General features: G+C 43.8%; 1 protein-coding gene across 2 annotated transcripts; it reads left to right on the forward strand.

Annotated features, from left to right (window-relative positions):
• Positions 1–39,172: 39,172 nt before the first annotated feature.
• Positions 39,173–111,229, forward strand: LOC138250476 (purine nucleoside phosphorylase LACC1-like). Of its 2 annotated transcripts, XM_069205398.1 has the most exons (7): positions 39,177–39,256; positions 46,404–46,540; positions 50,216–50,795; positions 79,557–79,738; positions 80,119–80,284; positions 97,597–97,822; positions 110,210–111,229. In XM_069205398.1, exons 3-7 carry the CDS (start codon positions 50,249–50,251, stop codon positions 110,358–110,360), a joined length of 1,272 nt encoding a protein of 423 aa, XP_069061499.1. In that variant the 5' UTR covers positions 39,177–39,256; positions 46,404–46,540; positions 50,216–50,248; the 3' UTR covers positions 110,361–111,229. The 2 variants fall into 2 exon arrangements, with proteins under 2 accessions (XP_069061498.1, XP_069061499.1); XM_069205397.1 differs by lacking the exon at positions 46,404–46,540 and having other exon boundaries at positions 39,173–39,256.
• The last annotated feature ends 226 nt before the right edge of the window (positions 111,230–111,455 follow it).

The following is a 111,455-nucleotide window of genomic DNA, read 5'->3' on the forward strand; positions in this document are numbered from 1 at the left end:
TTCCGTACCCATGATGCCTCAGATTTTTCAGGCATTTTCATCCAATAAAACAGCCACTTTAATTGTGCTGCAGCATAATAACGCTCAAAACTCGGAGCACCCAGTCCCCTCTTCCGCAGAGGGCATTGCAAGATTGTGAGTGCAACTCGGCATTTGTCTCGTCCCCAGATGAGCCCAAATTATAAGCCATTGAGTTCGCAGAAGAAACCCTGAGGGACAATAATGGGCAATGCTGCTAAATAATATAAGAGCCGTGGTAAAATCAGCATATTCACTTTTGCCACCCTACTCAAGGGAGAAAGAGGTAATGAAGTCCAAAACTGGAGCGAGCCCTTCATAGAACAAAGCGTGTGTCCCAGGTTACCGTCTCTCAGATCATCCACCTTATGGTATATTTCTATGCCCAGGTATTTGAAGGTATCTAAGCACCATTGCAGCCGGCACGGGGGAGTGCTCCCACAGCTGTTGGGAGTTTAACCAGGGGAAATAAGCAGGATTTGGACCACTTGACCCGTAGGCCTGATATTGCACCTTCTGTGTCCAATAATGTCATCACATCGGGTAGTGTTTCTCTTACGTTTTCCAAGTAAATCAGTGCGTCATCTGCATAAAGTGGCACAATGTGATATGCCCCCATCCTGTGAATCCCCCAATGCACGGCTCCTATACGCAACCGAGCAGCACGAGGCTCCATCACAATAGCGAACAGTAAGGGTGACAGCGGACAGCCCTGTCTAGTCCCTCTGCCAATTGGAGAGCTCTCAGATATCAACGCCCCGTCTTCACCCTAGCAATTGGATCAGAGTATAGAGTCTGAACCCAGCGCACAAATCCCTGTCCAAATCCCATATGTTGCAGCGTGGCAAACAAAAAGTCCCAACTTAAGGTATCAAATGCCTCTCTATATCTAGAGATACGGCCACGTTGTCGTATGCCCCAGGTGGGGCATCACTGATAATGCTTAACAATCTTCGTATGTTCAGGAACGTATTGCGATTTGCTATAAACCCATTTTGGTCTTCATGTACCAGGGTGTGGATGATGGGGGCAAGTCTGTTTGCCAACACTTTGCCCAGGACTTTACAGTCAAGATTGAGAAGGGATAACGGCCTATACGATCTTACATCCGTGGGTTCGTGACCAGGTGTGGGAGAGACCACTTCTTTAGGAAACCCTACCTCGGTGAAGATACCCTGGAGGGCGTTTGCTACTGCAGGTGCAGTGGCAGTCCTAAGAGGGATTGCCTCTAGGTACCTAGTGGCATGGTCCACAACCACTAGAATAAACCTGTTACCAGATGCAATGGGTGGGTCAAGGGGACCAACCATGTCAATCCCTACCCTTTCAAAGGGAGTCCCAACGACAGGTAATGGGATTAAGGGAGCCTTTGGTTGTGAGCCTGTCTTTCCACTGGTTTGGCAGGTAACACAGGAGTCACAAAACCCCTTCACTCTCTCATTTGAGGCCAATACAAATGGGCCACTAACTAGTCTCAAGCCTTGGACTGTGCCAGTTGTCCAGCCAGTGGAATATCATGAGCCAAAGTGAAGATTAATTCTCTGTACACCTGGGGCACAACCACTTTCCTGGCTGCCCCTGTTTTGGAGTCCCTGGCCTCAGTGAACGGTAGGCCATCCTCCCAATAGACTCTGTGAGTACCAGTGGTGTCTCATTGTTCTTGCCTGGCAGTTTGCTGCCAGAGGCTCTCAAGGGTAGGGCAACTTCTTTGCTCCTTGCAAAGCTCTTCCCTGGAGTGTCCCCCTGCACTGAGTAGCACTGCCAGGTCTGGCCAGACTTCCTCAGTTGCAGTTCCTTCCTCAGGTATTCAGGGCCTCACTCTGGGGTGAGTTCTCCCCCTGATCCTGTGTGGAAGTAGAGGTTGGGTCAGCAGTCCACTTGCCCTTTCTCTTGCTCTTAAGGTGCTGGGCCATAGTTTCAGGCTCCAGATCCTTTTCTTTGCCCTGACTTGCAGTCTGCGCTCTTGTAGTCACACACACCCAACCAGGAAGACCCAGAATTTCTGCATGGACCCTCTTCTCAACGTCTGCCCAGGCAAAACATTCCAAATCATTTCCCAACCTACACTCTACTGGGATGGCAGGATACACAGCCATCTTCTTTGGGCCAGTTACTCCTCCTAGGTTCACCAAAGCCATTGGGTGTGGCCTAGTCTCATTATCAGCGTTGGTAATAAGGTGATTCTCACCAGGGATCATCTGTTCTAGGGAAACCTATTTGGCTGTCACCATAGTGACACTGGCACCTGTATCACTCAGAGCCTCTACCTCAGTCCCATTGATTCTTGGCCACTGCCTGTACTTTTCCAAATTGGAAGGTAAGACGGGCAATGCTTCAAAGTCCACCCAGGGAAACCAAGGTAGCTTCAGTGTAATTTCTGGCCTCTCCAGTGTACACTGCTACTCCCAACCCAACACTAACAATGTGCTTGGACTGCCCCTCAGTGGGGGACTTCTTGGTGCAAACTGAATCACCTCTCCTATGGCCTGGCTGACCACAGTCAAAACATGCCCCAGCCTTCTTGGGATCCCAGTTCTTACCCTGATACCCCTTGCCTTTGGTCTGGGAAGAGTCTCAGGGCCCAGCCTCCTTGGAGGTTATGTGGGGGGCTGGCGAGGACTCTGTCTTTTTACCCTTGTCAGTGCTATTCCCTTTCCCCTGCTGAGATGTTTGTTCACCCTTTTTGGAGTCAACTCCACCTTGGGATTTGGTCTGGGTTACCCTGGACATAACCCACTTGCCAACTATCTCTCCCACCTCTCTGGGAAAAGACATCTCAGAGTCTACCAGATGCTGTCACAATTTCTCTGTATAACAATTAGTCAGGATATGCTCTTTCATCAAAAGATGTGCCAACTTTATTGCCCTTCATCCAGCCCTCTAGTGCTTTGACTGCAGAATCTACAAAGTCCACCCAAGTCTGGTCTTGGCCTTTTCGAGTATTCCTAAACTTGACTCTGTATTCCTCTGTGCTGAATCCAACCCCTTACATGAGGGTTTCTTTCATATGGGGATAGGACTCAGCCACTTCCTCGGGTAGGGTCAGAAATCTATCTCTGCCCTTAGCTGTGAATAACTCCCAGGGTAGAGAGTCCCAGTGCTCATTCTGCAACATCTCTCAAATGCTGCAAACCATTTCTCTATGTCATCTCCTGCACTATATGCTGGGACAATACCTTTGAGGACCTTAGAGTCACAAGAACCCTCACTTTTCATTCTTCCCTGGCACTGTCTCTGGGAACTAGCCCCAGTCTAGCCCTCTTCTCATTTAAGGCTAGTCTCCTCTCCTCAAGTTCAAGCCTCTTCTCCTCCAGGTATAGTTGCTGAAGCTTGTCATCAAGGATCTTACTCCTTCTACTAGTGGGGGGTTACTAGAATGGCTTATTACACTTCCCACTGGAGAGGGAGGTCTAGGGAAGGACAGAAGGTCAAGGTCATCCCCACCTTCCCCTTCACTTACAAGGACTAAGGCCTCCTCCTCTCTTATGAACTCTGGTTCTGAGGAAGATACCTCTTCTCTATTGCTTTCCTCTTCAAAAGAGGTGAGGGCCTCAGCAAGGTCTCCTCTCTCTGCAATAGCTTTAAAGCTGATGCCCCTAGATTTGCACATTGCCCTCAGATCATTGATCCTGAGGATGGAGAGGATGGGCTGATCCAGGCTCAATACCCTCTTCATTGTGCACTAGTTTACCTAAGGAGTTGGGAACTTTTTTAACTTTTGAAGAAAACAAAATTCCTAACTACCTCAGCTTCTTTGAAAATGTTTTTGCAAACTTTTATGGCCTATTGGAATCGATCTGTAACACAGGTCCCTAGCAATCCCAATTACCCTGCTTTTTAGAAAAAAATCTAAAAAATTACTTATTGTGTCTAAAAGTCAATTGAGGATTCCTTGTGCATTCAAAAATATACTTATCTCTCAGTGGTAAGGTGAAACACAAGTTCAAGATCCGTATGTTGTAACACCAATGTAGCAAGGTGAAGATATTATATGGTATGACTGGTAGTCTTATCATGGAATACCAAAACAGTACCCACTAGTTGACCTTAGATTCACTCTCAGCAAACCTTGGCTCAGTCCTGGTAGTGTGTCAAAGAGCAGTCAGGCTACTTAGACGAACATTTGTAACGTGTTTCACATTACCAACATGGATGATAAGTAAATAACACAACTTGACAGAAATCTAACATCAATTTAGAAAAATAGATTCAATTTAATCTTAATTTAAACAGCTTTTGTACAACCTGAGTTGTGAATTTTTAAGTCTTTAGAAAATCCAGTGCTTTGAAGATTCAAAGGGCTTCCATTGAAGTCTATGGTGAAAACAGCATTGTGCGCTCGGACACTTGTAGGGTGAGTTGCGATGAACCCACAGGAACTTAAGGTTCTGCTGGGACCTAGCCCAAGATTCAACAGTCAGTATTTTGTTACCTTGCCCAGGTAGTCCAGTTGCAGAGGTGGCCTGGCTGTCCTTGGTGCTGAATGGTCCGGAGTGGCTGGTGCATTTTGCACTCAGTTGCAAAACTGGACTTGGGGGTGGACTCACACCCTATCCGTCGGATATAAAGGTCTTTGGGGGACCAGGAATCAAATCTTGGATCTTCACCACCTTGTCCGATGGCTCCGGGTACAGAGCTAGCTCCTTCCTGTCATTCACCGGGTTGGTCGTGCCAAAGATGCTTTGCTGCTCCGGTCAAAGTCACTTCCTTCAGGCTGCAGTCCCACAGAAGAGGGGTCGCTGGTGACATCAGTTTCTATGCTTGGGGGTGCCTTGGGGTCAGTGAATGTCGTATGGCTGTTTTCTGTGCAGGTGACAGACAAGCCTTGGTAGCTGCAAGGGTGGTCCACTGGCTTTCTGGTAGCTGGAAGTCGTTTGGTGGGTAGTAGAGGCTTGAAACTTTCTGGCGGCTGGAGGTCATTAGGCAGGCAGTAGAGGCTTCAGACTTGGCACAGGCCTCACTCCCACTCCTTAGATGCTGGACACTGAGTTTCTTTGGGCTCAGGCACTCAGAGTCCGTCGGGTTGCAGTTCTTCGATTCCAGCCCTTCTTTACTCCTGCAGTTTACAGGGGACTGGTACTACTATTCAGGAGAGTCTTCTTTGGAGTGTCAGTGTCCATATGGGTCCTCCTTGCTGGGACCAACAAGTCGTCACCTTGAGCAAACGTCGAGGGCGCGGTTCCAGTACTGGTCTCCTTAGGTCACTCTGTGTCCTCCTCTTTGCGCTAGGGCTGGAGTCCAGGTCCTGTTGTTGGTGCTGATGTCTCTTTGTGCTTCTCTCTTCTTTTCCAGCTAAGTTCTGGTGCCAGAGGAGCCTCTTAAAACCTGGTTTAGGGGGTGTTTAGGGGTGTGAGGGACAGTGGCCAAAGGGCTACTGTCCCTACGGTTAGTCCGCCCCTGAAATGATGACCTCATGTGGGAGCACGTCACTGTTTTACCCAGAACCCACTACTTTTAAGGTCTGCCAAGACAGCAGAACCCTTCCTTGCTGTGAAGACCTCCTAGTCCACCTCAAAGTTGTGGCTAGTTTGAGGGAGGTGCATGCCTCCTTTATAGCTAATTTCCCACCTGCCCGGGCGGGCAGGAGCGTCTTTATCTTCCACAAGGGGGACAGCTCTCAGCACATCAAAGGCGGGGTAAACCTTTGAGGCTCACCACCCTTATGCTAATCTCACTTGCCAGCCTGGAAGAAAGGAGGTGTGATCAGCTTCCAGCCCAGGCCCTTTGTCTTACTTCCTGCTAAGGTACTAGCACCACCAGCAGGGGGTCAGACTCTTGAGTGCGGTGGCAGCGGCTCGGGAGAGTCGCCAAAACAGCACAGGACCTGGTAACTTCGTGGCCACCCTCTAAGGGTGCCACCTCTCCATCTGCTTTTTAATCCTCAACATGGGCATCATGTTCAGGGTTAAAAAACACATAGTTTGATACCAAACACAACAGGATTCAGCAGGGGCAAAGCACGGCTGGACATCTAAGCAATGTTCAGACGCCAGCCCATGTTATCCAATGGACTGTTGGTTACTCGGCCCAGCATTGCATTTTAAATGCCAGCACGGGGCATATGTGCTCCTTGTTGCGGCGGGACAGCCATTGCGCATAAAAAATAGCAACAGCAAAACGCCAACTCTTATAGCCAAAGTTCTTGGAAATCCCCCGAAAATACTGGAGAAAATTGAATGGATGGCTGATGGGATTAAACTGAAAATATGGAGCAGAAGGTGTGAACAAAATCAGAACCAACAGCCTTAAAGAAATTTGGGATACCAGTAGTACTGGACGCATTAAATATCCATCCCACGAGTTCACCAAAGTGTCTCGGAAAGTTGGTACTTAAAAGGGACTGTATCTCTGCTGACGACCTTGCCACCTGAAGTGCGTAGGTCTCGCGTGCAGATGTGAGAGCCACATGTTTTTGAAACATTCATATCTGCCTACCGGAATGTGTTTTAAACAGGAGGTGAATTGAAGTGTGGAAATAGGCAGATTAATGACCCTGTGTATTAACCACTCAGCAGATGGTATTTCAGCCACAGTAAAAGGCAACTTTTCTAACTTTTCGATGTTTAACATGAGATAAGTCGCTTCTTTCTTAGCCATTAGTTGTTGTTGGCGCGTTAAATTAAAAGTGGAAAATATTTCCCTTGTGCTGATGTGTTGCCAGGGAACGCGACCTGCCTTCAGTGTTTGAAGTGTCCAACTCAACTGCATAATGGACCTTATTTGACTCTGTCCATGGTGTAATGAAGACATATCTGTTTGTATGATGTCTATTGCAGAAGAGACAATGTTATTTATGGTGTATATCTGGTCAGAGAGGGTATTAATTCCATTATCTACAACAGCTAATGCCTTCTGTAAATTTTCTTGATTTATTACCTTAACCGGGCAGCTGCTTCTTTCTGGGAAAGCTTCCAAATTTCATTATATACTTCATATAAGAAGTGCTTTCTATGTTGTTTTCTGGGGTCTAACAGAAAGTCCTGTAAGTCAGTGTTATTAGACAGGAGACTGAGGTGTTCTCTAACTGCGTCTAGTAAGGAACACTTTAATCATTGCTGGCATAGTTTCCCTACACTATGGCCCTCATTACAACCCTGGCGGTCGGTGATAAAGCAGCAGTAATACTGCCAACAGGCCGGCAGTAAAAAAAAAGGAATTATGACCACGGCGGAAACCGCTCAGACAGTCACTTTAACACACCGACCGCCAAGGCGGTAGCAACAGGCACCACGGCGGTAACCGCCAACAGCCAGGTGGAAGACAATGTACCGCCCACTGTATTATGACAGACCTATGCGCCACCTTTTCCGGGGCAGTACCAACGACATCAAAAGCATGGCAGAAACAGGACACAGAAGTCAAAGGACTCACCTCTGGACACTCAGGGAACAACCACGATGCCATGGAGCCCGAGTTGCACATTTTCCCCATGCTCGTCTACCTTTTCCTGCATTGTGGGCAGCAACGCCGGCGAAGACGACCACGGTGAGTACTGCCACCAAGCACAAAAGGGAGGGGGAAGGAAAAAGAGAGTGATACACACACGCAACCCCCCACCCCCAACACCATACACACAAACAGAAGCACAAACATTACATATCCACGCCGTACCCCTCAGGAATAATGTAAGGACAAAATGATTGGAAGAAAGTGAATGTAATACGATAAAATAACATGAATTAGTGCATCAAAATACAAACGTATATACATATTTACAAATGGAGGGACACTACCCTGTCCTTAATGTCCGTGGGCCACAGGGCCACATCACATAGGCCAAGGCCCCACCTCACTCCTGCAACAACAGGGAGAGAACACTGCAGGGACATCAGGTTGAAAATACACAGGCACCTCAGGGGGACAGGGAATGGGGGGGCACCTCAACCGGAAGGTCTTGGAGAGGGCTACATGCTCTGTGCAATGTCCTGGGGAGTGCAAGGCCACAGTCTCTCAAGTGGGTGGGTTGCCCACTGCTTAGTCCTGGGGAGTGCAAGGCCACAGTTTCTCAAGTGGGTGGTTTGCCCATTGCTTGGTCCTGGGGAGTACAAAGCCACAGTCCTCAAGTGGGTGGTTTGCCCACTGCTTGGTCCTGGGGAGTGCAAAGCCACAGTCTCTCAAGTGGGTGGATTGCCAACTGTTTAGTCCTGGGGAGTCCAAGGCCACAGTCTCTTAAGTGGGTGGTTTGCCCACTGCTTGGTCCTGGGGAGGGCAGAGCCACAGTCTCTCTAGGGGATGGCTTCTTTCACTGGTTCTGGAGGGGGCATTGTTCCCAGTGTGCTTCATCCTGGGAAGGATGCAGTGAGTGGATGGCTTCTTCCACTGGTTCTGGAGGGAGCCTTGTGCCCAGTGTGCTTCATCCTGGGTAGGATGCGGTTAGTGGATGGCTTCTTTCACTGGTTCTAGAGGGGCATTGTGCCCAGTGTGCTTCATCCTGGGAAGGATGTGGTGAGTGGATGGCTTCTTCCACTGGAGGCGGTGCTGGCAGTGGTGGGGATGCTCCAGCCCGTCCCCTGCAGCCTCGGACAGCTGCCCACTGCGGCTGCTGCTGGTGGCAGTGCTAGTGGTGTTGCTGGCAGTGGTGGGGGTAGGCTCCAGCCCTTTCCCAGCAGCCTCGGATGGCTGAACCGCCATGGTTGGTGGTGGAGGCTCAGAATGAGTCCCAGCACCAGGCCTCCTGTCCTTCCTGCAGGTGCAGGCCCCTTGCCCTTCCCTTTCGCAGCTGGTGGTACCTCCTTGCCCTTCCCTTTTGCAGTTGGTGGTGCATCCTTGCCCTTCCCTTTCATAGCTGGTGGTGCCTTTTTGCCCTTCCTTTTCACAGCTGGTGGTGCCTCCTTGCCCTTTCTTGATGCACCTGGTACAGGCACACTTTCAGTACTGCTGGCTGGTTCCCGGGATCCTCTCCCACCTGCAGTAGTTGTCGACACTACTGTGGCGGTGGACTGAGTGGCTGAGGTGCTTGCCTGGGTTCTGACCACCCTGGCCCGATGTGAAGGACGGGGGAGGGGGAGGGAAGAGGTCAATGGTGGACAGGAAAAGCTTCTCGGGGACATTGGGGCGGGAAGAGGGTGAAGGTTTGGGAGTGGAGGCTGAGGAAGTGGTTGTAGGGGGTGTCTGTCTGGTGTGTTTGGGTTCAGGTGCATGGGCAGAATGCTGTTGTGAGGTGGATGGCTATTGGGTGTCTGAGTGCTTGCGTTTGTGTACTTTTGGAGGAGGGGGCACATACACAGTGGGAGAGGACACAGGGGACGTGTGTATGAATGGGGGGGTGGTGACTGCCAGTGAGGGGTGTGTGGTGATAGGCGTGCTGGTGATGGAAGTAGTGGATAAGGATGTAGTGCATGTATGTGTGAGTGTGGACGCTACTGAGAGGGAGATGGACGAGGAGGAGGAGGGGGACACAGTGGAGAGAGTGGATGTTGGTATGTCTGCATCTGGAAGGTGTTTGTGTGAGTGCCTGTGGGATGATGTGTAGTGCTTGTCTTTGCCTGAACCACTCCTGTGTGTTGTTCTGTGTGCATGCAGGTCTGCCTGTGTGCTTGGGATAGGTTGGGGTTGCTGAGAATGGGATTGGGTAGAGGAAGTTGGAGGGAGGAGGCTAGAAACAGGGACAATGGCTGCCATCAGAGAGGAGGCCAGAGCCTAATTGAACTCTTTTGGGCCGCCATGCCAGAGTGAATGTTTATTGCAAATGGCCTGCCAGCCCCTGGATAGCATTCACAATGGTAGACTGCCCAACAGAGATGGATCGCAGGAGGTAAATAGCCTCCTCACTCAGGGCAGCAGGGCTAACTGGGGCAGGGCCTGAGGTGCCTGGGGCGAAGGAGATGCCCACACTCCTGGGTAAGCGGGCACGGGAAAACACTCTGCGGGGCTGCTGGGAGGGTGGTGCTGGTACGGGGGTGGCGGCTGTACCTGGAGCTTGGGTGGCCACATAGGTGTCTGCCACCACCAGGGAGCTTCCATCGGAGGAGGTATCACTGTCAGAACTGTGCCCTCCTATCTCTGCCGTGGTGCTCCCCTCATCCTCCCGCCCACTGGTGCCCTCACCGTCTGTGGATTTGGCCTCCTGGGCCATGTGGGATGCAGCTCCCTCTGTCGCCGGTGCCTCTGCTCCTCCACCAGATGATGCTACTGCACAGAATGACAGGGTGACAAAACAAGAAGGGGGGGGAGAAAAAGAATACATTTGGTCAATGGCTGCAACAACACCACAGTTGGCGTACACGACACACACACACACAGGGAACAGCCCTATGCATTAGGCAATGCACTATCAGTCACAAGGCTAGTCACCAGGCCATGGACAGTAATAGTAGTGTTTGTGGGGTGGCCTGTAGTCCCTGTAGTGGTAGACACACTGCTGATTGACGTGTCCTGGGGAGAGAGGTATGGGCCCGCTGGGTGGGTACTGTGCTGGTGTTTCCTGAGGAGAGAGGGCTTTGTGGGGGTATGGGACTGTGCGTGAGTAACCGACTTTCCAGAGATCCCTGATGGGCCAGGTTGGTCATCCAGATTCAGGCATCCAGTGCTGCTCTCATTACTGTGGGCCTCTTCTGGGGGTGGACTGGAAGTTGCTGGCACCTCCTCTCCGGTGACGTTGGGTGGGGGACCTGTGGGGATGTAAATGCAGTGTAATTGTTTCTATGTGTGTCATCTTGTGCGTGGGTGTGTTGCCCTGTATCAATCAATCAATCAATCATTAAATTTATAAAGCGCTCTATGTACCCGTTAGGGTTTCGAGGCGCTGGGTGGGGGGGGGTGGTAGCTGCTATAGTTCGAAGAGCCATGTCTTGAGGAGTATGGTTGTTATTGTCCTGCCAGCTTTGCCTTGTGTGAGTAGTGATTTTGTGGGCTAGGTGATTCTCTCTAATGTGCATGCTTTAGTGATGGGTGTCCATGAAGGTCTGTGATGGGGGTCCGTGCATTGGTGTTACATGCAGGGCTTGTAATTGGGAGGGGTGGGTTGTGATGGTGGGGTGTGTGGGAGGTGGTGGAGTGATGGGAGTGAGGGTAAGAGTAGGGGTATGTGATGGCATGCAGGTAGGGTGGGTGATAGTAATAAAGATTTGACTTACCAGAGTCCTATCCTCCTCCTTCTCCTGCCAGGCCCTCAGGATGCATGATTACCAAAACATGCTCCTCCCATGTTGTTAGTTGTGGGGGAGGAGGTTGGGGTCCACCGCCAGTCCTCTGTACAGCTATTTGGTGTCTTGCTGCTGTGGAACACACCTTCCCCCATAGGTCGTTCCACCTCTTCCTGATGTCATCCCTTGTTCTGGGGTGTTGCCCCACTGCGTTGACCCTGTCCACGATCCTCTGCCATAGCTCCATCTTCCTAGCAATGGATGTCTGCTGCACCTGTGATGCAAATAGCTGTGGCTCTACCCGGATGACTTCCTCCACCATGAAACTTAGCTTCTCCTCTGAGAACCTGGGGTGTTGTTGCGGTGCCATGGGTGTATTGTGGGTGGTGTGGGTGAGGGTGTGTGGGGTGCTGTGTTGGGGTGTGTGATGTAAGGTGCGTGGATGGTGTATAGGTGATGGTGGTGTGTGTCTGTGGTCTTGTCTGTGGTTTTGCTATCTCTCATGTCGCACTTGTTCGTAATGGTAAAGGGTTGTGGGTATTGTGTGTGTGTGTTTTATAGTGGTGTGTGGATGTGGGTGTGGTGTGTGTATGTGTATCAGGTGTGTGTTATTTAAATTGTCCAATGTGGTGTTGTTTTGTTAGTGTGTGTGTATTTTGAGCGCTGCGGTATGTAGCGCCAATGGTTTAGTGCCATTGAATGTCCGCCGCGGTTATTCGTGGGTCATAATGCTGTGGGCATAGTTCTGTTGGCGTAACGGTGTGGGTTTTAGTACCGCCAGTTTATCACTGACCTTTGGGCTAGCAGACTTGTGTGTGTGGCTGTATAGTGACGGATTGCTACGTGTGGGTCATAATATTGGTGGCAGTAATCAGCTGCGGCGGCTGTATGTTGGCGGGAATCAGCATGGCGGTAAGTGGGATTTACCACCAATGTCATAATGAGGGCCTATATGTTGTTACTATACCTGCATGTTCAGATGATATGTAGGGAGAGTCTGGCCTGCTAGTTCTAAAACCCCCGAAGAGTTTATAAAACGTTTATGACACATATTGGTATCTATTGGCCACAAAAACCACCCACCAGGACTTGACAGTGAAACATTAAGGGGGTTATTACAACATTGGAGGAGGTGTTAATCTGTCCCAAATGTGACGGATATACCACCAGCCGTATTACGAGTTCCAGAGGATATAATGGACTCGTAATACGGCTGGTGGTATATCCGTCACTTTACCGTCACTTTTGGGACAGATTAACACCTCCTCCAAAGTTGTAATAACCCCCTAAATGTGCCATTCTGGACTATTCATCGAGCTGATCTTCAGTTGCATTTATATATTTTTGCCATTTATAAAATTTTGCAGGGGCAGGAATACTGGGCGTGTTCAATTCCTTAATGTTTGCTAAGCCTAAACAACTCGTTTGTTGTACAGTTTCATATAATTTGAACAGGTATCAGGCATGCTCTAAATAAAGCTTCCATCCCCCGTATTTGCTAATGTTTAGTTCCCCACATACTTTTCAATCGACTTCAGCCAATATTAATAGCCTTCTCTTTTTTTATTTTTTTTTATTGTTTATTAAAGAATATAGGGTGGTACAGAGTATATAGAAATATACTTTCAAAGCATTTCTTTACAACAGATAATTTCACAGTAGATATATAGACATATGCAATCTAACAAATATTCTGGATAGTAGGTTGAAGGGATTAATAGCCTTCTATAGTCAACCGGGAAATAAAGGAGTCTGAATAAATAAATTTTGTATTTGTCAATAATATGCGTATGTTTTCTGTAGGTGGAAATTTAAAATAATATGACTTAGCATTTTTAACATCATGCCCAGAAAAATATGTAAACTTTTCAGATTATGTTTTGGAACTCCCTTGCGGGGATTCAGACAATGTTCCCATTGGGTGTAATTAAAAACAGTCTTTGGGGTACTTGCTCCGTTGATGAAATGGTGCCCATAATAATTATAGCAAAACATATCATCATAATTCTCTTTAGATTGGTAAACATCTTCGTTTTCAAATACAGTATAATACTGCTATTCAGTCATCATAGAATCAACTGTTTTCACATCTCAATCATCAGAAACAACCCCGGTTATTATTATATCGTTCATTGAAAGTTTAAACACATATGGTATTTGAATGACCTCCGTAGGGCCGTATGTATCGAATGTTACTTTATTCCAAACAATCCCATCAGGAATTGGTATGGCGGAAATGTTCACAAAAGACATGTCTCTGAGGACCTTGTGAGAAGAAAAATGTGGTTTTAGGACCTCATCCACCAGTTCAACTGTTGATTTTTCAGGAAGAAAATGACCATGTAATAACAAAAAGAATGTTATAACAAACCCAATCCAAAGCAGGAAAGCCAGTACAGTCAAGGAAAGCCACAGATAGTTCCATGGAAGAATAAAATAAGTTATTTTAAGCCAATTAATCAATTTATGTGTTTTTGACAGTTCAGGTGTCGAAGAGGCGAATGAGTCCGAGAAGTCATCGTTGATGTCGGCAAAACATCCAGAAGCAGTTCTTCCAAAAACTGGAGCCATGTTTGTAGGTGTAGTTGGTGTTTTCCGCGGTGGCACAGAATAAATGGCACCATCCATCTGTGTTGAAGTTGTGTCAAATCGATCAATCATCTCTGAATTATTTGATGTCAGTGGAACTAATGCAAGATCATTTTCCACCCTCCCCAAGCTCGGAGAGGTATCAGTGTTGCTGTTTACAACTTGGAGAGGAACTTCCTGACCAGTAGTGAGAGGGATTCTGGAACTGCTGGCTGTTTCTTTTGGTCGGCTGTGCAGGATCGTCCACATGGTGAAGTTAGACATTGTCTATGGAGACAAAATGATTTTCTTTGGTACCTGCCAACAGTGGTAGAATGACAGTTATGGTACCGTGTATTCCCAAGACTGGGACTGGTGCACGATAAGAAGGACCAAATTCCTTTTTCACAGCAACTTTTTCACATACTATAACCCCAACTTTAGAAATCCAGCCTGTAGGCATTACAGGTACATCCTTAATTCCTCTGGAGGCGGCACTAGCAGAAGCATTTTTGTCCCTAACTGTTGCAATTCCTGTAAGACAGTGACACATTCATTTAAGTCAAAAAGTGTTTCTGCCGTCTCCACGCCAGGACCGTCAAGATCTGGAACATACATTTAAATTCTGAACTGGCACTCATATGAAGTACGACTCCCCAGGGACCTCCTAGGCAGATTGTTAAGTGCTCTCTGGACTCCATACAAGTGATTAAGCCAACTACGACCCGAACCTAAGACTCTGGCTGTTAAGGATTGCTTTAAATCACGGTTTAATCGCTCTATGACATTATTTTCTTCAGGATGAAATGGAGACGAGTACTGGAGTTGGACCCCCAACAAAGCCATGGTGTCCCTGAATACCCGTGAGGCGAAAGCAGAGCCCTGGTCCGAGTGGAAAGCCGCAACTGCATATGTACAGATAAAGACTCGCAAATCTTTAGTAATAGTCCGAGCGTCAGCCAAGCATTGTGGCCACACCCATAGAAATCTGGAGTAAGAGTCAACAGCGACTGAGATGTATTTGTGTGCACTGTCCAGTGTTAGGGGACCGCAATGGTCCAAGTACACACATTGTAAAGATTTGTTGGAAATTAGGAGGGGTGTCTGCAGTGGGCGTTTAGCAGTGGAAACTTTAATTTGTTGGCAGATGTCACAACAAATGACATACTGCTTGGCCTCTTTGTATAGGTCTGGCCACCAACAATGGGCTTGTAGCAAAGATATCATAGCCGCCACACCAGCATAGGCAGATGCTACCCCCTCATGCGCTGCTTTAATCAACTCTGGTCTTATATCTTTGTTGGGAATATCTTGAACCCCTACGCCTGGTATCTTAACTTCAGTGTTTAGGCAGCCTCCCATTTGGTCGGAATATTTAACAGGAAATGCTTTTGGATAGGGCATACTATCAGCCGTAGCTTTCACGGCAGACCATATGTCTTTGTCCGGTTTCGCACTTAAGCGGGTTACTGCAGCAACAGTGGCCGTGGCTACTGCTGACTTTGCAGCTTCATCAGCCAGTGTATTCCCAACGACGTGTATTCCAATGCACTGGTGTCCAAGCGTATGTACACCATGGTCATTTGGTAGCGTTTCCTTCAGATCCGCTACTTTCCCCCACAGAAGTCTGTGTTTAATGGTGTTGCCTTTAGAATCTCTAAACCCATTCTGGCGCCAATAATTCAGGTATTCATTGAAGGTCTGGACACAATAAAACAAATCACAAACAATCAGCGTGAGCTGTGCAGAATCCGTATGTTCCAGTGCCATCACCAGATCTTTTAGCTCTGCTAGTTGTGCTGTGCAATCCCCTAGGGTTATCGTGTATGTATGTTGGGGACAAAATGTATTATCCTCCATGTAGCCGCTTACTACTGCGCAAGCTGCGAAGTATTGATGCTTTGTGCCAATTGTAGGTTGCGCTGAGCCATCGGTGTATATGACTCTTTGATATTTATCAATTGGCAGTGTATGTGCAGGAACTGGGTATTCTAGTTCATATTGCAAAAATTCTTGAGTTTGCAATTTTGAGTCAGAAATGTAGTCTACATCAGTGGCTGTCAAAGATGTGGCCCATTGTATCCAACATGGATGTAATGCTTTAGCGTTAGGAAAGCTGGCTTTTGTGACAACTTCAAAGGCTGGAATGGGAGAGACGACAATGTTGTGTTTGCCCTGGGTTAGAGGTCTTTCTTTAATGACAGCCATATGAACAGCAGTGAGACTTTTCTCAGTGGGAGCAAAGCGTTGTTCTGCTGCTGAGTACAAATGTGATTTGTATGCAATTGGGACAGTCTCACCCTCATTAAAGGTTACATAGGTGAAACCAATGGCACCAGCAATCTGATGACCAAAAGTGTTTTGTTGCTCCTTGTGTGTAAATGTTGTGCCGCAAGCATGTCTGTTTGAAGGTCTCCGAGAATGCGTGTGTGTTCGACTGTCCAAAATTTACTTGAAAAGTCAGGACGTATTAAGTCATATAAAGGTTTTATGCGTGTCACATAATCTGGAATATAAATTCTGCCAAAATTTAGGAAACCCAATAGAGATTGGATTTTTTTTATCGTATTTGGAGGGTGTAATTGTGCTAATTTTTCTAAGAATTGTGGTGCTAGGCTCTTTCCTTCACTCGATAGCTCATATCCCAGAAATAGGTCGCTGAGGAAGGCTATTTTTGTTTTTTTCAAGTTGAATTTGTAGCCAAGTTCAGCAAATCCCACAACAATGCAGGCTACCTGTCATAAATGTTGTAGCAATTCATCATCCGTGAGGTAGATATCATCTACATAGGACAATGCTTCGGGGTCAATGTCGTGCAATATTGCAGTCACACGAACTGCGAACAGTCCTGGACTGTTTTTGTACCCCTGGGGTAAACAACAGATTTTTTTCTGGGAGCCTAGTGTGCTGAAACTTGTTAACTCTCTACTCTCAGGCGCTATATTCTGGCAAAAGAAACCATTAGAAATGTCCAGTGGTGTTTTGTATTTTTTGCACACTATGGGGGTCATTACAACCCTGGCGGTCCAAGACCGCCAGGGCTGTTGTGACGGAAGCACCGCCAACAGGCTGGCGGTGCATTCCAGGTCATTACGTCCACTGCGGTCGCACCGCCGGGGCCGGCGGTTTTCCGCCACAAGGCCCCGGCGGTTCTAATCCGCCAGGGCAGCACTGCTAGCAGCGCTGTCCAGGGGATTACGAGTCCCCCAACCGCCAGCCTTTTCCTGGCGGTTTGAACCGCCAGGAAAAGGCTGGTGGTATGGGGAGTTGCAGGGCCCCTGGGGGCCCCTGCACTGCCCATGCCACTGGCATGGGCACTGCAGGGGACCCCTGACAGGGCCCGTGCAGCTTTTCACTGTCTGCTATGCAGACAGTGAAAAGCGCGACGGGTGCAACTGCACCCGTCGCACGGCCGCAACACCGCCAGCTCCATTTGGAGCCGGCTCCTGTGTTGCGGCCGAGATCTCCGGTGGGCCGGCGGGCGGAAAACCTGTTTCCGCCCACCGGCCTAGCGGGGATCTCAACATGACCGCGGCCGGAGTGCGGCTGCATTGGCGGCCGCCCGGCAGTCATATCTTGATGAGGGCCTATGTTGTTCATCAGAGCTGTGCTATGTGAGTTTTGTATAGCACATGTGCGTGTATGACTGTTTAGATGTCTGTAGTCTAAGACTATTCTGTATGAATGGTCCGGTTTAGCTACTGGGTATAAAGGATTATTCATTGGGGAGACACAGGGTTCAATTACGCCCTGGTACTCCAGTTGTGTGAGGATTTCTCTCACAGGTGCTTTTGCATCATGTTTTATTGGATACTGAGGTTGAGGTTGAGGTTGGTTTTTAATAGGAATTACATGGTAGGGGGATTCTTTATCCCATCCTACGTGATTGCGATATAACGCGGGTGTCTGCACCAATGCCCAATCGATGGCGTAGGATTCAGCGAGTTCCTCCAGAACAAGGGGGGAGAAACAACGTTTAATAATATCTTCCCCCTATGGGCAGGTACGGACAAATTCAGGTGGCCAATCTTGTTCAGCAAACAAAAAATTATATATATTCACCACGGGATCTCAAAAGATTGCGTCTATTGTGCGTTCAATGTCTCCTTCTAACTGTAGCGTTACTTTATACACCCTATCAGGCATGGAGACACGCATGTCTGCAGTTTCTACTTGTAGAAAGTTATCAGTTGCTTTCACATCCAGATGCTCTAGAAGACTCCGGCGAACTATTGTGACCTCTGCCGCGTTGTCTAGCAGCGCTAGTGCCCACTTCCTGTTCTTCAAGAGGACCCTCTTCTTGAGTGGCATGTCCAACTGCAACTGCTGCCACCTTTTTTAATTGTTTTTTTTGAAGGGAGGTTTCTCTTCCTTTTTAACAGAAACCTCTGCTGAGTGTTGTGATTCCTGTCTTGGTTTCACGTACTCTGTTCTTCGCTCTGACCGCCCACCTCTCTCACTGCGTTTTTCCAATGAGTCCTGAAAGGTATGAGATTGGCGTGTATCAGTATACTGATATCTATCAGGCGTTTTTATTTTATCTATATTTCGCAGATTATATCTATTCTGTGGGGTCTCTGTACGGGGAGATTCTCCCCATTCTTTTTTAGGTGTTTGTTGTTTTTTATCCAAGCATTTCTTGTTACCCTAAGGAGCTTGCTTGGAAAAATCTTAATTTGATTTGCCCTAAAATTGTGGTTTAGTTGGTCTGGCCCCTAGACTATCTCAACGAATACTAGAATAGGTCTCTGCGATAATCTTTGGCAGCTTGCGTTCTTGATCCTGTTGAGGAACATCCCGGAGCTGCATGCGCACCGCTAGTGCAACTGGTTTCCCTTTAAGATTACTCAAAATAATTGAGGATACTGTGGCGAAGTTGCCCATTAATTGCATCCCCAAGTCCAGGGCCGGGGCAGCCCAGTATTCATCTTGAATCTGTTTCAACACTTTGGTTAAGTTAGCAAGTGTCGGTGTACCGTATGCGGTAGTATAAAGCGCAGCAAATACCGTGCCCCATGTATTACAGTTATCTACTGTGGGGACCATCCCAAATGGCAAGCACATCGTTAGAATTCTATGTTTATCCTGAGGTCCCATATGGGGAAATACTTCTTCTAGTGCATTTATTTTTTGAGCTAGCCAAAACTGAATTTCTTCTTGTTTGGCGGGTACTTTACCCATAGTCGAATGTACAGTTGCAGGGTTAATACCTGGCGTCACTGTATGTGGTTGCACTGGAGCAGCATGTGCTGGGTTTGCATTCAATGTTTACATTACAAACTATTCTAATCGTCTATATATTGCCGTCAGCTCAGTATATAAGTGACGGACTTCAGCTACTGCTAAGTTTGCTATTGCAGGGTGAGGTGTATAAGTGGCCAATAAAGGCCAGGTAGGACCATCATTACTTAGAGGACCTAACCTCACTGGTAAAATCATGTGGGGTATGGTACCATCAAGCCAATTATTATGTTCTTGATAAGATAAAGGTATTTCTAAATATGCATATGCTCTGTATTGTCCAGGTACGTTTGCAAGTGTATAGTGATCAAATGTGTTTGTGTTCCCATAAGCTGCTGGAAATGTGACCCAAGAATGGAAAAGTTCCGTTCTATAAGATGGATGTGCATCCACCACAAATGTGACTGGACCCCCCTGGACCGTTAGGCCATTTGCCAGTAAATGTGCAGTCAGGGGTTGTCTCATATTGACTGCAATTGCTACCTGTTGCAAATTCGCCATAGTAGATGGTAAATTTGTTCAGAGAAGGCACGCCAAATGGAGATTTTCCTCTTAGAGTTCAAGCTTGAACAATCTCCAGCGTCAGATAGGGTGCCCTACTTAGCTGAGGAGGAAATCCTCAATACCCCGGACGTCTCCATATATAGTACTGAGTTGCCTTTATATATAGTGAGACAGAGATACTCAGGAGGACCTGAAAATTAGAGCCTGACCAAACGTTGGCGGCGCCATGTCACTTAGGCTCTCATTATTCTGATGAGACTACTGTATTTTGAGCAGCAGAACCACCTGTGGTGTGGGAGACTGCTCCAATCCGGGTTTTGCTCCGGCTAAGTAGCAGTGCCTCATCTCCATCCTTTGATTAGGCAGCCGAGCGCATGACATAATTGATTTCTCAGGGAAACCGTGGTCACTCAGGTCTCATCCATTTCTCTCAGTTACATTAGTCTCACATACACGATGACAATCAGAGGCAGTATATGTTTCAATAAGGTTTTAACTGCATCTTAGATAGCAAAGCATGGGTTGCAATAACCAGGATGATACAGCATGACAAGATTAAAATTGTGACAAGTGAGTAAAGCGTAGAAATAACGCTACCATATTGTCACTAGAATCAATAGACTAATTCCTCCATAGGCTATAATAGACCACAGCGTGTTAAGCTCTAATTCTGGCCTTCAGGTTCCCCTGGGAAGAAATCACCACCCATACCTGAGCAAAGACCTGAAGTCTGCATAAGCAGCTGTATCAAAGCATTCAGCAATCAGCATACAGTCGTGGCTCTCTGGCTGGAATCTCCCTCTAACGTATAAGGGACAGGGAAGTGTTTTTATTAAAAAAACAGCTGATGTTCTGAGAAAATGTCCCTACGTAAGGATGTGTGTTTTCTATGAATGTCGGAGACAAACATTTATACCACGTTCACCGGCAACCTATCTTACTGCAGCCTTGGAAGAAGCACAGAGTGAGCAAGAATGTCTTGTTTGAGAACAGAGTGCTACCCTAAGCAAAAACAGTTAGATAGAGAGAAATAAAACAAGACCGTAAAAGTGGCTACTGTAACAATAATAAAGCGAAGCCGAATAAAATATATCTAGGTTAAAGTGCACAGCGGCAGGCCTAGTATGTTAAAATAACGTGCAGAGAGCTATAACTAAAATGGCTATACAAAAACAGGATGTAGAAAGTCAAGTCCAGCCCTTTCACTCCCAGAACTGAAGTAGCAAGCAGCAGGCCAGCACAGCAAAGCAAAAGACAGAGTGGCAGTCCCTCCTACAGTATCCAGCTTTTCTTCCTGGCAGAATGTCCTCAGTCCAGAAGTGTTCTGAAGTTGTGGTCTCAAAGGTCCAATACTTATACTCATTTCTGCATTTTTAGTAGGCAAACTTCAAAGGAAAGTCTTTGTAGTCCACAATACCCTGCCTTTCCTGCCCTGGCTCCAGACACACTCCAGGGGGTTGTAGACTGATGTGGCACAGCCCTATTCAGGTGCAAGTGTCAGCTCCTCCAACCACTCTAGCCCAGGAAGACCCATCCGGATATGCAGAACACACCTCAGCTCCCTTTGTGTGACTATCAAGAAAGAATTCACAAACAGCCCAACTCTCATCCTGACACAGACGAGTATGCCACAACCAGGCAGAGGCACAGAATGGTTAAGCAAGAAAATTATCACTTTCTAAAAGTGGCATTTTCAAACTTACAATTTGAAAACCAACTTCACCAAAAGATATATGTTTACATTGCGAGTTCAGAGACCCCACAATGCATTTCTCTATGGGTTCCCAATTGGTAATTACACTTAAAAGATATTTCAAGGCAATCACCATGTTAATCTATGGGAGGGATAGGCCCTACAAAGTGGAAGCCAAATTTAGCAGTATTTCAGTAGTAAAACACACCAGTGCATGTCCTGCCTTTTAAATAAACTGCACATTTCCTATGTGGCTGCTTTGGGCCTACCTTAGGAGTGACCAACATGTAGTAAAAGAGAAGGTTTCAGCCTGGCAAGTGGGTGCACTTGCCAGGTCGAACTGGCAGTTAAAACTGCACACTCAGACACTGTGTTGCAGTGGCAGGCCTGAGACATGTTTACAGGGCTACTCCTACGGGTGACACAATCAGTGCTGCAGGCTCACTACTAGCATTCGATTTACAGGCCCTTGACACATATAGTGCACATTACTAGGGACTTACTAGTAAATCAAATATGCCAATCGTGGATAAACCAATCGCCAATGCCATTTAGACAGAGAGCACTTGCACTTTAGCACTGGCCAGCAGTGGTAAAGTGCCCAGAGTCCTAAAACCAGCAAAAACAAGAGTTGGGGATAACCCTGCAAAAAGGGACATTTCCAACAGGCCCTTTAGCCTTTTTAGCCTGTGTTGTAAACTGTCAATTCTACCTGGCAAAATAAACCCTTTGCATGGCCTAAAACTCCCTTTTTACTACAAGTACGTCATCCCTAAAGTACGCCCTAAACAGCCCACTGAAAAATTGGGCATGTACCTTTAACTTTGACATGCCCTGGTAGTGACAAAATTCCCAAATTCGTTTTTCACCACTGTGAGGTCTACCTCTCCCATAGGATAACATTAAGTTACTGTATTACATTTAATAAGTGATATCTTTTGTTTGGGAACAGGCAGAAGTCTCATGTTTGATGTCTAATGCATTGCAATTTAACATTCTCTTTTATAGTAAAGTTGGATTTTAAGTCACAAGTCTGAAAAGTCACTTTTAGAAAATAGCATTTTCTTGTCCTAATCATTTGGTGCCTGCAACCTGTTTCCTGAGTGGCACTGCAATTGGCAGTTGGCCTTTGACTATTGGCAATTGGCCTTTGTGTATTCCTCCCAGACAGACGCATGACAGGGATTGAGTATTGGCAGGATAGGCCATCCTACCAGGATAAGGGGTTGGATGGTTTTATAGCCCCCGCTTGCACTTCAAAGAAACTGCCTCAGCACACACACAAATTCACAATAGCCTTTCATGCCTCCAGACTTTCTAGCACCAGGGTAGGGAGGCAAGAAATTGAAGATACTTCTATGGAGAAAAACTCCAGAAGATTCTTGCACTTGTTATTATTATTATTATTATCATTATTAATATTATTATTAGCTATATTTATATAGCACAACACTCATACCCTAAGGGATATCACGGGGCTTAGAAACCTCCCTGTATTTTCCAGTGCAACGACTTATTGGAATTTAAGAATAAACTGCTAAGACTGGCTTAACCTTTAAAAAGCCAATTTTTTTGTTTTTTCCTGAACCATAGGTAGTTCTCGGTCAGACAAACGTCTAAATGAAGGGTATTCCAATGGACCACCGCCAGATGAGAAACAGAACAGCCACCTGTTCTAACTTTTTTTATCTGTTTTCCCTTAACGAATGCCAGGTTTTGTGATCTCAGATTGCGTGCCAGAATGTAAAATTCCAATTTGTCCTGGAAAATTTCAGGCCCAGTATTATATAGTGACCTGTGTGTATGGAAGAGAAGCTTGAAGCTGACCCTTTTCATTACAGGCAGCCAATGTAGGGTTGCTAGGCAGGCTGAAGCTGAGCTGTATCTGTCCATATTACAGCGTTCTGGGTTACCTCAAGCCTAGTAAAGAGATAATACACCATGCCCACATACAGGGCATTGCTATAATCCAGTCTGCTAGTCATCAATGACTGAACTATCATTTTAGCCCAACCAACAGGTAGCCACCTGAACAGCCGTTTCAGCAGTTTGAGAGTGACATAGCATTTTCTGCAAGTGGTAATAACTTGTTCCTGCACTGAGAGAAAGTCATCAATGATGTCTACAAGATGTCTGCTGATTTCTTGGGAATTTGTGCTTCTCCTAGAGACGTAGGCCATCAGAATGAATTCCATATTCGATGAGCACCACTGAATAGTAAGATTTCAGATTTCTCAGTATGAAGTTTAAGACAATGCTCTGTCATCCAGACCTCAACTCTTGAGAGACAGTTAGTCAAATTGCCTCCAGTTTCTTCATGTTTTTCCCCATGGAAATAACCACTTCAAAGCTAGCACCAGGTATAAAATCAGGACCATCAGACACACACTTCAGTTAAATTCTGGACCTGCAGAGGACTTATAGAGGACTGTTTTGCTGCCTGTGCCTGGTGTGTACTTCAGAAGACTGGCCTGGTGCACCAGGAGGACTACTCTGCTGCCTGAAGCCAGCCGTGTGGCCTTAGGGGACTGCCCCCCCGGCTTGGGAACTGTGTTTCTGCTTGAATCAAGTACTTCCAGAGTGACTCAAAGGACTAATCAACTGACCTACTGATCAGAGTCTCATGGACAAAAAGGGCTACAGCCTGGCCCTGCCTGAGTGAGGTTTAACCCTCCAAGTGGTGCTCCTCCAGTCCTGGACCCTTGGAACTGAGGCTAAAGGTGCCCATCTAGCCCACATCCAAAACTTAGGACTTTAAAACATTTAGGCCAAAAAGTGCTCTGAGAACCGAGAGGAAATAGGGGCCTACCTGCTCACCAATCTACCCAAAGTGTATCGAAAATCGGCCTGACTTCACAGAAACTCCCACTACATTCTTCACCACAGCAGCAAATCCTGTCCCTCGCAGATGGGTGATCTGGCCTCGTAGAACCCTCATAAGCTACAGTCTACAGCTTTGTCCAGCTGGAGATTTTCGAATTCTATAAAACAGACTAAGTTCCAACATAGGAATCTTGACCGCAACTTTATCCAGCGGCTTCCTGGCAACAACGCCTTATCCTCCTCAGTCAATGCTGTCAGCCTTGCCCTGCTGAACTTTACCTTCTCCAACATTTTTTTTCAAATTCTTTCAAAGTCTGAAAGGAAGCAGAAAGGAAGTGGAGACCGGGCCCAATCCCCTTGATGTGTCCAAATCACACTCCATCTTGGTTAGCCATAACTTTTAACTTTGCCCCGGTCTTGCACAACTGAATGTCTGCGGTTGGCTCTTTGATCTTTTAGGTGCTAGCTTTCACTTTAAACTTTAAAACGTAGTAAGTCTGGTTCTGCTTATTGGATATGTGTCATTTTAGTGTCAAAAAATGTATTAAAAGTACTCTATTTCTCCAGGTTGGTGTGGGATTTTACTTGTGTTGAGTTTTCACTTTATGGTTGTTTAAGAGTTGCACAAATATTTTACACATTGCTTCCGAGTTATGTCTGACTGGTTTGGAGCCAAGTTATCAGAGGGTTAAGCACATGTTAATTTAGGACCTTTTGTGGTTCACCCTGTCAATGATTGTGGCTGTTGCCTGAGTAGGCTGGCACCCCTGTCAACCAGCAACCCAATTTCTCACACTCACCATCAATACATAGGTATCCTCACCCTCTTCTGGTTTATTTACCTACGTTTAACCACATATGCCTGTTTATATTTTCTAGTACCATTTGCCCTACATACACAAGCATAATGCCCAGTCTTATTATATTTCAAACAAATTTTTAATCAAAGGAAATAAGGACATTGTTTAAAATTACTAATGTGTCTTTTGCTCCCACAACAGAAATATATACTTTCACTACTGTTACACTCAATGTTCGAAGATGGGGACACAGGTCTTTGGGCCTGTTTCACTCCAGTGTTTTTTTATACAGATTCTGTTGCAACATTTGATAACATTTGTATATATATTTCTGACTGTTCAAAACTTCTTGTGAGATTCAAAGCAGTTTCCAAATCAGGATCCTCAGTAAATAAAAATCTTTTTTGAAGTATTGTATTATTTCTCTCCGTTAATTGGTCTTGTATTATCACATCCTTTAAATTGTGGTATTTATTTTTTCTTAAACTTGGTTGATGGTAGTTTTGTATTGTCTTATTTATGATGATTGCTTATCTCTTTGTACTGTATTGCTTTGATGGTCTGTTGGCCGAATAAAGCTTATTGTTATTGTGTGGTAATTACAGTTCACAGCTAATGTTCTCAAAGCAGCTAGAAATGCAATAATGGATTCACACAGACTATGTCCGTGCTGTAAAAATGTATGTTTCTTAAGCACTACATTGCGTTTAGGATTGAATCTTTTATGAAGTGTTTCAATGACAGAAGTATACTCATCCACTTGTTCTCTGATATTCTCTTCTCCAGCTAAAGGTAATCTTACAAAGCGTACTGGTAAAGTTTTTAGTATTGACCACCCTTTTGATCCTAGATTGTGCACCAATAAAGCTTTCCTCTTCTTAGATGCAAAAATGTTACCATCTGTGGCATCAAGGTTAACTGCAAAAGCTTCACACCATTGTGTCCAATTTAATAGAGCAGTACCCAGGCTGCTGAAACGGGAGGAGGCAGAAACACTTTCCTTAATTGTTGCATGCTATAGGTGAGTTGCTGCCCTCAGTATCGGGTGATATGATGGGAATTAAAACTAATCCAGGTGGAAATTTACCAGAATGCTTTTTCTCCAGCAGAATAAAAGCTATGCCATTTATCCTCAGAAGATGATCCTTTAAAACAGTGGTCCTCATAGTACGGCTCGCAGGCCGCCAGCCGCCCAGCAGGCCTTCCTTTATCGGCCCACGAACCTTGCGGTGTGCCTACTGGCGTATTCACAAGACTGACAAGAGGGTCCATAATCACAAAAGAGGGCTGCTGGGGCATGCACGATAACAGATTTAATGTGCATGCTCCCGCTTCAGAGGCCCTTCTTCTGTGTTTACTGGTGTACTGCTGTGATGTCACGGCGTGGCAGTGGCGGGAAGCAAAGGCCCTTTAAAAGTCAGCGTTCACGGCTAACTTGTACGGTGCCTTTTGGTTAGGCTTCCTGCTATCTCCGCTGCCCGTATTACGCACGCTGCCTGAAGCCAGTACTCCGCCGACACCGTCTCCACCTGCAGCCTGCTCCTGACATTCCTTTTAAAGACTGGACAACAAAACTGCCGGCAAACCTGTCCCATATATCCACTTTCTCAGCCAGGTAAGACAGGCTTGTTGCCGCGCTCTCTTGGGCGTGGTATCTGTCCCAAGGAGGCCTGTAGAACGTTTGGAGGGACTGTAATGTAGATTTTCCTAGTTTTAATGACGGAAAGTCTTAATTTTATTAAAGACACGGAGGCGAGTATTATGCATTCTTTTCTTGCTTTAATTAAAACAGCAGCGAAAGAAGAAAAACAACAATTCCCATAAGCCTGGTAGAAACCAGCCAATGGGAAACAAAAGGTAGTCCAATACCAATAACCAATAAATGACCACATAAGCCATTATGACGTAACTGGACTGCGAACAGCCCTCTTTTCTTGCGCTAAAATCAGCTGTTACGAAACAAAGGAATTATAGCTGCCAAAATTAACAGAGCCATGATGAATGACAACAACTCGGTGCAGAAGTTCATGAGGCCAGGAAACTGCCGATGAAGGGAGGCACACTGATGATCCGCCAAGCAGAGAAGTTGAAATGGAGGAAGCGTTGATGATGATGATCCTTCCGTATCATAAGAAAATGGCTTAAGTAGAAGGTTGAACCGCTGGTGCCACTAAAGGGAGGGAAGACAAATAAACAACAGTAGTTATCAGGAAAACAACGGGTGGGATAATACTCGCCTCCGTGTCTTTAATAAAATTAAGACTTTCCGTCATTAAAACTAGGAAAATCTACATTTTATGACAAGACCGGAGGCTCCTATTATGCATGTTTAAAGCGAATTAATAACATTCATAATCGTATTATCAACTGGTTTACAATAGAAAACTTTAAACACATTGTCATTAGACCAATCTGCAGATCTAAGAATGTCCTCTAGACATGATCCTGCCCAAAAGGCCTTGGATGCCATGGCACCCCTGGAAGAATGGGCTCCGAAAATGGAAGTGTCGATGCCAGCCAATGACATAACCCACTTGACCCAACGAGCCAAGGTAGCCGCGGATACGGGCTTGTGAGGCTTCTGAAAGGAAATAAGGAGTTGGGAAGATGAGGACGTTCTTAAATGCGCAGTCATATGCTCATATACTTTCAAACATTTTGCTACACATAATTTGGGATGATCAGGGAAATAAGGGTAAAAAACAGAATGTAAATTTGTTTTTGTTCTTCTAGAAATAGTAAATAATACTCCAGAAGGAGTAAACTGGTGAGAAGAAATATCTAAAGCTTTGACATCAGAAATTCGTTTAAGCGATACCAGGCACAATAACATGGTGAGTTTAGCCGATAACATCTTTAAAGTAAGAGCCGGGTTATCAGGCCAGGAAAGAAAGAAATTGAGTACAATATTAACATCCCACAAAATTCTGTATTTAGGAAGAGGAGGATTAGAAAATTTTACTCCCTTTAGAAGTCGGCAAATAAGCGGGTGTTCTCCCACTGGCCTTCCATTGACGAGGCGATGATTCGATGAGATTGCAGACCTGTACAGATTAATAGTACGGAACGCTTTGCCCTTGCTAGCTTCTGCCGCAAGGAAATTCACTATAAAAGTAACATCTGCTGAAATGGGATCGATGTGTTTTCCCAAACACCAGCAGTGCCATAAAGTCCAGGCTGACTTATAGGCATTCCTTGTTCCAGGGGCCCAGGATTGTTTGATATATTCCGAAGCTTGTGACGAAATGCAAGGGAAAGACTGGTAATTCCCGAAATTTTCCAGGCTGAAAGGGAAAGAAGGTTGTCTATAATGAGGTTGTGAGGTCGTTGGAGAGGGTCCAGAAGAAGATCCGGGAAAGAAGGAATGAGAAAAGGAAAATCTATGGCCAGTTCCAGAAGAGTTGGGAACCAAATCTGGGATTGCCAAAAAGGAGCGATAAGAACTAAGGTAGCTTGTTGACGCCGGAGTTGAGCAAGAACCCTGCTGATCATAACGAAGGGAGGGAAAGCGTAAGAAAGGGACTTGGACCAGTCCTGAAGGAAAGCATCGCAGGCCTGAGCTGAAGGGTCCGGTCTCCAACTGTAAAATTGGGGAAGTTGTGTGTTGAGATGGGACGCGAATAAATCGGTCCACATGGGACCCCATCTGTCTTGAAGAAATTGAAAAATTGCAGGATGGAGCTTCCAGTCGCTCGAATCACGAAGATGACATGAGTGCCAATCGGCTATGGAGTTTAGAGATCCCGGCAGATACTCTGCTTGAACTGAGATTTGGTTTGCAAGACAAAACTCCCAAAAACTTTTTGCCAGTTCTGCTAAGGGTTTGGATATTGTACCCCCTAGATGGTTGATATAGCGGACCGCGGAAATGTTGTCCATTCTCAAGAGTATAGCGCAGCATACCCTGTTCTTTGCTAGGCTTCTGATTGCAAAGGAGCCTGCAAGCATCTCTAAACAGTTGATGTGCAGTTTGGACTCCTCTGCAGACCATGGTCCTCCAGTCAAGATTGGTCCACAGCGGGCCCCCCAACCGGTTAGGCTTGCATCGGATTCTAATACAAGATCTGGGGCTGATGGAAAGATAGTCCTTCCGTTCCAAGCATCTAAATGGTCTATCCACCATTGCAGTTCTGTACGAGAATCGTGATCTAGGGGAATAACGTCTGCGTAAGACAGCCCTTTGCGGAGATGTTGAATCTTTAACCGTTGGAGAGCCCTGTAATGTAAAGGACCTGGGAAAATGGCTTGAATGGACAAGGAGAGGAGACCGACAACCCGGGCGAGGGTTCTCAGGGAAATGGACGCCTGACGAAGAATTTGAAGGATCTCTGACTTGATAGACTTGATCTTTGCGGAAGGGAGAAGCAACGTGGACGAAACAGAATTTATAAGGAAGCCTAAGAATTCTATAGTTTGGGTAGGAAGAAGAATAGACTTCTCTTTGTTGATGATAAAGCCCAGATCTGTCAAAAGAGAACACGTAAGATTGAGATGGGATAAGAGAAGATGAGGAGATTGATTCATGAGAAGGATATCGTCGAGGTAAATAAGAAGTCTCACCCCTTGTGCTCTGAGGTGTGCAATCACTGGCTTCATGAGTTTGGTGAAACACCATGGAGCTGACGACAGACCGAAAGGAAGAGATGTAAAGTGAAAGAATTGGTCTAGCCACTGGAACTGAAGAAACTTCCTGTGATCCGGGTGGATTGGAACGACCAGGTAAGCGTCCTGTAAGTCCAAGCGGACCATCCAGTCGTTTGGAAGGAGAGAATCTCTGAGATGGAGAATGGTTTCCATCTTGAAGTGGCGGTAAACCACAAATTGGTTGAAAAACTTGAGATTGATAACCGGTCTCATTTTCTTGTTCTTCTTTTGAACCAGAAAAATTTAACTGGTGAAGCCTAGAGGATGAGGTAGAGTGGAGGCAATAGCTCTCTTTTGAAGAAGTATTTGGACTTCTGAGGAAATAAGAGCGGACATATCTGTAGAAAAACGTGGAAGAGGAGGAGCCCCGGATTGTACTGGAGTTGAATAGAATTCTATTGTGTAACCTCGAACAGTATTGAGAATCCAAGGGTCTGAAGTAATTAGTAGCCAATTTGGGAGAAAATGGCAAAGACGACCGCCCACATGTACGAGAGAAGGAAAAAGATTTACCTGACTGGGTGGCATTTCTGTTGTTCCTGAAGCCTCTGGAACGGAAACCTCTGGCTCTTTGTGGGTAAAACTGGGGTCTGAAGTCTTGATATGAAGAGTTGTAGGCGTAGTTGCCACGGGAGCCTTGGTTGTAATATTGACGGCCGGCAAAGCGGCTCCTGCCTCTGCCGGCCCTGTTGAAAACCCGTTGGTTGAACATTTTCTTTAAAGATTGTTGAGCCTTGTCGATTGAAGTAAAAGTAGCAACGTACTTGCCCAGTTCCTTGATAAAGTTATTGCCGAATAGGCAACCTTCTGTGTTGGAAAGCGCTTGAAGGGAAGCCAGATGGACTAGTTTGGGGTCCAATTTGAGCAAAATCCCTTTGCGACGTTCTTGTGAAATCGCGGCATTGGCATTGCCTAACAGACAAACAGATCTTTGGACCCATAGAGAAAGTTCTTCCGGATCCACCGTGGAGCCATCGATTCTGGCGGATTCTGCCATGTCGAAAATACGTGTGAGGGGTCCAATGATGTCTAATAATTTGTCCTGGCAAGAGGACCAGGCCTTATCTACCCCTTTCCTGGGATCCTTGCCAAACTTAGTGAAAAAGGTGAGTATGGGTTGGTCAATAGAGGGAGTAACAGATGCCTTGTGCTCTAGAGAGGGGCGAGGACCCTCGGATTTAAGTTTAGAGCGGGTTTGCTTATCTAAAGGGCAAAATAACTTGGTTGAAACGTATTCTCCCACATGAGTAGCCGGGAACCATTCAGTTGAATTGGGATGTAATATAAAGGATGGGTCAAACATAGGCAAACCTTCCGAATCTAGAAGTGGAGTGATATTGGAAGAGGAGGATTTAAGTCTTTTTGGGATAGTCGCAGTGTCACAATCATCTTGATCAGATGGATCAACATCTGAATCCGCATCGGGTACCTCGTCATCAGTATCTGGAATGGAGGTGATGACTAAGGGAGCCGAAATATTCTTGGATTTTGCTTTGCGTTTCTGAGCAGTACTCTCAGTGACTCTTTTCTCCTTAATTGGAGCCTTTTGAGGAGCTGCGTCCTCTGCCATGGGTGAGGAAACCTCACAAACTTTCTGCGCCAAATTATGTGAACTCTTGGTAATGAGTGAAGAGCACTGTCTGCACTCCCCTGCAGACTGGGCATTAAAAGTGTTATTAAACATTTTTAAAACTGAAGATTCTAAAGTTTTAGACAAATTATTCATGGAATTATTTACAGCTTGTTGAACCGAATTTTGAATAAAATGACTAATATCTTGTTTAATAGCAGAAACCTCTTCAGGTTCCCCTTGACGTGAGGTTGAACTGCTAGAATCCATGATTACACAAAACCAGATGGGAAGGGGTTAATGGAGGGAATGGGAAGCTAAGACACGGCTCCGCCCTAGGGCGTGTCTAATTCTGCCTACTGTAAATCCTGAGAGAACGACGAGAAGCCTGGAGGCAAAGGACGTGTCCGGAGTAAACTGGAAGAGACACGGTTGAATTTTGTTCAAGAACGACGACGGTAAGCAGTGTGAAGCGCTGGCAGTATGAAGAGAGACAAACGGGAATGAACCGTTCCTCGCGCGTCGTCAAATTAATGGCGCGCCGCGAGGAACGGTTAAAACCGTTAAGTAAAGCGAGCGCGCGCTGTAAAGCGTGTAAGCACAATGATAATGCGGCAACGTGCCGACTGGGCAGCAAAGAAAGTGTTATTGCGTCCAGAAATCAAACATTACGTTTTGAACAAGGAAAATTACCATAAACATAGAAATGCACTATAAATTTGAGAGGAATAATAAAAGACGACTTAACTGGATTGCGAGCAGCAAGAAAAGAGGGCTGTTTGCAGTCCAGTTACGTCATAATGGCTTATGTGGTCATTTATTGGTTATTGGTATTGGACTACCTTTTGTTTCCCATTGGCTGGTTTCTACCAGGCTTATGGGAATTGTTGTTTTTCTTCTTTCGCTGCTGTTTTAATTAAAGCAAGAAAAGAATGCATAATAGGAGCTTCCGGTCTTGTCATAAAATTGTGCTGGTTAACAGTAACAAAGCCCCTATCCGATGGCTGATCAAATTAGCAGCACTAATTAAATCAATTTCCTCAATAAAAAAGCCGGCAGGCTGATTCAGTTCTCCCACAGTTTTGTGCTCAGGAGGACAGGTAGCTATGGGATTAATTAAATGAGGCACTGTGGCAAAGGATACTTTGAGAAACTTAAAACTGTAAAAGCAGAAGAGCCAAATTACTGCCAGTGTGCAATATTGTGAACAGTGAAGGCTGACCACGGCCATACAGCCGGCAGACATTTTGAAAGGCAAAATTATTTTAATGTTCACATTCAAGATCAGATGTGTGGCATACTTAAGGAGGAAGCGAGGGGAAAAAGGTAACTTTTTGATAAAGAAAGTGTAAGTTGGCAAGTATGCCAAGAGACACTTGACTCCTGTTTTTGAAAAAATAAAGTTAACACTGTACCTCTATGATTGCAGGGTTGTCAGGGTGGGTCAGTATAAAAGGCGCCCTCGTGTTTCTTAATTGTTTTTTAATGCTGATAATACTGTTATTCGGAGGTGGTCTTTCTTTCTTTACCTTTTGGCTTCAGACCTTCACATAATGCCACAAAACCTAAGCTCAGAGGAAGACAGAACCTCTGCTGCATAATACTTCTGAACCAAAATCATTATGAACAACAGATCACATCTATAAGGCTTAGCATTCTTCATTCGGGGGCAAAACTCTGGAACTCACTCTGTTCACACCAACTAACACACTTCTCATCCCTACATGCATGCATGCATGGTCATGACTCTGAGGCAAGGCAATAGTGTTTCAACATATATTTAAGGTAGTTAGCAGGGAGTTAGCAGCCATCTTACTGTTGATTTCCAATGATATTGAAACAAACATTGCGTGCAGCAAGCTCTTCCATGCCTTCTATAGTCTTCCATATCTTGCAAAACACTTAAGCTGTGTGTCTTTACAAGTTCAAAACTGCTCTCATTTGCAAACATGGGATACCTTTTTAGCAAAATTACTAATTGGGCCACTTTTATTTTGGTGCCTAGGCCTGTTTTCTATCCTAATCCGGTCCTGTTTTCGAGTACTCTAATTAATCTTAGTGTCATCCTGATCAGTTCATGCCGTCTTTTCTGCTTTTCTCTTTCTTGGAGGAGGTCAAAGTCTAATGATGAAAGCAAGTGCCAGTCCTCAAAATGAAGTGTTGCTTGCCATCACCTGCACAAATTAAGCACTGGTTGATTGGTGGAAAATGGGAATATGGCTGAGCAGGTACCAAGAATTCAAATACAAGGAGAAGAACAAAGCACTCAGCCTACTCACCAAAGACATGTATGACACAGTTCGCCTTATCTCCTTCTCAAATAGTCACCGAACACACCATACCTGCTCACTGTGCTCCGGAACTCACCTCCTAGATACACATAAACCCTGTTTCCTAGACTTGCACAACCATTGCCCCCAATTAAAAGCCCTTTGGTAGCTCAGGTTTCATAGACTGCGAGCTTCTTTGACCTCTGTAATGGAACGCCCTCACCTGTAACCAAAGTAAAGCACTTTGTCACTGGTTGAGTTTAAAAGATCTCTAAACACTTACTTTCTTGCACTTGAGAAACCAGGCATAAACCCAAGTGCCTCAGTCATTTGCCCCCAGCCTCCCTCTCACCTCCTCAAACCAAACCTAGCCAACCCTGAACTCACCCTACATTGTAAATATGTAAGTAGTTGTAACTATATGAGTATTGAATGTCATATGGAGTATGCGTTTCCACCTCACTACTCAACAATCACATGCCGCCTCATCTTCTGAATGTAATTAGCCCAAGAGAAATTCTGGCCTTACTTACTGTCTTAAAAGGTCTGCTTTTGTGACTACCTTGCACTCATAAATCAGGAAATTTGCCGTCTCAGCAGATTTCAGGCCAGGTGGACCTCTCTGCAAATCAGACAGAAATGAACAGTCAGGGACAAGGCTGGAGCAAGATGAGAAGGGCGCTGCTGTTGGCATAACCTTAATTAGGGCTTGTGGTTTATGATATTTATTTTTCTAACATTTTCGTCTGTATTTAGCCATATTTGGTTTTCAGTCATCAGTATTTTTCCATATTTATTTGTGTTTTGTGTGTACATGAAACAGTAACACATATATTTCATAACAAATGTGCAATCATACATTGCTGCCTGTTCAGTTGTCGAACAGTTGGCCAAATGCAATACATACTAAACACACATAAATAAATTTGCATGATAGCACAAACACATGTTGAGATTTACAGTTACTGATGGAATTAGTAATTATTAGTAGTACATTCATGTATCATTTTAGAAATATTCATCAGGACCCATGAAACCTGAGAAGACTTGTAGGGACTCTTCAACATCAGGTCACGTGTACCCAACATGAGACGGGCTTCAAAGAAGTGCCAAGTGGAGTACCTTTTAACCATCAAACTGTGATGCCTTGCAAGGTGCAACATGATTGCAAAAAAATCCCTTTTATTACATGCTTTTCTGGAAATGGACCAAGGACAGCATGTACGTTAACGATTACATGTCTAATCACAATGTGCATGGTTCTCTTTTAACACATCACTTTGTATGTTTAAACAAACCATTATTTTGGTGTTGCTCACAGAGGTCTGTAGCAGGAAGTGTTGTCCTCCCATCTCTCATGAGGAGGCATCGGTACATCTGTCGTGAGGCGGTGATGGTCCATTGTTCGTGTGGAGGAAGTCTGGTTCCTGGTCCTTTTTACTTATTGCACAGTAACAAACCTGCTGGAGAGCTCTGCAGTGGCCTACAGTCCAGTTACCAGGCCTTACCAATGACCCAGATCTATACAGAGTGAATATAGGTCATTCCAGGCATGATGGGAAGAAGAGTATTTGTGTGTTGAATAGCCAAAATAGAAAGTACCTGTTTGCTTTGCAAAGAGGAAGTAAATGTTCTTAGGAGGAATAACCTGGAGCAGCACTACAAAACACGACATGCAGGAAATACTGAGAACTTTCCATTGTCAAAAATGCGTTCAGCAAAAGTGGTAGCGTTAAAGCAATTGCTTCTTGTAGGAAAGTGCCACTGTTGGCAGGGTTACCCCCCCCCCCCACACACTTTTTGCCTAGTGTTGATGCCAACTTTGATTGAAAGTGCACTGGGATCCTGCTAACCAGGCCCCAGCACCAGTGCTTGTTCCCAAAAACTGTACCTTTCTTTCCACAATTGGCACAACCCTGGCACACAGTTAAGTCCCTTGTAAATGGTGCCCATGGTACCAAGGGCCCTATGGCCATGGACGGTCTCTAAGGCCTACAGCATGTATTATGCCACCCTAGGAGCCCCTCACCCAGCTCATGTACACTGTCTTGTAGCCAGTGTGTACTGGTGGGAGGAAAAGACAACGTTGACATGGTGCCCCTCTCAGGGTGCCATGCCACAAACCACTGCCTGTGGGATAGGTAGCAGGCCTTACAGCCCTAAGGCAGGGTGCACTATATCACAGGTGAGGGCATAGCTGCATGAGCAATTACCCCTACAGTGTCTAAGTCCATTCTTAGACATTGTAAGTGCAGTGTAGCCATATTGAGTATATGGTCTGGGAGTTTGTCATTAAGAACTCCACAGCTCCATAATGGCTCACTGAATACTGGGAAGTTTGGTATCAAACTTCTCAGCACAATAAACCCACATGGATGCCAGTGTGAGATTTATTTGGAAAATGCATGCGGAGGGCATCTTAGAGATGCCCCCTGTATCTTAGCCAAACTGCTAGTGTAGGACTGATCGGTCTGTGCCAGCCTGTCCTAGGTGGAGGTGCTTCACACCTCCCCCTGCAGGAACTGTAACTCCTGGCGGTGAGCCTCAAAGGCTTAAGTCTCGGATTACAGTGCCCCAGGGCACTCCAGCTAGTGGAGCTGCCCATCCCCCCTGACAAAGCCCCACATTTGGCGGCAAGTCCGGCGGGAAAATTAGGGAGTGACCACCTCAGCCAGGAGCACCCCTAAGGTGTCCAGAGCTGAGGTGACCGCCTCTCTGCAGAATCCTCCATCTTGGTTTGGAGGACAGGGACCAATAGGATTAGGTTTGTGCCTTCCTCCCCAAATGGAGTAGGCACAAGGAGGGTGTAGCCACCCACAGGGACAGTAGCCATTGGCTACTGTCCTCTGACCCCTAAAAGGCCCCTAAATCTAGGATTTAAGGGCCTCCCTGAACCCAGCTCACCAGATTCCTGTCGATTTGATGACAAGAAGAAGGACTGCTTAGCTGAAACCCCCAGCAAAGAAGGAAGACGACAACTGCTTTGGCCCCAGACCTACCAGCCTGTCTCCTGCTTCAAAGAACCTGCAAAAGCAGGACCAGCGACCTTGCCCAGCTCCAGAGGACTGCCCTACACCCAAAAGGACCAAGAACTCCAGAGGACAGCAGCTCTGTCTGAGAAAAACCAACAACTAAGGAATCCCACATCACTCCAGATGCGTGAGACCTGACCCCTGTGCACCTGACGCCCACAGCCTGTGTCCAGATGGTCCACCCAGCAAGCGAGGGTCCCCAGGCGATTGCGAGCCAGTGCCCACCCTGGGTTGACCACTCCACCCCTCCACAGCGACGACTGCAGATGGAATACCAAAGACCCCCCTGACTGCAAAGCTCTGGACAAAGATATCTGACACCTAAAGACACACTGCACCTGCAGCCCCCCCGGTCTTTTGAGAAACCGACACCCAGTTTTATACCGGGGGAAAATGATGGTCTACGTTTCATACAGAAAGGTTTTTAGCCTATTGGGGAATAGGAGGAGCTTGAAAATCTCCCTCCAATAAGATAAAGTATCTGCCACATGGGAAAAAGAGTGACTCCTTCCCCCACCATCCAGGCTTGATTAATTCAGTTCTGCACAAGGTTGTCTGATGAGCAAGACCGAAGATTCCTAGTCGATATATGCTTCTGGATCTTGTTCCAGAGGAGCAGAGTGCCAGTGCTATAAACAGCCCTGTGAGTTTGGCAGAGTAATGTAAACACATTCTTAGGTATGGTGAATTACAATAATCAAAACTGTAAGAGAGTGCGCAATGGTCTTCCTGCAGCTATGGGGAAACTCATTTGAAGATCTTCCTGATCATCCTCAGTAGGCCAAAGCAGTCTCCACAAATTGCATTAACCTGGTCGCTCATAAATCGAGTTTCGTCATTAATGATGCCCAGGTTTCTAGCAGATTCGGCAGGTGTTGGCGGTGAGAGAGCGTAGCTTATATAATCTATATTAACATGAAATGTTTATGAATTAATGTGTGATGATGCCGCATAGAAACTATAGTAATAGTCATTTTGCTTAGACGTGCACTTGAAATTGTGACCACGAAGAGTGGCCACCAATGTATACGCAAACTAATAATGATGATCAAAATGTTTATGTTACGTTCAAATGAGCTTATACTAACATTTGCGTTATTAAATCTGTATTGAAAACCTCATAGGCCTTAAATTAGCATGAGCTGCAGCTTAGCTGCTCGGCTCTCATATTAAATGCATTTTTCTATTTTTCAGTGTGCTGACTCACAAAGAGCCATGACCCTGTTTGTTCTTTTTCTTCAAACTTGGAAGATGAATGTAACCATGTAGATCCGTTTCCCACTGCTTCTCACCGTCTTGAAAACTAAATGTTATAAATGAATTGAAACATTGTAGATTAATGTAATGTACAAGGTCATTCAAACCGGGGAAGACAATGGAACTGCTGACCAAAAGATGTGGAAAGAACTACCAAGGGATGAGCCACCTCTGAAGACGTCAATTACGAAGACCAATCAAAGACTTGTAAACCAATATGGGGTGAAGATTAGGATTACCTAATGCGTTATACGATAGGTTAAAGATAGTGGGGTATAGCAAATGTCCAATAGGATTTTGGGGGAATGTACTACGAAAAAGGGATAAAAAAAACCCATGTCACAGAAAGGTCAATTAGGCGGGTTAGGGAATGCTATTGATTTTTATCCAGAAAATCTGTCACTCTGTTTGATGACTTGAAATTTTATTAAAACCATCCTTGCCCTTAGTTTGTCCATTTTACACTTTACCTCTTTATGAGGGAAGTGCCCTATTGCCCCAGAGCTGAGTTCTGACTGATGGCGATTTGACTGATGTCCTGAAGACGAAGACTGAACCTGTGCGCTGACCTAATCTTTGGAGGGTAATGATGACAATGCATTTGTAATTTGTCTGTTTGCTTTTCCTTTCTAGGTACCAACTGATTGCTTTTGACAGACCTTAGCTAGATGTTTTCCAAATTAGTGTTCTAAATTGTTTTGCATGAAGCCCAACATGCTAATGCCAATCAGTGGTTAGGACAGGTTTTCACCGAAACTGACGCAGATAGACAAACGACTGAGACTATGCTTTGTTGAACTGACGCGATATTGACACTCTGCCAAACTTGATCTATGTTCACTCCGTGTTATGTTCTGATGTTTGTGATTCTCGCTTTAATGAAATCTTATCAAAGTTGCCATATCGTGACTATGCTATTATGTTTCTTGATGTTGAGATTAACACATTTTCTGCTAGATTGTAACTAATAGGGAATAAAATTCATAAAATTCTATTAAACTGGTGTGGTTATTCATGGCGGAAAGGTCATGGTAGCATTTTGAATTGATTAATGACTTTGAATAAAGTAAAATGCATTGTCGTGATAAATATTGATGACATTATCGATGTATTTATTGATTAGCTATCTCGTCCTACGGTGTCGCTCAACTGGGTCAAAAGATTCATTGGCCTAAAACGAGTTCTGATGTGTAATAAAATATCATAAAGGGGCGCGTTGGCAGCGGTGTAAAGTGAACTGAGCCACCAAGATATTATTCCAAACTGAGTTTGCTTTTCCAACCAAGATGGCCTCTGTTTTGTTCCCAAGTGTGCTCTCATCCGGTAAAATGCTGCTCGTGACTTCATATTTATGGCTGAGTACCTCATTAATTCAGGAATTGTCGGTGAGACAGTACAGTGTTGTAAAATTAACCCAAGAAAGTTAAGTTTCACAATTCACTGACTTTTTTCTTTGAAATGTCCTGGATTAAAAACGACTCTACAACGAATTTAAAATATGTAGCATGGTATACCCGTATATGTTGTTAAGGAAGAGTCGTTCGTTTTTTCTGCGGGTCTGCTGCCTTCGGTAATAGACATTATTTTTCACCATATTGCAAGATGGCCGTCGCGTTGCTCTGTGCTACGAGGAAAACTGCGCGGCCTTAGTCCTTCTTCTATTAAGTGCCGCGACGGAGTGAAGATCCGCGGCAGCATTGAGTTGTAACCGCATTGACTTCGTGTTGTGTTTTTGTCCGCTCTTCGGTAACGGTAAGGTCTGATGCTCTCATCGCAGTATTCCGTTTTAACGAGTTTACTTAGATTAGTGAGGAAGTGTTTTATTTTTCAGTAATGACACGGATGGGTGTTGTCTCTCCTGCGCTCTTTTATCATGAGGCAGGAAAAAATCGATTGTCTCTAGCGTTTCTTTGTTTTTCTTGCAGTACCGTTAATGTGTTATGAACGATCGTCACCCTTCCGTCTGATGCTGCCAAAATAAGCACACGATTCCGCCAAATAACCCTTGTTAGGATCCAAGAAAAAACATAAACTGATACATGTCTGGTTTTGTAGGCCGGTGCAATGGTCTTCTTTAATATACATTTTTTATTATTGAAAGCATATGCTGTAACAACCAAACAGAACGCCACCTAATTGTGGCCATCATATGCTTGTAATAATTTTTTTTTAAAAGAAAGTTCCGCTGAGGTGGCTGTTTTATATGTGTATGTTATTTTAAGAGACCATTTGAGCAGCTTTTCAGACGTATCGTGCAGTTTACCTTATTATTTTTTTATGAAGGAGACAAGAAGAAGACATAGCTAATACGCACTTAAATTGCAGGTAGAGTCACAATTTCACTTAAAGCTCTTATAAAAACAACTTAAACAAGCGTTTGCAATGCAGTGAGTCTCACTTGGGGGAGTTAGAGCTACTGGCGTTGTAAATCAGTGTCTTTTACGTATGTGTTTTGGTTTGGAGTGTGGCGGATGTACGTGATGTGGAATGGAACTATGTGGGTTGTATTGAAATTGTTAGTTGTGGGGTGGAATTGTGTAGTGTGTACTGAATTTGTGTAGTGAAATTATGTGGCATGGTGAATAGATAGGGGTAAGAACTGCACAGAATAGAAAGGGATACGTAGTTTGCGCAAGAAGTGGTGAATGAACTTGAGACAGAGGAGCAGAAAGAGTGTGTGAGAAAGAAGGGAAGAGCAGGCCACAAACGCATAAAGAGTGGGAGGACCTGAGTACGCAGAAAAGACTAAGAAGAGGAGGCTAGTGTAGATTTGAGAGATGGAAGCCTTGAAAAGGCACAAGAAAGATACTCTGCTTAGTATATATGAGGAGGCAGCATAGAGAGGAGATAGGGAGTAATGAGTGGGGGCAGTGGGATTGCGAGATGAGGGGGTAGTGGGTGTGTGGAAGAGAGTTGACGGGGTTGGTGGAAGTGCAAGGGAGAGATGTGTTGACTTGAAATTGTTTGTTGTGGAATGCTGTGGCATGGAATTGCGTGTGTGAAGTTTTCTAATGGAAATATGAGGTATGTCAGTGACGTACCTTTGAATGTTGTTTCCTAGAATGACTACGCAACCGTGCTCAAAATGGCAACTATGTGTTTGCTACTTAATATTATACTTTCACTTATAACCAAATTCCTTCATTGATTAGCAAAGGACTTTATAGGGAAAAGCTTTGCTCGATTTTTGAATGCAAATCCACTTTTTGATAACCACTTCAAATGTATTCCTCTAAAGAAGATCGGACAAGAGACCTACGTTCAGGTCCGTGGGTTCGGGTGAGCTTGAATGTGGATCAAGTGAAAATAAAGGGGATTAAATAACGAGGATTTCAGCTCTAGTGATCCCATGGTTAAAATCTAGCCTGGCTGGTTTAAAAGAAGTTGAGAGGAACTACTTTTCATCCTCAGAAGCATATATCTACTAGCAATGTCCTTGAATAATACCAAATAATGCAACCTCCACATTGATCAGGAATACGCTTTTTGAAAACGGTTATTTAAAAGCACCAAGTTAGACTAATGTGGTAGTTTTAAAATCAAAGAGAAAACATTAAACTAAACTTGCAAACACATTAAGATTTCACCTCTTATGAAAGATATGGCAGAGACAATTTATATTTTTTGAAGCAGGTAAGTAGCAAACAACACAGTTGAATCTTACAATAAAATCCAAATACTATTTGAAAAAGTACTTTGCTAGGGTTGTGGGACTGTTGATTTTACCAGGAACAATTCAAAGCAATAATTTATTCACTAGTCAGAACATTTTAAGTGAGAACATTTTATACGCCATTTTACCACTGTTTCTGTAGTGAATAAGAAAGTACTATAACTTTGCAGGAATTAGAAGTAGATTGCCCGCTTTAGATATTTGTTTTCATGATTCAGTTCTAACAAGTCCTGCTAATCCTTATTTGTACAGCTTTTCATACTAGATTCTGCGAATGCAAGCGCTCTCCTTACTCCAAACACCAATCCGGGGCATTCTGGCGCTCTTGTAGCCCTTTGCCTTCAGTCTACCGTTGGAGAGCTGGGGAAGATGTTGGGAAGTGGAAGGGGTGAGGGCGCTGTGGTGAGAGTACCAGAGGACTCCATGTCATAGAGCAGCAGTGCTCTGGCTGTGGGTCGCCTTTTCTTTTACAGTTCATCGTTTTTGGGATAGAGCAACTGGAATGGTCTAGGACTACACTTACCAGAATGCTTTAGGTTGGTAATGAAACGCTTGATACTAGCAGCCTTTGAGACGTTCTTACCACAGCTCTCGGTTATTAATTTGCAGTAGAATTAATGGAATAACCGTGCACAATAAGAGGAACGACACAATGTTTTTAAAAAAATGAAGCAACAGACCCAACTAAGGAGAGTCAATGTCTCTACATATGGGAAAGGAATGAAACAATATTGCTAGTTTTGTCACCACTGACATTTCCCCCTTACTATCAGAAGTCCACTGTTATAGCTCTGCATTTATATCCTTGCACTCACTTTAATAGCTTACAAACGTTGTGCAATCACCTTGAATCGTTCATAAAACCTACAAACTGACATTTTTTCCCCAACTCATTTGGCAACTGCCCACGCCAAGGAGGTCTGCCATGGGTGGGGTGTGCCACCCTGCGGCAGACGCAGTCTCGGCACACAGACCTGTCAAGAGATTATCATAAGGCTAAACACAAATGCTGGTAGATGTAAGTGGCTTAAACGATGCTCTGCTAAAGTCTGCTGACGCAACTGCGTCACTTGATGCCCGCAATGATTTCAGCGCAGGGCCCAGGATGTTTACTGTGCCCCAGTCTGTAGGAATAAAGTCTGACTAATGAGTGCCATTTATACCACCACTGGGGAGGAGTGATTATGGGTCTGATTCAGCATGAGAAATGACAATACCTGACAAAGACCGCATCAGACAGGCTGTTTGTTTGTCCCCTGAGCCGAGAAACTGTGGGGGAAAAGTAGCAGAACGTCACCCATAAATGAAGGGCCAAACACAAAGATGGGTTCTGTGCAGAGAGCCATGGCTCGAGCACTGCAAGAACACGTCAAAGGAAGTGAAGCTCAGAGTGCTTGTTTATCCCTTGATTGCATGCTGATAGCAAAACCAATAATACTGAGCAAATGAGGGACAAACTCAGAAATTCGGAGCAAGGCAGCAAGATTGGCTCACTGTCTCATAGTCACAAACCAAGGATGTTTACAAACACAAGTATAACAAGGGAAGAAAACGCTGAGGGAGCAGCTGGATGGGGAAGAAATAGTACCTCAATCACATCCGGAGCAGCAGACGAGCACTAATTAAGTTAAATCTATCAGTGCTTGGTCTCTGCTCCACGGACGGGACTGGAAATGAGGCCAGGCCTGAAGTGGACGAATTACGAGGCATTAAAAAGAGTGCCATGCAAGCCAACAAATGGTGAGCGACAGACGGGCTCAAGCCCTTTCCTGACTACAACATTATCTTGCACGCAGTATGCATGTGCTGGAGCATGCTATTGTAGGCTGGACCCTAAAAAGGACAGGAAACTAATCAACGGCTAATGGGTCAAAGTGAAGGGAGCAGATGTGCAAAGTGAGCTGACACATTGCCCTTTCCTGTAGTAGGTTGAAGAAAAACGTGAATGACAGTTCAATTGACCAATGGAGGGAACATGATGACCAAAAGGTCCTCTATGTATGCATGTTTTGATACTGGCGAGGCAGCTGCATCTTTGTGAGCACTATGAACCTATAGATGTACCCACGTGAAGTAGGCTGGAGATGTGTGCCATTCCCATGCATCTGGCCCTGGGCGTCATGGGTGTTTATTTCTCTACAGACAGCTTTGCTAAAGAAAAATGATGTATCATGTTTATTTAGTATTTCTTTTTGGTGGCCATTGCTGACCACAACATTGAGAGGATGCACAATAACAGTGCAGTTTACCACGTTGTCAGGCTTCTTTAGATAAGAATGATAAGCCAGACAGAAGCTTAAATAGTACATTCGTAACCACGTTTAGTTTGTATATATTGCTACCTGTTGCTGAAAAGTGATCTAACAGTACACACTTGGAATATAAACTGAAAGGGTCCATTTACCTGAGCTACAAGTAGGGCCAGGCTGTGATTAGGGATGACAGATTACTTAGAAACTTCATATACCTTGGAATTAATATTAGAACTTTGGGGCCTGGAAGAGTATGTATCCTTTTTCTGTAACTTTCTTTAGGAGGATAGGCAAATAAGTCAGTTTGGCAGATGTGTGCATTATTATGAGTCAACAGCTATGTGTGATGCTTAAAGCAAAAGTTCACTTTACTATGTAATTGTAATCGTATTTATATAGCGCTTACTACCCCTGACGAGGCGTCGAAGCGCTTTTCGATGAGTAGCACGCTACTCCGGTACCCAACAAGAATTAGTGATGGATTAGTATAATTTAATAAGGAGTACAGTTTTAGTATTATTATGAGTTAATTTGAGTTGCAGATATGAGAGTTTGTTAGTTAGATTGACTGGAGTAATGGAGGGGTGGAGGAGGAAAGAAATCCAGAAGTGTTAATTGGGAGTTTATCCTTCATTTACTCAATCCAAAGGCTTGAGATGAATAATAGGGGAGCGGAGGGGAAAGAGGATGTGGATGGGTTAGGGAGAGCATAGAAGTAGGGTGAGACGAATGCAGGAGAATTTAGTAGGGTTGTGTGGGAGGTCACAGAGGTAGAGTGAGGTTTGGTGAGTTAGATGTGGAGGTGGAGGGGAAGAGATTAGGCAGAGATATTTAGGAGATGAAAGTGGTCGAAGGGATTTGGGATGAGTCTGAGTGAGAATGGAGGATAGTTTCATAGAGACATGACATAAGAGTGATGGGTAGATAAGTGTGATAAAAAGAGAGCAGAAATTCATAGATATCAGGAGCCATGCAATGATCCACAAACATGCCAGGCACAGAAACAACATATACACATGTGTGTGTGTGTATATATATATATATATATATATATATATATATATATATACACACACACACACATGAATAAAACACACATATGCACATACAATACATAATTAGAATCATGGGTAAAAAATACTTAGTCAGACAGGTTTAAAAGAGTGTGTGTGTATTTTATTGTTATTGGTTTAGTTTCTGTAAAATGAGCATCGTGGCCTACCCAATCGGAGTATTTTCTACGAGTATGTCAGTAAGCGTTACCTAGCATGTTTTATACGCCCCGTTTATATTGTACAGTAAGAGTACTTGATGGGCCACGGGGTAAAAAACGTCTCCAGCAAACCTTGTGTGGGTTTGTGTTGTAGTGCTTCATACCCTTATTGAGGCAGTAAAGTGCATTTGCAGACAGGTGGTATGTTACTACGCAGAAGTGCTACGGGTGGGAGTGTGTGTGTACCTTTGCTCTATAAAGGTAGTATTTTTATGGTGTCTGAGAGGATGAGAGTTTTGACCATAGCATGTTTTGTCACTGTACTTATATGGCAATTTGAAACAAAAACAAGTATGCTTGATCGCTAGATTTTAGCATATGCATGGATAGAAAGTGTATGAATGAGCTGAGGCCTACCTTGGAAGTCTTTTGATAGTTTTGGTAAATGCGACCATTCAAACCGTGTTGTAACAAGTATGTAGTTCGTGAGTTTAGGAAATTTTTTAGTTTTCGATGGACATGCATGCAGATACCTACTAGTTTTGGATTGGTCATTGTTATACAGGCCTAAACCACATTGACTATTGACATAAGACATAATTGAAAGTCATCTCGGGAGTTATGGAGGAGCAACCCATAAAATAGACATAAAATTAGTGTTGTTTTGTGTTTTGAAAAGTCCATCCAGAAGTTGCAGAGAAGGAACACAATGGACTTAAACTTGGAAATGTCTGACGTGTCCTCTCCATAACGAGTGCTAGAGGAGCAACCCAAGGAATCAATAAATGCTATACATACAAAGAGTGGATTGCACAGAATCCAGTGGCGTAAACCTAGAACCGCATGATGGCCTAATCGGGATGCTATTCATAATGAATAGCATAATCAGTAGATATGAGTGGCATCAAGTACAGAAGGTGTCAGTCAGGGACTCTCTGGAAGGAATGCCTTTTATATTATAGAGGGTTGGGGCATGGTTTAAAGAAAGGTGAAGAGGTTAAGGCAGTGGTTCGCAAAGAGTTTGACCCACGGCTTCCTTGACCAATGGGGTGGTGGCCGCAGATCCCCATTACATCACTTTTGTTTGGTAACTTATGTTAACGGCTACTGGTTCTTTTTGCAAGAACCTTAAAGGTCCTGTGCCTAACTCAAGAAGGCCCTCTAATGACAAATTGCATTGGGCACCAGACATGGGCAAAGCCAACAGATCTGGCTTTAAGTTGCTAATGGAGTGGCTCTTTAGCTGTTGTCCGAGGACCCCTCGGGGTCCATGAGGCCTACTCAGGGTGTCAGCGACTGCTATACAAAATTACATAACATTAAAATTAACAAAGGCAAATCAAATACAAGGCAAAATTAAAAACGTAAAACTTTTTTCTTTATTTGCTTTTGAATTAAATTACGTATTTCAATATGTGAGCATCTGTTTGGAGTATGCTTGGTTTAATATTTTTAGGAGTATAGTTGTATTTTTTTTTTTTTTTTTTTTTGAGGTTCAAATCCTAGATATTGTTTAGACCGGGGGTCCCCAGCTTCAATAATGATTTCGTGGGGGTCCACACTTGTCTAAAGGTTAAGAATCGCTGTCCTAAGACATACAAGCATAGCATGTACAGTGTGCAAACAAATAATGGTATAAATGTTGTGTGCCTTTGTTGGCATATTATAGCCAGACCTATTGACTTTTCTAATGCTTGTTTGCTTCTGGTGTCATTTTTTGCTTGCCTCTGTCCCCTGTATCCCCATTTTTGTGCTCTTTAGGGGAACGGAAAAAAGAGGTAATACCTGCATTGCCTGAACCAGTGACACCTTCTATGTACCACCTGGATCAATTTTGGAAGATTTTGTACTAATTGCACGAGAAGAAAGCAAACTTATCTCCCCCTTTATAAGAGCCTGTGAGTTAGTTATTTCAAAACTTAAGAGTTAAGTGCATAATTGAGATATGTTATGAACCTTATGACGTGACTTAATGAAAGTACATTGACATGTTTTGTTTGCTGCTGTATGTTCTGTTCGGCATACAAATTAATAGTCATTTATTTCTGTGATGTTTGTTTTATTTGGCTTTGATGGACAGCTGTAAAGAATGAAACTGCAGCAACCAGCTTATTTTTTTATTTAAAAAGTATTTGTCATAAAGTTGCAGTTTTGCTTAAACAAGTCAGCATCGATAGTAGAGCACAGCCACAAGTAAAACTTCCTTCAGTACGCTGAAGGTCTCACAATGATGATGATCCTATTGTAAACAGGTTGTAATTGACCTAACTGGAATACGAAGTGCCGGAGGCACGATAACAGAGGCTTCTTATCAATGTCTTCCCTGCCCCTGTAATCAGGCGTTGTCAGCTGAGATGTACATCACCAGTGGACTACATCAGGTTTCACAATGTTGTCTTGTTTCTACAGCAAGCACTATAGTATATAATACAAATCGTGCTCAACTGCCACAATTAAAACTACAGATGTTTTATGTTAAAAACGATTCACAGTATCTTCAAACACAAAAAAACTGAATGTTTTTTTTGTGGCGTTATAAATACGGGTGGGCTTTCTACTTTGTTTGCATTGGCACAACAGTTTTCTGAGAGCCCCCAGGACAAGTACTGGCTTTTCACGAATTAGGGTTTAAACGTCATGAAGATGCAGAAAGTGCACCAACTAGTGGGTGCCAGACTCAGCAGGCACCCAGCCCGCACTCCAAAGGCCAGTGTAATTCATGATGGACTCGGCTCAGAATTGCGACCCAGAAAAGACGGTCTGCCCCAGGAAGAGGCTAAATGGTCATGTTAGGCACGTGACTACAGTGGGCAGGCCTTCTAGGTATGTGAGAATGGGTTCCAAATGCCGCAGGGCAGGACTCACTCTGCCATGGTTACACATCGTCCAAAGACATCATGCAGTGAGAGCTGCAAAATTTCAGTCACATAAAATTTACAAGGGGCAGCAATTGTGACTTAAATGTGTTAGTATTTCTCATTATTCAGCTTCCCATAGTCTAGTGTTCTGTCAAGTATCAGTCCTAGATTTTTCAACCTTTACTCGTTGCAGTCTGGAGCCCAGTTTGGTGAGTTATTCAGAAGAAATATTAATGGTGGTGCCCAGAAATAAGGTTTTGGACATGTCCTAATTTTAGCAAACCACTTGCCATGAGATGTGGAACTAGAAGGGAGTCCGTTGAAGATTTAATGCTTTCTTCTGAATCAGGAAAAAACATTTTTGTGTCATCTGCATAGATTTTGAAACCTTATAGGTAGTGGCTGTGAGGATAAGGGCTTTTCAGATCATTGACACACAACTTTATCGCTGCGCTTTTCACAGCAGAACCAGACTCAAGTTGTTATCAGTAGCAAGCAAGCCTGACTGTGGACAGGAAATTCTCAGAGATTTAAGATTGCTGAAGAACAGGCTATCGTACTCTTCCTCTCTCCATTCTTAACATAGAGGCGCCTATGTAAGAAATCGAATTTGATTTGACAGTGAAGATATTGGTCTGGCATTTCACAGGGTTTAACATGTAACTCTGCCAAAACATATGTGAACCTATTAATAAGCTGAACATTTTTGTCAAAACATTCAGCAATTTCATATGCCAATAGTTGTGTGCTTTACAGACATCGTGTGTCTATTATCCGTACATCAGTGCGCCACACCGAGGCTCCATATTTGAGGTAATTCAAAAATCAGCCACAAGAGAACGTTAATCTCGGAGTGTCCCTGATAAAATTTCTAGGTCAAAGTAAGCCCCTCTCTGTATCGGTGCACAGAATAATGCTTACATTAGCTCGTTTCAAATTGCAATAGTATGCAGCCTTCTAGCAACAAAATTAACCAGGGGTTTCTGGATGATTGGATGCAAACAGCAGCTGAATGAGGTAATGGTTGGTCTGGAGTCCCCTCATATTCACTAGATTATCATCTACAAGTTACATTTTGTTTTGTTTTTAATTTCCCCAACATGTAGGATTCCTCCTAAAGAAAGACTGTGTGTTTTTTAACTTCTCACAGTCAAAGTGTCATCATTATTTTGTGCATCTTTAGGTCTGGCTTTAGCCAAGACATTTTGATTTGACCAAAATTATATGTATTCAATACTTGTTTTCAGCAAGCCCTTCTTATCCATTGATCTATTACCAGTGGTCTCTTATTGGCATTCTGGCCATTCACAAGGAGCAAACACAATGTCATTCCTTTTAAGTGCAATGGACTACTACAGCAGAGTGTGATTGATTGATTTATTTTGAGACCAAAATATTTTTGTGTTTAGCCATTTTGTATTTTTTTTTTTTTTAGATTGAGTACATAGCAGCTTTTCCAACAATAAAGTTTTACAAAACAAGCATTGACATCCAAAAGGCTGGCAGGCAACACCAGATCTGTTGACTCTTTTTGGGGCTTGTTTTGAGTCTGCATCAGAGAGTAGTTTCGTTATCGGATCTTGGGTACTGATCAAACTGTTTATAAACACTGTTTGATGCTTTACCACCACGTAATGTTTCTGCATGCAACAAACAGAATATAATTCCCTGAAGTTTGGTTACCGTTTAGGTCTAGCTTTCTCTTAATTTGACCTTGTTTCAGCTCTACCTAGCTCTGATAGGACGTCAAACGAAGGAATGAAGCTGTACAACAAACAGACCGTGGTCTGAATTGCAGACACTTTTATGCAGTAGGGACATGTGAGTCCTGCCAAAATGGGAGCCATTAAGGTCAACCGTGTGACCATGAAAGACAAATGTGTAGCTCACTGCGTTTGCTGTTTTCCAGCTAAATAACTTACCAGCTTTTTGAACTAGTACACAGTTTGCTCCAAGGAAGTATGTCTATGCTGAAATGTAAATCTGTTTATGTGACTAGAGCAGTGCTTTAAATGGGCAGGTACTGAGTACCGGCACTTGTTTATTTTGAGAGCGAGAGAACCGGCACATCTAAAGAAAAAATTAATACTTTTAATTGGAGAGTACCGGGACTTTTCGGAAACAAGCAGGTACTCCGGCACAGAGTACCTGCACTTTAATTTTTCCATTTCAAGCACTGGACTAGAGTATTGAAGAAGACTGCACAAGAGCCGTTTTGTAACTATGGGTCGTGTTTGCTGGTTGCATGAATCTGGTGACTGCAAATCAGACATCTAGCGATAGTGTACCATCTGTCTATTGAATTTTCATTGGACAGATTGAGGCTGAAGAACTTTCTCATCTCATGCAGATGCAAGGGAGGAACACTACCGGGTATGTCAGAACTGTGTTCCTGCTTGTGCCTAAGAATATGAACACTATCACCAATGCCCATGAAACACATCCTCTCAAAATTTCAAATAACCATGCTTTGGGAATGTTTGCTTCAAGGTAGTGGACGGGATCTTCTGGACTATTGTCTACTCCCTTCAGCTGGCTACCTCCAGGACAGACATCTAAATGGCCTCCCTGTAGCGCTCTCACTTTAAAAATGATTTCATGATTATAAGTATCCGTGTACAGCCTCTACTTGAACTTTTCGGTGGCAGGGTAATATTTTATTTGGGGGTAAAATAAACCATCAGGAATGTTAATTGCCTTTTTTTATGTTGGCAGGTTTCTTGTCGTGGTTGCTATTGTTGCCGGAAAATGACTGAAGCAGTCTTGATTGACCTGCTCAGCACAGAACTGAATGGGAAAAATAATTGCATCGAGGCACTTTTACACAGAGCCATGGCTATTGTTGGGGAACAGTGCCCAGTGGAGGATCCTGCTGTTTACATCATGTACTGCCAGACATTTGGCTGTGACACTAATGATGCCAGAGACCTTTTCTTGCACGCCATTCGCAGCTTCCAGGGACTGAGCAGAAGAATTGAACTGGTCAGCAATTCAAGTGTTTCAGCCACACTGTACACAATTAAACAGAAACTTGATGAGAGAAACTCAAGTGTTATAAAAATCATACTACCATTGCATAGAAAAGCTGTGATGCAGGTGTACATTAATTGTCTGTTTACTGACGTCTACCAAGTTGGATATGAGATCTTGCGTTTGGACAGTGGGGATGCACATGGTGATTCAGACGTTCTCACTTGCCAGCAACTGGATCTCATCAACAGTGACATTCGTATGTACATGGGGAGTTTGCAGTCAAATGGCGAGTTTACGATTCTGAAATCCTCCTTAATCTCAGGTAAGTCAGGTAGTGATGTGCATTCATTCGCCTTGTAGCAGTATTCTACCGCACGCATCTTTGCTCTGTTGGACAAACCTAATTCTGGCTGGAGGATAGGGTCATTTGGAAGCCCCATGGCAATAGTGTGCAGTTATTCCAAGTGGGTAGTTCACACTTGCCATGAATCTCAAACACAGTCTGTGTCTTTACAGAGGTAGTTGACAAGCAGGAGATTGTGAAAGCTATCACACGGTCACACAGGTGTCTTTAGAAGAGCATCACATAAACATTGTAGAAGTGGATACACAAAAGAGTTTCTCGCCATATGTTAGAAAGACGGGGATATGGGGAAAGAAAGGGCATGCTTTGCGTATCTCTGCATGTATGGAATACTTCTGTAGCGCAAACAGACAAAAAGGAATGAAACACTGTACATGGTGCATTCATGCTTGCCCTTTTTTTACCTGATTGTTATGCCTGAAATGTAGTTTTCCTACTGGAATGGAAGTGAAAACGCCTGGGAGGAAATTTTAATGGTTCGAAAGGATGCCTCTTCTTATGAACAAGAAAGGGCAAGAGGCTCTGGGATCTGAATGCGAGCATTGGGTTCACATGCATGAGTTAGGACTTGATGGATTGCGAGTTGTGCGTGATCAGTCTGGTGCTGTCAGGGCAGCAACCTGTTGATGGGTCTGCCTCTCTCACCTCACATGTATAGTGTCAGTCTGGCAAGGGTTTGAGCTGTGACCTTCTAAGGCTTGCACACCGTGAGATTGTGAGCCCTTGTGAGTGCTCGATAGAATAAGATTGGCTTGGGGCACGAATTTCTGCTCTAAATTTGGCTTCTTTCAACCCCTTGGCATCAGTGAAATCTGGGCCTTTAGGAGACTCCGGTCAAGTTGCCAATTTTGATTGCTCACTCAGATAGTCTTTTGGTCAAACATACAGCTCTGTGTACTCTCTCTCCCTTTAAAATGTTCTGTAGCCTCTGCAGGTCAACCACTTTGACTGCTGCTCCATCATCTCACTCATTTGGCAGAATCTCCCTTATTTGGCAGTATCCAGCCTCTGCACATGTTGACGTGAAATAATAAACTTTTTGTGACTACACTCCTGTTCTGTGAACACACTCGGTGATCCGCTGAACCTCTGGCTAGGAGAGCACGTGAGATGCCTATAATCTTGCAAAAATCTCAAAGGCCTACTGCCAGACACTAATAAATACTACAGCATAGGTGGCAACAAATTTCCAGCAAAATATATTAGACAATTTTGTGTTCTTACCAGTGGCACTCCTGACACAGCACCTTCCCCCCCCCCCCCCCCCCCCCCCCCCCAACCTCAGACTTATAATTTGCCTTTCTCAAATTCACCGATCTCTGATATGGTCATGCTCACAACATAACACAAAGCCAGTGTTTAACACTACAACCTCAGCAGCATTCTGTTGTAGACACCATTTGTTTTAGAACCAATCAGATAAAGTTAGTGTAAACACACACCACACACACATTGCATCATACCTATCCACTTAGCTAGCAATGCCATCTAGAAGGCATTTTGCGTTGAGCAGGCAATGGACAATCAGCGGCTCATTTTGACTACAAATTAAAAACGTATTTTGGCACATCAATTGCTATACAACACTACAAAGATCTTTAGGAGGCTCAAACCTGTTTTACCTTCACCAACCAACACAAAGCTTACTTCATATTATCGCATTACAACTCTCAATCACAGAAAACCAATCAACTATGTGCAGCCAATGGATCGAATTCCCAGACCCAAATGAAAAGGCTGCCCATATAAAGAAAGTGATTTGGTGCTGTCCTAATGTTAAATGGCACTATACAATAGCCAGCAACATGACGAGCATTTAAAGCAGGAGTGGCCTGTATCTGGAACTGTGTGTGGGGATTGTACTCCCAAAGAATCTAGATGTGAGCATCAACATTTATTGGCCACAGTCTCCTCAGCTCCTTGTCAGTAACTTACCATCCCGGGAATCTTGCAATACAGCCCACAGTGATTGCATTCTGCTAGAAATAAATGCAGAATCCAAACAGCACGATAACATCAACACACTGTGCCAGTGTCAGATGGAAAACCAGAGATTTACTCGAGTTTTGCAAACTGTGTTGATAATTTCATCTGTTAGAAAAATAACTAAATTGGACTTCTTTTAGAGGAACCAGCCTGCTGATATGAAACGGATGTTGTCTCAGAGAGCACAATAGATACATAATCAGAGTGCATCTCATTTATTTGAGGAAATGTAAATCACCCTTCAGAAAATACATTTGTTTGCCCTTCTCTCTGATAACAAGTACAAACTGTAAAGCAACAGCATCCCCAGTCATTATAATTAACCCCTTCGCTGCCAGGCCTTTTCCCCCTCCTGTGCCGAGCCTTTTTTTGGCTATTTGGAGCAGTTCGCGCTTAGGCCCTCATAACTTTTTGTTCACATAAGCTACCCATGCCAAATTTGCGTCCTTTTTTTCCAACATCCTAGGGATTCTAGAGGTACCCAGACTTTGTGGGTTCCCCAGAAGGAGGCCAAGAAATTAGCCAAAAAACAGTGAAAATTTCATTTTTTTTTAAAAATTTGGAAAAATGGGCTGCAGAAGAAGGCTTGTGGTTTTTTCCCTGAAAAGGGCATCAACAAAGGGTTTGCGGTGATAAAATCACCAGCTTCCCAGCTTTCAGGAACAGGCAGACTTGAATCAGAAAACCCAATTTTTCAACCCAATTTTGGCATTTTACTGGGACATACCCCATTTTTACGATTTTTTGTGCTTTCAGCCTCCTTCCAGTCAGTGACAGAAATGGGCATGAAACCAACGCTGGATCCCATAAACCGCAACATTTCTGAAAAGTAGACAAAATTCTGAATTCAGCAAGGGGTAATTTGTGTAGATCCTACAAGGGTTTCCTACAGAAAATAGCAACTGAAAAAGAAAAATATTGAAATTGAGGTGAAAAAAACATCAATTTTTCTCTAAGTTTTACTCTGTAACTTTTTCCTGCAATGTCAGATTTTCGAAAGCAATATACCGTTACGTCTGCTGGACTCTTCTGGTTGCGGGGATATATAGGGCTTGTAGGTTCATCAAGAACTCTAGGTACCCAGAGCCAATAAATGACCTGCACCCTGCAGTGGGTTTTCATTCTATGCCGGGTATACAGCAATTCATTTGCTGAAATATAAAGAGTAAAAAATAGCTATCAAGAAAACCTTTGTATTTCCAAAATAGGCACAAGATAAGGTGTTGAGAAGCAGTGGTTATTTGCACATCTCTGAATTCCGGGGTGCCCATACTAGCATGTGAATTACAGGGCATTTCTCAAATAGACGTCTTTTTTACACACTGTCTTACATTTGGAAGGGAAAAATGTAGAGAAAGACAAGGGGCAATAACACTTGTTTTGCTATTCTATGTTCCCCCAAGTCTCCCGATAAAAATGATACCTCACTTGTGTGGGTAGGCCTAGCGCCAGCGACAGGAAACGCACCAAAGCGCAACGTGGACACATCACAGAAAACAGACCTGTTTTTAGCAAAGTGCCTACCTGTAGATTTTGGCCTCTAGCTCAGCCGCCACCTAGGGAAACCTACCAAACCTGTGCATTTCTGAAAACTAGAGACCTAGGGGAATCCAAGATGGGGTGATTTGTGTGGCTCGGACCAGGTTCTGTTACCCAGAATCCTTTGCAAACCTCAAAATTTGGCTAAAAAAACACATGTTCCTCACATTTCTGTGGCAGAAAGTTCTGGAATCTGAGAGGAGCCACAAATGTCCTTCCACCCAGCGTTCCCCCACGTCTCCCGATAAAAATGATACCTCACTTGTGTGGGTAGGCCTAGCGCCCGCGACAGGAAACACCCCAAAGCGCAATGTGGACACATCACAGAAAACAGACCTGTTTTTAGCAAAGTGCCTACCTGTAGATTTTGGCCTCTAGCTCAGCCGCCACCTAGGGAAACCTACCAAACCTGTGCATTTCTGAAAACTAGAGACCTAGGGGAATCCAAGATGGGGTGATTTGTGTGGCTCGGACCAGGTTCTGTTACCCAGAATCCTTTGCAAAGCTCAAAAATTGGCTAAAAAAATACATGTTCCTCACATTTCTGTGGCAGAAAGTTCTGGAATCTGAGAGGAGCCACAAATTTCCTTCCACCCAGCGTTCCCCCACGTCTCCCGATAAAAATGATACCTCACTTGTGTGGGTAGGCCTAGCGCCCGCGACAGGAAACGCCCCAAAGCGCAGCGTGGACACATCACATTTTTTCATTGAAAACAGTGCCTACCTGTAGTTTTTGGCCTGTAGCTCAGCCAGCACCTAGGGAAACATACCAAACCTGTGCATTTCTGAAAACTAGAGACCTAGGGGAATCCAAGATGGGGTGACTTGAGGGGCTCTGACCAGGTTCTGTTACCCAGAATCCTTTCCAAACCTCAAATATTGGCTAAAAAAACGCATTTTTCACACATTTCGGTGACAGAAAGTTCTGGAATCTGAGTGGAGCCACAAATTTCCTTCCACCCAGCGTTCCCCCAAGTCTCCCGATAAAAATGATACCTCAGTTGTGTGGGTGGGCCAGGTGCCTCCAACAGAATAAGGCCCAAAACTTGTAGAGATACAGGGGATAGTACTGCGAGTTTATAAGGACATATTCTTTTATACATCTTTAGACTGACTCTGCTTTGGGGACCCACATACGTGAGGTGTCATTTTATTTGGGAGACTGAGGGGAACACTGGGGAGTAGGAATTTTGTGCTGGAGTGGTGATCGTACGAAGAAAAGTCAGGAAAATATGCTTTTTTTAAGCACATTTTGAGGTTTACAGAGGAGTCTGGGTAAGAAAATGTTGGGGGATCCACGCAAGCCACTCCTCCCTAGACTCCTTGGGGTGTCTAGTTTTAAAAAATGTCTGGGTTTGGTAGGTTTCCCTAGATGAAGGCCGCACACAGGACCAAAAACATAGGTGCCCTCCCCCCCCCCCCAAACACAGGTAGTTTTGTAATATATCGTTTTGATGTGCCCACATACGTCCGTGATGTGCCAAACACTAAAATTTTGAAAAGAAACACACTTAGGTTATGTGAAAAAGACCCCTCACCCACCAACCAAGTTGGTGGCATGCTTCATCATCGGGGTCCCACCTGAGGCACCTAGCGTGTCATAGGTGTGCTGCGACGCCTGATTACAGCGGAGCAGGTTTGGTCATTTTTACCACACATACTGGTTGGATTTGGCACGAGGGTAAGTGATGGTTCAGTGGATCAAATTTTACTAACAAGAGCTTTCACAAAAATGAAAAGCACTGTTAGTAACTGAAAGGCAAAAAACTGAACCAATGACTCACAGCTCGTGAGCTGTAAAGCCGCGACAAGGCACCAACCGCTTTACAGTCCATTCACACAACTTTCATACATGACACACACAAGGCCATTCACACCGCCAGCCACGGGCCCAGCACATTACAACACTCACATCGACAGACAGCGCCACTCAAGGGCCCATCACTTACATACGCCCACATGCCTGATACAACAATCACACCAGCTGATGGGAGTGTGTGGACTGGTGTTTGGCTTGCAGTGTGTTGCAGTAGCCAACATCAAGTCAATATGTACAGTCTCAGCCAAGCCCCACTCCACAGACAATGGCATCATATTTTTTTTTTTTTTAACAGAGGAACCCCTAACTAAGTAGAAAGAATTACAAAACAACAAACACAAAAGCTCTAACTAACAACATGACAGAAATGCTAACCATGAAACTAAACACATGAAAATGCAAAACAGACATGAGTTTACACTCATGGTTGTTCCCAGAAATTCTTCTGGGTGTGGTAATTCTTAAAACAAGCACCGACACACAGCCCAGGCTTTGAAGGACAATCTGGGCAGTACATTAGAGTCTCCCTCCGGATACCTCTTCGAAAACACACTCTACATTTCTTAGCTGGAAAGTCTTTTTTGGGTGTGGGAGGAATGTGCTCAGCAAAGTGGCGATCTTTCAATCTAGCCACATCCTCCACCACTGCTTCTCTAGGAACTCTGGCCTGTTCCACCACAATAAGGCTCTCTATCACTGACTCCTGAAATTTCACAAATGTCATCTTTGAGTCTGGAGACCTATCCCTAAACACAATAAAAGCATTGAAGGTTGCTAAGTGGAAGAGGTGAAGTGCTAACTTCTTATACCAAACATAAGACTTACGAATAGCAGTATAAGGTTCCAACCTCTGGTCAACTCTATCTACACCTCCCATGTGCTTATTATAATCTAAAATGCACACAGGTTTGCGCACTTCAGCAACCTGGCCCCAAACAGTCACAGGGGAAGTACTCTCATCATGGATGGTACTTAGCATGTAGACATCCCTCTTGTCTGAAAATTTCAAAGCTAGCAGCTCCTCGTTCCGCAAGGCACAGCACTGTCCCCTCTCAAGTTTTTTACAGACAAGCTCCCTTGGATAGCCTTTCCGGTTAGAACGGATTGTGCCACAAGCAACTGTGTCCACTCTAAACAATTCCTTGAACAACTGCACACCAGTGTAGAAGTTATCTACATACAAATGGTGACCTTTGTTGAACAGTCGTCTACCAAGATCCCACACTATTTTCTCAGTAACTCCAAAAGTGGGAGGACAACCAGGGGGGTCAATATTGGAATCCCTACCAGTGTACACACGGAAACTATACACATATCCTGTCCTACTTTCAGACAGCATATACAATTTAATTCCATATCGTGCCCTTTTGCTAGGAATGTACTGCCTAAAAACCAAACGACCCTTGAAGAGGACCAAAGACTCGTCCACACTTATCTCTTTGCCTGGAACATAGACCTCCGAAAACCGATCTACAAAATGATCAAGGACAGGCCTAATCTTAAAAAGACGGTTAGAATCTGGGTGATCTCGTGGCAAGGCTAATGCATTGTCAACAAAATGCAGCATCCTAAGAAGAAGCAAATACCGATTACGACTCATGGTAGCTGGAAATATAGCTGTTGCCATCAAGGGACTAGTAGACCAATAAGAAGCCAGTGACGGCTTCCTTATCAACCCCATCAAAAAAGTCAAACCCAAAAACTTTTTTAGCTCCTCCAAATTTGTGGGAATCCACTGGGCAGCTCTAGAGTGTGGCCTAAGTCTAGCAGCGTTGTCCCTCAAATGCTGCTCCGCATACAAATTAGTCTGCTCAACAATCTCTTCCAAAAACACATCATCCATGAATAACTCAAAGAAATTGATAGGCATAAAGTTCTCTGTATTGGCGTTACACCCCGGGAGACCAGTAAAGGCAGGCAACTCTGGCTGCTCCATGTTTGGGGCAACCCAGACATCAGGTCTTCTAACGGGAAACCTTTCAGCCCCAGGTTGCTGCACTATTGGCACATCAATGTCCTCCTCTAAAACAGAACCTTCATCTGCACTGAGTGTGGCTTCATCATCAGAAGATTCCCCTCCAACAGAAACATCACTGCCAGAATCTCTGACTTCCTCCTCTGCCTCAGATGCAGAGTCCGTCTCATAGTCATGATCAGACTGTGACTCAAAAAGCATACCAACCACCTGCTGAGCGGTCATCCTGCGGCTAGCCATGATCTCTCCTGCTAAAATTAACTGGACAAATTCACCACCAACAACCAGCACTGTGTAAGACAAGTAACAAAGTGTAGCTTTGTTAGTAAGAGTTACAAACTCAAAAACTATACCGCTCACTTGCCTGAAAAAGCTTGATTCACCAGCAACTACACAGCAATCACCAATGATATCCCACTAAAAAGAAAGAAAGAAAGGCAAATTAGAAATAAGACAAAACAAATATCATTGTGCACAAACCTAAGGACAATTTCACACACAATCCTGCATTTAGTACACCCCCTACAAACATGTCATTCATGCATGGCAACAATACTCCTTTGGAGTAAATTGTTTTTACTTACCTAAAACATGCAACTGTGCAAACTGCAGGTCAACCACCGCCAAAACCGCAAGGAGCCACAGCAAATAAAGCAAAAGCTTTGAACTAGAACAAAAAGGAGGAATTTTTTTTTTATCACAAATGCAAAGACTTCTTCAGTTGACAAACACCCCACCATCAAACATTTTAGAAATTGGTGCCTAAGTGGATTCTGTCATAGGGGCAGATGGGCCTACTAAAAAAATAGGCCTGTCTGCCCCAAGGAAGCCAGAAAATACCTTTAGTACTGTGTCCCCATGGAGAGCGACCCTTGCCAAAGGGGACAGCCCTCAAACAAAAAAAAACAAAAAAAACACACACAACACTATCCCTGGTGCCTAAGTGGCTTCTGCCCCCTTGGGGGCAGGTGGGCCTAAGAAAATAGGCCCATCTGCCCCCAGGGGGTGTAGAAATGGCCAACAGGTCAATGCCCCCCTTGGGGGGGCGCCCCGTGACCAAGGGGACGCCCCCCCCAAAAATAAACAAATAAAAAAAAATCCCTGGCGTTCTAGTGGTTTCTGCCCCCCTTGGGGGCAGATCAGCCTAAAAATAATAGGCTGATCTGTCTCCAAGGGGTGCAGAAATGGCCTGGGTACATGTGCCCCCAAAGTGGGGGGCGACCCTTGCCCAAGCCCCCCCCCCATCCACTAACACACACACACACACACACACACACACTATCCCTGGTGTCTACGTGGCTTCTGCCCCCCTTGGGGGCAGGTGGGTCTAGAAAAATAGGCCCATCTGCCCCCAGGGGGGGGCAGAAATGGCCAACAGGTCAATGCCCCCCTTGGGGGGGCGCCCCGTGCCCGAGGGGACGCCCCCCCACAAAAATAAACACATAAAAAAAAATCCCTGGCGTTCTAGTGGTTTCTGCCCCCCTTGGGGGCAGATCAGCCTAAAAATAATAGGCTGATCTGTCTCCAAGGGGTGCAGAAATGGCCTGGGTACATGTGCCCCCAAAGTGGGGGGCGACCCTTGCCCAAGCCCCCCCCCCCCCCATCCACTAACACACACACACACACACACTATCCCTGGTGTCTACGTGGCTTCTGCCCCCCTTGGGGGCAGGTGGGTCTAGAAAAATAGGCCCATCTGCCCCCAGGGGGGGCAGAAATGGCCAACAGGTCAATGCCCCCCTTGGGGGGGCGCCCCGTGCCCAAGGGGACACCCCCCCACAAAAATAAACACATAAAGAAAAATCCCTGGCGTTCTAGTGGTTTCTGCCCCCCTTGGGGGCAGATCAGCCTAAAAATAATAGGCTGATCTGTCTCCAAGGGGTGCAGAAATGGCCTGGGTACATGTGCCCCCAAAGTGGGGGGCGACCCTTGCCCAAGCCCCCCCCCATCCACTAACACACACACACACACACACTATCCCTGGTGTCTACGTGGCTTCTGCCCCCCTTGGGGGCAGGTGGGTCTAGAAAAATAGGCCCATCTGCCCCCAGGGGGGGCAGAAATGGCCAACAGGTCAATGCCCCCCTTGGGGGGGCGCCCCGTGCCCAAGGGGACGCCCCCCCACAAAAATAAACACATAAAAAAACATCCCTGGCGTTCTAGTGGTTTCCGCCCCCCTTGGGGCAGATCAACCTAAAAATAATAGGCTGATCTGCCCTCAAGGGGGGCAGAAATGGCCCTAAAAGACATGCCCCCCAAAGGGGAGCGACCCTTGCCCAAGGGGGCGCCCCCCCATCCACTACACACACAATCCCTGGTGCCTAAGTGGCTTCTGCCCCCCTTGGGGGCAGATGGACCTAAAAAAAATAGGCCGATCTGCCCCCAAGGGGGGCAGAAATGGCCAACAGTTCTCTGCCCCCTTGGGGGGGGCGCCCCTTGCCCAAGGGGGCACCCCCTCCCAACATACCTGCACAGAAAATATAAATCCCTGGTGATCCAGTGGTTTCTGCCCCCCTTGGGGGCAGATCCGCCTAAAAAGTAGGCCAATCTGCCCCCAAGGGGGGCAGAAATGGCCGTAACTAATTGCCCCCACAAGGGGAGCGACCCTTGCCCAAGGGGCCGCTCCCCGCCAGCAAGAAACACGAGCAAACAACAAAAAAAAACAAATCCCTGGTGTCTAGTGGGCATTCCTGCTGCCCGATCGCAATGCGATCGGGCAGCAGGAATGCTCAAAGAGACACCGGGGGAAAGGAAAAGCCTTTCCTTTCCCCCGGTGCCTCTTTAGCCCAAACCCCCCACCCACCGGGAAGAGGAACTCACCTCTTTCCTCGTCGCCGCACAGGAAGCAAATGGCTTCCTGTGCGGCGAAATCCCCATAATGAAGTCAGCGCGCGATCGCGCGCTGACGTCATTATGGGGGGGTGGGGGGGTCGGGGGTGGAAGGGGAAGGGCTTCCCCTTCCATCCCTGACTTTGGGGGGGTGGGGGGAAGCACACAGAGGGAGCGAGAGCGCTCCCTCTGGGCTGTGTGCCGAGGACGTAGTGGTTACGTCCTCGGCACAGCAGCACTGTGCCGCAGGACGTAACCACTACGTCCGCGGCACAGAAGGGGTTAAAACGAAATGAGTCAATGCACAGTCGACACGTGCAGAACTGGAGAAAGCTGAACATATCCATTAGTTCCCAAAAAATGAGCAACTACTTGTCAATGGAGAACAAGTTCACAAGTAAAACAAATGTCAGAATGTTGCTTGTGAATGGAAATGGCAAGTTCAGCAAAGTTGTCAGTTTCCTCCATCACTAGATACCTTATATAAAATACTTGCTTGTTTCTTCTTTAATAATTTGTGTTTTAAATGCCTCGTTGCACCCCCCCTTCTTTCTTTGTTCACTTCATTCTTGTTACTGTCATGCTCATTGATACAAAATATATCTCCCACAAAAAGATGGATTTCTTAGTCCACGCTGCCGTGATTTGAACACTTCGCCTAGGCTTATAACAGATTTCAGCAGCAGAGCGTACACACATGCTAGTAATATTCCCCTTCCCCCGCTCCCCCCACTCAATTCACATGTTCTGGAACTGACGAGCCTTAATTCGTGAATAGTGGCAAGTTATTTTTATGGGCGACTTGTAGCTCACAGTTTTTTATTTTGCACCCTTCTGCTGTATGTGCTCTTAAAAAAATAGATTTTAAGCTAAGGCAACACAGCAAATAGTACCCCAACTCTTGTCTCATAGTAGTTGTACTTTTCTACTTTTCCTGGTTACAATCTATTCTGTAACACTATGAAGCTACCACCCTGAGAGTCGAGTATTATACATTGTCTTCTAATCTGGGTCCTCTGTTACAGAAGGGCAAGTTGTTCTGGTCATAAATGCACAGGCATTTTCACTTTGCAGTAAGGGCCCTCGGGTCAAGTGGAGAAACTATGTGTTCTAGGATTGGTCGAATCACAGTTTTACAGGACGTTTAGGTCATGCGTTATCATGTAGAATGCTTATTTGTTCTGTGGATAGTTTTTCCCCTTTAAAATCCACACAACATTGAAATGGTCTAAGATCACACAGCTTCCTTACTGTAAACCCACACCAATATTTCTGATTAGCAGCTGTAGTTGCCTGATTTTGATAGTCCTGTTTTAATATTCATCTTAGATTTTTGGTTGTGATCATTAATGTTCCAGGGTGACTGCTGATCAGTTGCAGGGAGGTGTTGCTTTCACTTTGAATCTGAGGAGCACAGTGGTTGGATATCATGTGAACAGTGTATTTTCTAATATACAACTACAGTATTTCCACTGACTTTGTATCCTTAAGTATGTTTTAGCGATGTAAAACTGCACGTTTCGCAAAATATTAATATCTACATGAGGGCCAACATACTATTTTGAGTACAAAAAAAGATAAATGACATACATACACAAACATGTCCATGAGAACATCTAGACATTATTTCCATTCTAGCAGCTGACTGTAATTGTTTTGTGTCTGTTTTTTTAAATGTAGATATCCTAGAAATCTGACACAATGGGCACAGTTTGGCTGTAACTGGTGGGAAAATATTTGCACTTTTTTATTTTGAAGAAATCTGGCTTCACTCGGTATTAACTTCTTAGCCCAGACTGATCTAGAGTGCACAGCCTGAGCGGGAAGGAAAGTAGTCTTTGGTGTTGGGAAATTTTGTCTTGACATGGAGGTTCTTGCTTGAGGGAGCCTGAGAGGATAAAAAGATTTAAAAGGGGAAAATGGTGAAGATAGTACATGCAATTTAGAGGGAACTTGACAGGTGGAAGAGGAGAGGGAAAGGATGAAATGCTGGCCTCACTTTTGGAGAAGCAGTCAAGATACTGAGACAAATTACAAAACCTTGCATTTTGTGCTATTTCTGCTCCTTTTAAATACTGCTCTTTTCATTGCTTGCTAATTGGAAACTGCCCCTGCCTTCCACTGCCTGGTGTGAGTGAAATGTAAGGACGAAGAGAGAGCCTTCCTTGTGTTATCACATCTCTCATCCTGGGGAGGAGAGATTGGCCAACATAGGCAGTTCGAGAAAATACTTGGCTGCTATTGAAGTATGAATCATCTCCCTATTGTTCGTTTGTAATAATGTGAAGCCAGAGCTTTGTGAGCTCCTTGTTGCTTCCACTAGCAATTAAATGCACCGAATTAACCTAAATTTACAATCCTATGCAAGCAACAAGGGTTTTCGCTCACGAGGGCTGTGCACTTTTTAGATTTGATGCTTGTGGAGCTTGATGGATGCACATGTCCGTTTTACTGGGGAAAATCTGCCTCTCTAATGTGTGAATGCTGACCCTCTTTGGGTCTACTGATGCTTCGTGTCCTGAAAAGCATTTCACTAAGACCTCAGGTGAACAGTATTGCTAGAATATGTTTTAATAAATACCTGTTCTCACCGAAATCCAGCCTGTACTGAACCTGCAGATGGGCTGTGTTCTAACAATGGTCATCTCTAAAATTATTTTTTATAATATTGTTCACTGGTCTTTAAAATAATACAGATCATCAAAGCAACAATCGTACAGCCATCAGGCAATGCATTCATATATTAATATCAGTGGGGTGTACAGTTACCAACATCAAAATAGACGGAGCATATGTATGTTGGTACCAAGACATAATTACAAAAGCATGATGATTGTCTGCTGCTGAGTCCTATGTGGATCAGTTTAAGTAGAGGGCCTTTTTCCAGGGATTCGAAGTTCTTTTCTGTTTGCAGGGGCATCTTCTCACTTTTATTTATTGGATGGTAAAGAAAGCATTTGTTCATGGCCTGTAGCCATCCTGACCCAAAGAGTTAAAAAAAAAAAAAAAAAAAAAAAAAAAAAAAAAAAAAAAAGGCAGCATCATAATGGTATCTCCTGCATGTCAGGGTAGAGTCCCTACTCATCTTAAACAGTTGGTATGCCGATATGGCCACCTCGAGCAGACCTGAGAGCATCTTGTCAGTCCTAATCGGTCAGATCCTTGACATTTTGTTTCTCATGCCTCTCTTGAAGCGAGGTGAAAGGGCCAGGTGCGCTAATAATTAGAGTTTATCAATACAGGAAATTGTCTTGTGCTCGAGGTTCCTCATTGCGATTTTAGCATCTATAAGGCTAGCGTCTGAAATGTCTATCCATGTGGAGAGAGGGAGAAATGGCATAGCACAATTGGAGTTAACGGGAGAAGAGATGGCTATGAAGGGTAACTTTATAACCACAGAAGTACAGAGTTAGGACTGGACAGCATTATCTTTCATGCTGTCAATACATATCCGGTCTCAAGCAGTTAGGCCCTGAGGAGACACCACCTCTGTCTGTTTCCCGTTACAAAATGAGTGTCTGATCAGTCTGCATGAGCCAATGTCTGAATATTTGAATATGTGTGACGAGGAAGTTGGTAGGGATGTTCACAAGAAACTTAGGGCCTGATTTAGAGTTTGGCATACAGGTTACTCCATCACAAACGTGACAGATATTCCATCTGCCATATTACGATCTCCATAGGATATTATGGGATTGTAATTCGGTGGATGGGAAATCTGTCACATTTGTGCCGGAGTAAACCCCTCCACCAAACTCTAAATCAGGCTGTTAGTCTTGACATTGATCAGCGAAATAGGTATAAAGCACATTGGTCTGGTGGCCTACCTGGTTTCAGTAGTTAGGCTTCTCTCCGATTTGGGGGCAGTTTTCCTCCATTACAGTCTCAAACATGCCTTATAAAATGGCGTTAGTTTAGTCTTGGTGGTTAAGGAAATTCTGCGGGGTAGTCATTGGGGCCAGTTTCTACCTAAGAGATTGTCTCCATTGTATCCTTTTTTTATGTCAACTTATTTTTGAGTTTTTATACAACCAAACACGAATAATTGACAGCTTTTCCAATCGTTGCATATACAGAGCACAAAAGAGCAATTGTGTGACTCAAGACTTGACAGTTTGTGGTTCAGTACATAGTAACAGTACAGTTGTCAGCGATGCACACCATTACCTGGCACTCACCTCTCGCACAACATATTCCACAGTAAATGGGCTATAAGCATATCTCAGATCTAGGCCTATAGTACAACTCATATGCACCGCCTGCTTCACTCCCACTGGCTTCCCAAAACCAACCAGTTGCCCCTATGGGGTCATCATAGCTATTTGGCTCACAAGCAGCAACACCTCACACTACCCCAAGGCATCCATCTCTTTGGGATCTCATCCCCTTCATTCTCCGTTATAGCTAGGAATGCCTCATATTACCCCCAAATGTCACATGGTCTACTTCTGATCGGCATTAGCTCGCTGTATGCTTCTGACATTGTGTTGCAAAACATCATGTTTACGAGCCATTCCTTTAGGGTTTATGACGGCCCTTTCGCCCATTGCATGGCTATTCCCTGCTTCACTAGCAGGAGACTAATATCCACCAACTGCCTATGGTGCTTCAGAATCTTTGTCATAGCCTGATAGTGCCAAGAGAGGAGTCTGCTCAATCTGCTCTCAAGTTATCTGGATCAGCTCTCTAAATATATTGTTCCAGAATCGCTTAACTCTGGGTAGAACCATGCCACATGAACAACCATGCCTCCTTAGCAGCACATCTGTGGCATCCTAGACTGTCTCGCAAACCATAACGAAACAGGAAGGCATGGGTGTAGTACACCCTATTAACATATTTAGAGTGTCTCAACCGGTGCCATATAAACAGGCCCCATTTATGCCCTTTTTGCCAGCAACACCTTACGATGGTACTGGCACGGTGTCGAGGATGTCACTGCCTCTTTCCCCAGATGACGGCAGCGTTGATACCAGCGTCCGATGGATCTCAAGGCTCTACTTCTGCGTGGAGTGTGGATTCACCTCCTTCCCCTCCTCTGCCAATGTTACCCTCTCCTTCAAAGCCTGCACCCTCGATGTCTATCAATTCTCTTTCAATGCCAAGTTTGGAGTCCAGGCTGAGGTCTAGAAGGAAGGCCCTGAGACTTCTGGAGGAGCAGCAGTATCAAAAGGAACATCAACAACAATTGGAGGCAGGAGAAATCCCAGGGCCTTCAGAGGATTTTCAAGGATTAGACTGCCACTGCCTGCGTCAGAGTTAGAAGCCAATATTCTGACAGAAGTTTCACATTCATCTGCTTCCTCTTCAGAGCCCCCCCTCCCATGTAATGATGCCTTACCAGAACCCATATTAGAGATATGGAAGAAACTGGTTACTACACCTGCAGTTTCTAAGACTGTAACCAGAAGGTATAAAGTAGTTCCTGGCGATCCACAATTTCAGTCCCAACGCCGGAAAGCTTGGTGGTACAAGCTTTTTGTTCATCTAGATCAGCTCCAGGATCATTCCCTGCAGAGTCAAAGTGCATGGAGCAGTCTCAGGAAGCATGGCCTTAAAATATGTAAAAGCAACCTGTGTACTGGGGAGATACATTTATGTCCTAATGGGTACGGTGAAGGTGGTAGTCCCTAAATTGCCGCAGGAAGTTCTGGAGCATTATAGTGAACTGTTGCAGGACAGCCAAGTGGCAGCTAAGCAGGTGATTCAACCCCCTTGCTCCCCGGGGGATCACTGCCTCCCCAGGGTGAAAATATGTATTGGCTTGGGGGAGAGGCCTTTCGGCGTCAGCCCCAGGGATTCCCACCTCCCTGGGGCTTCAATTAGTTAAGAATCTGGGGAAGCCATCCGGCAACCCCGACCCATTGCCCTGGGGTTCGCCACCTCCCTGGGGTATATAAAATTAATGGAGGATGGGTGTGCACACAGCCCCCGCCCTGGACCCACCGCCTCCCTGGCGCTTTGATTAGTATTTAGTGAAAGGTTTCTTCTTCTTCTCCTCCTTCTCCCTCTTTTTCTCCTTTTTTCCTTTTCTCCTTTTTCTCCTGTTTTTCTCCTCTCTCTTCTTAGTATGCTTGCACGGGACAGAGATGAAAGGTTTGGTTCAGCAATCAAAGAACTGCTGCTTAAAGCAGCTCTTTGATTAAGGAAGCAATGGGACCGTGGGGGAGGCCTTGAGGTTTCCCTCACAGTCCCAGATAGCCATTAAAGCGCTTATTTAAAAATAAAAAAAGGAGTAGATCGCCCATAAAGGGCTAAAGAAAAAACAAAAGCAATAGTTCAGTCGCAGACCTTCACACTGAGCATTGAGGGTTCAAGTCCAGCCGGACTACAAATCTTTACGGCTCATACTGAAAGGTAATCTTACTCTTTTTAAATGACAAATACATTTTTATTTTTAATTTGTCCAGAAGTATCTTATTCTAAGTATGTCATATATCAGTCTGCAAAACTCTCCGTCTCTCTCCCTCTTCCTTGTTTTCTGTTTCAATCTTTCTCCCACTCACAGAGCCTGTCATACATGTGCACACCCACTAAAACACTGATGTACACACTCGCAGACAGACAATCTGGCAAAGGGCTGTGCGCAGCATGGGGTTGGGTGGTTAGGGAATGTCTGCAGGCTAGGTCTTGCAGGCAACCCCCCCGCGCACAGGTGAAGATTGTGCATGGTGCAAGGTTGGGGGTTATAGAGGGTTGGCCTCGGGCCGTAAGTGGTGGTGATTGCGTTAACCCATAGTAATGAAAACTACTATAAGTTTAAAACAAATATAAAAACATAGACATTCACTTAAAAAAACAATGGTTACATGGACATTATAGTTAGGCTCTCATTTCAAACGTACGAAACCATAGAAATTCACCAGATCTAGTTAGTTACCTCAAGTAACTATAACTCGTGCCCTCACTATGCACTGCTAATGACTGCACAAATTAGGGTGTCATGACATCTTTGATAACATAATTGATAATATCGATGTAATATTTGCAGTAACATTTTTGACAAACTGCATGGCGAATTAGTTTATCATCGTCCTGGGAGGTGGCAGTCCTTGCCTGCCCCTCTAACTCCTCACTTCAGCCAAGTCCAAAATGGCTGTCAACACTTTCAACGACTTCCTTGCTCAAGTGTTGTCAGCCAATCAGATCTTGGCACGAGATTGGGAGGGGTCACGAATCCTTTGCGTCCCTAGATGTAAAAATTTGGATTTTCTTTTTTTTCTCTAAATCTACTGAACAGCTTTAAACCAAAAACAGGACCTACCTTTCTGACAGATTTGTTTTGGTTATGTCCAATAGTTTCGGCGCTATCACTGTTCAAAATCCCTATGGAAAAAATGAATGTGGGAAAAGTGTTTTGTATCACCCAAAACTTTCCAGACAGCAGCTCAAGTGAGTGTCGTATTTTCTTGGAAAATTTAATGAAGATTCGTCGAGCAGCACCAAAGTTAGTAACAAAACATAATTGCTCTTTCTATAAAAACTTGGCTACTAGGTAATATGTAATATATATATATATATATATCTCTGCCACTTCACCTTCTTGACTCGCTCCAACGCATATAATCTCCCTCTGTGGCGCCCAAAAAGTGTCTACCTTGGGTATTTCTCTTAATAAGCTGAATGCGGAAAGGAGAATTTCTGTAAAATCAAAAAGAAACTTCCACTCAAGATTGGCACCACGCTTTAAAACAACACCATACAAGAAAAAAACAATAGGTGGTACACCTTTCTCTGTTCGCTGCCAAACTATGGAATTAATTCCCCCAAATATAAGATCCACGGATAACAGTCTTATCTTCAGAAGATTCCTTAAGAGTTGACTCATTCCTACATAACCACCATACTCAAACCTCAGTGGACGATAAATCCCTCTATATGTAAACATTTATAATTTCATCATATGTATATATCTAGAAACGTGTATTTCTTTGTACACATAGGTCTAATACTATTTTATCTTAAAGTATATCCTATTTATGCCTGTTATAACAAATGTATATTTTACCTACGGCTAAATGTATGTAGGTGTCTGTATGAGTATATATAATGTGTGTGTATTTATATGTATGCATGTACAGATATGTATATATTCTTCGCTATTCTAGTCTGTTATTTTATCTATCACAATAGGTAAATATTTTAACTATTTATCTACAAGCATTTCACTATTCAAATATTGAGAAAAGATCAAATAATGTTATAACAGTACACAACAACTCTTAAGTCTGTTTATATGATACAACTTAAATCTCAAAATATTATGTTCCTTACACATACATTCCCTTACTCTATATATTACTTTAGTCCTACTGTGCAAGTGGGGGAAAAATTGCTCTCAAAAGCTTTACTGTTTCTCACCATCACCCTATGCGTCTATCAATCTATTCTTTTTCTCTACTTGCTGACTCATCCCAAACCCATTCTACCATGCTTTCCAAAATAACCCTTTCCAACTCTTCCCTCCTCTACCTTTCCTGGCTCCCCCCAAACCTCAGTTTACTACTATGATCTCCCAAACAACCCTACTAAATTCTCCCTCATTTATCTGTCCTTTAATTCATCCCAAACCCTAATTTATTACTAGGATATCCCTAGTCCCTTTCCCTCCTCCATCTCTACTTTACTCTTCCCAGAGCTCATCTTGCTACTATGATCTCCCAATTAACACTTCTGGATTATTTCCTCCTCTATACCTCCATTATTGTATTCAATCCAACTAACAGACTCTCACATCCTCTGTTCAAATTAAATCATAACCCCTATACTAATCCACCACTAATCATTTTGGGTACCGGCATAGCGTGCTGCTAGCCAAAAAGCGATTCAACTCCTCATCGGGGTTGTAGGTGCTATATAAATACAGTTACAATTACATATGAACCACCTAAAACTCCACCCGTCCTTGCGTATAATCAGGATCATCTTCCTCCTTGACTTAATAGTAGCCAAGTGCCCCTGTTAAGAGGTGTGCAGCATAAACAAAAACATTAATTCCTATGTAGAAACGAAGCAAGCAAGTACGTTCTACAATGAGATGTAAAGAAACAGTCAAAGATTAAATGCTTGAAGTTTAACTGTTATGCCCTATGCAGGTGAGTTGTTTATAACAATAATAGTATTGTTTATCTTAGTGGTAGTCGGTAGCTATTTGTTAGAGGTGAGTGTCAGTAGATCATACCTAGATTGGGTTGGCCCTAGTTTGGAGGTTGTTTCATCAGGATGCTAATTCTCCTCTCGCAACTCTCAGCTGCATGTATTTCCATTCTACCAGGGAAGAGTGTATGATATTCAGTTGCATAAGCCTCTGTTGGTCATATCTACCTTTCTAGTATCAGTCTGAGAGGATGGTAAGGTAAAGGCTGAGAATGTGCTCCTTAGCAGGGTGTGACATGTTAGCAGAGGTTGCGGCAGAAGAGCCAGAACCCGATGAAGTGGGTCCCGTAGTTGATACCTCCCTGGATGGACCCTTGATCGTGTCCTGAAGTGCCTCCACACTGCCTTGAGTGGTGCCTCCCCACCCGTGATCTGCCGCCTTACTGACGTTTCCTAGGGATTTGTGGTTGCCAGAGATATTCCCAGTCAGACTTGAGTTGTTTCCCTCCTCTAACCCACTCCCATGCATTCTCAAGAGTGGCCAAAAAGGAGCACTTGAATGAAATATTACTTTTAGTTTAGCAGAGTATAAGAGCACGAATGGTAAATCTACCCCTTCCTCTTTACTGCTTCAGAGGATTTCCTCATAAATTGCATGTTGCTGGTGTAGTCATTGAAACCATGCTATGTTACAACTTGTAGCATACTTGTTCCATCCCTCATACAACTCTAAGGGTTTTATTGCGGTCTTTGAAGTTCAGTAGCTTGGCTATCATTGGTCAAGGGGTTATCTTAGGGAGCTGCTTCTGAGTGAGGGCCTGGTGTGCTCATTCAATGTGGAGAGCTTCTAGTAGTAGATGGGGGTTCCTATCTGTCTTTCCAGGAATGCCTTAAACCAGGTTCCCTGTGCCTCTAGAAAAAGCCTGAGAAGAACAGGATGTTGCACCTAATGCAATCTTCTGCATCCGCAGCCTGGTCAGGTAGCATTTTTGATGTCGTCATTAGAGTAACAGATGTCTAGTGTGATTTGACTGTGTCCTTCGGTTCAGTGATGCAGCCCTCGGGTATTCCACCTTAATATTGATTGCAAAATATTGTAGGACCAGAAAATCATGTTCAAATAATCGAGGCCAAACATTTTGAGATTGTGAGTTCCTATGGTTAAATATAGATTTTCAGTACTTAACAATACTATCTTGGTGATATATGTTCAAGGTACGTAGATGTGTAGTTAAGAATAGTAAATCAATACTTACCTATATATACTTAGTTTCTCAGTATTTTTGTAATACATTTTTTTAACATGATATTCTGGTTCTGCAATATTTTGCGATCAATATTTTGACAGGCAATCGCCCCTTGGCATCGAGTACCCTGTCTTCACTTCCAAGGTCTTGGCGAAGTAGTGAAAGGTCCATCTCTACTTCTCCAGTCTTTTATCTCCAGTGCAGTTTTGGAGCCCTGGGTGGCTTGCTTATAAGATGTGTCTTTTGGCTTTGGGGCTGAGCGACGGACCAGCTCTGATCTGTTAAGGCCCTCCAGATACAGACTCCAGGGATGTAGAATTTAAGAAACTATCTACTTGTCCGTGGGACCGGTTTCTTCATAAATCTACTTGCCCTGTTAAAATAAAAAAATAAAGTCTACTTGTCCCTTTAGTGCTATGTAATGCGACGACAAGTTATGACAGTCTTACTATATAAAAGCTCTGATAATAGCCTCTGATTATGCCAGGGCTAAGACAATAGTAGAGTTAAATACTAGCAGTTTCCTTATTTTGCCACCTTTCCGTAGAGTAGATCTACATCCTGGGGCTGGAGGAAGCATCAAGCAATAGTCCCAGGATTGGAATTCCTTTGAGTGCAGACCTACTAACTTGCATGTTTTAAGGATTTTCACCGGCTTTTCTCTAATCTTTCAGCATATTGAAAAAGGTTTGAAATTTACTCATGGCAAGGGCAGAAGTAGAAGTTCTTCCAGGTTTGGGAGAAAAAGTGGTTGGAGGAAAAATGAACATGTAAACGATCAATAGTACTACCCATGACCAAATCAACACATGCGCATTTGCACATGCAAAAATACAGTTCACAAATGTTTTCTTGAAGTAGAATTTCCTGATCTACTTCTGTAAATTCTTGTGAATTCATCAATGCCAGAATTCAGCACTAATTCAAAGATACATACCATGGGTGCACTTTTTTATGACTTTCTTCAAGCATTGGTCCCCTAATTAGGTCTGGCGCTAACCAAGACCTTTTTCTGTTTATTAAAATTCTATTTTCTCTGTTTCTACCTATCATCTGTCTTTACTGTCAGTGATAGATAATATTCCTCTCTTTCGCAAAGAGCATATTGGCACACAAAGTAGTTTTGTTCAGTGTCCGGAACTAATGTGGCAACGTGTGCTTTTTGAGAAAAAGAAAACCATTTTTCTTGCTTTTGCCAATGCTTGTTACAATGGGAGGGCCTGTCAGCTCCCACAACAAAATTTTACTAAAGCGATATGAAAACAAGAACCACATTGACAAAACCAAAAGACTGACCAGCAATGTCGGATCAGTTTGCATTGTCCATGCCAGTTTATTTTCATGTTCCCCATAATCTTGTTGAAACTGTTCACACTGGTTTTCCATCACGAGTATTTTTGGAAATACTAGTATGCATCAACATGTTTTACTAGATGATGCTTCAAAAAATTCATACATTAAATTTCCAAGTAATTTTGCAAAACCTTTTTTTCCTAGTTGCATTCTTTTTCTGAACATTTTATTTTGAAAGCAAATAATCATCAATCTTGATTAGATGCAAATGTTTGCAGAAGTTTGTAATCGGAGAGGAACTCTGGGAGCATTATACATGGCCTGATGTTGTTAAACGTTTCAAAGCTGTGTTTACATATTTTTCTTTTACTGGAGCCACAAAGTTGTGCAGGTTGAGCTTACCACATTTATTTAAAGCACTCACCCTAATAATAGAGGCTTTGCATTAATGAACCATAAATACAAGTTCAAACAGAATTAGCACATGGACATAAATATTACCTCAACTGCAGACAGTTCCCTTTCCTTTAAACTGGCAGCTAAAGGGTTTGTGCTGCAGGGGGTTGGGCCTACTTGTGCCAGGGACAAAATAAACACGAAAACCTGTTGTTAAACAATATGTCCTCCTGGATGTCAGGTTACAGGAATTCCACACCCCTGAGACCCCTTTTCTGCTTTACCAGTAGAGCCACCTTCTTCAAAGCGATCCAGCTTGCCCTGGGTGATGTGATAGTTTATTTTTGTAGTCTCAATTCTCCATTCCCAAAGAGCTGAGTACTTGACAAGGATTGCTAGGAAGCTTCTTATGTTTGTCCCATTCCCTTGAGAGTTCTGGGTAGACATAGCCCCTTTTTTGTAAACCTGGCTGCCTCAAGTGACCAAACACACCTCGAAGAGGCAGTGGGCTCTCATGTATGTACTAAGTGGCTAGGCAGATGATGCAGCCAATCTGAGTGTTAATAGACCTTCTTGTACCTCAAGGCATCCCGCAGTCCACCCTCCACCATCAGCCCACTTCAAACCTTAGCCTCCGGTTCTTTGAAGAGAGCAAGTTTGTCAAAGACTTTCAGGGACCTTTCAAAGTGGGCCAAACATTGAAGGAGATTTTTTATTTTTATTTTTTTATCTGAGAATTTTTAATAGGTCGGTTTTTCCACCAGTTCCAACTACACAAAACCACTGATTGTAGGCCCAGTTGGATTGTCAATTAGAGCACCTCAGTGAGGCTCAACGTGGTGAACCACAACTAAATACTTCTCTGGTTTCACCCATTGGTGGTGGGTGGGCAGCAGGTGGATGAGGCAAGTGTCCACGCTCTACCCAGACCACAGGGGCTTCATCAACGGGTCTCATCGTCCACAGACCGCACCTTCTGCCTCGGGCTAAAGAGAGGGCAGCCGGAAAGAGGTTGAGGCCCGTATCAAAAAGTCTGCAGTGTTCTAAGCTAAGCCTCCCGTGAGTCTTGTCACCATTCAGAGTCCAGGTCTGTGTCCAGCCATTAGTACAGAGGAGCATGTATTTTCGGGATGCCCAGCTTTGCACTGCCTCATCACTCCCCACTCAGTCTCACCTCATCCTGGCATGCCAAAAGGTACTGTTCCCTCCTCTGCCAACTCCCAGTTCAGGCTCTACTTTCACCGGTCGTCTGACTTGTATCCGAGATGCGGCTAATTTGTCTTCCACACTACACCTATGGTTTTTGGTGCTGGCACCGACTGGATGCAAGGAGTGAGAACCAGCATTCGGTGTCTACCTTGCTGGCCCACTCTCTCCGTGGGCTCTCTGCTTCAGTTTTCCTGTCTGGCTTCTGTTTGCCTATCCCAGCCAGCAAAAGCAAGCCATACTGATGAGCTTCTAGTCTTTGTATCTGCTTCTGAGTAGAGCAGTCCTCTGCTGTGTGTTTCTCATTCTAGGCTTGAAAAAGTGCCCTAAACTACAGAATGAATAAGAGTGATTGGGCATCTAGACAGAGCTTTTAGGGAGAGCATCCACCGTCTTAGCCTCCCTGGCTTCACCCTAAGTCAACTCTAGAATTGTCTACAGTAATATAATTTAAAAAAGGCCTTCCAGATAATACTGTTAAGTTGAAAGCAGTGCATAATCACCTTGCCAGCCTTATCGTGGGTAATACCAAATTTGTTCCTGCTGTAATTTACCTACATTGGTTTACAACCAAATAAAGAATTCAATTAAAAACTCATCCTTTTGCACAAAGCTCTCCCTGGTATTGCATTCTCCTACTTCCTCAAATGGATGACACCCTATCAGCTGACCAGATGCCTAAGTTCTGCCACTCAAAACAGACTCGTCAACCAAGGAAGATAAAAAGGATTAAGGGACAGAAGAATCTGTGTTGAAGGTGCCTTCTTTTGGCACTCATTCCAACTTCCAAGTTAAACTTTCTGTAATTGTTGAGTTCTAAGAGGCATAATTTCTGAAATCCATTTAATTTGTATCTATTCTGACCGCTTCTTAACGGATCAGACTGCTCCATGAATAAGAAGTCTGACATTTTGATGATTACCGTCTACCGTCGTAATCTTTCATCATGTCCTCTTTTGCCATTTGCTTTGAAACCGTTACCAAGAAGGGTTGGCTCTACACAGACACAATAAATAAAGAAAAGGTAACACCTCTGACTCACTGGACGCTCCTTGTCCTGGTCAAGACCTGAATCACATACAAGTTTAGGTCCCTTGTACTGTGTCACTATTTCAGATTTGCCCTAGTTTCCCACACACAAATGGGCTATTTCTAAATATTTTGTAGCCCTGAACCCAGGGTCATCCAGCACTGCACATGTAAGTATCGCCAACCCGTGAGAGCCTCTTTTTCGTTTGTGCCAAAGCCAACAGTAACTGTGATCTGCCTCTGGTTACATCTTCCACCACATTAAAATCTCACCCTATCACCATGGTGGATCACTTGAACGGGGCCAGTTGAGTGTAAATGTGGCATAAAAATGTATGTAACCAAAATTAGATGTGTAAATGCTGGCCAGCATTATCCCCAATCCCTCCAGTTTACTCAGCAATATCGAGTATTGACCATCTGGGTTTACCATTTGTATTCTAAGCTGACCAAGGGGTCCCAGGTTTTATCCAGATGAGTGTGCCCTAGCAGATGCCAAATATGTGGTGCAGTAAACTTTCCCCTTCAATCGCTGTCTCAGTGTGCCAGATGAATCCAGTGTTAAATATGTCTGCTGGAGTAGTATAATGTCCACCCCTTGTGTATTGAAATAGGTAATTATGTTGTGTCCCTTGAGGAGCTTATTCAGACCTCCGACAGTAAATGCCACTATTTTACCATTTCCCATCCTGCCAGTCATCAATCTCTTTGTCTGCACCATTTACTAACCCCTTCTTTTAAAGATGGGGCAGCAGTCCCAAATCATGAGTTGCACCCTGAGACGTCCCGGTCCAGCACCCTCCCTTCTAATTGTGTGACACCTGTGTGGTGTTGCTCGTGTAACATATTTCATCAAGGCACCACCAGCCCTGCAAGTAACATAATACAAACTCTCATTTTAGGGTTTGCAGAGCTCAAACAAACCTGACTGCCCTCTTCAGCAGCCAAGCAGCAGTCCCACCTCAAGATATCAATGTAGTGAAGTTTTATGTGATATTTGATTAAATTTTGTTACAAAAATCCTGGTGTGAACAGGGATTTCCCCCAAAAGAATTTATAATTATCATACTGGTGCATAGGATATAAAAACAATAGATGTGCCACAGGTGACCTTCTCATCTATATATAATCCCATATTGATTGTGAACTAGAAAGACTGCAGACCATAAGCTCCTTGGCTGCAGTTCTAGTAATGACAAAATGGGCACTTATGGATATTAAAAAAACTCTGCAAATACTTGATGTGTACCTCATCCTTGCACAAAAGGGAAAGACAGGACTAAGGATTAGCAGCTGGCCATTAATTAATCAAAATTTAATTTCAGTGATGCTTACCCGTTGGTTACAGGTTATTTCAACCTAAATCTCATGAATAAAGCTTTAGAGGAAGGCTTGGGTATTTGGCAGGATAACCAATTGAAGCTCTTGACTCAAATAACTCGCACAGACTAGGCAAATCTTGATTGTCTGCCTTTAATCTGATGGGGTTGCTAGTTCTCTAGGGCATATTTGTAATGGCTCATCCACTGACCCACAATTCCACCAGAGAAACTACGATTTTAAATTAATCATTGGCGTCAGCCCAATTATTTAACATTGCTAGGAACTTAACAGTCCTCAAACAGGTTTGAAAGCGACTATCATCCTCATTTGTTTTGTACTGGCAATTCAAAGATACCCCAGACCCTTCTGGTTACCTGGCTGGCCATTTCAAAGTAGAAAAGTTCAAGAGAATAAAGTAGAAAGGCGAATGCCACTCTTTGCTACAAATATTGCAAAGCCACTCTTGAAGTGTCACAAATGTTCATGTTAAATCTGTTGAGCCAAAGAAACTCTATAAAGGGGAGTGATTTCAATTTTTGAGAAATTATTTGACAACTTGGTTCAATCCATTTATGAAAATGTCAGATTCCAAGTACACTTAAAGCAATCAACTGGTTTACCAAATCTTAGATGGCTGATGAGAGGAAAAAAACGAACAGATTAGATTTTTGAACAGAGCCACAAGCAATCTAGAATAAGCAACACAGTTGAGGGACCTAAGAAATGCTTATTAAAAAGTAGTGTGGAATGCATAAAAAAACCAAAGTGGATAACAGCTGTGAAGTACTTTAAAAAAAAAAAAAAAATCACTAGTAATGACCAAAAGACATTTTGATCATTTATAATCAGGAAAGATAAAAGTGATCTTGCAAAAAGAGTTAATAATGGGCCTGAGGATGTGTGGGTCAGTTGCATCACCCAACTTTATTTGGGAGCCCCGAGTAAGAACTGATGCACAGAGTTTTCTTGTATTGTTTGATATGGCTAAGGCAGTTGACAATACATCTAATGAAGGACCAGACTCTCTAGCCTCCCAGGCTGCAGTGTTAAAAAATGATGTTGAATTCTAGGTGGGAACATTATGCTTATTATATAGCCATTGCCTTCAATATCAAATTATGCCAGAACCATGTCTTGGCTTAATATGGTACCCAGTTCTAGGAAGTGCTTCAAACCAAGCCCGCCAGTTTCAAGTTGATAGCGATACTAGCTGTAGAGGTCAGATTTGTTTCCAAAGTTGCATTAAAAGAGCTGGAAGACTTGTCCTCTTCACTCCACCTTGCTCCCTTTAGTGAAACTGGGTTCCAGCCCTCTACTGGAACAATCAGTAACATGATAGAGCGCTACAGAATTGTGGAAAAAGCGTCATTCACATATGCTTGCTTTTTTAGTTTTAAATCTGCATTTAACAGAGTAAGCAGAAATCATTTATGGCAAAAGACAGAATATACCACCTCTCTGCAATACATATGCTATACTTGGGTGAAGGTAAAGGCTGCTGCTGGCAATGCAGTTTCGACTAGAATGTATGCAGCGTTGTCTCTGGCAAGTGTGTTTGCTAATGCCTGAGGTTGGGTAGAATTTACTTACAATATCACATTAGATTTCTTAAGCATCAGAATTACAGTTGCTTGTTTTCATCATTATGGTGGAGCTGAGAATAGGAACAATGGTGTTTAGCATCAAATGAAAAAGGTGTTGGTTAAGGATCGAGACTTAATAGCCAATTAGTGGTACATTTATCCTTTAACATTAACTTGGCCGATATGAGCAAGAGTAGGAGAGTTATTTCCTAGCTTGGAGATTCTCAGTCATCAGATAGGGAAATCTTTGGAGAAAGGTTGCCTGCATTCTCGGGGCACTTCCCTGCCTTGTGCTCTACGGTGAAGTCCATTCCTTGGATGGAGATGGACCACCCAAAGGTTTTGAGCCTCCTGCCATTCATGGTCATCAGATACTGAAGTTGCATTAACCACATTCCCCGATCCGTCGGACAGTTTACCTGGTCCTGGCTGTTAGTACTGGACCTTTTCCTTTGGTACCTAGTGTCTCCCGAAGTCTTAGATCTAGTAATCGCAAAGCTTGCCCACCAATGTAAGCTATTTTTTTGGAGCCACGTGATGGTCAGTGGTTATTGACTAGTCATTTGTGGGTTCTTTTATTTACTGCTGTTGGTGTGCCTGGGACTCTGGTGCAATTGCACTTCAGCTGGATACTGAAGTTACTGCTGTTGCACACCTGCCAACTGTAGCTGGGTCAAGCAGGGTTATTTAAAGAGGTTTTAGCAATCTTTGAATGAAGATCAGCTTGACCTCAAGCTGCAATGATCATACCTAAATCCCACAACCACAAAAAATAATGTTCAGATATAAAAAGGGAAAAGTGGTCCAAGTCCGATTTCTAGTGTCCCATTAACACGGCTACGGAAGATTTGTTGGCCGTTGACAGTGGTTACTGGTCTCAGTTCGGGGGGTAACAAGATAAATCTTCAAGTGGCCTAGGTCACTGGTACCATATGATAGCTACCGGGCTGGAAGTGGACTTTGCAATGACATCATTTGTGGACTCCTTTTGCCACCCTATCAGTTTGCCTCTGCAGGTATATGTAAAATCAAGCCCTTAAAATGGTAATAGATTTTGGACTCTCAACTAAACTGGTGGGGGAAGGCGCAAATATCAAAATACTTGTAGAACACTGCACAAATCAATGTTCTGTTTGGTCTTGTGCCCCCGAAGTGAGATCTTGTAACTGTGTTTTGGTATTGTAGTTAATCCCTTCATTTGTTTCTTGTTACACCAAAACATACGTTCTGCATTAAGGATCTAACACAAAAGGAGAGGGATGCATATATTAAGATAAAGTTTAAATTGAGAATAATGCAGTTAAGGAATACCATGAAATGTATCCCACTTTCACTATGATTTATGCCTTTTGTTGAAGCTTTCACCATCCTTGAGTTATTTATTGTTTTAATCAACAGATAAACTCTTTATACATGGGTTCAGCACTAGATCCGGTGGAATATCATACCTTCCCAATCTGACTTCCTTAAATTTATACAGCAGCAGCAAGCGAAGGGATCCGAAAGCAGTGACTTCCGAAAACCTGCGACGTTTAGCAATGGCTGTGGGATTTAATCCAGAAAAGTTTCACCTTGTAAAGGTAAAAATAAAAGCTGTGTTAAAGATTTAAATAACCTAAGGTCAGTAACAATGTACGATATTGTTTACACATAGAAATTATGTGGCGGACAGGAGGTTAGCCTTCAGAACCCACAGTATGCTTGTACAAACTAATATGTATCATCTGGGAGGCACACTTTATTATTAAATATACCTAGATTCTATTGTGTAACATCACTGATTGTCATACTCCGCAGCAACATTTTCCCTCTGTCAGCAAGTATGTAGCCAATGCACAGTTCCAGTAGGGGTTTCAGGGATCATAACGTGCACTATTCCATTTCTACAATAATCACATATTCATCACTGCAGCTTGTGTTAGAAAGTCATAACTGTTCTTATTTCACCCCATAACGATAGGCTGGTCATGCCAGTGATGTGTGGATCATGGGAAAGACTGAACCTGACAGCTATGATGGGATAGTAACCAATCAGAGAGGTGTCACTATAGCAGCTCCAGGTGCAGACTGCATACCTTTGCTTTTTTCCGATCCAGTTAAAAAAGCATATGGTGTTGCGCACTCAGGTAAACTTGATTTGAAACCCTTGATAAAGCAATTGAAGGTCAGGAAGAAGCAAGTGTGGGTCAGCTCTTCTGCTTTCAGTTCTGTATACATGTATTTAATATGTTGGTTTTCCAGTGTCCTAAAGTCGTACATAGGTAAGGCAAGATATTGTAGCATACCCTGTTCATGCTGCCTGCAAATGTGGCATCAACTATTAGAATTCTATCCAGGCAAGATTGGTGCTTTCACATACAAAATATTGGTGCTTTCAGAGCTCTTGTATACCTTCTGTAGGTTGATGTTTTCGGTTTCTTATTTTTAATGTAGTGACACTGCTAGTCCTTTTATACTGTTGCATACTCTTCTTTATTTTTTTTTTATTATTTTTTTTCTTCTACAACATATTGTGACAAACACATTGTGACACAAGTCCTTCCAGTACTACTGATTATGTAAGGTCTTGCTTTCGTAATGCCAGAGCCACTGACATCCTCTCATATAGTGCTACAAGCAAAGGTTATGGGACAACCTTTTTCTTCTATGATGTTAGACTGTTAATCTCTTTTGCCCTGTGCTGCAGGTTAGGTGACACCATTGTCCTCTTGTGAGTTTTAACTCCCTTTCTATCTCTCTCATGATGGTTTATAACACAACACCATTTCTATTTGTTCCTCTTTGTATTATATACAGTAATTTAAATCTCCCTTACTCCGACCTCTTGAGGTTTTAGACCTAGTGACACCATCGTAGTGACACCATCGCTTTGTTTCACCTATGGCAGTGGTTCCCAAACTTTTTTGACCCGCGGCTTCCCTGACCTTTTGGCCACTGGCCATGGCTCCCCATTATGTTACTTTCTTTTTTTTTTTTTTTTTTTTTTTTTTTGCTGGTGGGGGGGGGATGTATGCACGGCCTCTGGAGTAGTTCAATTTTTCTCTAAAACATAATTGGGGTGGAGCCGATGAATGTACCATAGTCATAAATATAACAAAATAAAAACGTAACAATTGTTTAATAAAAAAACGAAAAACTTTCATTTGTCAAGTCAGAAACAATACTCTTCAGCACTTGGGTGTACATTTGGATTTGTTTAAACAATAGACCTAAACTGGGCCTAAGAATAGTGGCTAACTTGACAGAGGAATTTTCTGAGTTGAGAAAAGCGGATTGTTACCCACACGCATGAATGGGTTTGCTCAATGAAAAACATACAGGTTTTTACACAGAACCAGTGGGCAAATCTTTGTAAGCAGTTTCCCCCTCAACCGGCAGGTTATCCACATGTTGAGCATTGGAATAACCAAGGACATTAGGTAATAAATAACCATGCTAAGTATATCATACAGAAATAAATGAAGTAGTTTAACATAAAAATATTCAATCCCTTTCCAGTAGGTGGCGTCCGAGCCTGTGAAATGCTGTCTATGTAACTAGCATAGTCCTCGATGACAATCCCAAATTAGGGCTTTGGTATTTGTTTGTATATTTTTATTATGTGACTGCTGTGCAATTTAACGAACTCCAGTAACAAAGGAATGAACAAAAAAAAAAACCAATTATTATATCAATTTACAGTTTTAAAATGTGATTTCCTATTAGGGAATAAGATTAATTGGTTCCATCAGCACATAATTGTTTCACAAAGTCTATCTTTTCACTGCGCCCCTGGCTAGCTTTAATGGCGCACTGGGGAGCCGCGACACACAGTTTGGGAACCTCTGACCTATGGTACTATAAGATATCTCAGTGTTTCTCTCGTTCTTTCTCTCTCCGGCTCACTGTCCATCTCTCGTTCTCGGTCAATGGAGCACTAACCACACTCTGGAGTATTACAATAACATTCTCATCAAAACAATCAGCTAGGTGTTGCAAAAAATATTCTTCCTCTTTTAAAATCATGTGCCTAGTAGATTAGTCTTACAGACACCATGAAATACAAATGAAATAATGGTTAATTGTATTAGGTAGGAGGGGACATATTTACCAAGGTCATTCCACGTGGGTGTTGAAAAACAGCAAAAAGCAGAGGGAAGTATTTTATAGTTAAGCAATCATTATGTAAGTTCATTGTTGAACAGAAGGAAGTAAAATTATTTCAAAACATTATTTATGTGAAATAAAAATTTAATTAGGAAACAGTTGGGAGCACACTGCCTCACACTCCAGCATGCCGTTTGCCCCATTGCATTATGGTAAATGCAGTACAAATTTGTGCGTACTTCACCTGTAGTCTAGTTTTTCACCTTAGTAGGTGCAACTAGTGCTGTATATCTCTAGACACTTGTTTCTGGGTTTAGCCCTCCTTTCTGGGGTTGCTGGAAATGCTGCCAAAGTCCTCTAAGGTCTCAGTACCACTCACTGGCAGACAGGTGCATCCGCCAAAGCTCGTCAGTTTGTTGGCTCAAGGGAGCCTTTTTTAAACAGGAAACAGTTGGGCGCACACTGCCTCACACTTCAACTCTGTCAGGATGGTTGGACCCTTTTCTGCCCATGGGGCTCTTATGAGGAGACAGGATGACTAGCTCTTGGAGTCACTCTAGAAGTTATGGGTTCAAGCAGGGAAGCAGGTCTCAAATAGCAGGGTAGTCCTCTGAGTGCACAAAACAGGCAGAAGGGCTTACCTCTTGGTGCAGCAGGACAGTCCTCTGAAGTATACAGCAGACCACATGCAGCAGGACCGTCCCCTAAGAGTCCTTCCACAGGCCCACATGTGAACTGAGGAGTGGGTTTGAGAATCCTAGTTTTATACCCGGTGCCAGCTTTGAAGTGAAAGACTCCAACAGTAAAACACTGTCATTCTAACAGCAAGCACTACTCTGTCCACTCCCACTAACACAACCTGCCATCACCCACACAACGCCACATTATGCATTACTTTCAGCCTTCCAGATACACACCCCCTGTTCATACAAACCAACAACACTATCCTCTATTTGCTCCACACAGACCACCTTTTCATCATGACAAATTCCTAAACCCAGCCTTCCAACACACCATCTACAAACACCCTTCCCCTCTCTTCACCAATTACACACAACCATACAATCCTCACACTCCACTCCACCACACATATTACCTCTTCCAGTCATTACAACTAACACAAACTCCCCTGACACACATCCATCCCCTCTTACACACCTCACACATTCAACTCCAAAACACATCAACACCCCCTATAATACTCTAATTTCACTCACCAGCACTAACTCACATACAAATCTCTAACCGAAAACCACTACATCAATATTCCCTCTCACTATTCCACAAAAACAATACACATATATCTGCACATCCAATCAACACAACCTTTCATTATACTTATCGTCACACCCACTCCCACCCTCATGACTACACAAAAAAATCAAAATCATGTCCAATCTTTACCCCTACAGTCTCACTCTTCACAAACATCTACCACAAGCACCACAACACAACAACATTCATTCACCCACCTCTCATCCATTGCACAATTTAGAGCCTTACATCATGATACCCATGCTCCTCCACCACCCCTAACCCATACTCCTTCCACACTAAATAGAGGCAAACAAAATAAACAACACGCCACTCTTAACAACTTTACATCCCCATGTCTGTTACATAATAAGGCTACCCTACAAAAACCAGTACACTCTTCATGTCTCTCTCAGCCACCAAGTCCACCACCCACACAGACAGACCCAACAAAATGCCTCCTAAACCTGCTGGAAGAGGAACACTATTGAAAATCAAGACCCTCACACAGTAATCACAACTAACAACACACCTTCTACAAGCTCAAATGTACTGCTCACCCTTCTCCTAAGCAAAACAACACCGTCACTAACACACTTTTTATAAACTGTCAGCTCATAAATGCACGGTCACTCTCAGAAAACAAGCACCACATCTACGACCTGCTCACAGACACCCAACCTGACTTACTATTCATAACAGAATCATGGTTGGGAGATGACATGGCCCCATTGTTGCATGAAGCCCTTCCTCCGGACTATCAAACCATCACACAAACCCGTATAGGCAAAAAAGGAGGTGGACTAGCTATTAAATTCAAACAAGCAAAAATCTCTGTTAAACAGATCACATTTCCATACAAGGTTGTGAAGCCCTCCTCACCAGATGCCACCCTACTCCAACTTCCTCCTGTAACTTTCTCCTCCTTTACAGACCTCCAACTAACAACTCAACATTCCCAGATGCTTTCTCAAATCTTATTACATTATACTCAAACCTATGCATTCTTGGGGACCTAAACATTTGGTTTGACAAACCCAATATGCCTCATCCAAAAGCTATCACCACTGGCCTAGTCGCAGTGAACCTACATCAGATTGTATACAATCCCACACACGTTGTTGGACACATCTAGATGTCATTTTTGTTAAGCCTGAACTAGTTACCGTTCATAGCATCATGCCAATCACATCGTCAGACCACCATTTGATAACTTTCTGACATAAAACACCACAAATCAACACACCCCACAACTTCTTACTTACATGCACCTATTGACCTTGGAGCAAACTCAATTTTGATGACTTAGAAACACAACTAACAGCCAACACAGATAGAATTAATTCTGTTCCAAAACTGAGTGGCTACAGGAAGCTTTTGATATCCTAATACCACTCAGAAAAACTAAACAGGACAAAAGAAAACCAACACCTTGGAGAAACACAGAACTTAACAAGCATTTGCAATGCAACAGGTCTCTTGTTTGCTCATGTTAGAGCTGATCGCGTTGTAAACTCCTAACCCGACTTTTCACCTATCAGCAAAAGTGCATTTATGTACCTAACCCGAAAAAGTGCAATTAACTATGTAAAGCGCTCGACTTCTTCCAAGCGAAATCGCGCTAGTAAATTAGAGATAAAGTAGTCCACGAGCCGGACAGAGAACAGTGAGCCTCGCATGTTTTCTGTACTTGGTCGATGCGCTCGAGGAGGGCTAGCCACCGGAAAAGGCATGACGTATGCATGCCTTCGACTAATGAAAGCAAGCAGATTTTATTAGACAAGCCCACGAACCAATGAAAAACACTGACGTGACGTCCACAGGGCTCCAAGCCCTTTTCTAAACACTAAAGCATCTCACTGCGATACGCATGCGCAAGCAACGCAGGCTCGACCCTAAAAAGTTAAAACCGCAAAACAACTGCAGCTACACAAACTTAACAGAATATACAAATTGTCAATCAAAAAAGCCAAAAAAAGGTACTACTCAGCCACAATTCAAAATGCTAAATCTGCAACTAAAGAATTTTATAAAATTCTCAATTAATTTTGAAAACCTATATGCATGGAAGGAAGTCATGCCACTACTCAAGATTTCACAAACAAACTGGCAAATCATTACACAACCAAGGCAGACACATTGGACTCCTATGTAAAACAGAAGAAAACCATCAGCACTAACCCCTTTCCTAAAATACACTAAGAATAAACCAACCCAGCCTCTACAGTCCTTCAAACAAATATCACAAGGTGAATTTATGGATTTGGTTAAAGCAAGCAGACCTTCCAGTTGCCCTTCTGACCCTTGCCCACCACATATCTTCAAGAACCTTCTTTTTATCTACTTCTGCTGCCACATTTGTAAGAAGAATCATCAACAACTCTTTAACTACAGGAATTTTGTCTGTAGACCTGAAAAAGGCATACATACGACCACTATTAAAGAAAACAAACCTGGACACGCAAGACCCCCACCAACTACAGACCAGTCCCAAATGGGACTTTCCTGGGCAAACTGATAGAAAGACCAGCATTCATCCAGATATCACAATTCATTGAAGACAATTCTATACTTTCAGACTACCAAAGTGGATTCCGCCCAGGCAGAGGCACTGAATCGGCACTCATAGCAATCTGGGATGATTTTAAAAACAGTCGCACGCAATGGAGTTGCTGCACTACTTCTCTTGGGTGCCTTTGATACGGTTGACCATGACACCCTAATTCAAAAACTACACAAAGCCGGCATAGAAGGGACTGCTCTCAACTGGATTACATACTACCTTCAAAAAATAACTAATATAATTTATTCTCCCCCCTTCTCGTCCAAACCCTACCTCACAAAAGCAGGGGTCTCCCAAGGATCAATCATCTCACCTTTGCTTTTCAACATCTACATGATGATATTACCAGAACTGATCAATGATTTTCATCTCACATGCTACAGCTATGCAGATGACACACAAATACTACTTATACTAGAATGCCCCCTAAAACATTGAAAACTCACAAATTTTCAGTTGCCTCAGAGCCATTGATCAGTGGATGACTTGGAGCCATCTCGAGCTAAATGCCTCCAAAAAAGAAATACTCATATGTGGTGACTGGAAAAATTATGACCCACTGTGTGCCTGGCCTGACTATCTCGGACCACCTCCTCAATTATCCAAGGAAGTTAAAAACCTTGGAATCACCATGCACTCCAAGTTAACAATGAATGCCTAAGTGGACAAATGAACACGAACAAGCTTCATCACCTTGAAGATTCTACAACAAGCTTCATCACCTTGAAGACTCTACAACACATCTTCCCCCACCTTGGATTTCCACACAAGGTGCAGGCTACTATCTCGCTTGTACTATCCAAACTGGATTATGCCAATGGCCTCTACCATGGATCATCTCTATCTATAATGAAATAACTACAACATATTCAGAACTCTGCAGCCAGGCTACTGTTACATGTAAAGCCGCAAGCCCACGTCTCCCCTGCCTTTAGAGCACTACACTGGTTACCCGTTGCCAGAAGATGCACCTTCAAGCTTCTTTGTATCACCCACAAAGCTGTACATGGAACAGAACCGCTTTTTACCAGAAACAAAATAACTAAATACATTCAACAAAGAAACCTCCGCTCAAGATTGGCACCCCGCCTTAGAACACCACCATAGAAGAAAAAGACTATAGGTGGTACATCCTTTTCTGCTTAAGCAGCCAAACTATGGAATTCATTACCCCCAACTATAAGATCCACAGATAACTATCTTGTCTTCAGAAGACTACTCAAGAGTTAGCTCTTTCATTCGTACCCACCATATTCAGTCAACTATGGACTGCATATGCCTGGGTTGATAAATATTTGTTATCTGATTATCATAACAATAAACTACACACATACTCTTTAAACCTGTTTAACTTATGTATATTTACTCACGGTTTAAATGTGTATGTATGTACATATCTGTGTGTGTGTGTAATTATATATATATATATATATATATGTGTGTATATATATATATATATATATATATATATAATGTGTTATTCTATGCTTAACATGTCCATAGGTCATTGCATAGCTCCTAGATAAGTTGTTATATTAGATACTTATGAATCCCTGCTCTCATTTTATATCACACTGATCAAATGTTTATTATCATAGGTATTTGGCTGTTCAAAAATTTAATAAAGATAAATAAATGTTAGAAAAGTACACTTATTAATTAACTTCAAATAGTACAAATCTTGAAAGTCTGTGTTTATACAATACTACTTTTCTTCTCATATTATACCCATCATTTTATTCCTTCAACATATATTCCCTTACTATGTACTTACCAATCTATTTCTACTGTACTAGAGAAAACATTAAATAAAAATAAAATCTATAAAATTCAAATTATAAATAAATCTAAAATATATATATTAATTATTAAATCAAAATAATCAAGTGTGTATATATGTGTATATATATATATATATATATATATATGTGTGTGTGTGTATGTGTGTGTATATAATATATATATATATATATATATATATATATGTTTACTCTCTTGTAAGCTTTACTTTGTCTACCCATCACCATGTCATGTCTCTATCAATCTATCCTCCATTCCCTCTCTGACTCATCCCAAATCCATTCTACTACTTTCATCTCCTAAATAACCCTGCCTAAGCTCTTCCCTCCTCTTCCACATCTAACTCATCCAAACCTCAGTTTACTCCTATGATCTCTCAAACAACCCTACTAAATTCTCTCTCATTTATCTCACCTTTAACTCGTCCAAAACCCCTCCTGCTATTATGATCCCCCTAACCCTTTCCATAGACTCTTCCCTCCTCCATCCACCCGTTTACTCATCCCAAACCCAAATTCTATTACTATAAACTCCCAGTTAACACTTCTGGATTCTTCCCTCCTCCACCCGTCCATTACTCCAGTCAATCCAACTAACAAACTCACATATCCGCGGCTCAAATTAACTCCTAAGTTATTACATGTAAAAAAACAAATCATCGCAAACATATTTAGGAGTTTTTCACTACCAGGTCATGTAAAACTTAAAGCTATATGTCCAACATTTCAAACACAATTTCTCCCTGCCCTATGGGATGTTTAGGCTCCACATTAGGGGTGGAAAGTGTATTAAAAAGGTAGTTTGAGGCTTGGCAGGAGGTATATTTGGCCAGTTTCATTTGGCAGTTAAAAAAACTGCTGACAGGCTGCAGTGGCTTGCCTGGTACATGTTTTGAGGGGCTACTTCAGTGAGTGGCACAGTAAATGGTACAGATCCAGTAGAAGCATTTAATTTACCAGTCCTGGTTATAGAGTATACCACGTCACAAGGGTGTTGGAAGTAAAGTAAATATGCCAATCAGGATGAAGCCAATATTACATTGCTTTAGGGAGTGAGCACAAGCCCTTTAACTGAATTATTTTTTGTTGGCCCTAGGACTCGGTCCACTTGACCAATGCTAACCAGTGCTGAACAGGAGGGGAGAAGGCAAAGGATTGGGGGGGGGGAGTGGGGGGTTGGCAGCCCTAATGCTGACAGGTTTAACAGCATGATTAAAGCCCTAGCCAGCAATAACCTCTAAAGCATATGTTGTGAAGAGCTTTTTGAAATACTCATACAGATCCTGAGTCAAATCCATTGAGGACATAGTGAAACCTTAAACCTCCTCTCCCACTTTGCAGCTAGCACAAGGTTTTCAGCTCCCAATTCAGATCATTAATATATTTCAAGAGGTTTGTCAGTCAACTAAAGACCACATGCCTGTATATTTTAGTCCATGATATATTTTTAAATCTGCTTTTTCAGACTGCGGACAATCTCTTAGCATTTAAGTTGATAGAAGTTCTCTGTATCTCTGAGACAAAACCACTCCAAGACTCTCTGGGCACCCTGATTATTTTACAAAGGATGCTAGGTCCAAAACCTAAATAAGAACATGTTCGATGGCATCTGTCGCTGTAGATACGCATGTTCTGCAATAGCTCGCCATGGTACAAGTTTTTCTTCGAAGAAGTCTTTCGAGTCACGGGACCGAGTGACTCCTCCTTTTGTCTCCTTTGCGCATGGGCGTCGACTCCATCTTCGATTGTTTTTTTTTCTGCCATCGGGTTCGGACGTGTTCCTGTCGCTCCGAGTTTCGGAACGGAAAAAATAGTTAATTTCGGAAGATTTTCGTCGGTATTGTTGCGTTCGGGATCGGCGTACTTAGATTCCACACCGCATCGAAGATCGAAGAGCTCCGGTGCCCTTCGGGGTAGTTTTTCGATCCTCCGTCGGGGGCCTGGTCGGCCCGACCGCGTGCTGAAGAACGCCGATGGAACGGACCCCGTTCCGTTTCTGCCCCAAATGCCACAATAAATACCCCTACACAGACCAACACTTGGTCTGCAACCTGTGCCTGTCACCTGAGCACAGCGAAGACACCTGCGAGGCCTGTCGTGCGTTCCGGTCCCGAAAAACACTCCGAGACCGTCGAGCCAGAAGACTTCAAATGGCGTCCGCACCGACAGCCCAACGGGAGTTCGAGGAACAAGAAGAGGAAGGTACCTTCTCGATCCAAGACTCAGACTCCGAAGGATTCGACGATACACAAACCGTTAGTAAGACGTCGAAAACCACACAAAGAAACATTTACAAGGCCCAGGGGACGCCACTGCCACCAGGCCATGGCTCGACCCATAAATTCGGTGACCGACCGTCGGCACCGAAAAAGGCCCAAACAGTGCCGAGATCGTCCGACTCCGGTCGAGACACCGGCACGCAGCCTTCTCGGGACCGAGAAAGTGCTGGAGACAAGCCTCGACACCGAGATGCCGGTGTGGACACGTCTCGACGCCGAGACAGCGGCACCGAAACAGATCGACGCCGAGAGGTTTCGGCCCCGAAAAGGAAAAAAGTCACCTCGGAGCCGAAAAAACACGCAGACCCAGCTTCAGGCTCTTATACAGAAGAGCACTCGCTAACCTCCCAAATGCAAAAGCATAGGTTTGAGGAAGAGCTACAAGCAACTGATATGGACCATACGCAAAAGCGTATCTTCATTCAGCAGGGAACAGGAAAAATAAGCACCCTTCCCCCCATTAGGAGAAAGAGAAGGTTGGAGTTCCAGACGGAACAAGCACCACAACCAAAAGTGGTGAAAAGAGTTACACCACCACCCTCTCCTCCGCCCGTGATTAACGTTTCACCAGCACAAACGCCATCACACTCCCCAGCTCACACCACCATGAGCCAGGGTGACCAAGATCAGGACGCATGGGACCTATACGACGCCCCAGTGTCAGATAACAGCCCAGAGGCATACCCTACAAAACCATCTCCACCAGAAGACAGCACCGCGTACTCTCAGGTGGTGGCTAGAGCAGCACAATTTCACAACGTAAGCCTCCACTCAGAACAGGTCGAGGATGATTTCTTGTTCAACACACTCTCCTCCACCCACAGCTCCTACCAAAGCCTGCCTATGCTCCCTGGTATGCTCCGGCACGCAAAAGACATATTTAAGGACCCGGTCAAAAGTAGGGCAATCACACCAAGGGTGGAAAAAAAGTATAAGCCGCCTCCTACGGACCCGGTTTTCATCACAACACAGCTGCCACCAGACTCTGTTGTTGTAGGAGCAGCTAGGAAAAGGGCCAACTCTCACACATCTGGAGATGCACCACCCCCAGATAAAGAAAGCCGCAAGTTCGATGCAGCTGGTAAGAGAGTCGCAGCACAAGCTGCAAACCAGTGGCGCATCGCGAACTCCCAGGCACTACTTGCGCGCTATGACAGAGCCCACTGGGACGAGATGCAACATCTCATTGAACATCTGCCCAAAGACTTCCAAAATAGGGCAAAACAAGTGGTTGAGGAGGGACAGACCATCTCCAACAACCAGATACGTTCCTCCATGGACGCTGCAGATACAGCTGCACGGACAATTAATACATCTGTAACTAACAGAAGGCATGCATGGCTCCGAACGTCTGGATTTAAACCAGAGATTCAACAAGCAGTTCTCAATATGCCTTTTAATGAAAAAGAACTGTTCGGTCCAGAAGTGGACACAGCGATTGAGAAACTCAAAAAAGATACAGACACTGCCAAAGCCATGGGCGCACTCTACTCCCCGCAGAGCAGAGGGAATTACAGCACATTCCGTAAAACGCCCTTTCGAGGGGGGTTTCGGGGTCAAAGCACACAAGCCAGCACCTCACAAGCAACACCGTCCACTTACCAGGGACAGTATAGAGGAGGTTTTCGGGGACAATATAAAGGAGGGCAATTCCCTAGAAATAGAGGGAGATTTCAAAGCCCCAAAACCCCTACTACTAAACAATGACTCACATGTCACTCACCCCCTCCACACAACACCAGTGGGGGGAAGAATAGGTCATTATTACAAAGCATGGGAGGAAATCACTACAGACACTTGGGTTCTAGCAATTATCCAACATGGTTATTGCATAGAATTTCTACAATTCCCTCCAAACATACCACCAAAAGCACAAAATTTGACAAAACATCATTCCAATCTCCTGGAGATAGAAGTGCAGGCACTATTGCAAAAGAATGCAATCGAATTAGTGCCAAACACACAAATAAACACAGGAGTTTACTCACTGTACTTTCTGATACCAAAGAAGGACAAAACGCTGAGACCAATCCTAGACCTCAGAATAGTAAACACATTCATCAAATCAGACCACTTTCACATGGTCACACTACAAGAAGTGTTACCATTGCTAAAACTACACGACTACATGACAACTTTAGACCTCAAAGACTCATATTTCCATATACCAATACACCCATCGCACAGGAAATACCTAAGGTTTGTATTCAAAGGAATACATTACCAATTCAAGGTATTGCCTTTCGGATTAACAACCGCACCAAGAGTCTTTACCAAATGTCTAGCAGTAGTCGCTGCACACATCAGAAGGCAGCAAATACATGTGTTCCCATATCTAGACGACTGGCTAATCAAGGCCCATTCGTTAATAGAGTGCTCAAACCACACAAATCAGATCATACAAACCCTCTTCAAACTAGGGTTCACCGTCAACTTCACGAAATCCAACATTCTGCCGTGCAAGGTACAACAATACCTAGGAGCCATAATAGACTCAACAAAAGGAGTAGCCACTCCAAGTCCCCAAAGAATCCAAAATTCATACAACGCATGTATCCAACACAAAAGATACAAGCAAAGATGATATTACAACTCCTAGGCATGATGTCTTCATGCATAGCCTTTGTCCCAAACGCAAGACTGCACATGAGGCCCTTACAACAGTGCCTAGCATCACAGTGGTCACAAGCACAGGGTCATCTTCTAGATCTGGTGTTAATAGACCGCCAAACTTACCTCTCGCTTCTGTGGTGGAACAACATAAATTTAAACAAAGGGCGGCCTTTCCAAGACCCAGTGCCACAATACGTAATAACAACAGATGCTTCCATGACAGGGTGGGGAGCACACCTCGATCAACACAGCATACAAGGACAATGGAACGTACATCAAACAAAACTGCATATAAATCACCTAGAACTGCTAGCAGTTTTTCAAGCACTAAAAGCTTTCCAACCAATAATAGTTCACAAATACATTCTCGTCAAAACAGACAACATGACAACAATGTATTATCTAAACAAACAAGGGGGGACACACTCCACGCAGTTAAGCCTGCTAGCACAAAAAATTTGGCGTTGGGCAATTCACAACCAAATTCGCCTAATAGCACAATTTATACCAGGGATTCAGAATCAACTCGCAGACAATCTCTCTCGAGATCACCAACAGGTCCACGAATGGGAAATTCACCCCCAAATTCTGAACACCTATTTCAAACTCTGGGGAACACCTCAAATAGACTTGTTTGCGACGAAGGAGAACGCAAAATGCCAAAACTTCGCATCCAGATACCCACACAAGCAGTCCCAAGGCAATGCCCTATGGATGAACTGGTCAGGGATATTTGCTTACGCTTTTCCTCCTCTCCCTCTCCTTCCTTATCTGGTAAACAAACTCAGTCAAAACAAACTCAAACTCATATTAATAGCACCAACTTGGGCAAGGCAACCCTGGTACACAACGCTGCTAGACCTATCAGTAGTACCCCACATCAAATTGCCCAACAGGCCAGATCTATTGACACAACACAACCAAAAGATCAGACACCCAGATCCAGCATCGCTGAATCTAGCAATTTGGCTCCTGAAATCCTAGAATTCGGGCACTTACAACTTACCCAAGAATGTATGGAAGTCATAAAGCAAGCCAGAAGGCCATCCACCAGGCACTGCTATGCAAGTAAATGGAAGAGGTTTGTTTGCTACTGCCATATTAATCAAATCCAACCATTACACACGACTCCAAAACATGTAGTGGGTTACTTGCTTCACTTACAAAAATCTAACCTGGCTTTCTCTTCCATTAAAATACACCTTGCAGCAATATCTGCATACCTGCAGACTACCTATTCAACTTCCCTATATAGGATACCAGTCATTAAAGCATTCATGGAGGGCCTTAAGAGAATTATACCACCAAGAACACCACCTGTTCCTTCATGGAACCTAAATGTTGTCCTAACTAGACTTATGGGTCCACCTTTTGAACCCATGCACTCCTGCGAAATACAGTTCCTAACCTGGAAGGTTGCATTTCTCATCGCCATTACTTCCCTAAGAAGAGTAAGCGAGATTCAGGCATTTACAATACAAGAACCTTTTATACAGCTACACAAGAATAAGGTCGTCCTAAGGACTAATCCAAAATTTTTACCAAAGGTTATTTCACCTTTCCATCTAAATCAAACAGTGGAACTTCCAGTGTTCTTTCCACAGCCAGATACCGTAGCTGAGAGGGCACTACATACATTAGATGTCAAAAGAGCATTAATGTATTACATTGACAGAACAAAGAACATCAGAAAGACTAAACAACTATTTATTGCATTTCAAAAACCTCATGCAGGAAACCCAATATCAAAACAAGGTATAGCCAGATGGATAGTTAAATGCATCCAAATCTGCTACCTTAAAGCTAAACGACAGCTGCCCATTACACCAAGGGCACACTCAACCAGAAAGAAAGGTGCTACCATGGCCTTTCTAGGAAACATCCCAATGCAAGAAATATGTAAGGCAGCCACATGGTCTACGCCTCACACATTCACCAAGCACTACTGTGTAGACGTGTTATCCGCACAACAAGCCACAGTAGGTCAAGCCGTATTAAGAACATTGTTTCAGACTACTTCCACTCCTACAGGCTGAGCCACCGCTTTGGGGAGATAACTGCTTACTAGTCTATGCAAAACATGCGTATCTACAGCGACAGATGCCATTGAACTGAAAATGTCACTTACCCAGTGTACATCTGTTCGTGGCATCAGTCGCTGTAGATTCGCATGTGCCCACCCGCCTCCCCGGGAGCCTGTAGCAGTTCGGAAGTTACCTTCAACTATTTGTATATATATAATTTCAACCTTAAATAAGTACATACTTAGTCACTCCATTGCATGGACACTATTACTACAATTCAACTCCTACCTCACCCTCTGCGGGGGAAAAACAATCGAAGATGGAGTCGACGCCCATGCGCAATGGAGACAAAAGGAGGAGTCACTCGGTCCCGTGACTCGAAAGACTTCTTCGAAGAAAAACAACTTGTAACACTCCGGCCCAACACCAGATGGCGAGCTATGCAAAACATGCGAATCTACAGCGACTGATGCCACGAACAGATGTACACTGGGTAAGTGACATTTTCATTTCTTTTGAAGTGCTCCCAGTAGTTAGCTGCTTTGAAGTAGTCGATGTGGAGAGAACACACTGCAAACCGTAGGTCTTGTTCTGGGTTTAGGTTTTAATTATAAAACACCTAAACCAACAACAGCTTCTCCGTTCACCCGGTCCTCCCAACTGTCACCCTCAACATTCGCCCCCTCCCCTTCTACATGTGGGATTCCATTCTTGGAATCCCTCGCTGAGAACAGCAGTGCTGCACTCCCCTTCACATTCCCCTATCTCTCCGAAGCAGTTCTCTGTTAGAGCTACCTGGGCTTCTTCTTTAGTCAACTCCTCTTAACATATATCAACCCTCTTGTCAAAATAACTTTGCATCTGCTGATGACACTCAATCTTGTGTTGACAATGCTAGTCCATCACAGCAGCCACTCCTAAGATCAGTTAGTGGCATCCATGAATGGTTAATGCCTGCCTATCTTAAATTAAATGGAATCAACACCTAAGTATTGGTATGCAGAGAGAACTTTCTAGATGTCATAATCCAGCCTAGACGCCATGGGTCCTTCTCTTGAACCAATTAAGCTTAAAGGAGCAATTGAATGGAAAGTGACAACCAACTCCCCTTCAGTCCTCACATTTGGCTTTTAGCAAAATTCTTCTATTACCAGCTCTCAGGTCCCTCCATCTAGAAAATATGTCAGGGTGTACCTTACATACAACTGGAAGTGGAGGCGGTAGAGGTTGATGTTCTGAGCTTTTTGAGGCTGCCTTTAAAATTAAACTAGAAGGGTGATAACGATTATCCCTGGTGTACTCCCCAAAGGACAGCTTTCTAGCTGGATTTGGGTGAAGCAATCCAGTTTAGATGATGGCTGTTCGACAAGAAGCAAGTCCAGCACAGATCTCTGTTTGACAACCTTGATGACTCCATGAGCCAAGTTAGTAGAATCCACTGTCCTATGCAGAAGAGGGATCTCGGAGGATCAATATGCAGCTAAGTGATCTATGAGGATCAAAACTCCCAGATTGATCCTAGTCTGTGGCTGTTCGTTAGTCCTCATAGTTGTTTGTTAGCACTGATTTTGATGGTTGCAAAGGAGGGTAGTTGTCAATAGACTCATGGAATAATCTCTTTTCTGTCCTTTCAAAAAATGTTCTTGGTAGGACTGAAGGGTCGACTGAAGATTTCCGTAGCTGCGAAGTAATCACTGCCTCATTACCCGGTCTGGTATGGGTATCTGTAGTGAGGAGGCATTGATCAAACACACAACTTCAGGGATCAGTGAGGGGAAAATTCCACAGTGACAATACTGTTGTATTAATCTTCAAAAACAATTTTCTTCCTCCAGTGTGATAATATATTTCTCTTTTAATCACCATTGTGTTGCCTCTGTTTTTCTTAGAGCTGATATATTTTCTCATCCAGTTCTGTCCCTCTATTTCATTTTTTTTTCATTGCAGTCTTCAAATAAGTTATTGGCCGCCTTATTGCTTGTTCTGTCATTTCTTGTTTCAGTGTTGGCTACATTTCACTTCCGATAAGAAGATTTGACTTTCCTAATGTATTGAATTTGTATGTTCCATCAGCTCACTTGCTTCTGGCTAGGAGTAGGTGGATCCGTTCTCATAGAGTATAGAAAAATAATTATTTTTATTTTTAATATGTGCTTCTGTTACAAATAGTTATCAAACTTTACTTTGTCAGCAGTTTGTGTCTTTGTTCTTATTCGCTCTTTTGTGAGTGTCTGAACTCGCTAATTTCCATTTGTTCACTGTAACATTATGCTGTGCTACGCTTAGCACAGTTAACAAGTGAGATAATTTCCTCAGTTCACTTCTATGGGCCAAAACAGATCCTTTTTTATAACCCAAAATGGACTGCCCTCTGGTTTTTTCTGCCTCCATGGTGCCTTTTTATGGTAGTTTAAAGGGAGCATGCGAGAGCAAACTTTGGTTCACATGAATGGCGCCTATCCTGCATTTCTGTCTTATTTGTATACAAAATGGAGGAAGGCCGAACAGGCCAACAGTGGCCACAAAATGTTTTCTCTGCCTTGACTGGGTTTCATTGAACCGGCCTGGGAAAAATCTAATCGTCCTCAGTGATTAAGCTGATGCTTCTGATGGATACAACTACCTGTGGATTAGGTGATCGTATAATTAGGTGGAGGGCATCTTCTAATATTTTAATTATTTATCCTGTGCAAATACAGTATATAAGGGTAAAAACGTAATTTAATGGCGATTACCTACACAGGTAATGCTTAAAATCTTAATTTAATTTCAAAAAGTTTTTAAAAAATGATTTACATTTACATTCCTGTTGTATTCTAGGGTGGAAAGGCACACTACTTGGAATTGCAATGGCAACAGTAAATTCAATGGTGAAAGAATTTGGGTGCAGTATTAAGGACATACTTGCTGTTCTGGGCCCTTCTGTTGGTCCATGCTGCTTTACATTGCCCAAGGAAGAAGCCAGGGCATTCTATGAAATGGATCCAAAATGTGTACGTCTTTTTGAGTCACCGACACCTTATGTCGATATACGAAAAGCAACAAGGTGAGTTTTTTTTTTTTTTTTTTTTTTTTCACTTTAGGTATAATTTAATTAGCCGCTGGTGTCTGTGCTCAAAGTGATTGGTATTGAATTAATTAGCAGACAGTATGATTTTGTCAAGTTTCTGTTCAGGGATCTAAGACCTGAGTGGGAATCCCGAATTTTCCTAGATTATCAAATTGCGACCTTGGGGAAAATCACTTTGTCCTTGTGCCATTACAATTCACCCATTGCTCCCATCACGCATGTGAGAACAATTGCTCCCACCACACATGAAAAAAGAAATCCGAGAAATGTCAGTCAGACTTTTTTTTTTCTTCAGATTAATTTCTGTTGCATCCATATTCTACAATCTTAAAGTGCCCATTACTCCTGAAATTCATCCAAGATTATGAAATTATTGACAGTGTGTTTCTGATCTAGCGGCTTCAGGCTTTATGATCTGATTCCAAAAGGCTGAAGGAATTCTATTATAGTTGCCACCAATTTCAGAAACCTTATGACTAAGAGACCTACTAGGCTGTTATTATTCTAAGTTCAACAGCCTTATGTCTGTGCCTGCTGCATTATGTTTTGTTGAACATTCAAAAATGCATTTTGACACTAATGTACTGCAGCTGACAGACATCACTGCAGGGACAGTTCACACAGTGTGCACCTTGGGGACACTGAGCCAGCACCTCCCAGATGCTTCGTCTTTAATTTGTTGTCACAATCAGTCATGGCTGCAGTAGACACTGTTCAGCCCAGGCTTTATTATAACCTGGTAGCCTACCTGGCCTTTGACACGCTCCTATCTGACAGCTACTGCATGAGCCTCATCTCTTGAATATAGCCCATTATTAAAAATGTGAGTTTTATTTCCTTTGTCTCTAAGCTTGCACAGCTCTTATGAGGGTGACGCGTCTACATAATTATCAATTTTTCAACAGGAGTGATGCTGTGATACCCTGTCTGGTGATTCAGTGTAATTTAGTCTTTCCACAGTGGCCTTTTTTTTTTTTTTACCAATTAGGAATTTGAGGGTTGTTCCACTGTTTATTTGTTTGACTGTTGTTTATGTGTGCTGTTATTCAAGTGCTAGACAAAGTTGAACTGACTGTGGTGTAATTTTTGGTTGAGAAGTTAAGAATACGAGAGAAGAGATGGGATTCTGATGGATACAACTACCTGTGGATTCCTCACCTCATGAATACTCCCATGGTGCCAGCATTCGACGGAAATCTTCTTACTAGTCTCTGCACGTCGACGAGGACGTCACTGTCTCGCACGCGACGCCGTCTGACGTCATACAGGCAATAAGAGGTCCTCGACGACGTGCGGACGTCAGTTCCCTTTTTTCCGTGCATTCGAAACGGTTATCTTCGAGGGAGCAACTGTTACTCTTGCGGTTACAGTGTATATCTTGCTGCGTACTCTTTCTCTGTGGAAATAATGTCGCAGAGAAAGTCTGGATTTAAGCCTTGTCGTGAGTGTGGAGGCAAGATGTCGGTGACGGATCCTCATTCCGATTGCCTTTGGTGTTTGAGCTCCGACCACGACGTCTCGACTTGTGATTCGTGTCAGCACATGAATCCGAAGGCCATTAAAGAACGCGAGGCGAAGCTGTTTATGGCCAAGTCAAAGGAGAAGCATCACAAGAAAAAGTCTTCTCCAAGACATCGGCGTCATCGAGACTCCCGGCGCCGTAGAGAATCTCGGCGTCATTCAAGGGAGGCTCGTTCCAGGTCTCCGGATCGGCGCCGGAGGACATGGGAGGTCAGCCCCACGGTGACGCCGCATCCTTCGACGCCGTTGCTCTCTCCGACGTCTCCAACTTCGCCTGGACAGGCGTCGGTGATTGAGGTATTGGAGCCTCAGGTGTTTTCTCCGGCGCAGACGCCGAGGCCGGCGTCGGGGTCGCCTCCGAGTCAGGCACCCCAGTATCCGGCTTTTCCCACCCCTGGAGCCGATAGTTCCGCATTCTTGAATGCGATGTATGCCATCTTCCAACAGATGGCTCCAGGGGGTGCTCCGGCTGGGCCTTTGGCCTTTTCTTTGGGTGATCCTGCGCCTCTTCGGCCGGCACCCTTTATGCCCTTTCTCCCGTTTGGGAACGTGGGCTCGGCGCTAGTGTCGGCGCCGGTGGCCGCTCCGATGGCTTCGGAGGGATTGGCCCCAGGGATTTCCATCCCGTCGACGTCGAGATTTCGGCCTGTGACTCCGGTGGGTCCATCCGTTTCATCTGCTCTTCAGTCGGCGCCGAAGTTACCTGTGGCGCCGGATGCGGCGTCGGTGGCTTCGGAAGATCGGCGCCGATCTCCGACTTCGGCGGAGGTGTTGTCGACTCCGCGGATTGAGCAACGACTGCATTCAAGGAGGCGTGCTCTCCGGGTACTAGAGGAGCAGGAGTACCAACGAGCCCTAGAGGAAGGAGAGCTAGAGGACTCGGGTGATGGGCTGCGTGGACTGGAGTCGGCCAGTGGGCTGGACACTTCCCCTGAGTGGGACCTTTCGTCCCCGGGGGAATATACCGAGGAAGCTGCTTCCTTTCATACAGTGGTACGGAAGGCAGCTAGTTTTTTGGACCTGCTTTTGCCGGTGGTGGAGGCGAAACAAAACCTTTTGACAGAGGTGTTGCATCCGGCCTCAGCCGCGGCGGAGCCTCTATTACCTTTTAATGACGCTCTGCTGGATCCGGTCTTAGAGGTGTGGAAGAAGCCGGCATCTTCCCCAGCAGTTCACAGAGCCGTGGCCAGGAGGTATCGGACGGCTCCAACTGATCCTGGTTTCCTATCTAGGCACCCTACGCCGGAGAGCTTGGTTGTGCAGGCCTCCTGTTCGTCCAAGTCAGCGCCTGGTTCTTTCCCGACGGTGCCTGGGGACAGAGACTCAAAAAAGCTAGAGGCGCAGTCGAAGAAGATTTTTTCGTCCTGCAGTCTGGCGTTAAAAGCCACTAATGCGACCTGTATCCTGGGGAGGTATATTCATGCTCTGATGGATGACATCTCCTCTTCGTTTACAGAGCTTCCCCAGGGTCTTTTGGATCTTGTCTCTGATGCCCAGGCTGCTGCGACCCAAATTATCCAGACGGGACTGGATACCACCGACTCGGTAGCCAGAGCAATGGGCACAACTGTGGTGGAAAGGAGACAGGCCTGGCTCCGTAACTCGGGCTTTTCGGCAGATGTACAGTCCACATTGTTGGATCTCCCGTTTGATGGGGACAAACTGTTTGGGGCTAAGGCTGATTCGGCCTTGGAACGTTTTAAGGAGAGCAGGGCCACGGCTAAGTCGTTGGGACTCCAAGCTCCTTCTTCCACGGCCTCTTCCAGATTCTTCAGGAGGTTTCGTGGATTTGGGCGTGGCTCTTCCTCCTCTTCCTTTCGGGGAAGATATCAGCAACCTGCCTCTTCCCATCCCTATAGATCTTTTAGGGGGAGGGGTAGTGTCCGCACCAGGGGAGCCTCTCAGCAGCACTCTGCCTCTTCCTCATCCTTTGGCGGGGTGCAGCAGGGGAAGCAGCCTTAGGCTTCCACCATTTCCCACTCACTCCTCTCCTGTAGGGGGAAGATTACAGCATTTTCTCACCAAATGGGAGACTGTTACGTCGGACACTTGGGTTCTCAGTGTTGTGGGAAAAGGCTACACCCTTCCCTTTCGGGAGTTTCCGCCCCTCATCCCGCCCCGCCCTTCGTATTGTTCACAAGAACACCTCCTGTTGCTAGAACAGGAGGTAGAAGTCCTCCTTTTAAAGGGCGCGGTGGAGTTGGTCCCGGAGCAGGAAAGGGGTCAAGGAGTTTACTCAAGGTATTTCCTGATTCCCAAGAAGGATGGTCGTTTGAGACCAATTCTGGACCTGAGGATCTTGAATTGGTTCCTCAAGCAGGGAAAGTTCAAGATGCTGACCCTAGCACAGGTGCTTTTGGCGTTGAACATGGAAGACTGGATGGTGTCTGTCGACTTGCAGGATGCTTACTTTCATATCCCGATACTCAAGTCACACAGGAAGTATCTCCGGTTTGTGGTGGGATCGCAACACTACCAGTTTGCGGTCCTTCCGTTTGGTCTTACTTCAGCACCTCGAGTCTTCACGAAGGTGATGTTGGTGGTTGCGGCAGAGCTCAGAAGGAAGGGGATAGCAGTATTCCCTTACTTGGACGATTGGTTGATCAAAGCCAAGTCCCCGGAGCTTGTGTTGCGTCATCTGCAGTCAACAACCCAGTTGTTGTTCGACCTGGGCTTTTCGGTGAACGAGCCCAAATCTCACCTGGAGCCCTCTCAGCGCCTCCTGTTCATAGGGGCAGTACTGGATACGACATTGGGTCGGGCCTTTCCTCCGCCTCAGCGGATTCAAGATATTCAGGATTTGGTTCCAATGTTTCGAAATGGAGCGGTAGTTCCAGTCCTCAAGGTCCTTCGTCTGCTCGGTCTTTTTGCCTCCTGCATTCTGTTGGTCACGCATGCTCGCTGGCACATGAGGGCTCTTCAGTGGTGCCTCCGAAGGCAGTGGTCTCAACACAGAGGGGATCTAGAGGGTACTGTCAAGATCTCCAGAGATGCTGCTGTGGATTTGAAGTGGTGGATTGCAAGCAACAATCTTTCACAAGGAAAACCGTTCCAGCAGTCGCCACCAGTGGCCACAGTCATAACGGATGCTTCCACTCTAGGGTGGGGAGCTCATCTGGGGGATCTGGAGATCAAAGGTCTTTGGTCTCCAGAGGAACAGATTTTTCACATCAATCTGTTAGAGTTACGGGCTGTACGTCTGGCTCTCAAGGCCTTCCTCCCTTCCCTTCGTGGTCAGTCGGTACAGGTCCTAACGGACAATACTACCACGATGTGGTACATAAACAAGCAGGGAGGAGTGGGGTCGTACCTTCTCTGCAGAGAAGCTCTTCGACTATGGTCCTGGGCAAAGGACCATCGGATTTGCTTGATAGCAAACCATCTGGCCGGAGTCTTGAACGTGCGTGCGGACAGTCTCAGTCGCCACTTCTCGGCAGACCACGAGTGGCGTCTCCATCCAGATCAAGTCCGTTTAATCTTCCAGAAGTGGGGGTTTCCTCGGGTAGATCTGTTCGCCACTCGAGAGAACGCGCATTGTCCGTTGTTCTGCAGCCTTCAGTATCCGATGCAGGAAGCGTTGGGGGACGCGTTTCAAATGACCTGGTGCGGCCAGTTGCTTTACGCGTTTCCTCCCATACCCTTGATTCCTCGAGTATTGAGGAAGATTCGCCGAGACCGGGCTCTAGTAATTTTAATAGCTCCGGATTGGCCAAGGAGGGTGTGGTACTCCGACCTTCTCCAACTCTCAACGTGCCCGCCGCTCCGTCTCCCTTTCAGGGCAGACCTCCTCTCGCAGGGGCAGGTTCTACACCCCAACCTCCAGAGTCTGTACCTACATGCCTGGAGATTGAACGGGGCAACCTGAGTTCCTTCTCTCTCCCGCCTGAGGTAGTGGATGTTATATTAGCGGCCAGGCGACACTCCACTAAATCTATCTACGCTAATAGGTGGTCTAAATTTGTTGCGTGGTGTGGAGAGAGGCAGATTGATCCTTTACAAGCTCATCTATCGGACGTTTTGTCTTTTGCTCTATCTCTGGCGCAGAAAGGTTGTGCAGTGACTACCATTAAAGGTTATTTATCGGCCTTGTCAGCCTTCATATGTCTTCCAGACCAACCATCTTTATTTAAATCCCCTATTGTTATCAGATTCTTGAAAGGTCTTCTAAATCAATATCCTCCAAAGCCATTCGTTATGCCGCAATGGGATTTGTCCTTAGTCCTGACTTTCCTTATGGGGTCCCCTTTTGAACCTATGCATTCTTGCCCCTTGAGGTATTTGGTTTTAAAAACAGTCTTCCTGATAGCTATAACATCAGCAAGGAGAGTGAGTGAGTTGCAGGCCTTATCAGTAAAACCCCCTTATACAACTTTTTATGGGGATAAGGTGGTGTTGAGGACCAAGGCTGCTTTCCTCCCGAAGGTTGTTTCACCCTTCCATTTGGCTCAGGCAATTACTTTGTCCACGTTCTATCCTCCGCCTCATCCTTCCAAAGAGGAAGAAAGACTGCACCGTTTGGACCCAAAGAGAGCGTTGAGCTTCTTTATCGATAGAACAAAGGATTTCAGGCTGGAGGATCAGCTGTTTATTGGATACGTGGGCAAGAGGAGAGGAAAGGCAGTCCACAAGAGAACACTATCCAGGTGGGTTGTTCTTTGCATTAAAATATGTTACTCTTTGGCAAAGAAGGATCCTCCTGAGGGCATTAGAGCTCATTCCACCAGAGCTAAGTCGGCCACTTCGGCCTTAGCCAGAGGTGTTCCTGTGGTCGACATCTGCAAGGCCGCAACTTGGTCGTCCCTTCACACTTTTGCAAAACATTACTGTTTAGATTCTGAGGTTAGAAGGGACGGCCATTTTGCACGGTCAGTGCTGCAGGATTTCTTGGTTTGACCATTTAGGCACCCACCGCCGGGCGTGGTACTGCTTTGGGACTCTATTCATGAGGTGAGGAATCCACAGGTAGTTGTATCCATCAGAAGAACGAGTTACTTACCTTCGGTAACGACTTTTCTGGTGGATACATTAGCTACCTGTGGATTCCTCACGGTCCCACCCGCCTCCCCGTTGCCTTTATGGTCTTGCCAAGTAATCCTTGAGTGCGCTCCTCTTGATCTTTGAGGGTGCAATAGATGTATATATATGATATATTTATATATATATGGGTATATGTGTATATATCTTTATGTATATACTTGGTGTGTGTATATATTTTAAAAGAGAGAGTTTTTTATATATATATATATATATATATATATGTACATAAAAAGATTTACAGTTATTCATACAATGTGGTGTATTTTTACAATATAATGGATGTTGCTTTGTTCTTTCATTGCATTGCCTGGTTGTTCTCATGCACGTAAAAAATGATTGGTACTGACGTCCGCACGTCGTCGAGGACCTCTTATTGCCTGTATGACGTCAGACGGCGTCGCGTGCGAGACAGTGACGTCCTCGTCGACGTGCAGAGACTAGTAAGAAGATTTCCGTCGAATGCTGGCGCCATGGGAGTATTCATGAGGTGAGGAATCCACAGGTAGCTAATGTATCCACCAGAAAAGTCGTTACCGAAGGTAAGTAACTCGTTCGTCTGGCATTTACCCGAGAAGTGGTGCAGAGTAGGAGTCACAGGTTTATGCAGGTAAAAGTGATAGGTTTCTAAAAGAACAATGGTCCCTCGTATAGTACATAAGGACAAAGAATTGCACATAACATAGGAATTGAGTCACACCTATTAATTTTATCTGATAGACATCAATAGATGTTTATTACGCATAAGAAACGTGGGACCCTCAAAACACGAGGGAGCAAGACCATCAGTAAGCACAACCAAAGCACTTGTGACCAAAAACTTGATCATATTTATTTTCAACAAAGAAACAAACGCATATATGTACAAGAAATCACCCGGGCTTATATACATGACGGAATAAAACCCAATGGTTACAGTCACTTTATGCGAAGTACCAATGCTCGTATCAAAATATTTCCTGGAGTCCCTGTACTATAGTCGATGTTTCGGTCTGTTTTTTAATGTATTTAGGAATTGTGAGTTTTTTTACGCTACCATATGGAGCAACATGGGTATGGGTATGAGTTTTGATCCTCATAGATCACTTAGCTGCATATTGATCCTCTGCAATCCCTCTTCTGCATATGACATAGTGGATTCTAGTAACTTGGCTCATGGAGTCAACAAGGTTGTCAAACAGAGATCTGTGCTGGAGCTGCTGCTTCTTGTCTAACAGCCATCATCTAATCGGGATTGGTTCACACTAATCCAGCTAGAAACCTGTCTTTTGGGAGTACACCAGGGATTGTCGTGTAGGCTCTCATTATTCTAATGAGACTACTGGATTTTGAGCAGCAAGATCGTCCACGGTGTGGGAGACTGAGTCTAGCCCACTGTGGGCGACACCTGTCACTCTAAATCCAGGTTTTGCTCCGTCTAACTAGCAGTGCCTCATCTCTACCAGGGGATAGTGATGATTGGGCAGCCGAGCGCATGACACATTAGGCTTCTCAGGGAAGTCGTGGTCACTCGGGTCGCATCCGGTTCTCTCATTTACAGTTCAGTCTCATTTATAGATGACAAACGGAAGCAGTATATGTTTTAATGATTGGTTTAATAAAACGACTGCATCTTAGACAGCAAAGCGTGAGCTGCAATAACCAGGACGACACAACATGACAGTATTAAAATGGTGACGAGAAGAGTGAAGTATAAGAAAAACGCTATCATATTGTCACTATGATCTATGGATTATTTCCTATCTAAGTCATAATCTGAGCACAGCATTTTAAGCTCTAATTCTGCCTTTCAGGTTCCCCCGGGAAGACCTCAACCCTCATACCTGAGCAAAGGCCTGTAGTCTGTGTTAGCATCTGTAGCGAAGCATTCAGCAATCAAGCATACAGTCGTGGTTCCCTGGCTGGAATCTCCCTCTTAACGTATAACGTTTTTCATAATAACACAGCTGATGTTCTAAGAAAATGTCCCTACGTAAGGATGTGTATTTTCTACGACTATTGGAGACTAAACTTCTACCACGTTCACCAGCAATGTACCAAACTGTAGCCTTGAATGAAGCACAGAGTGATCAATAATGTCTTATTTGAGTACACAGTGCTGGGCTAAGCAAAACAGATAGATGAAAATAAAACAAGACCGTAAAATGGTTATTGTAAAAATAATAATGCAAAGCCGAATAAAATATATCTAGGTTAAAGTGCACAGTGGCCTTGTGTGTTAAAATAACGTGCATGGAGCTATAACTAAAATTGCTACACAACAGGATAATCATTATCACCCTTCTAGTTTAATTTGTATATGCAGTCTCAAAAACTCAGACCATCAACCTCTACCGCCTCTATTTCCAGATGTATGCTAGGTACACCCTGATTTATTTTCTAGATAAAGGGACTTGAGAGCTGGTAATAGAAGAATTTTGCTAAAAGCCAAATGTGAGGCCTGAAGTGGAGTTGGTTGTCACTTTCCATTCCATTGCTCCTTTTAAGCTTAATTGGTTCAAAAGAAGGATCCATAGCGTCTAGGCTGAATTATGACATCTAGAAGATTTTCTCTCTGCATACCAATACTTAGGTGTTGATTCCATTTAATGTAAGATGGACAGGAATTAACCATTCATGGATGCTACTAACTGATCTTAGGAGTGGCTTCTGTGATGGACTAGCATTGTCAACACAAGATTGAGTGTCATCTGCATATGTAAAGTTACTTTGACAAGAGGGTTGATATGTGTTAGGAGGAGCTGACTAAAGAAGAAGCCCAGGTAGCTCTGCTTTGGACAGATGGGGCAATGTGAAGGGGAGTGTAGCTGTGGTGTTCTCAGCAGGGGATTCCAAGAATGGAATCTCACATAGAGAAGTGGACAGGGAGAATGTTGAGGGTGACAGTGGGGAGGACCGGGTGAACGGAGGAGCGGTTGTTGGATGAGGTGTTTTATAATTAAAATATTTTGATGTGTATATGACCATTGGTACTTTGCATAAAGTGTATGTAACCATTACTTTTTATTAGGTCACATCTATAAGCCTAAGTGATTTCTTGTACATATATGCGTTTGTTGCTTTGTTGAAATTTAATGTGATCAAATTTAATTAATTTGAGTGTTTTTTTAATTTTTTTATTTGTGCTTACTTGATTGTCTTCTTCCTTCAGTTTTGAGGGTCCCACGTATCACTTATGCGTAACAAATGTTTCTGTATGTCTATCAGGTAAAATTCATAGGTCTGATTGAATTCATATGTGCAATTCTTTCTCCTTTGTACGGTACGAGGGACCATTGTTCTTTTAGAAACGCTTAAACCCCAGGGCCCTCTTTACCCACTCCCCCCCCTTGTTTGATAGAAACCGGTAAAAGTGATGGGAGCCTTCCTGCAGGTAACCCCTTGGGTATATCTTCTTTAGATTTATCCATAGCCTCTCTCCGGTTTCAGTGAACCAAGGTCCATTTGGTAGTACAGGGACTGTTGAATAAGAGGCAGACCCCTTTGGAAATGTGCAAATCGGGTGAGCTTCCAGGATTCTGTAGTATGAAAAGCACTGAGCTGACTGAGTGAACCCCCTTTTTTCTGATTGTTACAGATGACTTTAGTGAGGTAAAGGATGTGTGTTGTGTGAAGGAAAGGGTAGACTCTGCATTACCAGATGCATATCCTATTATCAGGATGCAAGTAGGCGAGGTACAGAGATTACTGAAGAAACCCTACTCCCAGAGAAGAATACAATACTTTTTACGTAAAGCTTTATTCACTAAATTCACTGGGAATTTAGCTGGTTAAAACAGGCTCATGTATTTTCTAAGGAACTAGTCAACTAAATTTTAAGTTGCCAAATTTACCAACTTTACTCAAACCTGAATTACATACAGCCTATATTGGTAGTGATTTAAGTGGGGGCCAAAAGCCTTTATGGGCCTTTAGATGGAAATGTTCAGGTGGCTGCAGAAAAGAGCTATGTATAAAGATTTGGCCCTAGCCAAGTTTTTGACCTGAGTTGGATGCTAAAGGTTTCAAATAGCAAAAGAAAGTTTACTCCGGAGCCCAGTAGTGTGGGTCACTTTTTTATTGCCAATACAGCTCGTTGTAGTTATATACATCAGTTATGGCTTTCCTTCTCTGCATAGAATGGGTGCATAAATAAACATGTTTGATTTTAGTTTCCAAAGTGGAAGCACTATATTTATTTGAAGAAATGCAGCACCTGCAATAGTATACAGACTTCGCACAACAGACACTAACCGATTCCAGAGTAATTAAATAGTTAATTTAATCCCTAGCAGGTTTCTGTGAGTGAGACACCCTCTGTTTTGTTGTGCCACCCCTAAAAAAAAAAAAATGGGAAGCTGACTTATGGGGATCACTAAGACCAATAAGTTTAGTGCCCAAATGTATTGAATCAAAAGGATACCAAGTTGGTTGGGGCACTCCTCACTTGTGTATGTGGGCATTGAAGTGTAGATGTTTGCGTTTTCATTGGGTTTGCACTCCAGTAATTGCCGTCAAGTTTCACTAGAAATCTCCAACTCATAAAATAAGTTAAACCTCTCAGGAAATAATCAAAACATGGATGGTTACAGTTGGGAATAAAAAACGACCTTTTTTTTTTTTTAAACATCCTCCCGTTTGTGACTTCAGTCTGTTTCCACGTGGAAGCTCCAGATAACAATGACACATGATGACATACAGAGTGCAGTTTGAGTGTGAAAACCACATTTCAGTCTTTACTTGCTGTTGCTAATTTCAGGTCTTAGGTCCAGGCCTTTTTAAATATTAAGCATGTCCTCCAATTGGCCTTGAAAAAGCAGGGTATTAGGATGTTGCTTGGAAAGAAGTGGCTCTAAGGTCGATCTAAGCAAAGTATATTTTAAAATTAAGTTTATTAATACACAACACAAATGGACTACTCTAATAGGTTGCACTTTTACTCAACTGATTGGCTTTGAAAAAGAAATTGCCACTTTTCATTAGTGCTAACTATAAAAGGTTTTAACAGTCCATCAGTGTTTCTTAAAACTTTTGACTTCTGTGGACCCTCACTTAATTATTACTATAACCCGGGTGCTCTTGCCTAAGCAGTTTGATTATTTGAACCGCAAAACACTACACAAAAATAGGGAAACATTCATCAAACAAATATACAAAGTATGAAATATTTTATTTAGTTCAGAAACCAATATAAAAATACAATATTTCATTTTAATGGGAAGGTTGGAGCTTTCCTAATTTGAATTGAGGCCACCCATAACCCATATTATATTCTATTTGATGCACTTGCGTCCCACAAATCAATCTGAGGATACCAAGTTAATTTTTAGTCTCAAATTTCAAATTCGTTTAAACTTACAGAACGTTTTAAAACTTTCAATTTGGCATTTTTCTTCCTTATTTATATATACTTTTATTAATCTGTTAATGTTATTTAATTTTGTAAGCAGTTGCGAATCCTCTGAGTGGTGTCCATGACCCCCCCCCCCCCCTCCCCCCAGTGGTCCCCGGACCATAGGTTAAGAACCACTGGTCTGTTAATCCTGCTACATATATTGGGGGTATTAAAGTATTTTTAAAATAACAGTATTGTCTGGAAGAATATCTACAGTTCATCTATTTATAGATCATAATTGACTGCACTAACTCATACTTCTAAAGAACTTTGCTTCTCGTAAGAGAATTTTGTCAAGATGGCATCACAGTAGTAATGCAAACACGATTTTTTAAATTTTAAATTTAAAGAACCAATCTTCTTTTAGGCACGTCATAAATAGTGTTTTACATCAAAAATGCTACAGAGTAATATGTCTTATTTTTTTTCTTCAGGATTCTTCTGGAACGTGGTGGAATTCCAGCTGGGAATATTCAAGATGACCTCTCACTCTGTACCTCATGCAACCCTGATTTGTTTTTTTCAAGACTACGTGATGGTCCAGATTTTGGAACTCAGATTGGCTTCATATCAGTCCGAAATTAAATCTGACTCTCACCCTTCTTGGTCTCTGTCTGTACTTGCTGTCCCTGTGTTATCACACTACCGTGAGCAACTATGAGGCTGTTTTGGACCAGACGAGAGCATGAGCACTTTGCTCAGTTATGAAGGCCCTGGAGTCATTGAGCATATTTTACTTGCGCTATTCCATAAAGTAAAAAGAGTTTGGGTTTTTTTTTTCTTTGTTTCTTTGTGACAAGAAAAAAAATTGGGAAACATCCAGTTGCTTTCTTTAGTTACTGCATTCGTTTTGGCTGGCCCATCCTCTATTTTGATCAATGGTTAAACCAGATACAGACTTCCACAAACAAGGAAATGAGTTGGTCACTGGCTGCTCCCTTACTTTTTATATTTAAACAGGATTCATGTGCCATAATAAAAATAATAAAAACTGTCAGGGGTGGGGCTGATAACAGACTCATAATGCCAGAGTGCAGAAGCCCATATCAATTGTTACCACTAACCTTTGTTTTATGTTTGCTGTCCATCTGATTAATATAGAGCTTGATTGTTCCTTGGTTGAGATTTTGAGTTTGTGCAGCCATGCCATTTTCACAACTTTAAATATTTCTTTCATTGTTTTTCATATGTAGTCATCTTCCAATAAGAACCATGAAGATTTTTTTAAAAATCATGTTTGTCAGTAGTACGCAGTATAAAATTCTTAACATGCCTTCTAACAAGGTATATTTGTAAACGGTGCTTTAAATATGAACTTAATTAAATCTTGACTGCTTTTAGGATGTATTGCTGTTTTGAGATGTTAAGGATCTCAGGTATTGTACTTTGAAATATTGGTTACTGTAACACGTAAATGTTATGCAAAGAAGCAGAAAATAAACATTTAATTACAACTCTGCCAATAATGTCTTTAGTATGTGTTTGAAAGATTAAACCTTTTTCACAGTATCCAATATAATGTCAATACTGGGATATCTTATTAGGTTAGATTATTAGTCATAACAGACAGATCCAGTCTGGTTGATTAACTACCTCTGATTGTTTACTATGTGCCCACTGCCTCCCTTGATTTTATCTATGTGCAGAAAAGGTGTGGGTGAGCTGGTCAATTCAGCTGCA

This window comes from Pleurodeles waltl, chromosome 8 (genome assembly GCF_031143425.1).
Source record: "Pleurodeles waltl isolate 20211129_DDA chromosome 8, aPleWal1.hap1.20221129, whole genome shotgun sequence".
In the NCBI taxonomy this organism is placed as follows: domain Eukaryota; kingdom Metazoa; phylum Chordata; class Amphibia; order Caudata; family Salamandridae; genus Pleurodeles; species Pleurodeles waltl.

What these genes read in the sequence shown, in the direction of transcription:
- LOC138250476 (XM_069205397.1), top strand. Translation starts at nt 50,249, where the DNA reads ATGACTGAAGCAGTCTTGATTGACCTGCTCAGCACAGAACTGAATGGG. An exon ending in ATATGGTGTTGCGCACTCAG is followed by an intron (nt 80,285 to 97,596) that starts GTAAACTTGATT and finishes GTTGTATTCTAG; the next exon opens with GGTGGAAAGGCACACTACTT. An exon ending in GATATACGAAAAGCAACAAG is followed by an intron (nt 97,823 to 110,209) that starts GTGAGTTTTTTT and finishes TTTTTTCTTCAG; the next exon opens with GATTCTTCTGGAACGTGGTG.